This window comes from Symsagittifera roscoffensis, unplaced genomic scaffold, assembly GCF_963678635.1.
Source record: "Symsagittifera roscoffensis unplaced genomic scaffold, txSymRosc1.1 SCAFFOLD_154, whole genome shotgun sequence".
Lineage (NCBI taxonomy): Eukaryota > Metazoa > Xenacoelomorpha > Acoela > Convolutidae > Symsagittifera > Symsagittifera roscoffensis.
The window spans coordinates 1-119,280 of record NW_026971719.1 but is presented as its reverse complement, the minus strand read 5'-3'; the positions used below and the strand labels follow the sequence as shown (position 1 = coordinate 119,280).

The 119,280-nt window shown below is 33.9% G+C and overlaps 1 protein-coding gene across 1 annotated transcript; it reads right to left on the bottom strand.

The window, feature by feature from the left end:
* Window positions 1-28,376: 28,376 nt before the first annotated feature.
* On the bottom strand, window positions 28,377-114,658 carry LOC134856667 (uncharacterized). Its single transcript, XM_063872939.1, has 4 exons — window positions 114,045-114,658; window positions 103,257-104,051; window positions 41,321-41,486; window positions 28,377-28,472 (listed from the first exon to the last, which is right to left on the bottom strand). The coding sequence occupies exons 2-4, from the start codon at window positions 104,027-104,029 to the stop codon at window positions 28,377-28,379; spliced, it is 1,035 nt and encodes a 344-aa protein (XP_063729009.1). The 5' UTR covers window positions 104,030-104,051; window positions 114,045-114,658.
* Window positions 114,659-119,280: the final 4,622 nt, after the last annotated feature.

Here is a 119,280-nt window from a genome sequence, read left to right as displayed (position 1 = left end):
GAAGAACGTCAGGTGCCAGATCAGATGAGTTCGAAAATAGCTCAACCACGCATTATTTTTTGCACAATGGACTGAAACTTTGATAGTCAAACCAAAGTCAACTTAGCAGTACTTCGTTTCAGTTTACTGCCATCAGTTCCTGGAGCAGGAGTTGCAGGATTCAACAGGGTTCCGGCGTCCAAGGCTATCGGTTTCTGCGATTTCGCTTGCGCTTTCACCGAACTAATGCTTACAGAGTTGGGAATTAGATGCGACTGATGTCTCGCTAAAGTAAATTTAAGACTCAAGAGAAGTCTTATAGAAAAAAAAATCCGAAAAGTTTAATTGCGGTTTGTGCGATATGCACAAGATTCATGATACACTAGCCTGTCTAGGCAAATTGCATTTCTCGTGTTTCAACTAATTCTACACTAATCATTTACTTGGTACTATTAGTATGAAGTAGAAAAAATGTAGCAAAGAGAAACTTTCCAAAATAAAGAAACTATTTCTGTCTTCAACAAAAAAAATGTTTTAGTGTTTATAAAATTAATTGTCCTTCTGGTATCTCCCTTATTCATTAAAGTTCGGGTTGGGATTGTTTTTGTGACTTAAATTTATCTATGTTATCTAACTATTAGGTCACGCTAGATGAATCGAATGTTTTTATCGAAACTAAGAACCATTGAGAAATACCTGAGGTTGTATTTTTTCACTATTCTCTATTTCATTTTTCTTTCTCTACTTTTTCGACTGGCTTTCGTTTGAAATGTTTTGAACGGCCCAGACGTTTCCTTGCTTTTCTTCTGATTTTTTTCTACGGCTTGTAAGTTTTTCACAATTGTTTTTTCTCCACACTTCAAAAAATCAGCTGCTAATTTGATGGCTTTTTTTTCACAATATCAGGTGCCGCGGCTGTTTTTTTGCAAGCAGTGGCTTGCTCAAAAACTCCCTTATTCACAACATGTGCTTTGGCCTTCGAATATCTATAAGTATACACAGTTGATTTATTTTCAATTCAACAAGTGAACCAAAGAAATTTTTTGTTTCAAGCAACATAATAATAATAAAACCTTGATTTCAGAAACTTTCTAACTCATCGTATCTCGCAATTTTTTTGGAATGCATTGTTTAAACATAATGTGGCATTAAAATTCAAATAGATGCAAATTTGTATTTTTTGTATTTGGGGCTACTTTTGCTGCATCGATTTGGCAATCTATTAGCAAATGTTCGTGCGTTATTGGTCATTAGGGATTTTAAGCATCCGTGGATGAATGGTTAGTGCAAGAGTTTCAATTTGATAGGTCGCAGATTTTTGCTAATCTTCGAGTTTTTGCAATTCCGATTCTTAATTCTTCTTTTTTTATGTCACCTGATAAAGCTGCTTCTTGGTCGAGTTCTTGAAAGTGTTTGCAAAGCACAGCTTCGCCTCTGCGTTTGATTTTCTTTGGTTACTTTTAAATAAACTTTGAAATTGATCAGATACTTGCCAGTTTGATGTAGGGTATCAAATTTTGATCCAATTTTTCACATTTTGAAAAAAATTATTTCATTTTCAATTCTTAAAATTTCAATTAGTTTTAGTGTAGTTTAACTTAGTTTTCTAAGCTTTTTCGGAAGTGGGGTTTCTTAATTTTTAGCGTAGAATTAACTCAAATTTAAATTATTTAGACTTTTAGGAGTGAACTTTTGAAATTTAATCAGCTTTAAATAATGGCATATCATTTTGTTAAGTAAAAGAATTGCAAACTTCCTGATGTTCTTGTTTTTCTTTAAAAATTTGTGTTGAATGTTTTTAAGCTGAACAGACCGCGCTATATAAAATTATTTTTTCACATTGATTGAGTTGCAGTTTTGTGGTAGAGGAAAATTCACTGGAGTTTTTAAATTGCAGAGTTAGAAAAATTCAGTGGAGTTATTGCATTTCAGTTGGGTTGTACGTAAAATTACCTTGTTTTTTGACTTTTGATTTAGAACAAATTAAAGAACAATTGTGATGGAATTAAATGTCTTCGTTTTACAGAAAAAGTTCTGACAAATAGTGATAAAATGCCATGTTAGTACAAAATCAGATACACTTTGATACCTTCTGTTTGAGTAAGACACTTATATAAAAAATGATGATAGTTTATCATTTCATCAACCCTTGCTGAAGATTTACAAGAACTTCATAAGGAATATGACTTTTGTTAGCGTCAAATTTTCCCATTTTATAATGTTACTCTTCAACATTTACCCCATGATGTCTATCTAAATTTTAGAATTTTCTGCATATACATATATGCCAACCTATATGCATGGATACATACAAGCAAACATTTATCCTTACTTACTTGCATGCAACAAGGCATGCATATTTGCATGTTTACATGCATGCAGACATACATCCATATGAATATGTAAAGTTACATGCATACACACATGTAGACATACATGCATGTATAGATTCATGCGTACATTCCTACTACATACATGTTTAATAACGTGTTTAAACACCTGTATACATACATTGATACAATCATGTACACATTCATACATACACATATCCACACAAAAATGCTTACGATTATGCATACGTGCGTACATACATGCATACCTAAATGCTTACTTGCTTTTATATGCGCATACATATATGCAAACTTATATGCTTGCATATAAACCTGCACACATACATGCATACATACATACAAGCATTCAAACATGCTTACCTACATACCCACATAAATGCATATATACACGTTGACTTGTATACATGGATAGATATATGCGTACGCTCATGTATTTATACATGCATTCACAGATAATTCCATACATGGAAATACACATGTACACAAACCTGCATAAATACACATATCTATACACACATCCAACACGCATCCATATACTATGCATACACATATGCATATTTTTGTCGTTTCGGAGGTAACAATTGCTTCATTATTTGTTCGCCCATTTTTTGCTTGTTATTTTGAGGGGTATTTTGGTGCCTATGACAGTTTTTTTTTTGGCCTATAGCTTTTGTTAAAGTTGTCGCTCATCACGCTAGTCATAAGTAAGATTTCTCATGGTTTTGTTGCCTGTTACAAAGTTCAATTTGGCATGAAACTTATTGAAATTTTAGATGATCGTTCATGTTTTGTTTTGCGCAATTTTTGAGAGATTCTTTGGTGCCTAGACACAGTTCAGTTTAGCCCATAAGTTCTCAAAAATCGTTATCGCTCATTGCGCCTGACATCATTATGATTTCTCATGTTTTTTTTTGCCTGAGATACAGTTCATTTTGGCATGAAATCAATTACTTTTTTAAATTATTGTTTTTTGGTGCCTCTGACACAGTTTATTTAAAACCAAAACATCTTGTTAACATACTTCATCTCTATTACTAGTTGAATCGGCTAATACATTTTCGGATGCAATAATCGTTCTCGGAAACAACAATCTTGGAAGATTTTCCGATGATGAAAGTATCGGCAAAATATGAGGGTTTTGCTGATTCCTTGGACCAAAAAAATCAAATTGCGTTCGCCTCGCATAGATCATGGTCTTATGTGGAGTGGCGAATTTGGGAACTCGATGATTCCTGTTACCAGGACTCAAGTGAGCGTTTGCTTAGGTTCATTGAACTGTTGTGCCATAAATTATTCGCTCATTTTAATTGTTTATTGGTCTTTCCTCTTGCGTAATCTTATTCAAAATTTTATTTTTAGGCTTGCTTAGTTTCTTTTTTTTTGCGTTGCTTGCTCAGCCTAAGAGTTTTTTTGTTTGCTTGGTGCTAAGATCAAGGTTGCTCATTCGTTGTGTGCGTGAGCTATCGGTTAGCAGAATGGTAGACAAAATGGGCATTTGCTCGCGCAAAGCGTGTCCTGAGTTGTGTTATTTGTTTTGATTTGTTCTAATTTTAGTACTGCTTTTAAGGACCACTGTCGCGACATGAGTCCTCGCTAGTTTGCTGCTGGCTCTCTGTAAGGCGCGCATGGTGCTGCAGCTGTTCTCGTGGATTATCTCTTCCGCTTCAAGTGTGTTTCTTATCCCCTCATCTTTGGCTTGCTCAGTTTCCTTTTTTTTGCGTTGCTTGCTCAGCCTGAGGGTTTTTTGTTTGCGCGGTGCTAAGATTAAGATTGCTCATTCGTTGCGTGCATGAGATTTTGTTTAGCAAACTGGTAGATATATCGCGCACAGTGTGTCTTGTGTTGTGCTATTTATTTTGGTTTGTTCTAATTCTTGTACTGCTTTCAAGAACCACTGTCGCGGCTTGAGTCATCGCTGGTGTATTGCTGGTTATTTGTGTGGTGTGCGTGGTGCCGCAGCTGTTCTTGTGGATCTTCTTCTTAGCTTCAGGTGTTTATATTATCTCTCGTCTTATGCTTGCTTAAGTTTTTTTGGGTTGATTGCTCAGCCCAAGGGCATTTTTGCTTTGCTTTGTACTAAGATTAGGGTTGCTAGTCCGTTGCGCATGTGAGGATTTGTTTAGCATAGGGGTAGACATCTTGTGCATTACCTCGCGCACTGTGTGTCTTGAGTTGTATTGTTTATTTTGATGCGTTCTAGTTTTTGCATTTCTCTTAAGAATCACGGTTGCAGCATGCATTGTCGCTAGTTTGGTGCTGGCTCTTTGAAAGGCGCGCTTGGTGCAGCATCTGTTCTCGCGGATCTTCTCTTCCGCTCCAAGTGTGTTTGTTATCCCTCTCCTTAGGCTTGCTTAGTTTCTTTTGCGTTGATTGCTCAGGCCAAAGAGCTTGTTTTGCTTTGCTTTGTACTTTGATTGAGGTTGCTGGTCCATTGCGCACGTGAGGACTTGTTTAGCAGAGGTAGACATAATGTGAGTTTGCTCCCGCACAGCGTGCTTTGAGTTGTCGTGTTTCTTTTGATTAGTTCTAATTTTTGTACCGCTTTTAAGGATCACTGTCGCAGCATGAGTCGTCGCTGGTTTGCTGCTGGCTCTCTGCTTGGCGTGCTTGGTGACTCAGCTGTTCTCATGGATCATCTTTAGAGCTTTTATTTGTGTTTCTTATCAGCTCAATTTAGACTTGCATAGTTTCTTCTTTTTTGTATTGCTTGCTCAGACTTACGGATGTTTGTTTGCTCTGTGCTAAGATTAAGGTTTTGTTTAGCAGAGTGGTAGACATATTGTGCATTTGCTCGCGCACAGTGTATCTTGAGTTCTGTTTTTTGTTTTGGTTTGTTCGACTTTTGTACTGCTATTGAGGACCACTGTCGCGGCATGAGTCATCGCTGGTTGGTTGCTGGATCTTTTTTGTGGCGTGCTTGGTGCTCTCGTGGATCTTCTTTCCTTTTCATGCGTATTTAATAAACCCTCCCCTTAGGCTTGCTTGGTTTTTTTTGGGTTGATTGCTCAGCTCAAGGGGCTTTTTTGCTTTGTTTTGTACTAAGATTAAGGTTGCTAGTCCGTAGAGCTTGCGAGGATTTGTTTAGCATAGGGGTAGGCATAATGTGCATTTGCTACCGCACAGTGTGTCTTGAGTTGTTATGTTTATTTTGAATCGTTCTAATTTTTGCACTGCTTTTAAAAACCACTATCGCAGCATGAGTCGTCGCTATTTTGCTGCTGGCTCTCAGTGGCGGACTTGGTGCCGCAGCTCTTCGCGCGGATTTTCTCTTCCGCTTCAAGTGTGTTTGCTATCCCCTCTCCTTAGGCTTGCTTAGTTTTTTTTCGCGTTGATTGCTCAGCACAAAGGGCTGTATTGCTTTGCTTTGTACTATGATTGAGGTTGCTGGTCCATTGGGCCCGTGAGGATTTGCTTAGCATAGGGGTAGACATCTTGGGAACTTGCTTGCGCACAGTTTGTCTTGAGTTGTGTAGTTTCTTTTGATGTTTATTTTTTTTTGCTGCTTTTAAGGACAACTGTCGGAAAATGAATTGCTTGTGTGTTGTTGACTCTCTGAGAGGCGTGGTTGGCGCGACAGCTGGTCTGTAACTTCTCTTTAGAAGTTTGGAGAACTTAAAGAATCAAAATTTTTAATAGCAAAAAAATCCAAAATCTTTCAGTTTAAAAATGTTTTGCAATTTTTTGTCTCAATTGTTTGATATACAGTTCCCTAAATCTTTTATAAAAGTTTGCTTTTTGCTCAAATTTTGCTTTACTGTGATCGTTCACATAACTTTTATGCTTTTCTTGTGCCCAAAAATTTGCTTGTTCTGCTGATTTTCATCATTGAGTGTAAAGAACGCAAGGTGTACTCTTATACATGTCTTGGTTATTTTTGTTTTTTTTTTCAGAAAAAAAGTCTGAATGTTTGTGAACGCTCAATTTTGCGTTTTCGCGGCGCAAATTTTGAGTTTTTAAAATTCAGTTTATTTTTTTTTGTTAAAAAAGGCAAACTGATCAATCTAACTGCGAAAGTTGAAAGATAACAAAAAGGTGATCCAGATCTAGTTTCAAAAGTAGAATTTAGGCATCAATTTTACTAGCGGAATAAAAGATTAATCCATTGATCCAGTTTTCTTTATTTGGGTTATTTTATAATTAAGACCACATTTCACATACGTTTCTTGAAATTCGAAGGGCTTTAAGGGCATATATACTTTTCTTTAAATTTCGAAAGTTGAAATTTTTCGAGAGACAAGTTGGTTTTTCTGTTATCTTGCGTTCATTACTCTGTTTCTAAACTGATGATTTTCATGATTTTATTGAACATTATTGGGATCGAATTTTGTTTATATCGATGATTTTCTTGAAATGTGTTGTTTAGTATGATTTCATCTTTTGTTTTGAATTATCAAACAGCATGCTCCTAAGAGTAAGATATAAGATTATTTTTTGACAATATAATCCATGTTTTAGACAAAATTATTGATTTTTTGGGCCCTCAGAAAACGCATTACAATCAACTACAACCGATTTTTTACAGATTCTATACAGATTTTCTACAGCAAAAAAAAAACATTTTCTAGACTATAAAAACGAATTTTCTGAACTGCTTAAGAAGGATCCTAAGGGTTCCTTCTTAAGGGGTGTTGTCCTCACGTAAAACGAAATGCTAGGAAAGTTGTCCCTAATTTTTTGGAGAACCCCTACCCTAGGCTTTTGTAAAGGGAAGAAAACTTCCACCCAAAAAGCAGAAGACCCCCTAATCAGGATCTTGCTAAGCTTAGCTTAACAACAAGGTACACGATACATAATTCCTTCTAATTCCAACTTTTGGGGTCCTAATTATTGATTCTGGTTAGTTATATGAGCCATTATAACTGTTATAATTGTTTCGGGCGAATGATCTTCGACCTAGTTGCAATTTGTTAGTGAAAAAGGAATTGGCTTCTATGGTATATAATAAGAACTTGCCAGCAATTTGGCAGCGTAGCTTAACTGTTTGCAGCAGTAACTTTTTTCCCCAACTTGTGCTTTAGTTTTTGGTAAAAAAGCAGTAAATTGAAATCACTCTCTAAAAGCGGCGGCCGTTTCTGGGCAAATTATAGCAAACGATAATTTGGCAAATTTTGAAATGAGAAAAACTAAAGAAAAGGGAACTTGATGTACTGAAGGTATTGATAATCAACTTATATAAATTAGAGGGTTTTCAACCACAAAAATTTCAAAGTACAAAGCCGTGGAGGAACAGTATGCCGTGCTTCTTGAGAAATGAATGGACGTTTCAATAGGGAAAGGCCGAGTGGAAAAAGTAAACGGGGAAAAGAATATGAAAAAATGCACCGCGCTCTTTGCAAAAACTTGGTGCAATTTTACAAAACGAAAGAGTTTCCGGCAGTTCATTTGGTTATTTACTGCCAGAAACTAGACAAGTATATGCTTTTATTTCTACTGCCTGATAATTAGGAGGTTGGAGAGGCGTTGGAATAAAACAGTGAAAATGGAAAAACCGAGAACTAGTTCAAAAAAAGTATACTTCATTGAAACAAATTATAATGACAGTTCTAACAGGAGAATTTTTTTTAAATCTTTTGTTGTTAAATCTAATAAATTTAATTGCGAAAGTTCTTTTAAGGTAAGACCTTATGGCGGCTCAATTGAATGAACTACTGTTTCTTAGAAAAAAAACTTGAACGGCTCCAAATTTGTTTTGTTTGCACGTTTTTTTTGCAAGATGCAGCCGGATTAAAAAATGAACTTATCAGAAGTTTCCACGTACTATTATTTATTGTCCGGGAACTATAAGAACTAGCTGTACGGGCCATTTGAGTTGAATAGTTATCTGTCTTCGCAATAACTCGAAAAAAGTCAAAAGTCTATCAGTAATTATTTTAGCTGCACAATGTTATGCAGTTACCTTTTGATCACTGGCATTCTTAAGCTCTGTCATTTGCACACCACCATATGTCTACAAACCATCGATCTCGAATAAACCTATTTCTCCCCCTGCCAGAATAAAAATTGGAATTTTGAGGTCTATCAGCAACTTTTCAGCAATCTCTTTTAAGTTAGTTGCCTTGAGAACGGGATCACGGTTTGGAAAGCGTTCAATTGAGCCGCACAGTAATTCAACGAGTACGTGCTGATTTCCTTGTTTGCCTAGTTATCAAATACTAACTGATTACTCTACCTAACTTTCAACTTTCTTTTTTAAATTACTTTTGATTCAAATTCTTCTCACTTTTTTTCAACTTTTATGCTTTAACATGCTTTAATTTATTTTACGATTTTTTATTCTTGTTCATTTATTTTTCTTTACTTTATTTTACTTTACATTACATAACTCAAAGACACCTTTTTTCAGATTACTTAACAACTATTTTACTGACTGACCTACTTTTTACCTACATACTAACCTATAAAACATACTCTTATCATATATGCATGCATACATATACACATACTAGAATACATACAGACAGCCAAAACAACATGCATAAATTATTTTATTTTGCCTAATTTTACTTCTTTCGCTTAAATCAATTTTTTTTCTCCGTGACTCAATTTTACTCAACACCAACTAATCAACATTACTTTGATGTTTTACTGCATTTTGCATTGTTTTTCTATTTTAATTTAATTTGGCTTACTTCATCCTATTTTTGTTTCTTTTACCAACTCAAAACTCACCTACTCACTTTTTATTTACTTTTTCACTTATTTACTTACCTTTTTACTTACTTACTTACTGAACTACTTATTTTTTACTTACCTAATTTTCTACTTACTTACTTACTTACTTACTCACTTACTTACTTTTTTACTTATTTACTTATTTACTTTTATTTTCATTCACTCGTTTACATACTACCGACTTATTTAACAATTATCTACCTAATCATTCACTTACCTACTTATTTCTTGCTCACTTTTTTACTTACTGACTTACTTTTTGAAATACTTTTTCTTATTTACCTAATTATTTACTTACATATTTATTCAGTTACTTACTTGTTTCTTGCTCACTTACTTACTGACTTACTACTAAAAAACCTATTTTTTACTTAACAAAGTATTTACTTACTTACTTACTTACTCACTTACTTACTTTTCTACTTAATTACTTACTTACTTACTTTTTCACTCACTCACTTATATACTACTGACATACTTAATTACTATTTACATAATTATTCACTTACTTACTTTTTTCTTGCTCACTTACATTTTTACTTACTTATTTACTTACTCAATTACTTACTTTTTTACTTATTTACTTATTTACTTTAATTTTCACTCACTCACTTACATACTACCGACTTATTTAACAACTATTTACCTAATCATTCACTTACCTACTTATTTCTTGCTCACTTTTTTACTTACTGACTTAGTTTTTGAAATACTTCTTCTTATTTACCTAATTATTTACTTAATTACTTATTTATTCAGTTACTTACTTGTTTCTTGCTCACTTATTTACTTACTTACTTACTAAAAAACCTGTTTTTTACTTACCAAAGTATTTACTTACTCATTATTTACTCACTTACTTACTTTTCTACTTAATTACTTACTTACTTACTTACTTTTTAACTCACTCACCTATATACTACTGGCATACTTAATTACTATTTATTTGATTATTCACTTACTTACTTATTTCTTGCTCACTTGCATACTTACTTGCTTACTTACTCACCTACTTACTTTTTTACTTATTCACTATTTTTTTTTACTTTTTCACTCACTCACTTACATACTACTGACTCATTCAATTAAAATTTTACTTAACCATTCACTTACTTATTTACTTATTTACTCACTTACTTACCTACTTATTTCTTGCTCACTTACTCACCTACTTTCATACAGACTTACTTACTGATTTTTGTACTTTTTTTACTTAATTACTTACTTAATTGAATTTTTAGTTACGTGCTTCCTTTTTACTCATTTACTTACTTACTTGAATTTTCACTTACTCACTTACATACATATGACTTATTTAATTTTAATTTACTTAATCATTCACTTACCTACTTTCTTACCACCTTCCTACGTAATAACCTAGTTACTTTTTTACTAACTTACTCACTTATTTTACTTTCTACCTAGTTACTTTATTAGTTTCCTGGTTTACTTCATATACATGAATATAATTAAAATTAGCCAATTTCAATTAACTTTATTTTTCTAACTTTTTTAATCATTTTTACTGAACTTTTTTTACTTTTCTTCATTTAAGCTTACTTTTTTAAATTTTAATGTGATTCTTATCCTCAGCTAACTGTATTTTTATTTGTTTTCTATTTTTTCTTTGCTTTACTTTACTTTTTCACAGTTTGTTTTACCTAATTTTACTTTACTGTGTTCACCTAAATTCACAAAAAACTTACTTACGCTGCTTATCTGACTTTTATTTTGCTTTATCTTCTCTCTAGCTTACTTCACATTTTTTTTATTTTTTAGTAAAACAAAAAAGTAGTTAGTTTACTTAACTTACCTAACAATATTTCCTTCTAATTTGGTTGAGATATTTCAAAAATATTTTCAATTAATTCTTTACTTACTTCTGATTTCTTATCTTCTGTACATGACTGTACTTAGGCTTTGTTCCTTAACTTTTTACATTTATTTACTCTAGTTACTTATCTAAAACTTCGTTTTAGTTTATATAACTATACCTACTTAGTTATATGCTTAGTCATTCACTACCTCACCTAGATGCTCGTATAGATAATTCCCTACATACTTTCTTAGATACCTTTATAAAATCTACACACATACTTTTTCAATTTTCTATATACACAATCCCATTGATCGATTAGCTGGGTGAAGTATCAATTTTTATAGTAACAATTCACTTTCTTTCTAGTACGTGAATCCAAATTACGTTGGTTTAGATAAATAGTTTGAAAATTCAGGAATTAAGCCAATTTTTTTTAAATAGCCATATCTATGTGCAGTGACAACTTCATTTTGGTAGAATGAACGTTGAAACTTCGAATGGTGGGATGGTTGGAAATATGTACGGAGGGATAGCTAGATATACCAAGGGATTGAAGGCTGTATGAATGGACGGGTTGATGACTGGTTGGTTGGATCAAAACCTGATTGGATGAACAGTTGGAAGGACGGTTAGATGAAAAGATGGCTAGATAACCGGACAGCAAATTCCATCAGAGTGATGAATAGCTGATTAGTTAGATGGGCGATGGCTTCACATACGCATGGACAATTGATCAATGAAGAATGAGTCGATTGGTGTATGGTTTAATGCTGGATGGATAGCGCTATGATGGATGGATGGATGGCTTGATGAATGGATGGCTTGATGCATGGATTAATCTATAGATAGAGGATTGGCTGGATAAAGGAATGAATCGATGATTGGATGGATGGCTGCCTTGTTGGACTGATAGGAGACTGATAGAAAAAGGATTAAAAAGATGTTTGGACTGATCACTTGCTGGATGGAGAATGGTCGGCTAGATGTTGCATAGCTAGATGGATGAATGGCAGGATCGACGAATGCTCGGCTGAATAGCTTGATAAAAGACCGCATCGATAGTTGGCTTGAGGTATGGATGACATGATGGATGGTTGGCAGGGTTCAACGATACGTGTCTGAATGGCTAAAAAATTAGCTCGATGGATTGGCGACAGGATTGTTAGTTTTGTGTGTGGAAGGATAGCTTAGTGGACGAGAAGAAGACTGATTGCTGGACATCTGATTTGATAGCAACACCGATAGACTTTTTGATGAACGGTCAGATACTTTCCTACATACTTTCTTAGATACCTTTATAAAATCTACACACATACTTTTTCAAATTTCTAAATACACCATCCCATTGATCGATTAGCTGGGTGAAGTGTTAGTTTTTATAGTAACATTTCACTTCCTTTCTAGTACTTGAATCCAAACCATTCACTTACTTACCTACTTAATTATTTACTCACTTACTTACCTACTTACTTCTTGCTAACTTACTCACTTACTTACATGGAGACTTACTTACTGATTTATTTTGTTTTTACTTACTTAGTTACTTACTTACTTACCTTCTTAGTTACGTGCTTCCTTTTTTACTCATTTACTTACTTACTTGATTTTTCACTCACTCACTTACATACAACTGACTTATTAGTTACTTTATTAGTTTCCTGGTTTACTTTTTTTACGTGAATCTAATTAAAATTAGCCTATTTCACTTAATTTTATTTTTCTATTTGATTTAATCATTTTTACTGAACTTTTTTACTTTTCTTCACTTAAGCTTAGTTTTTTTAGTACTAGTTTTACTCTTATATCAGCTAACTGTATTTTTATTTGTTTTCTTTTTTTTGCTTAACTTTACTTTTTCTTAGTTTGTTTTACCTAATTTTATTTTACTGTGTTCATCTAAGCTCACAACAAACTTACTTACTTTGCTTATCTGACTTTTATTTTGCTTTATCTTCTCTCTAGCTTACTTCACATTTTTTTTTATTTTTTAGTAAAACAAAAAAGTAGTTAGTTTACTTAACTTACCTAACAATATTTCCTTCTAATTTGGTTGAGATATTTTAAAAATATTTTCAATTAATTCTTTACTTACTTCTGATTTCTTATCTTCTGTACATGACTGTACTTAGGCTTTGTTCCTTAACTTTTTACATTTATTTACTCTAGTTACTTATCTAAAACTTCGTTTTTGTTTATATAACTATACCTACTTAGTTATATGCTAAGTCATTCACTACCTCACCTAGATGCTCATATGGATACTTTCCTACATACTTTCTTAGATACCTTTATAAAATCTACACACATACTTTTTCAATTTTCTAAATACACAATCCCATTGATCGATTAGCTGGGTGAAGTATTAATTTTTATAGTAACAATTCACTTCATTTCTACTACTTGAATCCAAAGTACGTTGGTTTAGATAGATAGTTTGAAAATTCAGGAATTAAGCCAATTTTTTATAAATAGCCATATCTATGTGTATTGACAACCTCATTTCGATAGAATGATCGTTGAAAATTCAACTGGTGGGTTGGTTGGAAAGATGGACGGAGGTATATCTAGATATACCAAGGGATTGAAGGCTGTATGAATGGACGGGTTGATGACTGGTTGCTTGGATCAAAACCTGATTGGATGAACAGTTGAAAGGACGGTTAGATGAATAGATGGCTAGATAACCGGACAGCAAATTCCATCAGACTGATGAATAGCTGATTAGTTAGATGGGCGATGGCTTCACAAACGCATGGACAATTGATCATTGAAGGATGGCTTGATGGGTGTATGGTTTAATGCTGGATGGATAGCCTTATGATGCATGGATTAATCTATAGATGGAGGATTAGCTGGATAAAGAAATGAATCGATGATTGGATGGATGGCTGCATTGTTGGACTGATCGAAGACTGATAGATAAATGATCAAAAAGATGTTTGGACTGATCACTTGCTGGATGGAGAATGGTCGGCTAGATGTTGCAAAGCTAGATGGATGAATGGCAGGATCGCCGAATGCTCGATTCAATAGCTTGATAAAAGACCGTATCGATAGTTGGCTTGAGGTATGGATGACATGATTGATGGTTGGCAGGGCTCAACGATACGTGGCTGAATGGCTAAAAAATTAGCTTGATGGATCGGCGACTGGATTTTTAGGTATGTGTGTGGATGAATAGCTTAGTGGACGACAAAGTGACTGATTGCTGGACGTCTGATTTGATAGCAACGCCGATATTTTTTTGATGAACGGATAGCTGGGAGTAGCAGGTTTGATGAATGGATGGCTGATTGCATGGATGGATGGTTGATTAGATGGGAGGCTTTTCGGATGAATGAAAGGATAGGTGACTGTAGGCCATTCCCCCGGATTGGCACAGTCGAACCCTCAGGCGAGAAGTAAGCCAGGCATTAGGGACGTTAGCTTCGAAATCGAAACGGAGGGTGGGGAAATTCCAGGTTTTTAAATTTTAGACTGGAGTAATTCTGAGAAACGTGAAAACGGCCATTTTGGCCAGAAAAGGACAAAATGAACAGAACAAAAACACAGCCAAATTAACAAGATGGGAAACAGTTGGAGAAAAACACGAAGAAATGAAGCCTTTTATCATGATAACAAGACACGATAAGACGCTCACCAGAAGTATATAAGAAGAAAGGAGGCTTCAGTGGGACAGCCGAGTGGATCCGTACCTTCCTGTACCACGAGATTGGAGGGATAACGACGTTATCTCTGTGGGGAGACGGAGTTCGAGGCCCGGTATCCAGAAACTATTATTTACAGTGTCAGACTCTTGAACATACATTTTAGCTGCTGTGTTGCCCCGAATATTTGTTTTGGTTCCAATTTTAGGTAATATTTCAGAGCATGAGCAGCTAGAGAGAAGGAAATGTCAATCCATCCCCAATGGATTTAGTATACAGTTTTCACTATAAACATAGCAAATATAAGATTCTGAGCCGTATTTTTAATGGTAGTCCCGTAGTCTGGGGATTCGAGACCCAGCTATGTGAGTATCTTCGCATGTGACAAAAGCTGGTCAAAACTCGTTTGACTGATGGCCTAAAAATGGTGACTTTTTACTTAGCCCTAAACAGACCAGAAAACTAACCAGCTAGGCCTAGACGGTGAAAAACGAGTAGAGTTAAGGTAACTGACGCCTGCCAGTCGTCAATAGGTGCTTTTTCTGCGCTAGGTCACTGTTTAATGTTTGGGCGAATGTTACAGAGACGATTTTATGGCGCTCCTGTGTGGACCTGTTAAAAGCAAGACCATCATGATCAGCAAACGTTTCAGTGACGAACCCTCCACTGCGGACGTATGCCCAAGTTAGAGGCCTTAATGTAATGTATTGTATTAGGCGGAAGGTACCAACCCTCCGCCTGGTACAATTTAGCTTTTTAACTTAGTTAGGACCAAAAAATCCGGAGTCGGAGGGTTGGGTGGGAAATCTAGAGCCTGCTTATCCCGAAGCCCTTGGATCAAAAAAAAGTAACAGAAAGCGTAAAACCAAACAAAAATATCGTATAATCAAGAGAAAGCCAAAAAAAACTTAATTGAAAACTGAAAAGTACAAAAAACTTTAAAAAAACAAAAAATTGTAGGAAATATAAAATGACAGTTTATACGTTTTTCCGGACGAGATGCGATCTGACTTTCCTATGCTCATTGTTTCAGAATTATTTAAATCAATTCTGATTGAAAGATCGAGTGTTTTTGTTGTTGATTGGGTACCCTCGAGTGTTTGAGCATTTAAGCACGTTAAGGATAATTTTGCCGGTGACCGGAGGGTAGAGTGGCAAGCTGACAGACTTGTTCCAGACTCAATGATCCCCGATGACTGTTGAGTATCGTTGACACATTTTTAGAATCGTTCGGGTTTTTTTTTCATGAAAACTAAAGTGGTGGGGACACAATTAGTGCTGTCCGATTGTACCCTCCAACGATCGCGAATTTCCGAGTTAAGGGTCTTAATTCAGGTATTTTGGTATAATAATTTTAAAAAAAAAACTGTTAATATGTTATTACCCTTTTTGTTTATTACTTATCTCCCATTTAGACACGGAAAAACAACCTAAATTTATTTAAAAAAAAAAAAAATTTCGACCAAACTGTAAACCCCAAAAGTTTTGGATATCCAAGTTCTTTCGATCAACAAAAAGCTTCTGCGCAGTAAACTATTACGCAGTTCGGTTCACCTAACTAAAGAAACCGCGCGGAAAAAGACTCAGTAGAAGTTGACGAAAATGAAGTTTTTCGACCAAAATCTTTTGTAATTTTCCGAATTTCGTCAATTTGTTTTGAGGATCGAAATCTTGAGTCTTTAGAGTTAAAGCGATAATTTTTTTTTGTGTTAGGAGTCTGCCAGCACAAAGAGCTCTGTTGTTAGAAAAATTTTTGAGTAACCCTCCAAGTAGCTAAGTGGATAGAGCTAAATACTTAAAGATTGGAAGAAGAAGGAATCGGAGAGTCCAAAATTGACTGTTTTTGGTCAAATTTTTTATTTCTAAACCAATTTTAGTCATGTTTTTTGCAATGCTGCACTGGGCTACTGCGGTCGTTTCGAGTATTTTTAAGCACTTACAAAAAGAACTGCGAAAAAAGTCTATATAGGTAGTGAAAAAGGTCAATTTAGCAAACGAGTTTTTGTTGATTTCTCAAAGACAATAAACGGATTGGAGTAATTTTAGTACCATATGGGGAAGTTATTGATCAATTTTCTGAGCAGCAACCGCTTTTAGGTTGATAAGTTCAGGAAAGAAAATTTGTTTTAGAATATGTTGGCTTAAAAGGTCAGAAATTTTGGGAACTCTCAGAGCGACAGAAAATTTTACAAAAATTTTACAAAAAGCGACAAAATTTTTTATTTTAGTGAGTAGGTTGACCGGGTCGACCAACCTTGTTTTGATTAAGTGTTGACAGCGATCGGAGGGTTTATCTCGGTGAAAACACTTGTTTTCATGATTTTTGGGGAACTGTCCGATGTGACCCTCTGGAGTCAGTTAAGCCCCTTAACAACCCTCCCTAGTAGAAACCTTTCATTGAATCCTGCCGAATAGTTGAAAAAGAGCCTTAGAGTGAACTTGGCCTGTTTTGTTCTTTTTTTACAGTGGTTTGATACCCCTTTGAAGCGGAACTTGACAATTTGGAAATTTGAGTGCACCCTCCGAAGTAACCCTCCGTGGTGTATTAAGCCTCTTATTGACCCTCCTTTGTGAATTTAAGGTGACCCTCCGAAGCAAATTAGGTGTTTAAGGTACACACAGAATTAACCCTCCGGAGTAAGCCAAGTGTTCTAATTACCCTCCGAAGTAACCCTCCGAGGTGCGTTAGGTCCCTTAACAGCCCTCCATAGCGAAAATTTGGAGGGACCCTCCGGGATAATTTAAACATCTTGAATATCCCTTTAGGTTGAAATAAAAGGTCGACTAGAATGTCGATTTAAGAATAAAACAACCAAGTTGACCCGGAGATTCGCGATCAGCTTTGGATTCTAAATCGGGTTCATCAGAAGTACCCGAACAAATTTTTTCGATTCTTATTTTGATTGTGTGATTGCTTTGTGCTACTTAATAGGACAGCACGGGCAATCGCAGAACAATCGCAAAAGAAGATTTCGGTGAGTGGATTAAGCAAGACACGCTCACTTGAGAACATAGTATCCTGGGCTTCATTCGTTTGGAGTGTTCCAATTTTGGGAATTCTTTTCCTTTAAGATTAAGTTTTATTTATCTGTTTTTGAAATCATCACGGCTATTTTATGAAGAATTGTTTGATTTGAAATGACGCAGTGTTTTCAGACATTAGTGGCAATAAATTGATACTGAAGCGAGAGATCACTGTCACCTATAAAGTTTGTTGTTAATTTATTGCCAACTGTGTTTTGTGTGCTGGTTATAATATCTTGTAAATTTTTGTGATACTATAAAACTAAGTTGTTGAGTAGAGTCAGTAGTAACTCAGCACTGGGCAGACCTTGTGCTTAACTTTAGTTGAGTCACTAATAACATCTCTAACAGATTAAAAGAATACTTCAGATTTTGAACAAGTAGGCTTAAGCAAGTTTTCTGAATTTTTTTTTGTGGGACTTCTGCACTGTCGTCAGAATATACATTTTTTTGCGTATATAAGAATTCACTTATCACGAAACTTGCACCGGATAGACTCGTTAGGAGAAACGTTTAAGATTCTCAGGCTGAGGACGCGGAGCACGCAGAGGTTTAAGTCGCGGCCTAGCCAATCTTCGACTTCTTTGCTTTAGGAGCAACGAGTGAGGGCCATAGTGATCTTTCAGTGAGCGGCATAAAACTAAGAAGTGAGAAGAATCTAGATGGTGATGATGGGCAAAACGCTGAGGCCGGGGCGGAGAAGGTGACACCAACCGATCCTTCCGTCCCAACCGCCACCATCATGACGACCTGGAAGAGCCCGCGACGACTTCGACCTGGAAGGGATCGAGAAACCCCAGAGGACCTCGGAGCGTTCCTAGACCAATGTAGGAGAGGAACTGTTTCTCAAAATGACGTCAAATTGGACACCAAGAGCAATTGTCGGAAAAACGAACAATCCTCTCTAGTCAAGCAGGGCAAGAATCCGATGATGTGGAGCATAAGTCCCAGGGAAGAGCAACCAAGCTCAAGAAAAGAAAGAGTTTCAAGACATTGTACGATGAAGGCATGACAATGCTTCTGGCTTTGACCATCCGGACTGATGCACTCGGACACGGACTTCACACCTAGCCCGAGACATGAGAAGAGTAAGAAAGCGAGGTCCAATTCGCCATCAAGACCGATGTCAGATGGGATAACGATGGGAGCAGCCTCGAACTTCGATAGGCTGATGATGTCGATGGACACACGAAAAGTAGAGCAACATCGATAACCAGCTGCAATCTCAAATGACATCATCGTCTCTAGGTCTTATCCCAGTGTTGGGAACGGCCAGTGGTGTGGGTGGCATGTTTGCCAGCGTAATAACAAGCCTCGAAGAAATGCGACAGGATATGACGAAAAGGATAGACAGAATGGAAGAAAGAGCTCAACATGGCCATGAGAGGTTAAGAGACGAGCTGGCAGACGCAAAATTACAAGCCAGAATTGATCAAGCCCAGTTGGTTCAAAACAGCGATCAGTGGCTTGCGGAGAGCTTGGCTCTAGCAACCAAGTAGTCAGAAGAAAGAGACAGTAGGATGACAACAGAGATCGAGCGATCATTAAACAATCATGACAGCCCCTATGCTCATACGATGACTAGCTTCGAGAAGAGGTTAGATGCCAAGGCTGGCCTTATGATGCGCAAGTTTCACAAAATCTCGAGCGGCAGCAACCGAGAGAATCGTTCCGGTCCAATGGAGGTCTCGCGTCAGACGACTGACGGATGTGAAACCCACTTCCATGCGGAGGCTCGACCGACATCAAGAACGAGTTTAAAGCATAACCACAGGGAGATACTTAGGGCAGCCCCGTCGATGGCAGATTGGACGAATCTAATCACGCCAAAAGCGGATGCCACATCGGCGCTTTATTGATACCTGGATAGAGCTGATGAAGTTGCTTTTTGAGGAAGAGAACGTCTCCAAGAAACTTGAATGTAGCGCACTGACGAGTATCTTAGAGGTCTCGGCCCTGAGCTGTGTGATAGCGAAAAGGGCAAATGAACGAGACAGTGCTCGCAAAATCGTCGACATCTTACTGAGTAGTTTCGGCTCGTGTGTACATGGGCATCAAGCCATGGTGAAGTTTGAAAAGAGGCTTCATAGAGATGATGAGTTCATCAATAAGTTTTTGGATGACCTGAAGCTGCTCAGAAGGAGAGGTAATCCCGACGAGAGGATCTCCGAACGGAATTTGGCCACAGCCTCGAAGTTCATGGCTTGAGTAAAGAAAGTCAACTGGAAACAATGCTGGCCACACATTTACCTTGTCAGGGGACTCCGTGCCGACAACCGATGATTTGCGAATGAAATCACGTGAAAATCAGCTCATAAAACCAAGGGCTAAAAATCGCTACAACGACTACGGCAACTACAGCGAAAATAACACCGGCACAGGGACAAGAGGAGGTCATGCGCTAATTATGGTTCGCTGGACCATCTAGTGTCAGCTTGGTCCACTTATAAACAATAGATGAAAGTGCTTGGTTACTTTCATGACGATGTTGACGCAACTGACGACGACCACGAAGAATATGTGAGAGGGATCATGATGAAGTATGGACCGAGGTGCTTCTTTTGTAATCTGAAAGGACATTTCAAATCAGACTGCACTCAATTTTGGATGCAGTGGCAGACGCGAAGCATACTCGCCTGAACAGGCGCTATTAAAAGTCAAGGCTAGTCAAGTACGCCTAATGAACGAAGCTGAATCCCGAAAGAAAGAAGTCACAAAAGGCACATTCACGACTAAAAAAGTCGAGAACTTGCCTGATGACGCAATTGCCCCGAGCTTAGAGGCTGAGTCAGCTAGTGTGCTTAAAATAGATTATGGCTTAGCAGCTCGGACCGCACTACAGAATGTTCAGCAAGAAATAGTCACGAAAGAAGTTGAGCAGTGGCTAAGATCTGAACAAGAAACCACTGAGCTGCGAGAGAAACTTGACATCCTAGAGAAGGCAGCGAAAGGGGAGAACAACCAGGAACCCAGGAAACAGGATCTGATGTTGAATTTCATCTCAGGGAAGACCTTCGGCTTGACAAGAGGGGGACAAAAATATTATCAATAATATCTGTCGCAGGTCATCAGGTAGTGAAGAAATTGAGTGAAGCGTCTGAGATCACGCTGGTGCACCTGGATATCTACGCAGACTACTTGAGAGAAAAAGAACTCAAGTTGTTTTCAAGTGCCATGAGAGCGTTACTCAAAACAAGTGGGCCGATACTGTTGAGAGTGGATGGAAATTATATAGAAATATATGGCCCATACCCGATCCTGATGAATGTGGACGGCACAAATAATTACACGCAAGCTCACGTGACAAATGCAAGTGAGCTGTCTGAGCTTAGTAACAACAGACATGTGTGTCTGGTCCCCAACACAAACAGTAATGGCTAAGCTATTTTAGGAAGAAGCTTCTCACTCACTCAGAAGACCTTCAGGTACCAGAGCTTCTGGATGAGTTTTCTGCTTGTCGAGAACCTGGACGAATCCGACCAGTTTATCCTAGGACGAGACTTCGTGCGCAATTTCGACCTCACAATCGATCTTAAAGACGGTTTGATACGAATCAAGGCCCCAGAGAGGAAGTATGAAAATTAACCCGTTTATAAAATCATGATTAATCGAGCAAAGGTGCCAATTTTCCTAGATCGGAAGGTTAGGTTAGAACTAATCGAAGCTGTAATAGCGATGTTTAGGATGAGGTTATCGAATGAGTTTTTAAACAACCGACAGGTGGGCCTGGTCCCCAATCCAAACAGTAAGAGCTCAGCTATTTCGATGATCTTTCTCGGATTCGCTAATTACTACCGAGAGTTTATCAAAGGTATACCCTATGTAGCAAATGTTGCGAAAAAAAAGGTAAAAAATTCAGATGGAAAGAAGATAACAACAAGCGCAAACTTTGCGAGTCTCCGTTCCTCGATATGCCGACAGAAAAAGGGATGCTTGTGCTAGACAGAGATGCATCAGTAGTTGCGATATCGGGCATACTTCACCAGGAACAAGAGTGGAACGAAAGGACTCATCTCCGACCAATTGCCTATGAGAGTAAGCGACACTGAAAGGAAATTTGGTGCACCGAAAGCTAGAACATTCGCAACGATTACCTTTGTTGAAAAGTACAGAGGCTAATTAGGGAGTGACCAAATCAAATTGCGCGTAGACAATCGGGCTCTTGCATGGCTAAAGACTTATTCGATAAGTCAAAGCTTATCGGTCACTGGATCATGCGTCCGGAAGGCTGACACATGATTATAGAGCACCGAACCCGTGACAAACACAAGAATTCCGACAGCCTCAGCAAGAAGACTGAGTTCTATGATGGATTAGAAGAGAAGCGAGCTAACCTGGCAGTAATTAAGGGTAGATTTCCTTTTCTGGATAAAGACACCAATGACAAGCTGCCACTCACAAGTCTGACAAGTCTGAGCATCCCAAAACCAGGACACCTCGAACTTCCTGTGGAAACAGCTGCTGAAATAAAAGAGTTGGCAAAAAAGATCCGGTTTCATTGGATTTGCTAGTTCTATCAAACCTGGTGCAGCAAGAACTTAACAGGCTAGGCATCAACAGTAAAGCCCTGTTAAATAGACGGTGAACGTAGCACCGGATGCAATGCAAGAACTCCGTGACCTGCTTGACAGAAAAGTTGAAGGGCATGATCATGAATGGATGGAGACCATGCAGAAGTTGACCATCACTGAAAGACTGAAGAAGAGACCGGTAGCCACCCGGAGTCGGTACGTTGAACTGGATTGCCGATCGATAGTGTACCAGCTAGTGAAGTCGATACCGAAAGATGTCCTTTTGAGGACTTCGTATATGGAACGTCATCAAGCAACGGTACTCAAACCGCTCAAGAGGTCAGTGTTAAATTAAATTCCAGGGTGACAGGAAGGATTCATTCACTGATGCAAGGGAGGAGTACGAGCCGTCCTCGGATTGTTCATCTGAAGATGAAACAATGTTCTGGGAGTCAAGTCGTGTCTGGCCGGGCCAGGATGATTTGTCCGGGGAGTCCACGTTAAAATGACGAAGGGATAAAAATTTGTGCGGGAAATCGAGAAACGTCAAGAACAAATAAGTTGGTGCCGATACAGACTCCATCAGCTCGAGTGATGAGTCAGAGCCTCAGTATTCGGAAAATGTGTCGGAGAATATCTCCAATTCCGACGTCTCGAAGATTGCGATTCATTCCTTGCTAGTGGAATGGAAACATTGCCGGCTGGATGGAGAAATGCATCAAGACCCAGACAGGAACCGTTACACCTCCGATATGCCGCCGATGAGCTTGAGTTAATAGCAGTGTCCAAACGTTCAACTAGATTACTCTCGCATGCTACGGTTGTTGTACCAATCTGGAACCTTTAGAGCTAGAAGCGACACCTTTGGAAAAGATAATGTATGTTAAAATGATGGACGATGCCCATGCTCCGGAGATAATCATCGGACAGCTGAATATGATGAAGACTTTTCTTAAAGCGACTTTCGTATATTTTAAGGGCTCAGCAAAACGATAGGAGGACGAGCAATTTAAAACGGATAGACAATTTAATTTATGGATAGAAAACGGAGCACCTGACAAAAGCGATTTGGAAGAGGACAGCTATAAGATCTTTGAGAAATTTTATTCAATGAGAAAGAGTTTGTTATACTTGAACAAAGACGGGATTGTAGCCTGAAAGCGCAAAAAGGAAGACAAAATCCTTTACAAGTTCAATTCGATAGTGCTATCACAGCTGTATCAAACTGAATTACTGTTCCGTTCGGTCGGTAAAACACTTTATCCACGCCTTGATAGCCCATATAATAGCGTTAACGGAACAGTAATTCAGTTTGATACAGAAGCGACTTGAATGACCTGGCTTGAAAAACGTCTGTGAGAAAAAATTTCTGCATGCTTGTCATGTCAGCAAGCGAAGAATCCCAGGAAATTTAATTCAGCTTCAACCGATAGAGTCATCGGGATTCAGTGAATAGTACAAATTGATCACCAGGAACTATGCATGAGGGCACTGGCTATAACCAAGTGCTGCTAATGATTGATCATTTCACGAAATCTTGCATGACAGCATCAGCGAAGCAGACGTGTGATCATTTAATAATTGTTTAGATAGGAAGACACGTCTGTCCCATCACGTTCTAGTCAGACAAGGGTAAAGCATTTGTCGGAGATCTCACAAAGGAGCTAATTAAGAGGCTGCAAATGACACAGGCCCACTCGACCTCTTATGAACCACAAACCAATCGGCTGATCGAAAACGTGCACTCATTTCCATGTTCAGGGTCTGTTGCTCACGATACATGGACGACTGGGATAAGCACTTGCCGCAAGTAAAGGACGCTTACAACAGCACCGAACATTCCACCACATGAATAAGCCCGCACATGATGTTAACAGGCCACGAGAAAGCTCTCCCAATAGTGTTCTTCTATCCTGTGTACCAAGGAAGTAGAACAGCACCGCAAATGAAGTGTGTGATGTGATTAGGAGGCAACAGGAACAAAATCATCTGTGCAGGAGGAACACGCAGCAGACAGGAAAAGAGGTTTTACAAGAGCACAGAAGATGCAAAAGCAGACTCGGTTGGGAAAATTAACTGGGTGTTCCAGGAGGTGGTTCCTCCAAAGGGAACAAAAAAATTGTTGAAATAACGGCGTGGTCTATTTCAAATAACTGAATTGCACCAGTGTGGTCGCTTTTATCGGTTGAGCACCGGACGGGCAGCTCCTTACGAGAAATGCAAAACCGCACAATGCCCCATCGGAGGACTGGTGCATTCCGACTGGCATTCAGGATAAGGACTACTTGATAGTTGACCCCGCCTGCGAGGTGAATGAGATAGGCACACGCGACAAAAAGGAGGTGATAGATGACTGTGATCTGCCACTTGACCTGGACTTAACCGAGCGAGTGGAGGTTGATGATGAAACCCTACCATATGTCGAAGAGGACTAGTCTAGAACAGACCAACGTTGATAGAGGAGTAGAGCCTGACTTTCTCTTCACCATGGAGACACATCAGGGCAGGAGCGGTAGGAATAAAAAAAATACAACCCGTATGGTGAAGAATTTGTCGTAGACAGGATTGTTTGTGCGACGCGGTGGACTCGATAGTGGGTCTGGACGAAATAATAGTGTAACAGGAGATCGACCTGATCTACGATACAGACCAGGACGGGATCGACGATCGCTCAGAACCGGAAGTGGAATTCGAACCTGAGGTGGAACATATGCATGAGAAAGAGTTGACAAATTTGCGAGTGCTCGAATGGCCCCTTGATCTACCTACAGATTCCAAGGAGACAATCCTGACGAATCAGGATACCGATTAGACTAGTATCAAATACATCAGTTAAGACAACACCGAGTCAAACTGGGTCACACCAGATGGTCATTTACGTGTTCCCCAATCCAATCACGATCTGTTCGATTCTGGGCGATCGACTGGTAAATCGTTGGATATTTTTATCTGGGTAGTGGGTGTAGGACTAACCCACGCCAAAAGTTTTATGATCAAAAAATAAAGTCGGCAAGGGAAGCAGAAGAACTGGAGACGAAGGGCAAAAACGACAAAAACCTCTTTTTGGACAAGTTTTCGATCAATTTTGAGGTACCGAATCACTAGTCAAACAATATTTTTGTCACAGACAATGAATTCATACTCACGGAACGTACATGCGCTATAGCGATATCCGCGGATGTAAGTTTTAAAACAGTACTAGCGGCCGACTTTAAGAGAGACTTAAATAATATCGAGTTTTTGTGGAAGCAGACGACTGGTTTGGGAGGGATGATAGCGCTTACCACCTGTTACATCACAGATACCATGAAAATACTTGTGTTTCTTGGTATAAGGCCACGGACAGACAACACGTGAATCCCGAGAGTTAAGTGCTGGCAATAACTCTACTCAGGGATTTCCTAGTTAAGAGAGGGGTAACCTCGCTCTTCTTGCCGTTCTATGAACCCAATAGGGGAAAATTGCATCCGAGAGAGCTATATGCACTAGTAGATGTAACAATTTCAGATTTCGGACTTACATAAAATTATTATCTGAGCATATGTAAGAGCTTTATTTAGTGCTAATCTTTTTTATTAGGTTCAGCTTTTAAAAAATTAGGACTAGGTTTTAGGATATTTATCAGGTACCAGATTTTGTATAGTTAAGTTGATGTATTGTAATGCTATTTGTGTTATCGTGTGGTTATGAATGTTTTATGGTTATGTTATTGCCACCTGGACTACCCCAGGCGCGAAAGGTGGCAACATCTGATCATTTTACATCAAGAGAGATGGAGGTGGACAGTCCATCTTATTGCTGTCTTTTAAACTACAAAAAAGAAGAGTTATTTGACTGACTGCTTTTAAAAGAAATGAAAGTACTGATATTAAGATGAGATAGCTTGTATGATTAATCTAAGTCGTGACTGATCATACTTTTTTATTGAATCTACAATGAAAACTGAGTGACGAAACCTACACGAAAAAGCATGAGCGACACATATGACTTGATGGATTTTATCTCAGCGATCCTAGGAACGACTCTAGATGAGGTATATCAGCGGCTGATAGATTGCATTTTTGGGATTGGAAGACCCGGAGCTGGCCATTATTATCGTTGCACAGCTTATTGCGACGGGAAGAGAAGGCCAAGGGACCACCCCGCAGAAGTAGTCTCAATTCTGGCACTCGGCGATTCCAGTACCGCCGAGCGGAGCAGAAAACGACTCGTGCGATGGAGATGCAGCGAAACTTCTGGATATGACCTGGCTCGTGAGCCAGGATTGGGCGAAAAAAAAAAGAGTTTTAGGCTGGGAGATATGCCGATGCCAGTACGCCCCTGTTCCTTAGCACAGCCTCTCTTCGGATCGAAAAGATTACGCAATGGGCCGGCCCCGCCGCATTCTGTGGACTCACCAACTGCAGCTCCAACAACAAAGAAGGCGGGAATGATGATGTCGAGCTATTTCCCTACGATAGATGAGAAGGATGAAACGCATCAAATGATGATGGAAATCGAGCCCCTGTTGATAGAAATGAGTTATCTAACTTGGAGGAACATCCTGCTGATTCATGGGAAGCACCCGTGTCACTGCCTATTGCAGACGTTTTGGTACCCCAAGAGAGCAAACCTGGTTTTGTTTTGGGATGCTGGAAATTTTTTCTCCATGAGAGTGCCTGATCAAGCTCAGAACATGACGAGATTTGTGGTCAGCGCCATGCTGGCGGTGAGGTGACAGGAAGCCAATGCAGGAACGACTGAACAAGAGTTGGCCGTGGTAACTTCAGAGCAATTGAGCAGAGTGAGCGTCAGTAAGAAACTGGATTTGTGCAAGACTACCCGCAATTTTTTGAGAATTACTAAACTGATCAAAAGGATATGGACAAGACAGAGATTGATGCCTTGGTTCCGTGCGGTGATGACGTCATGGGTGTATGGACGTGCAAAGCGTCATACGTCCCGAAACACCGAAGTTTATCAATCTTTCCAGCTAGATATAGGACCGGAGCCTATCAAAAAGCATTGGTAACGCGTAGGAACGCCCTGAAGAAAGCCGTGAAACGAGCAGCTGGGATGTCCTGTACAACGGAGAGCGAGAAAAGACAGTTCTTACAAGCTGACTTAGAGCGAAATGTGAGCCTGTGTTTGCATAACAGCTTAATAGGAAAAGGGAGCAGAAGGTAAATGTAAATCTTCTGCACTGCTGCAAACAGAGGTTGTTGGAACAAGAAAGCTGGGGCCTGGCCCACAACTCTGTCGACATGCTGCAGAAAGTCGTGGAAGACACTGTGATGGTTGAACAGGAACATGAAGCGATGGAGTTAGTAGTGGAGACGAGACAAGGAACGGAAGTGAGGAGAGATGAAAAACTAAATTATTGCAGTCAAGACTGATTAATGAAACTTTCAGGTTTTTTGTTTATGTTGACTTCTGGCCAGACCAGACTTTGAAACTGTTGAGATATGTTAAAACTTTTGAATTAAAATTTTTAGTTTGTTCTTATTTGTTTATACAGGTCTTAGGTGAGTATATTAACTTATTTAAACATTAGTGAAGTTTTTAACATGTGTAGGACGTATCTTCACTTTGTGACGACCTGGTAGCATTTGGGTACGCTCGCTCGAGGAGTGTGGGTACCTCATTACTTTTCCTAGTCATAGAGTTTTTTATTTTAAGTTTTGAGGGCAACAGCACAAATGAATGATTATACTTTGTGATTGACACAAAGATAATTTTAACGGGTGCGTGGCAGGGCCACGTCCCAAACCTTTTTAAGTCAGCAAGAGCGAGAAAAAATTTTTAAGTGAAATGACGTAAGTAGTCAGAAAATAAATTTCATCTAGAACACTTCTCATAGTGCTAATTTTAAGAAAATGTTAGAAGTCAGTGAAATTTAGTAAGATGCCATTTTTGACTTGCAGTGATTTGAGGTGACGTAGATGAATTTCAATTTCTAATGCGACTTGTAAGTTGATTATAAAAAACTGGATCACTACTTGAAGATAATTCGGAGTTAGGCATTCAATGGGGACAATGAAGGGGACTGTCCGGGGAGTAAGCGCCATTCCCCCGGAACGGCACTGTCGAACCCTCCGACGAGAACGAAAGCACGTATTAGCGACGTTAGATATGAATTGATTGCAAAAAGGTGGGTAGGAATAATCCAGTTTTTAGAAACTTCCGATTTGAACTGGAGTATTTCTGAGAAGCACACGCCGAATTAACAAGACGGGAAACAGTTGGAGAAAAACACGAGAAAAATGCTTTTTATCGCGAGAACAAGACACGATAAGACGCTCAGCTGAAGCAGATAAGAATAAAAGAGGCTTCAGTGGGACAGCCAGAGCGGATCCGTACCCTCCCGTACCACGAGGTTGGAGGGATAACGACGTCATCTCTGAGGGGAAACGGAACTGGAGGCCCGGTGTCCAGAGACAATTATATAAGGCGTGAGACTCTTAAACGTTCTTTTAGCTGCTGTGATGCCCTGAATAGTTGAGTCAACTCCTATTTTACATAGTAATTCAGAGCATGAGTAGCTAGAGAGAAGGAAAAGTCAATCCATCACCAATGAATTTACTATATAACTGTCACTAAAAATCTAGCAAATAAAAGATTCTGAGCCGTGTTTTTAATGGTAGTCGAGTAGTCTGATAATTCGAGACCCAGCTATGTGGTTATCTTTGCATGTAACGAAAGCTGATCAAAAGTCGTTTGACTGATGGCCTAAAAGTATTAACTTTTCACTTATCCCTAAACAGACCAGAAAACTAACCGGCTAGGTCTAGACGGTAAAAAACAAGTAGGTTTAAAGTTATTGACGCCTGCCAGTCGTTAGAATGAGGTTTTTGTGCGCTCCGTCATTCGGTAATGTTCGCTCGAAGGTTACACTGGCCGGTTATTTTTAGGACGAGAAGATTGAAGCCACTTGGATGAATGACTGATTGAATAGATAGCTTTGTGGATGAATGGATGATAAGATGTTCGGGTGGCTGAAAGGATGAACGATGAGTACATTGATTGCTGCTGTATGGATGTTTGGATGCATCAATGAATGAAATAATGATTCGTCGGATGAATGGATGTATGGCTGACTTGGTAGAAAGATGGATGGATAGACTGATGCCGGTTGGATGGATTGCTGATTGGATAGATAGCTTGTGAGTGGATGAATGATAGGATATTTTGGTGACTGAAAGGCAGGAAGATGGTTACATAGATTGCTGCTGTATGGATGGTTGGATGCAACAATGGATGAAATAATGGCTCGTCGGATGAATGGATGTATGGCTGACTTGGTACTAAGATAGATGGATAGACTGATGCCGGTTGGATGGATAGCTGATTGGATAGATAGCTTTGTGGATGAATGGATGATAAGTTGTTCGGGTGGCTGAATGGATGAACGATGAGTACATAGATTGCTGCTGTATGGATGTTTGGATGCATCAATGGATAAAATAATGATTCGTCGGATGAATGGATGTATGGCTGACTTGGTAGAAGGATGGATGGATAGACTGATGCCACTTGGATGAATGACTGATTGAATAGATAGCTTTGTGGATGAATGGATGATAAGATGTTCGGGTGGCTGAAAGGATGAACGATGAGTACATTGATTGCTGCTGTATGGATGGTTGGATGCAACAATGGATGAAATAATGGCTCGTCGGATGAATGGATGTATGGCTGACTTGGTACTAAGATAGATGGATAGACTGATGCCGGTTGGATGGATAGCTGATTGGATAGATAGCTTTGTGGATGAATGGATGATAAGTTGTTCGGGTGGCTGAATGGATGAACGATGAGTACATAGATTGCTGCTGTATGGATGTTTGGATGCATCAATGGATAAAATAATGATTCGTCGGATGAATGGATGTATGGCTGACTTGGTAGAAGGATGGATGGATAGACTGATGCCGGTTGGATGGATTGCTGATTGGATAGATAGCTTTGTGGATGAATGAATGATGAGATGTTTGGGTCGCTGAAAGAATGAACGATGAGTACATAGATTGCTGCTGTATGGATGGTTAGATGGATCAAAAGATGAAATAATGGCTTGTTGGATGAAAGGATGTTTGGCTGACTGGGTAGTTAGATGGGTGGATTGACTGATGTCGGTTGGATGGGTGACTGATTGGTTAGATAGGTTTGTGGATGAATGGATGATAAGATGTTCGGGTGGCTGAAAGGATGAACGATGAGTACATTGATTGCTGCTGTATGGATGGTTAGATGGATCAAAAGATGAAATAATGGCTTGTTGGATGAAAGGATGTTTGGCTGACTGGGTAGTTAGATGGGTGGATTGACTGATGCCACTTGGATGAATGACTGATTGAATAGATAGCTTTGTGGATGAATGGATGATAAGATGTTCGGGTGGCTGAAAGGATGAACGATGAGTACATTGATTGCTGCTGTATGGATGTTTGGATGCATCAATGAATGAAATAATGATTCGTCGGATGAATGGATGTATGGCTGACTTGGTAGAAAGATGGATGGATAGACTGATGCCGGTTGGATGGATTGCTGATTGGATAGATAGCTTGTGAGTGGATGAATGATAGGATATTTTGGTGACTGAAAGGCAGGAAGATGGTTACATAGATTGCTGCTGTATGGATGGTTGGATGCAACAATGGATGAAATAATGGCTCGTCGGATGAATGGATGTATGGCTGACTTGGTACTAAGATAGATGGATAGACTGATGCCGGTTGGATGGATAGCTGATTGGATAGATAGCTTTGTGGATGAATGGATGATAAGTTGTTCGGGTGGCTGAATGGATGAACGATGAGTACATAGATTGCTGCTGTATGGATGTTTGGATGCATCAATGGATAAAATAATGATTCGTCGGATGAATGGATGTATGGCTGACTTGGTAGAAGGATGGATGGATAGACTGATGCCACTTGGATGAATGACTGATTGAATAGATAGCTTTGTGGATGAATGGATGATAAGATGTTCGGGTGGCTGAAAGGATGAACGATGAGTACATTGATTGCTGCTGTATGGATGGTTGGATGCAACAATGGATGAAATAATGGCTCGTCGGATGAATGGATGTATGGCTGACTTGGTACTAAGATAGATGGATAGACTGATGCCGGTTGGATGGATAGCTGATTGGATAGATAGCTTTGTGGATGAATGGATGATAAGTTGTTCGGGTGGCTGAATGGATGAACGATGAGTACATAGATTGCTGCTGTATGGATGTTTGGATGCATCAATGGATAAAATAATGATTCGTCGGATGAATGGATGTATGGCTGACTTGGTAGAAGGATGGATGGATAGACTGATGCCGGTTGGATGGATTGCTGATTGGATAGATAGCTTTGTGGATGAATGAATGATGAGATGTTTGGGTCGCTGAAAGAATGAACGATGAGTACATAGATTGCTGCTGTATGGATGGTTAGATGGATCAAAAGATGAAATAATGGCTTGTTGGATGAAAGGATGTTTGGCTGACTGTGTAGTTAGATGGGTGGATTGACTGATGTCGGTTGGATGGGTGACTGATTGGTTAGATAGGTTTGTGGATGGATGGATGGATGCTACGATTTTTGGGTGGCTGAAAGGATGGACGATGAGTACATAGAGTGCTGCTGGATAAATAGTTGGACGGATCAATGGTTGAATTAATGGCTCGTAGGATGAAGCAATAGTTGGTTGGCTGGCTGCAAAATTGCTTGATGGATAGATGATTGGTTGAATGGATGTTTGAAAGGTTAAATCGAGGAGTTTTTTTACCAATGGCTTGATAGAGTTATGGATATGTGGCCAGATATCTGGATGTTCGACTGGAAGTATACGCTTTGTACTTCAGCAACCTATGATTCCCTGCTCTCTTTAGGCATTACTGTATACGATATAGCTAAACTTGCAATAATATCCTATAGATAGCTGAAACATGGCAAATAAAAGACACAGGATTTTAAAGGAAGCACCAAAAACAGTCATTATCTAACGAGCATAAAATATTTAGCGTATAAAACTTTCAAACACTGTCATAAATCAAGTGGCAATCATATTGGTTTCGTTTTAAAGGCCCAAACAATAATGAAATGCATTCAGTAGAATAATAAGAAGAAATTTAAAACTTCAGTCTCAAAATTCGAAAAAAAATTGGTGAATTAAATTTTAAAAAGTAATATTTTCAAGTTTTGGTTCAACTACTCAGTTTACCACTATTATATCAAATGAATCTCCAGAGTCTAGAAGCAACTTAGCACATTTAATCATTAGGCTTTAAAAAGGTATTCAAAAAAATGAACCGAAATCTTGGATACTTATTGTTTTAACCACCTTTTTTTTCGCTAAAATCAGAGAAAAATTTACTCTTTTTACGGTGTTAATTGAACAATTTGAAAATAACATAATCCATTCATAACTTCAATTACGTACTAAACTCAATTGTTTGATTTCTGTTTGAAGCAAGATCAACTGTTTGAGAATAGCGTTTTAGTTCAAGTGCTTTGCAATTTTATTAGTTTCGAACGAAATTACAATTACGTGACTCAAGGCAACTGTTATCTTTTTGTAAGCAAGTAAAAAGGATTGATGAAAATTGTTTTTAGCTGTGAAACTGATCTAGAACCTGCTGTGCTTTGCTTCTTGTGTTATCTTGCGACAACCTATTTTTTGTTTGGTCTAATAGAATTGGTTGAACAAACTCAAGTTTTACCTGAAAATATTTGAAATTTTTTTGCTACTGGGTGTATTTTGGCCAAAGTGAATAGATTCGAGCGATTGACTGAACTTTAGTAAGTGTGATTTAGGTTTCATAAGGTTTCGTTACTTAAGTAAGGTTTCGTAATAAAAATAAACATTGAGAGTTGTGTTTGTTTGTTTTTATGAGGTAGCAGCATCAACAGAATTGTAGGTTGGTTTTATAAAAGTCAAAGATTCTAAAAATTTAAACTTTTTGCAATAAAAGAAAAAACGACTGATTGGAATGTTTTTAAATGGTCATGAGTTGTCCCATTTGCAAAAAAAAACTTTCAGCTTTGAATTATCTCTGGCAGAAATAAAAAATTTGAATTGAAACAAACCAGCCTAAAAAAGTTATTAGGGCTGCAGGTGTGTATTTTTAAGCTGTCATGATTTTCCAAATCAATTTCATACAAAGTTTCACAAAACACAAAGGCAGGGATTTCCGGTTATGCGGATTACAGATAGCGGGCAAAATTTCGGATAGCGGATAATAGCTATCCCGGCGTTTCTTGCCACTGCAATCTTCGGGATCACCTCCCGATATTAAAGTCGATATTGCTCATTTTTTAGTTAAACAAGCACAGTATTTATCAAATGAGTAGTCCTAAACCTGCTGTTAATGCACTAGCTGTGCTTGCCAAAACAATTCATTTAAAGTCTCACAAAACACACAGGCATGGTCGGTTGGTTTAGCGGTCAATAATCGTCCCGGCTAGTCTCGTCGCAGCGCTTCTCGGTAACTCCTTCCGCTTCTATAGTAAGTTTCGTTCAGCTTACACCTCAACAAGCATACTTCTGGTTCAAGTAGAGTGATTAAAAATGAAAACAAAAAGAAACAAATTTTTTTTTGCATTAGTTTTTAATTGGAATGGTTAGTTTCAATTAGTGATAACAAGCGTTCCACGAAATGTGACGTCTCCTTCTTTTCTTTCCTTGAAGCATAATTTTCCCCGATAAAAACTTTCTCAGGAAAACTTTGAACTGGAAAAAAAAGCTTGAAGGAAAAAAAGAAGGACATGAAACACTTCATTGAACGCATGTAATTACTGAATAAAAATAACCATCACACTCAAAAACCATTGGTTAGGTTTTTTGATTTTTTTGCTTTGATTTGATACCATCCTACCTGAACAAGAACCATGTTTGTTGAGGTGTAAGCTGAAACAATCTGACTTTAGCAGCGGGAGGCGTTCACAAGGAGCGTAGCGACGAGCAACGCCGGTACAACTTTAGCCCGCTAAACCAAACGACCATGGCTCTGTGTTTTTTGGGCTTTATATGAAATGTTTCGGCAAACACGGATAGCGCATTGACACACAACAGCAGGTCTAGGATAATCATTTGATAGCTAGCACGCTTCTGGAATTGAAAGTTCAACCATACAGCCTTCACCAGCGGGAGTCGTTTCCGGCGAGCGTTGCGACGAGCAACGCCGGGATAGCTAGTGCCCCTTAAATCAAACGGCCATGCCTCTGTGTTTTGCGGGACTTTTTATGAAATGTTTTGGCAAACACGGATGACACATAAACACACAACAGCAGGCTTAGGACTACTCATTTGATATATATATCGTGCTTGTTGAACTAAAAATTGATCCATAACGTCTTTTATTTTGGGAGACAATCCCGAAGAATGTTCTGGCAAGAAACACCGGAATAGCTATTGTCCGCTATTCGAACTTTTGTCCCCTATCCGTATGACCAAAAAGCGATGCCTTTGTGTTCTGTTAGACTTTGTTTGAAAAAATCTGGAAAGTCATGTTGGCTTATTAATATACATCTGCATCTTTAAAAAGTTTCTACTGTTAGGCTGGATTGTTTCGATTTAAGTTTGAAATTCTGCCAGAGATAATTCACAGCTGAATATTTTTTTTTGCAGATGGCAAAACTCATGACCATTTAAAGACGTTCCTATAATCCGTTTTGTTTTTTTCTTTTATCGCGAATCTATTATTTTTTGGAAGTTTCGACTTACATGAAATCAACCCACAATTCTATTTCTGCTGCTGAATCAAAAAAACAAACAAACACATCTCTATATGGTTATTTTCATTACGAATAAACACTGAAGTTACGAAACCTTATGAAACCTTACTGAAACTCACTAATGTTCAATTCATTAGAAGACTGCGCACCAAAACACTCAAATCAAATTACTCTGGCCAGATTACACCCATTAGCAAAAAAATTTCAATTACTTCCAGATAAAACTTGAGTTTGTTGACTCATTTCTCTTAGTGCAAGCAAAAAATAGGTTGTCGCAAGATAACACAAAAATCAAAGCACAGCAGTTCCTGGATCAATTTTACAATTTAAATTAATTTTCATCAATCTTTTTTACTTGAGTACAAAAAGATAAGAGTTGTTGCCTCGAGTCACGTAATTGTAATTTTGTAATTTTGTTCGAAACTAGTAAAACTAGAATTGCAAAGCACTTGAACTGAAAACGCTCTTATCATCTTGTTTCAAACAGAAATAAAACAGTTCAGGTTAGTTCATGGTTGAAGTTTTGATTTAATTACGATAGTTCCAAATTGTTCAATGAACCTTGCAAGATGATTAATTTTCGTTTCAGCGAAGAAAAAAATTGGATAAATCAAAAAATATCTAAGATATGGGTTCAATTATTTGCTTTAAATCTGAAATGTCATACTGCATACGGTATCGAGGCTCGCCTTCTGCGGAACAATTCATCAAGAAATTTACCCCTATTAACCTTGTTATTGCCCTTCATTACCTCTCAAATGTCAAACTATTGAGTTTGAAGGAATGAATATTTAAAAGCCTAAACATTAAATTTTCTAAGTTGTTTTCAGACTCTGGTGACTCATTTGATATAACAGTGGTAAAATGAATAGTTTATCTGAAAAATAAAAGGTTCTTTTTGAAAATTAAAATCACCTTTTTTTTAAAGTTGAGACTTAAGTTTTCAAAATTTGTCTGGTTATTTTACTGAATGCATATGACTAATGTTCTGCCTTTAAAACGAAACAATTTGTATCGTTTATGAACTCGTCGTGTTACTACAGTATTCTACCAACTATCATTTGACAAAAAAAACTGAACAACTAATTTCAATCAGAAGTTTGTCAATTTTTCAAAGCTTTTAAAAGTTTTTTTTTGGTTACCATGTAATGTATGTCAAGTGTTTGAAAAATTGTTGTGCTAATTAGTTTTTGCTTGTTTGATAACGAATGTTTTTGTTCCTTCATTCAAATGCCTGTGACAATTTTTTCCATGTTTAACCTTCTTTTTCAAAGTAAAACTGGACATAGGATCAAAATAATGCCTAAAGAGATCAGGGCAGTATGCAGTAGTGTTTTACAAAAGTTATACAACCAATCGGGCCACCTATCCTTACCTCTAACAAGCCATTCGTAAAAATCTTCCACCTATCTAACCTTTCTAGCATCCATTCAACCAGTCATCTATCCATCAAGCAACTATGCAACCAGCCAACTAACCATCGCGTCATCCTACGAGCCATTGAATCATCCATTCATCCGTTCAACGATTAATACATCAGCAATCTATGTACTCATTGTCCCTCCTTTGAGCCATCCAAAATCGTACCATCCAACCATCCATCCACAAAACTATCTATCCAATCAGTCACCCATCCAACCGGCATCAGTAGATCCACCCATCTAACTACCCAGTCACCCAAACATCCATTCATCCAACAAGCCATTATTGCTCCTTTTGATCCATCTTACCATCCATACCATACGTCCAACAATCAGTTGGTTTCTCGTCCACCAAGCTATCCATCCATTCAGACAGCTAAGAATCCAGTAGCTGATCCATCCAGCTAACTATTTAGCCATTCAACCACGTATGTTTCAACCCAGCAAACCATACATCCTGTCATCCATCTCCTTCATGCCAACTCTCCATTCAGTCATTTATCAAGATACTCAGCCGAGAGTTTGTCCATCCTGCCAATCAACCATCTAGCTGTGCATCATCTAGCCAACCATTGTCCATCCAGCAAGTGATCGTCCAATTATCTTTTTATTCATTAATCTATCAGTCTTCGATCAGTCCAACAATCCAATTATCCATCCAAACATCGATTCCTTCATTTATCTAACCAACACTCCATCCACAAAAATCAACTTATCAAGCTATCCATACATCATTAGGCCATCCATCTATCATAAAAATATACATCCATCAAGCCATCCTTCAACCCTCAATTATCCAAGCGTATTTGAAGCCATTACACATCTAACTAACCAGCTATTCATCAGTCTGATCGATCCTGCTATCCGGCTATTTAACCATCTGTTCATCTAACCGTCCATTCAACTGTTCATACCTTCAGCCATTCATTCATCCAATCATATTTTGACCCAACCAGCCACTCATCAAACCGTCCATTAATTCAGCCATCATTCCGTTGGTAGATCTAGCTATCCCTCCGTACATCTTTCTAACCAACACACCATTTAAAATTTCAACTTTCTTTTTATTGAAATAAAGGTGTCACTACACATAGATATGGTTATTTATAAACAAAATTGGCTTAATCCCTGACTTTTCAAATTATCTATCAATACTGCCGTTTTTGGATTTAGGTACTTTACAGGAATTGAAATATCTTTTTGTTACTAAAAACATTGATACTTTCAACATCTAATTGAATAATGGGATTGTGTATTTAGAAACTTAAAAAAGTGTGTGTCTAGGTTTTTATACAGATATATAAGAAAGTAGGTAGGAAAGGATCTCTTTGAGTATCTAGGTAAAGTAGTAATCTAGCAGGTAACTAAGTAGGTAGAGGTATATAGATTGAAGTGAACTTAGATTAAACTAAGTAAAAATAAAGAGAAGTAATTTAAAGTAAAATTAGGTAAGTAAATAGAGTAATTTTATGTGAAAAAGTTAAGAAACAAAGCTTAAGTACAGTCAAGTACAGAAGTTAAGAAAGCAAAACTAAGTAAAGAAATATTTGAAAAGGAATTGAAGTTATCTCAACTAAACTAGAATGAAGTATTGCTAAGTAAGTTAGGTAAACTAAACTAAAAAAAAGTAAAATAGTGTGAAGTGAGGCAAAGAGAAGATAAAGTAAAAAAAAAATAGGATAAAGTAAAATCAGTAAACTTTTTGTGAGTTTAGGTGAATACAGTAAAAAAAAATAAGAAAAGTAAAATTAGAAAAAGTAAAGTCAAGCAAAGTAAAGTGAACAAAAGAAAAAAAGTATTGCAAGGTACGTATAAGAGTGTATTGCTAAAGTGAAGTAAGTAAGCTTAAGTGAAGTAAAGAAGAGAAGTTCAGTAAAAAATGATTAAATAGGTAAATAAAAAATAAGTTAAGCAAAATAGGCTTAACTTAATTAGCTTTATGTAAAGTAAGTAAAACAGATAAGAAGTAATTAAGAAAGTAAGTATTTAAGCAAGATAAGTAAGTAAGTAAGTAAGTAAGTGAATGATTCAGTAAATTAATAATAAAGTAAGTCAGTAGTGTGTAGGTGAGTGAGTGAAAAAGCAAGTAGGCAAGTAAATATGTAAAAAAGTAAGTAAGTGTGTAAATAAGTAAATAGGTAAGTTGAAAGTAAGTAATTCAGAAAGTGAATCAGTGAGTAGGTGGGCAAGAAGTAGACAAGTAGGTGGACGATTAAGTAAATTAGTAATTTGGTAAGTCATTAGTATGTGAGTGAGTGAGTAAAAAGTAAGCAACTAAGTAAATAAATAGAAAAGTCCTTAGGTGAATAAGTAAGTGAGTAAGTAATTAATTAAGTAAAGAGTAGAGAATTCAGAAAATTTGTCAATAGGTAAGTAAATGAATAAGTGAGCAAGAAGTAAAAAGATAAGTAAGTATATAAGTAAGTAAGTAAGTAAGTGAGAAAGTAGGCAAGTAAGTAAGTAAGTAAATAAGTAAGTAAGGAAGTAAGCAAGTAAGTAAGTAAGTAAATAAGTAAGTAAGTAAGCAAATAAGTAAGTAAGTAAGTAAGCAAGCGAGTAAGTAAGTAAGTAAGTAAGTAAGTAGGTAATTAAGTGAGTAAGAAAGTAAGTAAGTAAGTAAGTAAGTAAGTAAGTAAGTAAGTAAGTAAGTAAGTAAGTAAGTGAGTAGATGATTCGGTAAAGTAAACGAAAAAAAGATGAAGTAAGCAAAAATAAAAAAAGTAAAAGATAACCCAAAATTCAGTAAAAACAACAAAATAAAGTTATTTAGGTGATGTTGAGTAAAATTTAGTCCTGTAGTGAAAGAAAAGTGAATTAATAAAAGAAGTAAGATTAGACAATATAAACTAATGTATCCAAGTATGTGTGTATGTTTGTATGCATGTATGTTAAATGTATCTATGTTAGCATGTAGGCAAAAAGTAAGTTAGTAAGTCAGCCAAGGAGTAAGTATTAAATTAAGTTTCTTTATTATAAGTAATGTGAGGTAAAGTAAAAAACTTAAATAAATTGAGTGGAATAAAATGAAACAGAGTAAATTAAAGCATGTAGAAGCATGAAAGTAATCAAGTACGTTCAAGGGAAAGCAAAATTGAAAAGAGGTTGATTCAAAAGTGAATGAAAAAACAAAGTTAAAAGTTAGGTAGAATAAGTAAATTAAGTTCGGAAATATCTGAAAAAAAGTAAATACAGGATAAGCAACACAGAAAATAATTAGGTAATCAAATCAGTTAGTAAATGATAAATAGGCAATTAGGAAAGTCAGCAAGTACTCCTTGAATTACTGCGCGGCTCAGTTGAATGCTATTCAAACCGTGAAACCAATCTCAAGGCCATTAACTAAAAAGAGACTGCTGAAAATTTGCTGATAGCCCTCAAAGTTCCAATTAATATTCTGGCAGCAGAGAATTAAATTTACTCGAGATCGATGTTTTGTGGTCATATTAGGGTATGTGATCATATTCGGGTATGGTCAATTAGGGTATGAAACTCCTGGGAAATCCATAACAATACGTTGGACACTCCTGAGCAAATTATATTTCAATCCTGCTGCATCTTGCAAAAAAAGCGTAAAATCATGAAAAACTTGTAGTCGTTCAAATGTTTTTCTAAGGAACAATTTTCGATACCAATTAAGTCGCCATAACGTCTCACTTAATTAAAACGTCGCAAATAATTTTATTGGAGCTTACAAAAGCTGAGAAAAGGCTAGAACAAGTTTCTTCGCCTAAATTTGTCATTATATGTTTGTATAAAAGAAGTATACCTTTCTTAATTTTTTTCTAAATCAAACGGAGCAACTCGATGTTTCCCACTTTCACTGTTTTTTCCACGCCTCTTCAACCTGCTAGAAGTCAGCCAGTGGAGATAAGAAGATACCTAGCATATAATTTAAGACTTGTCTAGCTTCCGGCGGTAAATAACCAAATGAACTGCCGGAAACACTTTTGTTTTGTAAAATTGCACCAAATTTTTGCAAAGAGCTCGGTGCATTTTTTCATATTAGTTTTCCCGTTTACTTTTTCCACTCGTCCTTTCCCTATTGATACTTCCATTCACTTCTCGAGAAACACGGCATATTGTTCCTCCCCGGCTTTGATTTTTGATTTTTTTTGTGGTTGAAAACCCTCTAAATTATGTAAGTTGATTATCAATACCTTCAGTACAGCAAGTTCCCTCTTCTTTCGTTTTTCTCATTTCAAAATTTGACAAATTTATTATTTGCTATAATTTGCCCAGAAACGGCCGCCGCCTTTAGAGAGTGATTTCAATTTAATGCTTTTTTAACACAAAAAAAAGCACAAGTTGGGGAAATAAATTACTGCTGCAACAGTTAAGCTACGCTGCCAAAATCGCTGGCAAAAGTTTTTATTATTTACCATAGAAGCCAATTCCTTTTTCACTAACAAATTTCAACTAGGTCGAAGATAATTCGCCCGAAACAATTATAACAGTTATAATGGTTCATATAACTAACCAGAATCAATAATTAGGACCCCAAAAGTTGGAATTAGAAGGAATTTTGTAAACAAATTTATAACAGGGCCCTCCTTAGGATCCGGTACACAATAAAATACAATTTAGTGTCTAATTGAGTTACACACGATCAATTTTTACCAGAATTAAATCTGTATAAAAGTCTGTTATAATCGATTGCAATCTTTTTTGGCCAATTTTGAACAATAATGGATACTTTATGACAATATTTAGACAACTTTTTTCCATCATAATTGATTTTTAACCAAAAAAATCTGTTGCGGGAGTATTGAAACTGATTCATTCTAGCTTTAAAAACTTTTCTGTAAATTTGATGCTGTTAAGTAATGTTCATCTCTATCTTATTTTATTCAGACTTTGTATATTTTGTATACAGATTAGGTACATATTGATTTTAAAAAATCATATACGGATTGGATTATATACAGCTTGTTATCCGATTAGAAAGATTATTTAGCGTATATATGCAGACTTTTGCATTTAATTCGACAATCAGCTTTCTTCTTAACTCTTTTTATGAAAAATACAACTAGCAACCGAAATTGATATGTAAAACTCATAGAATTTACCATTCAGTTATTTGGCATGGATCTTTACCATCGACAAAATTCACCTAAAATGACTTTCAAATCAGATTCAGTTGCGGTTTTAGTCAAAGTGGTCTGTTTCACAGAATCTGTTACCTTTCTCAACAACTTAAAAAGGAGACACGTGTTTTTACCTCGCTTTTCCTCTTCTTCTCTCAACTTCTTTAATATCGGATCCCACTTCTTGAGCTCTTCATCTTTTTTTTTCAAGTCCACCTCCAGCCGAGAGCATTTTCTTACCAACTCGTCCAGCTCTTTTTTACTAAAACGTTTTTTCATCGAATAAAGATAATGTTAGAAGCCAAAATTTGACGTTAACGAAGAAAAAACCGTATTTCATTTTTAAAGCATTAAACTAAACTTTTTTCTGTCTACCAGCGTTGACCAAAAGGGCTAGTCATACAATTTTCATATATGGAAAAATGCTAATCATACCTTTTTGATGCAATTCCATAAGTACAGAAAAATGCATGAAAGGTCTATGATCAGTGTTTTTTTATATATGAACACTGTACGGTTAGCATTTTTCCTTAAACCAAAAATTATTGGTTTTTTACCTTTTACTTTCTCAATATTTTTGTTGTGTTCGTAACCAAACATGAATGACATAAATCTTGGTTACTCAAACGTAGTAACCAAAGGTTTGGCCGTCACGCAGTAAAAATGCATTGGAAACTGCCTGAAATTTTATAATTCTGTCTCACACAAATAAAATAACGAAAGTAACGAACTTTTGAATTTTGGCGAAAATTTTCAAAAATTATTATTTCCAAAATTTATATTTTTAAATTACCAGACATTGATCAAGGCATACAGAAACGTGTCATACATAAAAAAGAGGAATTTTAAGCGTTTTTGAAAAAAAAATTCTGAAGAGATAAGGAAAAAAAATCCAATATTAGTATATCCAGGACTACGTTATACACGCAAAAAAAATAAATTTTGCAAGCAAATTTCCTTTCCAAAAATAATTGTTTGAGTACAAAAATCATTTTGCGGTTGAACAAAATGACAAAAAAAATTTGGGGGCAATTTATGGAAATTGTATGATTAGCATTTTTTTGACAAAAATTTTTGTTTTTTATTTAGTACGATACACAGAATTTTATGCTAAAACAAAAAAAAAGTTGTTCGAAATTTCAATGACACCATTTAGTCAGAATGTATGAAATTTGTATGACTAGTATTTTTGCAAAGACGTAGTTTATGAAATTGTATGATTAGCATTTTTGGTCTATGGAGGTCAACCCGGGCAGTTTTTGTCAGTATTTTTCAATCAATTGGGTAGTTTGTTCTGCAAAAGGCAAATGGTTTTTCTTAACTATCAGTTTTTGTCAAGTTTTTTGTATAATTTCTCCTAGGATTACCAGGGCTTCATTTGTCATCAGTTTTTTTTGCAAAATTCATGGAGAGAAGAGTATGGACTACCTGATAATGGGACTATTTTGACAACTACATTTCATAAAGGATAAATTTATCGTATTGTCTTATCAAAGCTTAAGCCGCAAAAAAACCAATCCAATTCAAATTAAATTCAAGCAAGAAAAACTTTTCAAGTAATTTTCAGAAAAAAATAAAAGTGAAAAATTTTCATAAAAAATGAAAAACAGAGAGCCAGGCTCTTTATAATTTCCACCCACACTTGCCAATTTTCTTTAACACGTTTTTCATTGTCCGATTGTTATGAAAAAGGCATGCGGCCAGGTTAGGCCAAGACAAGCATATTTGGTTTTGATACTAAGATACTTTGGTTTCCGCAAAAAAAATGACCATCATGCGATGTGGCGAAGAAAGAAAAAGAGCCGAAATTGAGAGCTTTAAACTGAGAGGAGTAGTTTTGTTATTTTGACTTTTGAAAAAGAGTCGCACGACCTTTTCGCTGGGTTTTTTTCTCCAGAAGAAAGTTTTGACGTTATGACAAGCATTTTTGACGGTTTTATTGATATCATGGAAAACGATTAAACTCAAGAGGTCGTTATTATTTCGCTGGCCCGCACTTTTGCGTTGTTAAAAGGGTTTGAAAAAAAAGCAATTTGGCCGATTTGGGATATTCAACGCAAAATAAATTTCTTGCAATCAAAATTGGAGGGGCAGATGGATAATAAATCAATGAGAATTGAAGCATATAGTTTCTTCGATTTGTAAGACATTTTCGTACAAGGTTCACCACGATCATTACGGGACCAAACTGTGCACTGGATAATTGCAGAATTTGTCAACTGGTGGTCGCTGAAATCCAGAGACAAAACTTTAAACAGAAGCCAATATGTAAGTGGATTCCATTCACAAATCTTCCGTGGATTTCACGTACAACTATCTCTAACGTAGTTTTTGTCGGCTTATTAGTTTTGCTGGGGATTCTCAACCAGCGAAGTTTACTAAGTTTTACGGAGTTTGCAAATGTATCAGTCCCGCAAAATGTAGACGTATTCCTCGAAATTTAAATGAATTCCGCAGTTTGTTTGTTACACTTAACTAAGCTCGTTTGTAAACAAATAATATATGAGGTTAAAATATTATCTAGCAAATGCGGAAATTAAAAGCAAGGAGTTAGCCGTTGTCAGTGAAATCCACGAACAACTATTGCATCATTGGCTATCTGAAATCGCTGATGTAGTTCCTAAAAGTTTTCAGCTATTAGTTTTTGAGATGGAAATTGGGAAACGCACCGAATCGGTAAAATAACTTTTTTGGATTAGCATTAAACATTTATTGCGCCAACGGGGTACTGCAGGTACAAAAATCTTTTGGAAATTTTGGTATCAAAGTGTAATTAGTCATTTCATTCTATAACCTGAAACTGTGTTTAGATTTTAATCACTTTGTCTGATTTATTAAAATTCAACATAGATACCCAGCTGCTGTACCACAGCTTTCAGCCGAAATCCTGAAACTCAAGTTGCAGTTCAACGTTTGGATCTGATCCTGCAATTTTTGATTTCTACTAGGAGAAATGTCGTGCGTGCTGGAAAAAGTACCCTTTATACTATTTTAGTCGGTACGATTACTGGTAAAAAAAAACGAATTTAATTTGAAAACGTCTTTTTTTATGTTAATTCTCTCGTCAATTAATTTTCAAATTCTGCTATCAGTTTTCGGATTCCGCTAGCCACTTGCGATTTCTGCTCAGAGTTGCAAGTTAAACGAGAGAACAATTTTACTTTTCATTTGTTCTGGTCTTTTGCGGATTCAACAACCTGTTGCAAATTCCGCAAAAAATATTACAGATTTTGCAAAACGAGCTAATTTTGAGACAATTTTGAGCAATACTGTGTGTTTTAGCTATTTGATCGTGAAAACCGAAACAACGGAGTTCAAAGAAAAAACTAGCGTTTTTACTAATTTCGCGTTAATTATGAGTTTAGTCTGTTTTGAAATCCGCTTGCAGTTTGACAAATACAGTTTGAAACTTTAACTTAAATTGTGAGAAGAAAAAAAGGGACGTTTCTTATTTCCTTGTTTTTATTCTTTTTAATGGACGTTAAAATGAGGGAAAAAAATCAACGCTTCGCCCTGACACGAAAAGTATTGTTCATTTGTAGTTTTTTCTAACACGCTGGACCTGGATATCAAAAAATCACTGTAAAAACTGTTTTTGAATTTTAACAATCTAATTCAGAAATAGTTTCACATCAACAATTTTTTGCCAAAACAGCGGCTTACTTCATGAAATGACGCTTGGAGAAACAGACAACAGGCGTGTCATCCATTTTACCGCCTGACTTAGGATATTTCCTTATTTTTTTCATGAATTCGTTAATTACGTTTCCTTCGAGGATCAGTCGCGCAAAAATGTACTAAGATCAACAACTACACAGTGTGAGTCCAATTTCATAAAAAATTCAGAGCAAAAACTTAGAAAGTTTGAGTTTTGTCTCTTTTGCTCTTTTGCCCCCATTTTGCTCTTTTGCCCCCATTTTGCAATTTAAATTTCCTTCTTCGAAAGCAACGTTAACTGTTTTTGCCTATTTTTTTGTCAAAAAAACATATCAATCTGAAAAACACACCTCCTTGTAAATTCGCTGTTTTTGTTTATTTACTATTTTCATTAATTAATTAATTAATTTTCATTAATGTGAGAGCTTGTGTCACGTCGTGTTCTTCAGTCATAAAATCGGAATCTGCAGATGATATATTATGCAAGAATGACTAATTGAAGACGAATTATTCCGTCTTTTTCTGCGCACATTTTCAATACAGAGGTAATGCGGAGTCTCGCATTATTTGCAATAAAACGCCAATAAAAAAGGTTTTACTACTTAAATAAAAGAGAGACGTGAAAATTTTTTTGAAACTGCTTTTTTATCAATCACATAAAAATGAAAGAACGACACTTGTGCAAACCAAAATCTCCCACCTGGATCTCTCATTTGAAGCCTTTATTTCGGATTTAAGGGTATTTTCTTTTGGTAAAAATATTCCTAAAAACGGTCAAATGTTCAAAAAACTAATTTGCATCTGAATCATACCTTGTTGTATCAAACTGTTTGGCCGCAAAAGCTTATGCATAAGGTATTCACATAAGCTATAATTTCTATGAATCTATCTACTAAAGGCAAAATCTCAAGATTTGACTGGAGTGTACTACAGAAAAGTCAATGAGTTTCAAACAAACGGTCAAAACTGAAAAAAATTAGACCTTTCCGTGAACTTTAAATTTTTGTGTTAAAAATATTGAGCAAAACCGCACATGCAGAAGAGTTTCCGACAAAGCGGTCTTTAGGTAGAATCCAAAACCTTAGATTTGGGCATGTTTTTTTTGAATAAAAAAAACAAGAGACGTAAATTTTACGGATGAAAAAGAGCGTAACCGCTTATGCAGTGGTGCTTCTTACGACCCTTTTTGTCCATTGAACCCGAAACGTCAGGTTGGATGAGCGATTTTTGAGAAAACGAAAAAAATCCGAAGATATGGTTCAAATATTCCGTCACAGATTTTTTTGAAGGCTGTAGACAGAAAAGTAATGAACAAAGATATTGGGGAAGAACCCAGGCAACCATCGGATTTGATGGTCATTGCATTGGTACGCCTCTTCTTTAAAATTGGCAGAGATGTTATCTACGGAAATAAAATTATTGACAAAAGTGAAGAAACTTTCTAAAGCATCTCAAAAAAGCAAGTATAAAAAACCTAAACCAATACACTTTCATAATACTTGGTTTTTTGAACAAGACTTTCTGGCAATCGAAACCTAAAAAAAAAAAATAAGTTAACTAAGCTGAAACCATACAAGTCTGAACATTTTATTCGGAAAAAAACTCGAGAAAAAAATTTCAAAATCAGACGCGGAAAAATGACAAATTGCAAATGTTTCAATTGAAATAGAAAAAAGTGAAAAAGAAAACAGAAAATGAACTGACGTAAGCTAGGCAGGAAACCACAAATACGAAAAAAAACATCTTTTTTTCAATAATTGTATTTGAAAAAAAATTACCTCACAAAACGTGCTCTACCTATATATTTATTCTGGATTGCGCTAGTTTCATTTGAATTTTCAAGAAAACGAGCATTTCATGAAATTACCTTTCCAAGGGAATTGAACATTCTGTGAACAAAGATATATAGGGAAAAAAGTCTAGAACCCGGTTGCAACAGCCTTGATTATCACAAGGGTACAAACTTATATCTAGACGTCAATTATACCTTAAAAAAACGTTTTCTTCTGAACATGTCTTGAAATGTATCACTCCACCTTCGAAGGACAAATTGTTTATATTTGCTCTAATAATTCCACATTGACTTCTGGTTATCTGTAGTAGGTAGGAATTGATAGACATTTCCTAAATATTGGAACCTGATCTAAACTACATTTTATGATTGGATAATTTAGATATTTTACCAATGTAAAGTATTTAATATTAACCAATCATGATCCATCTAACTAACAACCCACTTATTTGTAAGTGCTGAAGTTACTTGTAATTTCAGCACCAGAGAGATTTGAATTTAACTTAGAAATTAGTTGGACTCTCCCGAGCACTTCAGCAGCCGCAATAAACCAGTATACCCTAGATCTATTGAGCCTAGCAGAGACTAGTTAAACAACCTGAGACTAGATAGTATAAGAGTAAGATTAGGATCGGTATTAGACTAAGAAGTTGCACGAATCTATCCGGCCGAAAATAAGATAGCGTGACGAGCAGACGGTGTACCCTATCCGAAATTACTCTATGAGTTAACCAACTCGGTCCTAACTCATCTGGTGCGACCATAAGTCTCGAACAAGACCTTAATAGCTTAGAATTAACCAAAATAGATTAGAAATTAGACAAAAAACATTTAAAAAATGTTATACGACAATAATTTAATCGAAATGTCTCTACGACTCAATAGATCAGAGCCAATATTCCGAACCATAACAGAACTACCCGGAATTGGAAGAAGACCTCGAACCAGCGACGACATACGACAAAGTAGAAACTTGCCATATAGCTATATGATAGTTAGACAAAAACCAGAACAAACTTTTATATTTAGAATACTACTGGCAATGAATTTAGATTTTCATTTGCAAACATAAAACCTTGAAGTTAATCTTCAAAATCATTTCAGGCGCTAAACAAAATTACTAATATACAATAACGATTGATAAAAAGATCTAAGATCGTTTTCCTAAAACTCTGCAGTAATATACAAAACATGTTTGAAAATATTTTTTGAAAAATAAAAATAAAAATTAGTAGCATGACAATAAATGGTTAGTAATCATAAATCATCCTGTTGTTCCAGCTCCATCACCTAAAACATAACAGCAATCATAAACCCACTAATATCATCAAAACACTAAATCTTTCCTTTACACACATTTAAAATTTTATTAAAACTTAAATTCACTTAATTTTAAAACCAGATCATCAAGGCTTATCCTTGGATCTTAAATCATTTTCTACTTAATTAAATTTCAAAAATTGATCATCAAGGCTTATCCTTGGATCAAACAGAACAACTTTGTTCTCCCCCACCCACTTAATTAGTGTCTAACGACCTCAAACGTCGATTCACTACCCAACCCTTTCTAAAGACCTAAGACTAATAGAAATTTTTAAACAAAACTAATCATTCAAATTAGGATAAACAGTGAAGAACTTCGGTTATTCATCCTTCACTTGACCCCCCCTCTTAACAGACCCAGGATAAATCTTAGACTTAGTAAGTTTAAAATAGTATCTAACGAACTACTCGCGTTCTAATTATACCTGAACCTTGTGGATCGATTTACTATTCTCCAACCCTTGAACACAATCACTACCCCTAAGTAAGATTAAGTAAGTTAACACCTTAACTTATACTAGCCACGAGAAAGTAAAAAATCATTCTTCGGAATCGATATACTTTTCTCTCCAACCCTGAACAAATAGACCCAGGTTAAGCTAACCAAAAAATCGTAAGAACTAACAGTTTAAGAAAATAGAAACCATTTAACAACCTTTTGCATCCGTCATCCTAAACCTTATGTCATTTAAAAACCTAGGAAATAAACAAACAGTCGTTTTACACAATTGTGAAATAGATAACAAAAAATACGACCTCGTAATCACACCTCATACACAAACAGTTGGATACATTCGAACAAAACGACAAACACTAAAAAGAAAAATAATAACGAAACAAAGACAAATAACACGAAAAAGATTTTCAAAAAATCGAAACGCATTTTCAGAATCAGAAACCAACAGTTTAGACGAACTTTACAAACTAAAAGAATCAATAGATAAAAATTGCCCACTTCACGATCAATTATATTTTTCTGACTCAGAAACAACTTCAAATTCATCAAAAAGAGGAAAAAGAAGAATAAAAAAGCAGTATAAACACAAACCAGTACATTTATACAATTGGAATCAACCAATTCGACACATTAATAATTACATATTAACAGTCATCAAACGAAAAAATGAGCTCAACGCACACCCCAGGTGAAGAAAGTCCAGATGATGATGAAATCTTTCCTTTTATAGTAGATGCAACCACTGATAGAGGACAGCATATATTTTGCAAAAATTTACTATTAAATTTATTTGAACCCGGAATTAGTCCATGTAAAACAGAGTTCCCAGATGTAAAAATCAAAAGACAAATCATAGACCACTACTTAAAAGATATATGCAACATAACGCAACAGTATGGAATCTACTCCATAGAATTCACCTCACCAAACCATAATAATAGAAAATATACAATTCAAACAGACGATCTTGATTTAGAATTTTCAAAAGTTTTTTCAGAATATATAAAAAGCATCCAATATCAAAACTCACAAAGAGCAAACTCAATATTCACCAATGAAGTTTTCGCAATAATATATAGTTATATTTCGATATTAGAAAACGAAATCCCAATAACAAATGTCTCACCGACAGAAACATCTAAACATTTGAAAGTACGACATGAAATCACACTACTCTCTAGTTATTTAAACATCATTAAAGAAAATTTCACGAAAGACGACGTTTCACAACATACAAAACACGATCTACAAAAAATTTTGGCATGGTTCATAATAGATTATTTCACACACAATATTGATTTAATTGCACAAGCAAGAAAAAATTTTAGACCCCAAAACTCGAACGATGATACCGCTATCACAGAACAATCACATTATGTTTGGGACCCCGAATGGTCTCATCCCGCATTTATAAGCTTCCCACAATCAATCTCAAGTCAAGCAATAAGTACGATATCTTACATAAGAGACTATGTAAAAGTAATACCATTAACCATTGATGCAACACCATTAAACTATAATACATTTTTGCCCGATACACAAAATAATAGTTTAAATTCTACAGTTATACACAATGAAAACCTCAATGGAACTAGGAATCTTACTCAACAAGATATCCAGACACCATCACACTTCATAAATGAAGAAATTGTACACACAACAACTACACAACAAAGTATTTCACCAATACGCCCAAATTTAACAACACCAAGAAATACAAATCCTTCACAAACACAGGTAACCTTACAATCAACCGTTAAACCTTCGGTTGCCCCTAAATATTCACATATGGATTACCAAACATACAGACCCATGACAATACCATCAAAAACACGCAAAACATTCACTAGAAACAACTTTACAGACCATAATTATAATTATACACATCCATCAAAAACATATAATCAACCACAAAGAAATTTTAACCAATATACAAGATCTCGAAATTGGGATAACCCAATGACCCAACCTAATTCAATAAATTTGCAAACAAATCCTCCACAGGATCACAGTGAAAATTACCCATTTTTTCAACAAAATAAAAATAAAAAACAGACATCTTATCAAATGGATTATTTATCCTCAGATGATGATTTCTTACAACCAGATATATTTGCACCAAATACTCAAGAATATCGTAGACAAGGAATACAGAGAACACGTACAAATCATAGAAATTTTTCTCCACAACCAATAGATGCACAACATCAACAACCAATTCAACAACAAAATCTAATTAATACACAATCTTTTCAACCAATTCAACAACAAAACCCAATGACTGCACACTCGTATCAAGCATCACAAATGCAAAATGAAATACCACTCCCATATTATCTCCAACAACATGAAATAACAAGAAACCAACTTTCAAATTTTTCTCAAATGCCAAATGCAGCAGAATCATTACAAATGACAATGAATCCATACCTTATGGGTGGATCATCAATAACATCAAACAAACCCTTAATGGTTTTCACAGGAACAGACCCTGAATACTCTGTAGAAGATTATTTAAATGCAGTAACAGCAAACCTGATTTTAAATATTGGACCTGAACCAATTAATACGCCACTACATCAAAACTGGATACATCGACGCACAGCGTTAATACAAACAACCTTAGATGGCGCAGCCCAAAAATGGTTTTCAGTACTACCTCTAGAAATAAAATCAAACTGGAAAAGGTTTACACAGGAATTTTCAAAAATGTTTGACTCCGAAAGAAACAAACAACAACAAAGAGTTTTATGTAATGAAATTCGCAGATTACCAAACGAAACCATCAAGCAAATAGCAGTACGAATCGAAACACTAGTTCGAAAAGCATATTCATTAAATACACATGACTATAAAAACACAAAGATGACAGAAATCTTAATGATGACCTTAACACCACAATTAAGGAAAATAGCAATAAAAAAGAGAGCATCCCATCCTTCTTCAATTCGAGAACCCGATTTAGATTTTCGAAAACTAGTAGACAAATTAGAACAAGCAGAAATCACGATGAAACTAGAAGAAACGGAAAATCTGAAACTACAATACGTTAACAGAATTGAAACGACTCCCGCTAATATTAATAATATACAGGAATCAGAGACAGACCTCGTTGAAAAAATCACTGAAATACTCAATATTTACGAAAAGAACCCAAACTTTAAAGGCAAACCATCTTTCAAAAAATGGTGTAATTATTGCCGACGATACGGACATAGTATTTCCGAATGTAGACAAAAACAGCAAGACAATCAAAATAAACCTCAAAAATATAAAGAACCAAATAAATCATTCTATCAATACATGAAAAAAGATCAAAATCTACCGAACAAAACAGTCCACAGCAACAACAGTTCAGGAAAACCACTCCCGAACAATACAAATTATACAAGAAATCAATCACCATATAACTCAAGTTATAGAGGAAGATCACCAGAACGAAGAAACACGTATAATTCATCACAAAATCACTACAATAGACCAAATAGTCGAAATAACTACTCCAGATCAAATTCAAATACACAACGATTTGTTTCTAGATCTAATTCCCAATCAAGAAATAACTACTATCCAAACAATCAATCACGAAATTCATCATACAATAGGAATAGAAACTACTCCTATAATCGAAATAGAAGTTATTCAAACAACCGAAACCAGAATTACCCGAACAATCGATCAAGGAATAACTCATACAATAGATCGAACTATAACAGACCAAATAATAATTACCAAAACAGATCGCGAAATAATTCACAAAATCGACACTCAAGTTATAATAATCGTTATAGAAATTATTCCCAATCACCACACCGGAATAATAATAACTATAATAATTCTAATAATCGCCACAGAAGTAGTACACCTAAACATCAAAGACAAATCAATCAAGTACAGTCTAATCCAGAAACAACATCAGACCCTCCAGGTATTGATGACACAGTAACTGATACGTTACAACTCAATCAAATAAACTGTACATCATCAGATTCAGAAAGTGATACTGAAAACACTCTTTCTATCAATATGATAAAAGTCGAAAATGACTATGAATCTGTCATATATGAACAACCCTTTTCATCACACATATATGAAAATCAATCAGAATTTCTTCAAAATTATTACACTACACCCATAAATTCCACACCAACGACGCAAGAAACAAATGAGATTAACACTACAAATCAGACCAATAAAAATACCAAAACAAAATGCTTGAATACAAACCACATTTATCAAAATATACAAAAAGAACAACCCAAAGAAAAAATTTGGACAATACCATTTCTCTTAGAAAGCCCAAGAAATAAAGAATTTCAACCACCAGACCTTGAAATAGATTTTTTAATCGATTCAGGAGCAGAATCAAACATAATAAACATCCCCACATGGAATGAAATAAAAACTTTACACCCAAAGCTAACACCTCTTGAAACCTCCAGTAAGTTAGCAACAGCACAAGGATCAACATTGATAAACTACGGAAAAATCCAATTATTTCTCCTCCCCACCAGAACAATGGAACAAAGCAAAGTTTTAAATAAGCCATTTAAACAAATATTCCATATCACTGATATTAAATACAATATCATTGGAATACCATTTATTTCGAAGTATATACCAACAATTAACATACTAAATAGTAAAATATTAATCAAAGATAAATATACAAAAACAAAAGAAACATCCTTAACATTTTTTCAAAGATTAAATAAACAACCACCATTCTTTTCAAAATTCTACCCGATATTTAACCAACAAAGAAAACACCTAAAACCACTATCAGGAAATATCTATAATTTTTCAATCAAACAAGTTCACCAATATGATAAAGAACAAAACAAACAAAAATTTTATATGTCAGAATTTGAATTCAAACCTATTCACAAATTTTTCAAAATCACAATCTCATCCATAAAATATTTGAAAAATTCGAATTCCGATATCATTTCCTTACATGTCTATAACAACACACCTTACCAAGTAACATTACCTTTAGGACTTTTAGGATATTGTGAAACCAACGCTACAATATCACCAATACACGAAAAAGCCTATCGCGTAAATAATATACTCCAATTATTAGATATTTGTCAATCTACAATTCTTAATGAAGAATTATCTATAAATAATATAATAAGTAACGAAAACAGAAATACGGATTATTTCACAAAAACTCCATATTTCAAACCTACATTCAACATCAGTAACTACACAGAGGACCAACAGAAATTTTTAACAATGTTTAATTTCCAACATTCACAAATAACACAAGACGAATTCGAAAAGTTAGCCAAACAGCTAATTAAATATTCATCAGTCTATGCAACATCAAAATTCGATGTTGGAAAAATCAGTTCATCACTACATCTCCCGTTAAAACCAGACGCAGTTTTCAAAAAACAGAGAGCAAGTAAAGTACCAATTCACTTACATGATAAAGTGAACAGATTACTCGATATTTTAGAACAATACAACATTATATCACCAGTTAATAAAGAAGAACAACCAAAAGGGAACACATTTATCAACCCCGTTATCATTCTAGCTAAAGGAGAATCATTAAAAATCGTTCTCGATGCTAGATACCTCAATTCACTTATAGATGAATCAAAATGTAATTGGCCCATTGAACCAATACAAGTTATTTTAACAAAAATAAACGGCAAATACTTTACAACCGCCGATATGAATAGTGCATACAATCAAATGCCACTAGATGAACAATCACGACGTTTAACACAATTTGTTATCGGAAACCAACAATATGAATTCAACCGCTTATTCTATGGAATATCCATAGGACCAGCAGCATTTTCAGCTTTTATGAGCAAAATTTTTAGACCACTAATACTCAAGAAAAACGCAATCACCTATTTAGACGATGTTTTTATGCAATCACAAACAAAAGACGAAATGTTCAATGTTTTAGAAAAATATCACCAAATACTTCAGAACGAAAATCTGAAGGCCGCCCCCGATAAATCACACTTCTTTTTGACAAGAGTTAAATTCTTAGGACATAATATAGAAAGAAAAACAATCACTCCATTGAAATCACGCATTGACGCTATTCAAAAACTTCAACCACCAACAAATAAAAAAAAAATCCAAGAATTTCTTGGAATGCTAAACTTTTTAAGTAAATATGTTTATAAAATGCAATTATATCTACGACCATTTTATAACATCCTTAGACAACAAAATAATTTTGAATGGAACACAGAACATCAAACACGATTTGAAGAAATAAAGAAACTTTTAACTGAACAAATTTCAAACACAATTCCAGATTCAAATCAACCATTTTATGCAATGTGCGATGCTTCGAACTTTGGCATCGGTGCAGCACTATTACAATCACATAATGGTACAAATAAAATGAACCTCATATCAGCAAATTCTCGATTATTCACTCAAGCAGAGCTACGACTCTCAACTCTAATGAGAGAATGTACAGCCATAATATATACACTGACAGAATATGAATTTCTGATACTTGGATCAAAACATCCAACAGTTCTATTCACAGACCATAAACCAATTATCTTTCTCTTTACACAAAAATCTAACCCAAACCACCGAGTTTACAGATTTCAACTAATTCTAATGAAATTTCCAAACTTACATATAGTTTGGACTGCAGGAAAAAATCTTGCATTACCAGACACCTTAAGTCGAAATACACCACCTGAATTACTTACACGAAAAACAACAGTTGAAATACCCAAAAACATAAAATTCTACCTTGCAGAAAACGAAACATCACCCCGATTGGAATGCAAATATGCAGTAAAAGCTGATATTGAACAATCACAAATAAATAGTTTGCAACATTTCCCACTTTATTTAGATTGTCAAAATAATCATTATGAAGTTGATCTACTTGGAACATCAACTTTCAAACCAATCCCATATTCTCAATGGATAAAAAATAACACCCAACAAAAACGAACAAAACAACACCCGCCTAAAAAAGACCATTTTCCACTAATTGAAAAAGAAGATTTAACTGATAAAATAAATTTATCAGGACCACAAACAAATGATTCAAAGTACACAATAAATCAAGTTTTTGACCTTCACGACCCACTTGATACAATACCCTTATCTAAATTCGAAATTGAAAACATTTTTCTCCCTCCAACAGAAACAATTACAATTTCAACACTGAAACAATATCAAAATCTTGACCCGATAATTAGACAACTTAAATCATGGCACAAATATAAAACTAAACCTGTCAAGGCAGATTCAACCATTCTAGGAAACAAAACACTCCTCCGATACTTTCGCAAATTTAACAACACAACAATTAACGAAAATACAGAACTTTTAGAGTATAACCTGAATGAATCTACAGTTCCATGTCTCCCTATAAGTATGATTCTTATAGCTTTTAATATTTCACATACACAAAATATTAAAGGACACTCTGGATCAGAAAAAAACATATTCAAATTTTATACAAAATTTTTACTTCCCAAATGCACCAATTTGGATAAAAGTACTATGCAATGACTGTATAGTATGTCAACTAAATAAACCTTACCCAAATCAAAAACAAATAGCACAAAAACAAGATTTTAAAGGACAAAGCTTGTACTTTAACCATCGTATCTCATTTGATACCAAAGGACCAATTTCACCCTCATCCGAAGGAAACTCCTACATTATGGTAATTGTTGACGCATTTACACATTATGTAGCACTTAACCCAGTACCACATTGTAACGCTTATTACGCTTACACAACACTCTATGAACACTGGATAGCAAAATTCGGACTACCAGAAATTTTAGTTACAGACAACGGTACAGAATTCATAAATAATGAAATTATCACACTATGTCATTTATATAACATTAAACACAAACCACGTACATCTCATGCACCTTGGACAAACGGCTTAGTCGAAGGTATGAACCGTTCATTACAAGAATATCTTAGATGTATCATCAACGGAAATGATACAAAATATACCGAATGGTCAGCAGATGTAAAACTATTTCCCTTAGCATATAATTCACAAATTACGACAACTTTAGGAATGTCACCATACGAAATGGTTTTTAACCAAAAGCCACGCAAACCAATAATGTTTACAGCAAATTCTCATAAAAACGCACAAGGTTATTGTCAACCAAATAAAGACTCAATTTGTTATAACCTACCTTTACATACACACGATGAAGATCATTTTCATCACCCACAAATTCTAAAACTAGCCTCCGGTACACACACCGAATGGATTCTAAATAGAGATAAAAAACACAATGAAATTTATCAAAAAATAACAAAAAAGTTATTACAAAGACAAAACATTAATGAACAAATCAATTCACGTTTTACACCAGCCTCCGATTTAAAAATTGGAACATTTGTTTTAATACCTAATTTTAATACTCAAAAAGGAATTTCTAAAAAATTACAACCCCTTCGAAAAGGACCATACCAAATAATTGCAAAACCCACTGATGTCACATATAAAATTACCGACTCAAACAAAAAAGAAATCGTTCAACATCGAAACAACCTATTACCTTATTACCCAAAAGAATACGCACTCCGCGAATTAACTCAATTATATTCTTTCACAGGATTAAAAATCATTCAAAATGAACCACATCTGAAAAACACAGAACAAAATGATAACCCCACCGAAAATCAAAACATAAAACCAATCGCCACCAAAAACAATACACAAAACCATAAAGAATCTCCAAAACAAAGAAAAAATAGAAAAATGACCGAACAAATAATACCCCAAGAACAAATCGACAAATCAGAAAATCGAAAAACAACAAGACTCCGAAATCAACCACGTAAAAACTATAAAATATTCATCCCCCAATCTAAAATTTTAAAGAAAAAGGAATTTCAAAAGTAATTTTAACATTATACTTCACAATCTTGAAACCTCCGAAACATTTTTCATTTACATTTTTCAAAATAACATGCTGACAAGTACGCAATAATTCTAGTTCAAAATAGACCAATAGGATTCATCCAATCCGTCACTTTCTCTAACTCAAACTAAGACCAATTAGACGAATAATATAGAACTCCAGGCACATCTATAACTATAACTTTACGACCTCCAGGTCAAAAATAAGCAAACCACTCCAACTTGACAACTAAAATAAATATCACCATAATACCGTACCCCTCCCTTATCTAATAACCCAAAGATCAACAATATTTCCCCAACTCAGACCACGAATACCCCCAAAACAAATTTGTTAACTTAGCCTAAAGTAACAAAATGAACATTTTAATTAGCCTAAAGTATAAAAATCTCACCATACCCCGGATCATTTGACAAACAAAAATAAAGAAAAAGACGACCTCCCGATCACTATGAAAATTGCCCCCAACAATTTTTTACAAAACTCAACCCACTTGTCAAAAACCTAATAAATAATCCGACCACACTTGAAAATCGCCTCAAACAGCAAAAAATATTCGACCAAGAGATCATTTCTTAAATGCTCTTCTCTCAATCAGTTACTCAAATACTCATAAATCTTAAACATTTTTTTACAATACTTGAAACCTTTATAATATTTCTTTTTGATATACTTGAATCTTTTCTAATAATCCTAATCATTTTTTGTAACATTTTTTTAATTTTCTACACTCTACTCGAACTATTCCTCCAACTTTCCAAAACCCTTGATTATATCCACAGGTACGATTTATACAACTTGTCTAAATGATACGAACAATTTTCAGTAGAACTGATATTTTTTTATTGTTTGTAATTTTCATAACATTTTTATCATCCCTCATTTTGACAATATGCAAATGTATAAAGAAAGCAATCATCACATTTGCCCTAGCAACAATTTTTCTAATTATTTTTTTGGAAGAATATTATAATAAACACAAAATTTCTCACTAAAATAATAATTCAAAAAACTATCAAAAATTGCTACCCAACAGTCACAAAGTCAGTCTTCACCGACATCATCCCAAGATAACCAAACACCACCTTCAATTACTCAAAATCCTCAAACATCTACACGAATTTCTTTTCAAGACAATCCATACACTTTTGAAGAACGACATGCTCGTTTATCAGAACCACTAGAACCAGTTCAACGACAAGCACCTTTAAGCGAACCAACATATAACCTATACCCAACACTACCACAAGAACTAAGCAGATTAAGAAATCCTAGTCAAAACCAAAATACAGTCGAAATAAATAGACAAATTATACATCCTCGACGAAACAGAAATTTTCAAACTCCCCGAGTTCATTTTGATATACCTCAATCCCCATCACAAAACACTCCAGAAAACCCCATTGGTATATTACCAGAAACCCCTACGCTTCTTTCACAACGTAGCACCTCAAGCCTACCATCAGATTACTTAGGTTCAACACCAACATCTGAACAAATACGTGAAAATCCCTTTAACCCCCCAAACCAAGCATCACGACTACCATATTGGACAACACATTCATTTACACAAGGTGAATTAAATTTAGTCAATGACCCAATAGATATTTCTACGGATACCACAACATCCTCATCACTACCAGAAACATTATCACTACCATCAACACCATCAATAAGCCAGATTTCACCACCACCATTTAACTTAAATTTTCCAAATAATCTCGACGCCAGATATCGAGAACAATCATCAATAAATATTCCTTTAAGACTAGATTGGAATACATTTACAGCACCTCCACCATTATTTGGACAACATCAAGAAAGTAACCGCCTTCATAACTGGGCACTTAATAGATTACAATATCGCCAAGATATTCACAACGATATCCGTGATCACAATATTCAAATACTCCAACAAAACAGTTTACAATTAAAGTTTGAAATCACAGTTAAGTTAAATAATATTACCCAACATCCCTACCCATTAAATCCACCTAACATAACAGCTCAATCACTACCACCACCATTTATAACTACTGAAGTAATATACAAATACGACAGATATACCAAAAACACAATTGGCTACATTACATTTTATAATCCATACTCAGGATTATCATACACATGTATATTCTAAAATTATTAATTTTTCCCCAACTTCTTTTTCTAGTAATCTCAAATCAAAACATAAACCCTTCTCCTCGTACAGGACCACAAGATTTATTAGTAACACATTACGATTGTGAAGAAAACGAACAAAAAACACTACATAAATATGCAATAAATCAAGTATCACAATGTGAAACAGAACCACAAGCTATAGAAACTACAGATGTAATAGCAACACTCTATTCAAAAGCCCGAGCAACAACAGTTACAGGTTATAAATTCACAGCAACATTTTCCGAAAAGAAAGTACATTGTTCACAAGTCTCGAACGGAAACAAAAACCGACTTGACCATGAATCATTCTATCAGAGTAATATAGAACGTCTTTTACATCTCAATCCCGACGATTGTAAAAATGAATTACTTAGACTAAACATCACACAAAATAAAAACTCCCAAAGAAAGTTAGTTAACTTTCAAGTTTTTTCAGACTCTGTACATCAATCACAACTTGAAAGACACCAAGGACATATAAAACTAGACGAAAAATACCCGTATAACGGCGCACACGGACGATTAACCTGTGACCTACACGATAAACATTGGATACCACACATTGGTATAAATAACCCATCAAACTGCAAAGCAGACACAAAAAATAAAGGATACCAAGAAATAATGTTTTTCGATTGGAAAATACAACTCGAAAAAATACAACTAACACGAGATTTATCAGATAACACAATGATCTATCAAGGAATCCGATTACCTTGTAAAAATGATCAAGGTTATTGCGACCCTACAACGAGAACACAAGCAACAATTGTTTGGTTCCCCGAAGATACATGTACAACATTTCAAGTAGCAAAAATACACGCTCGTATGATAAAATTTCACGAAAAATATTTTATACAATCAATTCCATATGAACAAGTCCATCCATCACGAAAACTAAGTTCTAATTTTAGAAACATAGACAATATAGAAAATAAATTGACACGTTTTCAAATATATCAAGAAACAGAACTTGCATGTAAATACAGGAATCCACTTCACAGAACACAATACTCTGAAATATTAGTTGAATACGAAAAAGGATTCGACATGACCACTGGAAAAATAAAAATCGACCCATATGCCACAGGTCATCCTCTAAACGAAGGAACATCCTATATACCAGTTAATTTTGAAAAAAGCAACGGACAACCTGGTGGACATCTAAAACCCCATGACACCAGAAGCACACGCTTACAAGAATTATCACTAATGAATACTACATATTTCGGTAATATCCACTATGATATTCATTTAGATATGAAACTAGATTATACAATTAGCCGAATTTTTCAAGAAATGTCACTCTCCGAATTAGAAACACTACACTAACTATGCGAATTAGAACGAACACAAATATTACAATCACTTGCACTAGCAGTATTAAAAATACCCTATGCAGGATACTTATTATCTGGAAATAGATCAAATTTTTTAGACTATGAAGGAAACATCTTATGGTTTTATACTTGTACTAAAAAAGTATCACCACTATACGTTTTTGAAGATAAACGATGTTATAAAAGAATCCCTATCTTTTATAAGAATAAAGTACATTTCGTGGATACACTTTCACGAAGAACCTATTTCTGGGATACCGCAGTCCCATGTGGATCAGAAAACAGCCACAATGTAGTACAACTAAACCCTGATGAAAATAAATATTATCTTCTCACTCCATATCCCACATTAATGCAATCACTCAAAAAATTTTCACCAGAAAGCATTCGCGCTATTGCTCGAAACCCAAATATAGACTTACAATCAATAGGAATCTATTCAAAATCAGATATTCAACATCACATTAGAACACAACAATTCCAAGAATTATTAACACAAATGGACACTATACAAAGACAATCAATAGACCAAAATTTACGCAAACTTGCAGAAACCGCAGGATTTGCCGATATCTACACGCAAGACTATAGCGGATATTTTAAAGACATTAAAGATTATATATATCTAAACGGTGAAAAATACCGTCCCCAAGATATATCACCAATCAACATTTTTAGCTTTGTTACACTCAAAAATGAGATCCTCGATTTTCTAGGATGGCCCTACTACATCTTAGAAAAATTGACTATTTTATACGCAATGTTTAACTTTATTGGATTTCTCTTCTCACTTTTAAAAGGAATCTATAACACATGTGCTATACACACACAAGTCAATAGACAAGCAAGTGTAGCACGCATACTATTTGCAGGATTTTTTGGAATCTTTTCTACATCTATAAACAAAATTCTTTTAGACGCACAAATAAAAGAATATAACACAAAAATAGCAACACGACAAAATACATACGACGAAGAACATAACAATGTAGACATAACGCCAACGGCACCACAATTACCACCCCTACCAAATAACCATCCACTATCCCTAGTCTCACGAAATTTTCGAAATTTAGCCATCACACATAATCCAAATTTTCGACTCACCACATCACAAAGTCCCATCCAACATATAATGACACACCAGTCACAAGATGATAATACTTATGAACAAATTATTGAACAACCCCATACCACCGCTTTTCAGTCTCAAAATAATCATTTTTTTAGCCCACGATGAGCCGCCAACTTGGATCACTACACCGATCAAATTCCCACCCAACCAATCTTACCTCTCCAATCCCAATAATACCACTTTTTGCTTTTCCGCCACCCGATTTTCCATCTAGTAATGTAACATCAGGCATGAATTCCGACACTAATTCACACAACTCAGTTTTATATTCCATCTCACAACTCAATAACCCGAATATTGAAACCCCCGATGAATTTGCCAACTCAGAACCATCCCCATCCAATAATTTTCATAACTCTTCTAATTTTTCTCAACCCCCTTTTCAACCCATATTATCCAATAACCCTGACCCAATCACCCCCACACCCTCTTATGCTTCCCAAGTTACCCCAACCTACTCCTCATACCATTCTGACCAATCATCTCATTCTCCAGACACCCCCCGAATCTCCCCAGAGCTAGATAATTTTATTACCCTCCAACAACAACCCTACCACCTTAATACCCCAACCATAAACCAAATATCCTCCACAATAAACTCATCCAACCCCCCTACCCCTACACCCTCTTCAAATTATACTGAATCATTAGCACCATCATCCACATCCACTGAATCTTCACTCAACACTAATAGAGCTTACCGCACTTTTAAAAGAAAGTTCCCAAACCATCCTTTCCCAGCAAAACCAGGAACAGCCCGTGAATACATCAACCACCCCAAGCATACTAACACAAAAGAATTTTTAGCCATCACCTTACCCTCATTCCCACAATACACCTTAAACACCCCCCACGACACTAACGAAACACGCAACTTTGTAGATGAATACGTTTTAATGCCCACTCTTTCTTGGACCTCATATTATCATTTCACTAACCCTCTTTGCTTACCTTTATCTAACACTCACATCGATATAGAACGAAATACGGACATGCTATATCGACTCACTACACCACTAACCGCTAGACAATTTACTTACGTTGGATATAAAAAATCACTAAAAACACACACTGCACCTAGAGCTAACGAATATACACTCGAATACTATGATCACAACATCATCAGAGCTAACCAAGATCAATTCTTAGACGACGATCGCTTCGCTAATCCACAAATTACCGAGAAATTTTTCATCAAGACACCATATACATTTACACTAAACATCTTCGACCGAAAGTTTGATCACATTATTTCAGAAGCACTAACAGACACACAAGCATACGAAAGTTTTAAAGAACGCTTCCAAATATTTTCACTAACCTTTCATTTCCTTGCACCACACGAAAGAGATTTACACTGCTCACACGATATTATGTTGCGCACTAAACAAACCCACACATATAGTTATTATCGCTTCATCCAAAATCACTTTGACCTACACACACCCTCAAGACAACCACACCATCGTTTTCAATTCATTAATTCCAAATACACTTCACCATTTTTCCTAAATTTCACATATTGCATTAAAGATACTAACCTTCATGGTATTCTTCGCAATTATGATCCCATAACCCAGATGTATATTTTCTGTCCCATCACCAAGACCTTCAACGCCGAAGAATCCCGACCCTTCCTTATCCCGCACGAGTTTGTACAACCTATAGAAATCCCAATTTTAGAATTCATCCACAACACTAAATTCAATCACAAATTATATAATCTAATCCAAAACACACCTTATGAGTTTGCAGTTGGCACTGAAGAACTAACCACTATTAAGGCACTTCAATTGCTTTGGCCACTGCTTCAGACTAAAAATATCATCCGCATCTTAGCTAAACTACTAACAACTTCAGATCTAATTCACGACATCTTCCCCCACGGTTTTTTCCCCGACGACTAACAGGTAAGTATGAATTAAATGAATATTACTAACTAATTAAAATATTAAAAAACTCACCATACTTTATCCATGTTTTCTTTAGATTTTTAGCCTTCATCCGACGATCACCTACAAAAACCACAAAAGACAAATAAAAATCGCAAATTTCATCAAACAGATTTCAGAAATTCTATTAATCTCTTACACTTATAAATTTATAAATTTAATACCATTGCAGTAAATTCATTTCTAAAATTTTTCCCACAAGCAGTAAATCTAATTATGATGAAAATTTGTAACTTAAAATTCCCCCATAACTAGCAGTAAATTTCCAAATTCTATGCAGTAAATTAATAAAATGCAAATGCAGTACTAACCTTTTGATATTTTCATTCATTCGCACATAAATTCTATCCACACTCGCACAGCTCGCCCACGAAGAATTGTTTAAAATAATGAATTTCAGTTTCAAGTTTTCACACTCAACAACTCTAACATTCGATAACAAGTTTCAAACTTTCCTTTAACCCGGTTGGAAAGGAATCATATACTAAACAAAACTAACCAACGCAGCTTACTAAATACCACAAATCATAGAATAACAGCATGACTAAGAAAAGGAAACCAACGGTACCCAAACCGGATTAACCCAGTTTAAAACTGGATAATTTATTCTTTTGAAGACTATTATAAAGTCTAAGAAAGAAATAATAAAACACAAAAAAGTCGAAAGACAAACCCATACCACAAACAATTTGATTTTTGGAAAAAGGACATAACCAACAAGACATAAGAAAAACCACAACAAACCCAACATAAAACGTTGTCACATAACAGGACCCCTCACAAAAACCGCATGAAATCATACTCCCACTCCTGGCCTAACCCACCAGGAAGGACGTCCTGAGCATGCTCTATAGCCGGCCTAACCCACCGTGCTACATCCACGCTTTGTGACCACACCACTATTTTTAATAAGAGCTACTCAAGTGTGAGTAACTCTTCAAAATAACCGAACTAAAACAAAAAGCTTTTGTGAAAACAACTAACTAAAATCATAATTAAAAAATATTAAACTAATAAATGTTTTATAAAATGTAAATTACATTATGCAATACATAGATCAGAATACAACACCAAGGACGAACATCTAAAGACAGAACGACCCCACTACACTCGAGAGAGAATGACCAACCACAATCGATATGCCACTCACAATCACAACTCAAAGGATTTAGAGTACGACTTGACTTCGCAGAAAAGGACTTCATTGAACTAGACCAATGACCACCTCGATGTTCAAGTATACGTACAGATCCGAGTAACCAGGCATCCCCTCCACGCACAATCTCCACGCCATTCCCAAACTAGATCAGACACAAAAGAAGTTCTCCACGCAGAACAAAAACCTGACATAGCAAACCATTCTGAAATCAGATTTGAGTTTGTTGCAAAGACTTAGTCGTTGTCACTAGAAGACACAACGTCTTATGTCTCTAACTCCAGCTTCCTGGAACTCCTTTAACAAAAAGGAAACAGAAGAAATAAGATGTTCGCCAAACACCAACGTCCATCATCCATCCTTCGAATTGCAGAAGAACTATTCTAAAAAACTCTGTAAAACCCGGATGGGTGGAACCTGATCTAAACTACATTTTATGATTGGATAATTTAGATATTTTACCAATGTAAAGTATTTAATATTAACCAATCATGATCCATCTAACTAACAACCCACTTATTTGTAAGTGCTGAAGTTACTTGTAATTTCAGCACCAGAGAGATTTGAATTTAACTTAGAAATTAGTTGGACTCTCCCGAGCACTTCAGCAGCCGCAATAAACCAGTATACCCTAGATCTATTGAGCCTAGCAGAGACTAGTTAAACAACCTGAGACTAGATAGTATAAGAGTAAGATTAGGATCGGTATTAGACTAAGAAGTTGCACGAATCTATCCGGCCGAAAATAAGATAGCGTGACGAGCAGACGGTGTACCCTATCCGAAATTACTCTATGAGTTAACCAACTCGGTCCTAACTCAATATATCAAAACTCCAATTTGAGATCCCAGTCGGATTTGAGTTTTGTTGAGTTCGAGGTTCAAATTGTGCTGATCTTCAATGAAATTGTGTTGATCTTCAATGAAATTAGATTTACCTTTCCTGATTTGTTTTTTCTCTTGATTTATTTTTTCTCCTGATTTATTTTTTGATAAATAACCAATGCTCGTTAGTCTTGTGTTATCGTCGAACTAAAAATTCATTTAACAGTGAACTCTGAGGCGGATCATTCGTGTGGATTGAAATGTGGTCCTTATAAAGACTACTGTGGTACACTGCGTTAATGTGAGTCAGTCATGAAGATGAAGCGTCTGCTCATTTGACACATTGCAAAAAAGTTGCCAGATAACTTCTGAACCCCTTGAGCGCTAACTATAATTTCTCATGGCCAATTTTTCAATGATTATTTCGCAAGCCAAGGAAGAAACTTGATACTTCAAATTTTTTATTACATTAGACGTTTTTATTAGCTCGGCAGTTTCTTCTATAGCTTGATTTTTTTGAGGGGAAAATAAATTAAATGCAACAAAAAGGAAACTATCCAGAAGCAATTATTACCTCGTCTTAACCAAACTCTGCTACATGAAGTACCTCCTACAAAAAGATGAGCCAATTACCTGTTTACCCTCTATGGCTTTCCAGCTTTTTCTTTTGGATGGCAAGCATTAAGAGTTGAAGAATAAAGGACTAAACAATTTCTTTTTTCAATGATTCATTGATAAGAATAGCTAAAAAAAGAACTGTTGTCTTGTTTTGGCACATTTAAGATAAAATTAGGTTGATTCTCTGCGGACGTTGTTGTTTGCTAATCTCGAATAGTTAATCTCTATATGGTTTGAGTGTGAAACGAATGAGTGAGTAGTAGATATTGGAGCTGATCAGGGGGGAGCATGGCTGACCCCATGTATTAAGATACGTTATAGATTTCCGGTCAGCCATGCTAAGAATTAAGATTAGGAATAGAGTCTACAATGAATTAAGAGTCTACATTGTATAGAGACTACAATGTAAGTAGAAGTAGATGTTGGAGCTGATCAGGGGGGGGGGGGGGGGAGCCTGGCTGACCCCATGTACTAAGATACGTTATAGACTGCTGGTCAGCCATGCTATGTATTAGGGTTAGGTATAGAGTCTACAAGGTTTTAAGATAGGGTATACCAATGGTAAGGTTTCGTGGTTTGTGTGATGGTAAGATAATGGTAAGAAAATGATTTTTTCTTTGGATTTTTTGTGGAAATGTCTAGTTTTTTTGCAAACATTTCGGCGCCCCTAACCTAATTATTGAATATCAAAAAATTGTAGATCGTGGAATGGACTTTTCAAGTTAGTTTTTTGGTGCATGGTAAATCAATGGTAAGAGTTTTTGAGCAAAAATTGAGGTTTTTTATCAAAGAAACTGAAATTTTTTCTAAAAATATTCAAAACACGATAAAGTTTGTTATAAATAGACCTATTAACAAACTTATTAGATAATTTTACTTTCTATCTACTTGCAAGTATGATAAAACCTATTGAAACATCGGAAAAAAACAGACGCAAAAATTACTTATATAATTGGAAAAAAAATTGCAAAAATTTCAAGTTTTTTGGGAAAAATTTCAAAAATTTAAAGTATTTGGAAAAAAAGTCTGAAAATTCATTATTTTGGTTAATTTTTTGATAATACTGATCTGATTGAAAAAAAAACTTATGTACAGAGTTCAAAATTGAGCTCAAACCGTAATTTAAATGGCATCATGTTTAGAGAATGATCCAACTTTTTGAAAAGTTATGGATTTTTCCACAATTTCCACTCAAATCATTGATACACCATAAAAATTACCTTAATTTGAGATAAAAACCGGGTTCTATAGTGCTCTGATCACTAAAAGAAAGCTCATAAAAATAGAATCAAAATTGAAACTTCCGGAAAACAGTAAAATAATCGTAATTTTCCAGAAATTGAAGTAAAAATGAATCAAGTCTATCCAAAAATTTCTTTTTTTACCCTTTTATTCCGGTAATTAACTAGTTTTTGTACAGTTTAGCGAGAATTTAACTGAGAATCCCAAATCAATTGAATAGTGAACTCAGCAGTCATTGATTTTTTTATATCAAACCCCATGAATTACAAATCTTTGAGACTTTTTATGGTGGAGATTTTCTCAAGATATAGTTTTAAAGCTAAATTTCAGTAATATTATCTGATTTTCTAAAGAATTGAATTGTGTTTCTATCTATTTTAGTGTTTTCTCAGTTTTTGCTTCATCTACTATCTGCCAATTTTGTTCAATTTTAACAAGATTTTACTTGAAAATTCAATTATAGATAGAAAAATGTATCGTTTCAACGAACGTTCAATAATCCGAAGATAAATTAATACCATAAAAATTCTGCTAAAAGTCTTCAATGATTTTTTCAACCTGATAACTTTCTATTGCTGTTTCAAATCTGACATTGAATTAAATTTTTGGTTGAGAATGATACAATTTTTATCTAAAAAGTTTCAAATGTTGGCGCAAACATACATTTTTTCATCTTTTCCAGATAACTTTTCAATTTCTTTTCTGAAATCGTCAAAAAACAGTAGAAAACCATAACAAATCAACCCCCATCATCTGCTCATTAACTCACTACTCTATGAAAACTTCTAGAATCACTGAGCAGGGAAAATTTCAAAAAAGCTACTAGACAAAATCTTTCAATTAGTCGATATTTTGCAAAAATTAAAATTTGTAAACTTCTTAAACAAATACTTAACCTCTCATTAGGGCATGTTATGCACTTTTTCTACAAACTTATCGAAAAAAACTCTCCGAAAGCTTGCAATTAATGGAGTTTTTACTGATGACTAAAGATTTTTAGATTGATTCCCATCGATTTTGAAAGTCTCTATCGTCAATCAAGACCTTTGAATAAAAAAAGACATATCAAAATCTTTGATGAAAAAACTGTAGAATTTAATTAATACTCAAAATAAATTCTCCAAAGTTTTTAATTAAAAAAAAATTAGCTTACCTTCTCTTGAAATGTATACGGTGACCGCTGAGCACATAATTCAAAGTTATGTTGAAAAAAAGAATGCTTCTTCTTGAAATTATTGGTGAGTTCTTCGCTGCTATAAGTATAAATGTTACAGTTCGAACAATTCAATACACCACAGGTTCTACAATGTCTTGACGTATCTTTACGTGGGTAATCTCTGCCACATTCAGGACATGCAACTCTTTCATTTCTACTCAGCGACGGCATCTCAATCAGTAAAGAATGAATGGGAGATTTAGAATGTCCCAAATTTTTCTAATAAAAGGGATTGAATAGCTTTAATAAATAAAAAAAGTAAATAAAAACAGCAAACTTCTTCATCAATTGTTTTTAACGTGAAAGAACAGCAGAATGGATATCATCCTATTTGCCGACATGTAAAAAATTATCCAATCTAATTATGAAGTTTCCAAAAGTATGAACCAATCAGAATCGAGCTTTTCTTATGAGGAAAATTTTATCTTTTTTGATATCAAACAATCAAAATCGAGCATAACGTCAAAAAAATGTACTCTTTTTGATATCAAGCAATCAGAATTGATCACTCATTCAAAGTTATTATTTGTGGTCTTAACAAATCAGAATGAAGCATTCACATATTTTAAAATGTTTTATAGATCAGAATAAAGCTATTTTTATGAAACTTCACAATCAATCATTTTTATTGACAATTTTTCAACTATAACTAACATTTATATTTGACACCAAAATGAGAAAGATTTCTTGTCTGGTTTATACTATTTTTTCGATACTCAATTCAAACTTTGAAGTTTCTATCGAAATTTTTTTGATTTGTTCTATTTCTAACCAGTTAAAAAATGTAATTACCAAAATATACATTTTTATTGTTTTCTTTTTGTTTTATTGTAGTATAAAAAACCGGAAGTCTAATAAATTTGGATAATTGAATAAAAAGTTTTCTGATAAATCTAGGTTTTATATTTGTATCAGAAAAAAACAATACAAAAATTGATGTTCTTTATCTCCAATTTTTGTTTTATAGACTCTTCCATTGTTTTGTTTTTTAGTGATAGACCACTGAATCTGAGTTACATCTTCTAAATAAAAATTTGTTGATAAATCTGGCAGTACTCTTCTTTTCTGAAATCTCCTCTCCAGTTTTTACAAATTTTTTTTTGGATTTTTCTGTGTTTCTATACAAGTTAAAACTAATACAATCTCCATTAACGTCATCTGTCCACCATTTTTGTTATTTTTTGTAGTAGTTCAATTTTAAAATCTGATGTTTTTCGATTTCAGACATTGTAAACGCTTTTAATAGAATCAATTTGCTCACTGAAATATGCAAAGAAACTTAAAAAACTTTTTACTTATCTCGTAATAACAACCACCATAAACTTTTTCCCTTTAGAAAACTGATTTTGCCAATCAAAAACCCAAATTATGAAAAAAAAATGAAAACAACTATTGAAATACAATTCGAAAAATATTTATAAGGTTTTCAACTACATTCCTGTTTGTAATTTTTTTCAAATAAGACAAATTTAACTTAAACTTAGACAGAAACAGTCAACAAAAAATTTCTGTAATTTTTAAGCAAAAATTGGAAAATTAACTGATAATTGGTTAATATTTCATGTTAATTTGAAATAAATTGTATGTTTTGTCTGACTTTTCCTCAGATATCATAGCTCTAATCATACACTACAGTCAGAAAAAAATAGTTTTGAACCAATAATATGTCAATTACCAAACATACAAAACAATACAAAGCATTATTGAATCTTACAATTATCAACAATATTAAAGTCTTCTAAAACTTGGGACATTTCTTTGAATTTATTCAAAGTATAGTTGACATATGCAACTTGCTTCAAGTCTTCATTTTCCTTTGCAGTGAACAGTCGTGTTTGAGTGTAGGCCGACTTGTTCAACTTATACTTCTTGATTTTGACACACACCCTCCTCATGTTGTATGTTGCTGTTTCATGTACGCTATTACAGATATCGAGCTCCTGGTCCATAGTTGATTCTTTACCAAATTTTTTTTCGGAAAAAGTTCAGAAATTATTATCTAAGTTCTAATCCAATACTTGCATCTACGCAAACTCTGGGCTCAGCTTTTTAGATGGATTTTTTAAAAATTCAAAACTCGGAATGTGGATCTGATTTGTTCAAATTAATTGATTCTTATATTGTTGGTTATGTTTCTGTAAAAAAGGAGCGTGTCAATTTTTTTATTAGTTTTTGAAGAGTTCTGCATAAAATCTTGTCAAAGATAATTATATTTCAACTTAAATGCTTTTCAACGAAAAAATTTATGTTAATTTTTAACAAGATGCAAAAAAATTGTGGATTTTTCAACAAGTATGCTAATATTTTTTAGAAAAAAAATTTGCATGATGAAATTTTTTTCATGATTTCTCACAAAACGTATGCAAAAACGCAAAAACGCAATACTTATGTAATGTTTTTCTGATTTTTTTTTTTTTACCATACATGCAAAAAAAATAGATTTTTTATGATCAAAAATAAAGCAGAGAAATTCATTAAGTTTTTTTATTAACAGTACAAAAAATTGTATAATAATTTTTTGAAAAGCGAAACAATTTAATGAAAATTTGCAAGTATGCAAAAAATTTTCAGGAAAACACTTCAATTTGCAAAGACATGTGGTGAAGTTTTTGTCATGAAAGCAAAAATTGCAATGTTTTTGATCAAGACGGTAAAAAGTGATCTGAAAAATTTTAGAAGAAGACGAAATTGTTTTATTTTTTTTTATCATCTTGCAAAATTTTTGTATTTTGCAAGTTGCAAAATCCATATGATTTATGCAAAAATTTGTATTACAAATTTTCCCATAACCTTTATTTTATCTCATTGTTCCGATCTCTTTAAAATAAAAATACTAGTTGCAAAAAAAATTAAATTACAAAACACAAGACAATAACCAAATTATTTACAAATCAAAGAGCTGTCGAGCAGCTGAGTTATCAAAATTTTGAAAGTTCTCAAAAGAGCGCAAGACTAGTCTTGTGTACATCGTCGGTGGTTGTCTTGGTGGTTCGCTGACTGAAACTCTTGGCTCAGAGAACCCCTCGTCATCTTCGATAGTAATTGGGTTCTCCACAGATCCCTTTTCCTCCCAAAGACAGATGAAATCGGCGACTGGTTGTGCCACATATCTAGGCTCAACATTTTCGGTGTAGTTCGTTCCCTAATGCTCAGATTCTTCCTCTATCGAAATTTTTTTGATTTGTTCTATTTCTAACCAGTTAAAAAATGTAATTACCAAAATATACATTTTTATTGTTTTCTTTTTGTTTTATTGTAGTATAAAAAACCGGAAGTCTAATAAATTTGGATAATTGAATAAAAAGTTTTCTGATAAATCTAGGTTTTATATTTGTATCAGAAAAAAACAATACACAAATTGATGTTCTTTATCTCCAATTTTTGTTTTATAGACTCTTCCATTGTTTTGTTTTTTAGTGATAGACCACTGAATCTGAGTTAAATCTTCTAAATAAAAATTTGTTGATAAATCTGGCAGTACTCTTCTTTTCTGAAATCTCCTCTCCAGTTTTTACAATTTTTTTTAATGATTTTTCTGTGTTTCTATACAAGTTAAAACTAATACAATCTCCATTAACGTCATCTGTCCACCACTTTTGTTCTTTTTTGTAGTAGTTCAATTTTAAAATCTGATGTTTTTCGATTTCAGATATTGATTTGCTCACTGAAATATGCAAAGAAACTTAAAAAACTCGAATTGTTTCAAATTTTTACTTATCTCGTAATAACAACCACCATAAACTTTTTCCCTTTAGAAAACTGATTTTGCCAATCAAAAACCCAAATTATGAAAAAAAAATGAAAACAACTATTGAAATACAATTCGAAAAATATTTATAAGGTTTTCAACTACATTCCTGTTTGTAATTTTTTTCAAATAAGACAAATTTAACTTAAACTTAGACAGAAACAGTCAACAAAAAATTTCTGTAATTTTTAAGCAAAAATTGGAAAATTAACTGATAATTGGTTAATATTTCATGTTAATTTGAAATAAACTGTATGTTTTGTCTGACTTTTCCTCAGATATCATAGCTCTAATCATACACTACAGTCAGAAAAAAATAGTTTTGAACCAATAATATGTCAATTACCAAACATGCAAAACAATACAAAGCATTATTGAATCTTACAATTATCAACAATATTAAAGTCTTCTAAAACTTGGGACATTTCTTTGAATTTATTCAAAGTATAGTTGACATATGCAACTTGCTTCAAGTCTTCATTTTCCTTTGCAGTGAACAGTCGTGTTTGAGTGTAGGCCGGCTTGTTCAACTTATAATTCTTGATTTTGACACACATCCTCCTCATGTTGTATGTTGCTGTTTCATGTACGCTATTACAGATATCGAGCTCCTGGTCCATAGTTGATTCTTTACCAAATTTGGCTTCATATGTAGGTACGAGTCCAACGTTTTCAGCATTCGTGAACAACAGTATTCCCGATTGACGATTTTGCTTCTTCTTCTTTTCCACTAAGACAGACATTTTTCAAACCGACTTGTTGAGATTTTCCCAATGGTCACAAATCAATTATGTTTAACAGTTGAAAGAAGGTTCGAAGTATACTTTCTTCTTGTAGGATCTTTGGAACCAAACAGATCTCCCTATTCTTTTCTGATTTTTTGAAAATTTTATATAGTTGGGACAATCAACTTTTCTTGAGTACATTTTTGAAGAGCAAACTGATCAGATGAGGAGAAATGAGAGATACGTTTTTGATAATAATTGAAAATGGAAATTTCATTTAAATTTAATAGCAACATATCTGAGCCAGTTTCTACAGAGATTAGACAAATATCAATACATATATCAAGAAATTGATTGTCTTTACGATTTGTACAAACACAGATTTTATTCAAGTATTGTCACATCAAGTGGGGAAGTATTCAATCAGCTTATTGGCGATGAAAAGCATTTTTTACGATGGAATGGAGCTAAAAACACCAAGCGTATCAAAAAAACGGCTCGTTCGGAAAAAGTTCAGAAATTATTATCTAAGTTCTAATCCAATACTTGCATCTACGCAAACTCTGGGCTCAGCTTTTTAGATGGATTTTTTAAAAATTCAAAACTCGGAATGTGGATCTGATTTGTTCAAATTAATTGATTCTTATATTGTTGGTTATGTTTCTGTAAAAAAGGAGCGTGTCAATTTTTTTATTAGTTTTTGAAGAGTTCTGCATAAAATCTTGTCAAAGATAATTAGATTTCAACTTAAATGCTTTTCAACGAAAAAATTTATGTCAATTTTTAACAAGATGCAAAAAATTTGTGGATTTTTCAACAAGTATGCTAATAATTTTTAGAAAAAAAATTTGCATGATGAAATTTTTTTCATGATTTCTCACAAAACGTATGCAAAAACGCAAAAAACGCAATACTTCTGTAATGTTTTTCTGATTTTTTTTATTACCATACATGCAAAAAAAATAGATTTTTTATGATTAAAAATAAAGCAGAGAAATTCATTCAGTTTTTTTATTAACAGTACAAAAAATTGTATAATAATTTTTTGAAAAGCGAAACAATTTAATGAAAATTTGCAAGTATGCAAAAAACTTTCAGGAAAACACTTCAATTTGCAAAGACATGTGGTGAAGTTTTTATCATGAAAGCAAAAATTGCAATGTTTTTGATCAAGTCGGTAAAAAGTGATCTGAAAAATTTTAGAAGAAGACGAAATTGTTTTATTTTTTTTTATCATCTTGCAAAATTTTTGTATTTTGCAAGTTGCAAAATCCATATGATTTATGCAAAAATTTGTATTACAAATTTTCCCATAACCTTTACTTTATCTCATTGTTCCGATCTCTTTAAAATAAAAATACTAGTTGCAAAAAAAATTAAATTACAAAACACAAGACAATAACCAAATTATTTACAAATCAAAGAGCTGTCGAGCAGCTGAGTTATCAAAATTTTGAAAGTTCTCAAAAGAGCGCAAGACTGGTCTTGTGTACAACGTCGGTGGTTGTCTTGGTGGTTCGCTGACTGAAATTCTTGGCTCAAAGAACCCCTCGTCATCTTCGATAGTAATTGGGTTCTCCACAGATCCCTTTTCCTCCCAAAGACAGATGAAATCGGCGACTGGTTGTGCCACATATCTAGGCTCAACATTTTCGGTGTAGTTCGTTCCCTAATGCTCAGATTCTTCCTCCATCATTTGCATGGTTTCAAGTTGGTTCCCTGTGATGGGATCTTGCGTCATATGATGTTCGTTGAAATCTCTTCGCATCACCTCAATCAGGTGGCAGACTTGGATTGAGATACCATTCCTGCTAGAAAACTCCAGACACTGTTTCCTGCGATTTGATTTTTACTAGATTAGACGAAAGTTCTACCGAGAACATAAGGTTGCTGTTTTGAAATGTGAAGATCAATTTGAGCATTAAATTGAGTATAAGATTTGAACTTTGTTTCCAAGTGGACACGACTTTTGTGCAAGATTTCCATAAAAGGAAGCTGAAGTCTGATTGGATACGACTACAATTTAAATAAGGAAAATCAATTATGATTGGTTGTACCCACAATTTCGAATTGAAGGTACCTCTGCCTCTAAATTAAGAATAATTTTATTTTCAACCTAACTACCAATAAATACTTCCCTCTCAACTGTAAATCAATCGTTCTTTTCACTCTGTAGCTTTCACTCAACTTTTTGCTCCAAATGATTCTCTAAGTGCAAAACAGCAACCTTATGTTCTCGGTAGAGTTTTCGCCTGATCTAGTACAAATCCAGGTGCGGGAAACAGTGTCTGGAGTTTTTCTAGCACGAATGTACATCCTAATCTAAGTCTGGCGCATGGTGGAGGTGATGCAAAGAGATTTCAACCAACATCATATGACGCAAAATCCCATCACAGAGAATGAGTTTAGAACGATGCAAATGATGGAGAAAGTGTGTGAGCATGTGGGAATGAACTACCCCGAGAATCTTGACTCTAGATATGAAGCACAACCAGTCGAAGATTTCCTCTTTCCTTGGGGGGAAGAGGGATCTGTGGAGAATCCAATTACTATCGAAGAGGATACGGGGTGAGTCACAAATTCCACTCAGCGAACCATCAAGACAACCAAGGACGATCTAGGCAAGACCAGCCTTGCGCTCCTTTGAGAACATTCAAAATTTTGAGAACTCAGCTGCTCAACAGCTCTTTGATTTGTAAATAAGTTGGTTATTTTCTTGTGTTTTGTAATTTAATTCTTTTTGCATCTAGTATTTTTTTAAGAGGGCAGAACAAAGAGATTACGTAAGAGGTTATTTAAAAAATTGTAATAGACATTTTCGCTCAGGTCATATAATTTATGCACTTTGCAAAACACAAAGTTTTTGCAAGATGATTAAAAAAATTAGAACAATTTTGTCTTCTTCTAAAAATTTTAAGATCTTTTTTTACAGACTTCATAAAAAATCATCAAGTTTTTGCAGACATCATAAAAACATCATCACCTGTTTTTGCAACTTGTAGTGCTTTTTTGAGAAATTCAAAGAGATATTTGCAAATTAGGAAAATTTTCATTAAAGTTTTTTGTTTTTTAAAAAAATTATTTCACGACATTTTCTGGCACTGTTATTAATCAAAGTAAATCAATTTCTTTGTTTTATTTTTGATCATACAGAAATCTTTTTCTTGCATAAACAAAAAAATCAGAAAATACTTAGTTAGGATGGGGAATAGCACCCAAAAACAAAAAAGTTGAAGCTTTTTGGCAATGTTTTAACAAGTTTTTTATAAAAAAGTCTTGCGTTTTTTGCATTTGCATGAGAAAAATCAGCTTGGTTTTTGCATATGACTTGTAAGAAAACAAATTTTTTTCTCGAAACGCTCAGTATACTTGTTAACAAAATCTAAAAATCATTATAAATTTTGCATTACAAGTTGTAAAAAAGTAACATAAATTCATTCGTTGAAAAGCATACAAGATGAAATACAATCATCTTTGACAAGAAGTATTTGAAGAAATATTCAAAAACTAATAAGAAAAATGACACGCTCATTATTTACAGAACCATAACCATCAATGAAACAATCAATTTTTTTGAACAAATCAGATTCATATCTTAATCATAGAGTCTAAAAAAGCTGTTTCCAGAGTTTGCGTAGATGCAAATTTTGATTAGAACCTAGGTAAATTTTTTTTGAACTTTTTCCAAACGAGTCGTTTCTTTGATACGTTTGGTGCTTTTTAGCTTTTTTTCAATCGTAAATTCTGCTGAACACCGCAAATAAGCTGTTTGAATACTTCCCCTCTTGATGTGGCAATACTTGAACAGAATCTGTGTTTGTACGAAGTGTAAAGACAATCTTTTTCTTGATGTATCTATTGATATTTAGGGAAACATAATACAAAACCATCCTTATTTGGCACTACTTCCATATGAATCATACTGCTTATCTCCATTTTCATTTAAGCTCAATATCATTTCACACATTTCTCCTCATGTGATCAGTTTGCTCATCAAAAATTTACTCAAGAAAAGTTGATAGTCCCAACTTTATTGAAATTTCAGAATTTTCAGAGGAGAAACACGGAAAGTTCAACAGTTTTGCTAAAAAGATGGCGAGGAGATGTCAGAAAACATGAGTAAAACCGGATTTATCAACAATGTTTTATTTAGAAGAGTTAAACAGATTCAGTGGTCTATCACTAAACAACAAAACAATGGAAGAGCCTATAAAACAAAAATTTGAGATAAAGAACATCAATTCGAGTAGCGTTTTGAATTTGATATAGATACAAAATATAGGTTTGTCAGACTTTTTTTAATCAATTATTCAAATTTAATAGACTTCCGGTTGTTTAAACTAGAAAATACCAAAAAGAAAACGATAAAAATGTATATTTTTGTTATTTTTTCTTTTTTCACTTTTTTCACTGGTTAGAAATAGAACAAACCAATAAAAGTTTAAAATTTGAATTGATTATCAAAAAAAAACTAATGTAAACCAGACGAGAAATCTAATCCATCTCACTTTGGTGTTTATGTTAATTATGCTAGAAAATTTTTCAATAAAAATAAGGATTGGGAAATTTCCTAAACATAGCTTTGTTTTGATCTATAAAATACTTTAAAATCTTTGAGTACTTCAATCTGATTTGTTCAGACCACACATATAACCTGTGAAGGAATGCTCGAATCTGATTGCTTAATATCAAGAAAGATACAAAAAAGCTCCTTTTAAATAAAGCTCCAATTTGATTGGTTGATATCAAAAAGATAAAATTTTCCTTATAAGAAAGGCTCGATTCTGATTGATTGATTGTTTTTGAAATTTCCATGGTTAGATTGGATGATTTTTTTCAGCTAGTCTAAATAGCCGATTTATTCTGATTTTCTTTCACGTTAAAAATAAATGGTTAAAAAATTTGCTGTTTTCATTTACCTTTATTAATTTTTTGAGGGTGCTCGACTCTTTTTATTAGATCTTTCTTGAGATGCGGTCACCCATTAGAAACGAAAGAATTGCATGTCTTGAATGTGGCAGAGTTTACACACGTAAAAATGCCTCAAGACATCGTTGAACATGTGGTGTTTTGAACTGTTTGAACTGTAGCTTTCATACTTATAGCAGCGATGAACTTACTAATCTTTTCAAGAAGAAGCCCTCTATTTTCCAACATTATGTTAAATAAGGTGCTCAGCAGTCTCCATACACATTCCAAGACAGTTTAAATTTATTGTTTTTGGTACTAAAAACTTAGGAGAAATTGTTTATGATTAGTAATTTTTACTGAGTCTGACATACAATTGTGATAAATTTGAAAAATATTTGTGAAAACTATACAGTTTTTTATCACAATTCTTCATATGTCATTTTTTTGTTCAAGAGTTTTGATTGACAATACAGTCAGCAAAAATCGATGGGAATCAATCCAAAAATCTTTAGTCATCAGTATAAACTTCATTAGTTGCAAGCTTGCGGAGACTTTGTTGCGATAAATTTGTAGAAAATGTGCATAACATACGCTAATGAGTGGTTAGGTATTTGTTCCAAAACTGCAGAAAACTGGATATTTGTAAAACATCGACTAATTGAAAGGTTTTGTCTAGTTGCTTTCTTAAAATTTTCCCTGTTTACTGATTCTAAAAGTGTTCATAGAGTAGTGCGTTATAAGGCAGATAATGGAAGTTGATGAAAAGATGGAAAAATGTAAGTTTGTGCTTACCTTTGAAAGTTTCAAGATAATAATATATATTTTTCTCAACCAAAAAATTACGTCAAAATAAGATTTGAAACAGCAATATACAGTTATCAGGTTGAAAAAACCATTTAAATACTTTTTGCAAAATTTTTATGCAATTAATTCATCTTCGGATTAATGCAGGTTTGTTGAAACGATACATTTTTCTATCTAAAATTCAATTTTCAAGTGAAATTTTCTTCCATTCGAATTAAAATGTTTATAGTAGATGAAGCAGAAACTGAGAAAGTACTAAAATGAGATAGAAACAAACTTCTAATTCATAAGTAGTTGAGATAATTTTACTAAAATTTGGCTTTTAAAGTGTTTTTTGAGAAAAAATATAAAATGAAAAGTATCAAAGATTTGTAATTATGAGTAATTCATTCGAAAAGTTTGATATCATTTGATGTTTTAGGTAACTTTATTTAAGAAATCAAATGTTTTGAGGATAATTTTTCTAAGCTAAACCCAATCCTACATCTTTTGGAAGAAGATACATTAAGCTTGAATCGAAAACTTGCTTTCAAGATATGTATTTGATTATTTTTACTATTGAGTGTTTGCTTAATAGTTTTTCAAAAGTATACAATTGTTCCAGTTTGAACCTCGATTTATTTTGCTAAATCAATTTTTTGAGCTGCGCCCTTTTAGAAGTTTTTAGATATTGTAGATGTTTAAATACACACTAATTAAGTACACTAATTATGTACACTAAATAATGTACACTAATTAAGTACACTTTTATATTCTCAACTTTTAGATATGATTTTGAATGTTTTAATTAGCACCGATGCTTTCCCACTTGGACATTTTTGAGAAAATTTCCGTCATAAACTAAGAATAAAAAGCAATTTAATATTTACTTTCCCAGAAAAGTGACAGTTAATGATCCCAAAAAATATTTTTTGCTTCATTATTTTACTGTAATAAATGAACAAGGGACCTGAAGGAAATTAAGTACAAAATGCAAAGTAATAATTAGACGTTATCAGTTCTAATTTTATCTCTGCCAGAGAATTGTTTGTACCCTTCAGACTTTTTTCCTCATAAAATCCCCAGTTCTGTCTAATTATCTTCAAAAGTGAGCTCATTAGCGATAACATGTATAAAGCAGAAAGCAAGAATTACCTTAAAAAATAAAACATTCCTACAGAAAAATCATCAAAGTTATCAAAGTTATGTTGCAGAAGCAACAGTGAGATAATCATCAGTTTTGAAGAAATTGTTGAATTTCAACCAAAATCGAATAAGTTTGTAAAAAAATTTTTCCCAAGTTTTTTTCAATTTCGGCAATTAACTGTTCATTTTTCATCATTGAACTGAAATTGTTTGTTTTTAACGTGATATATTTCTCAGAAATTAAAATTTAAAAAAAAAATTGGGCTAATCATTGAGAAAAATTTGAGGAGTTGACTCACTGGGTTTGATATAGAAATTTCAATGGATACTGATCTCACTATTCAATTGATTTGAGATTCTTAGTTAAATTCTCGTTTAACTGTACAAAAACTAGTCAACTACCGGAATAAAAGGGTAAAAAATGAAAGTGTTGGATAGACCTGGTTCAAGTTTACTTCACTTTCTCGAAAATTACTAGAAACTTTACTGTTTTCTGGAAGTTTCAATTTTGATTCTGCTTTTATCAGTTTTGTTTTGGTTATCAGAGCACTATATAACCCGCTTTCTAGCTCAAACTAGGGTAAATTTTATGGTGTATCAATTATTTGAAAGAAAACTGTGGAAAAAATCATATTTTTGTTCAAAGTTTTGTAACATTCACTCAATATCTTGCTAATTAAAATACGTTTCTAGCTGGGTTTCAATGTCTTTATGTAAGTATAATTTTTCAATAAGATCAGAAGCAACAGAAAAATAACCAAAACTGAAATTATTTTCCAAAAACTTGAAACTTTTGCATTTTTTTCCAAATAAATTAAATTTTTCAGTTTTTCCCAAGCTTCAGTAGGTTTCAGCATAGTTGCAGCTAGATAGAAAGTGAGATTATCTAATATTTTAGTTAATAGGTCGACTTCTAAGAAGCTTTATCGTGTTTTGAAATTTTTTTCGAAAAAAAATAAGTTTTTTTTTGATAAAAATCCTCAACTTTTGCTCAAAAAACCTTACCATTTTACTTACCCTGCACCAGAAAATCAAATTAAAAAACTTCATTCCACAAGTTACAGATAAATAAGCTTTTACATTCAGCATTTAGGTAACGGGTGCCGAAATTTTTGCGAAAATATCAGACATTTCCGCACAAAATCCACAAAAAAAAATCTTTTTCCTTCCATTATCTTACCATCACACAAATCATGAAACCTTACCATTGTTATTCCCTTTCTTAAAACCTTGTAGACTCTATACCTAACCTTAATACATAGCCTGGCTGACCAGAAGTCTATAACGTATCTTAATACATGGGGTCAGCCAGGCTCTCTCCCCCTCCCACCCTGATCAGCTCCAACATCTACTACTACTTACATTGTAGACTCTATACAATGTAGATTCTTAACCTTGTAGACTCTATACCAAATCTTAACACATAGCATGGCTGACCGGAAATCTATAACGTATCTTAAGACATGGGGTCAGCAATACTCCCCCCTGATCTACTACTCACTCATTCGTTTCACACTCAAACCATATAGAGTTTAATCATGCGAGATTAACGAGGAACAGCGTGCTCAGAGAATAAATTAAGTTTTCTCTTGATTTTACCAAAAAAGACATCAGTTCTTTTTTTTAGCTTTTCTAGTTAATGAAACATTGAAAAAAGAAATTGTTTCATCATTTTTTCTTCAACTCCTAATGCTTGCCATCCAATAGAATAAAGCTGGAAAGCCATAGAGGGTAAGCATGTTATTTTCTCATCTTTTCGTAGGAGGTTCTACATGCAGTAGAGTTTGGTTAAGATGAGCGTATAATTGCTTCTGGATAGTTTCCTTTTTGTTGCAATTGTTTTATTTCCGCAGTAGTAAGTAGTAAGTTAATTTAGCAGTAGTAGATGTTGGAGCTGATCAGGGGAGAGAGCTGCGCGGCTGACCAAGTATTAAGATTCGCTATAAAGTTCGGGTCAGCCTCGCTAATTTTTAGGATTGGGTATAGAGTCTACAATGTATTAAGATAGGGAATACCGATGCTATGGTTTTATTGTTTGTGTGATGGTAAGATAATGGTAAGAAAAACTGATTTTTTTTTTTGGATTTTGTGTGCAAACTCAAACCAAAACTACTGGCGTGGTATAACCAACCAGTTTATTGTACACCTTAACCAAGATTTGCCAAAAAAAAAATTTTAAATTATTTTTCTTCCACAACTTTGTTTCTGAGGCAGTAGTAACTCATGCAGGTGACTCCACAATTCTGTTCACTCGTTTTTATTCAGGTCACAAACAGCTTTGCTTCTTTACAAGCTTACAACTGACATTAAAAATAAAATCGAAAAGGGTCGAATAACAAAAAAAAAATTCGGTCAGTCTCCAAAGCAAGGCAAATCAAAACTGTGTTGAAGTTCAACTTCAACACAGTTTTGATTTGCCTTGCTTTGGAGACTGACCGAATTTTTTTTTGTTATTCGACCCTTTTCGATTTTAATTTTAATGTCAGTTGTAAGCTTGTAAAGAAGCAAAGCTGTTTGTGACCTGAATAAAAACGAGTGAACAGAATTGTGGAGTCACCTGCATTCGAATTTTAATTGGTTTTGCTAGTAACTCTGATCAACTTTTTCTCCTACTTCATTCATAAATTTTCAATAAATTTCGAAAAAAAAGAACATCTTTTCTAATTTCCATTTTTTTAAATAGGCCAATGAGTTCACAAAAAAACGGAACCTTTCGATATCATTGAAAGCTCCTACTGGTTTTTCTGAGGGAAATTACAATTTTTCAAAAGTTGCTACGTTTTTTAGCTAGGATAGAGTATGCTAGCATATCCGCATCAAGTCTTTTTCAAATAATTTTTTTTTGTATGATCAACTGAGAACAACTTCGCTTTTTTCTTAGGTAGATAGGTTTCTACTGAGCAAAATCACAAAGTTTGAAATGATTGAAATGTTTTTTTTTTTGGAAACCTACTTTTCGCTTATTCATGGCCAAACAACAATTACAGTCATTGACATAAATGTTATTCAAAAATATGGCTTCTGAACGGATAGGCAGATGTAAACATGTTTTTTTTTCCAATACAGATCCAATAGGGTCGTACATTTAGTGAAATTAGATTCAAGTCTATTTAATATAACCCTTTTCTTTTGTAGATTTTTCCATATTCTTTACGAGCATAGAACTTTGACGACTCTTTTGTCCAGGCATTCCTTACCTTTAAGTCTTCGTTTACAACGAATATAAAAAAGTTTTAATCAGGAAGACCTTCGAGTTAGCGAGTTCTCTTCGTAACAAAGTTTTTGACTGAAGGTTTTTTATAATCATTGTATTGACTTTTCCTACTATTCCCTCTCAAAAATGGGTGAAAGCGGTGCGTGATCCATTTCCGTACTGAGAGATTTAGAAAGTCACGTATCATTTGATTTTATTTTTGCACTGCTTTAAAAAAGTTTCATTTCCGTGCTCAACTTTTTAGTGACCCGATTATTTGAAAATTTTATCGCCTAATGTAGTTCTCGAGATGTTTAGCTTCGGATAGGGTATTCAAAGTTATCGCAACTTTTGCGTCAGCAAGTGTAGTTTAGTTTCTTTCAAGATTGGAACCTGATCAAAACTACAATTTATGATTGGATAAATTAGATATTTTACCACTGTAAAGTATTTAATATTAACCAATCATGATCCATCTAACTAACAACCCACTTATTTGTAAGTGCTGAAATTACTTGTAATTTCAGCACCAGAGAGATTTGAATTTAACTTAGAAATTAGTTGCCTCTCCAAGAGAACTTCAGCAGCCGCAATAAACCAGTATACCCTAGATCTATTGAGCCTAGCAGAGACTAGTTAAACAACCTGAGACTAGATAGTATAAGAGTAAGATTAGGATCGGTATTAGACTAAGAAGTTGCACGAATCTATCCGGCCGAAAATAAGATAGCGTGACGAGCAGACGGTGTACCCTATCCGAAATTACTCTATGAGTTAACCACATCGGTTATAACTCATCTGGTGCGACCATAAGTCTCGAACAAGACCTTAATAGCTTAGGATTAACCAAAAATAGATTAGAAATTAGACAAAACATTTTCAAAATGTTATACGACGATAATTTAATCGAAATGTCTCTACGACTCAATAGATCAGAGCCAATATTCCTAACGATAATAGAACTACCCGGAATTGGAAGAAGACCTCGAATCAAAGACGACATACGACAAAGTAGAAACTTACCAAATAGTTATATGATAGTACGGCAAAAGCCAACACAAACTTTTATATTTAGAATCTTATTAGCAATGAATTTAGATTTTCATTTGCAAACATAAAATCTTGAAGTCAATCTTCTTGATCATTTCAGGCGCTAAACAAAATTATTAATATACAATAACGATTGATAAAAAGATCTCAGATCGTTTTCCTAAATTCTGCAGTATTATATAAAACATGTTTGGAAAATATTTATTGAAAAACAAAACAAAAATTAGTAGCATGACAATAAATTGTTAGTAATCATAAAAATCATCTGTAGTTCCAGCTTCATCACCTAAACATAACAGCAATCATAAGCTCACTAAACATCAAAAACTAAAATTTTGAACAATTTAAACCATTTTAAACTTAAAATCACTTAATTTTAAAATCAGATCATCAAGGCTTATCCTTGGATCTACAATAAATTTTTCTATTTCATTAAACTTAAGACTTGATCATCAAGGCCTATCCTTGGATCAAAAAGAACAATTTTGTTCTCCCCCACCCACTTAGCTAGTGTCTAACGACCTCAAACGTCGATTCACTATCCAACCCTTTCAAAAAACCCAAGACTAAGAGAAATTTTTGAACAAAATTAATCATTCAAATTAGGATAAACAGTGAAGAACTTCGGTTATTCATCCTTCACTTGAACCCCCCTCTTACCAGACCCAGGATAAATCTTAGACTTAGTAAGTTTAAAATAGTATCTAACGAACTACTCGCGTTCTAATTATACCTGAACCTTGTGGATCGATTTACTATTCTCCAACCCTTGAACACAATCACTACCCCTAAGTAAGATTAAGTAAGTTAACACCTTAGCTTATAATAGCCACGAGAAAGTAAAAAATCATTCTTCGGAATCGATATACTTTTCTCTCCAACCCTAAATAAAAAGACCCAGGTTAAGCTAACCAAAAAATCGTAAGAACTAACAGTTTAAGAAAATAGAAATCATCTAACAACTTTTTGCATCCGTCATCCTAAACCTTATGTCATTTAAAAATCTAGGAAACAAACAAACAATCGTTTTGCACAACTGTGAAATAGATAACAAAAAATACGACCTTCTAATCACACCTCACACACAAACAGTTGGATATATCAGAACAAAACGACAAACACTAAAAAGGAAAATAATAACCAAACAAAGACAAATAACACGAAAAAGATTTTCCAAAAATAAAAACGCATTCTCAGAATCAGAAGCCAGCAATTTAGACGAACTTTATAAATTAAAAGAATCCATTGATAAAAATTGCCCCATTCACGATCAATTATATTTTTCCGACTCAGAAACAACATCAAATTCATCAAAAAGAGGAAAAAGAAGAAAAAAAAGCAATATAAACACAAAACAGTACACTTATATAATTGGAATCAACCAATTAGACACATCAATAATTACCTATTAACAGTCATTAAACGAAAAAATGAGCCAAACACACACTCCAAGTGAAGATAGTCCAGATGATGACGATATCTACCCCTTCCTCGTAGATGCACCCGATAATAGAGGACAACATGATCTTTGCAAGAATTTTCTTCTAAATTTGTTTGAACCCGGAATCAGCCCATGTAAAGCAGAGTTCCCAGATGTAAAAATAAAAAGACAGGTTATTGATCAATATCTGAAAGATATATGTAACTTAACACAACAATACGGAATCTACACCATAGAATTCAGCTCACCAAACCAGAATCACCGCAAATATGTAATTCAAACAGACGATCTTGATTTAGAATTTTCAAAAGTATTCTTAGAATATATAAAAAGCATACAATATCATAACTCACAAAGAGCAAACTCCATATTTACTAATGAAGTTTTTGCAATAATATATAGTCATATTTCAATATTAGAAAACGAAAACCCAATCCCACATGTCTCACCGACAGAGACATCCAAAAATATAAAGGTACGACATGAAATCACACTATTTTCAACTTTCCTACATATAAATATAGAAAAATTCACTAAAGAAGAAGTTTCACAACATACAAAACATGACTTACAAAAAATTTTGGCATGGTTTATATTAGATTATTCCACACATAAAATAGATTTAATTTCACAAGCAAGAAAAAATTTCAGACCTCAAAATTCAAACGATGATACCGCCATCACAGAACAGTCAGACTACGTTTGGGACCCCGAATGGTCGCATTATGCATTCATAAATATCCCACAATCAATCTCAAGTCAAGCAATAAGTACAATATCTTATGTAAGAGATTATGTAAGAGTAATACCATTAACCATTGATGCAACACCATTAAACTACAATTCATTTTTACCTGATACGCGAAATAACAGTTTAATTTCGACCGTCATACACAATGAAAACCTTAATGGAACTAGGAACCTCACTCAACAAGATATTCAAACACCATCACACTTCATAAATGAAGAAATCGTCCAAACAACAACAACTACACAACAAAGTATTTCACCAATACGTCCAAATTTAACAACACCAAGAAATACAAACACTTCACTAGCACAAGTAACCTTACGATCAACTGTTAAACCTTCGGTTGCTCCAAAATATTCACAAATTGATTATCAAACATATAGACCCATGACAGTACCGTCAAAAACACGCAGAACGTTCACAAGAAACACCTTTGCGGAACACAATTATAATTACGCACATTCATCAAAAACAAACTATCCCCCACAAAAAAATAATAATAATCAGATAAGCTCTCGATATTGGGATAACCCAATGGCAACAACCAACTCAGTAAATTTTCAAACTAATTCACATCCTCCACAGGATCGTAGTGAAAATTACCCATTCTTTCAACAGAATAAAAATAAAAAGCAAGCGCCTCATCAAACGGATTATATCTCCTCTGACGATGATTATTTACAACCAGATATATTTGCACCAGATACTCAAGAATATCGTGGAAAAGGAGTGCAGAAACCACATACATATCATAGAATTTTTTCTCCACATCCAACAGATACACAAAATCAACAACCAATACAAATGCAAAACCCAATTAACACACAGTCTTTTCAACCAATTCAGCCACAAAACCCAATGATTACACACTCGTATCAACCAACACAAATGCAAAATGAAATACCACTCCCATATTACCTTCAACAACACGAAATAACAAAAAATCAACTCTCAAATTTTTCACAAATGCCAAATGCCGCAGAATCATTACAAATGACAATGAATCCATACCTTATGGGTGGATCATCAATAACATCAAATAAACCTTTAATGGTATTCACAGGAACAGACCCTGAATATTCTGTAGAAGATTATTTAAATGCAGTAACAGCAAATTTAATTTTAAATATAGGACCTGAACCAATTAATACGCCACTACATCAAAATTGGATACATCGACGCACAGCGTTGATACAAACAACCTTAGATGGCGCAGCCCAAAAATGGTTTTCAGTATTGCCTATAGAAATAAAATCAAATTGGAAAAGATTTACACAAGAATTTTCAAAAATGTTTGACTCCGAGAGAAATAAACAACAACAAAGAGTTTTATGTAATGAAATTCGCAGATTACCAAATGAAACCATCAAACAACTAGCAGTACGTATCGAAACACTAGTTCGAAAAGCATATTCATTAAATACGCACGACTATAAAAACACAAAAATGACAGAAATCTTAATGATGACCTTAACACCTCAATTAAGGAAAATAGCAATAAAAAAGAGAGCATCCCATCCCTCCTGAATTCGAGAGCCCGATCTAGGTTTTCGAAAACTAGTAGACAAACTAGAACAAGCAGAAATCACAATGAAACTTGAGGAAACAGAAAATCTGAAGTTACAATATGTTAATCGAATTGAAACAAATACCACAAATATCAACAATATACAGAAATCAGATACAGACCTCGTTGAAAAAATCACTGAAATACTCAATATTTATGAAAAACACCCAAACTTCAAAGGCAAACCATCATTCAAAAAATGGTGTTATTATTGCCGACGATACGGACATAGTATTTCTGAATGTAGACAAAAACAACAGGACAATCAAAACAAACCTCAAAAATATAAAGAACCAAATAAATCATTCTTTCAATACATGAAGAAAGATCAAAATCTACCAAACAAAAATGTATACAGCAACAACAGTTCAGGAAAACCACTTCCGAACAATACCAATTACACGTGAAATCAATCACCATATAACTCAAGTTATAGAGGAAGATCACCAGAACGAAGAAATACACAAAATTCTTCACAAAATCATTATAATCGACCAAATAGTCGAAATAACTGCTCCAGATCAAATTCAAATACAACACAATTTGTTTCTAGATCTAATTCCCAATCAAGGAATAAATACTATCCAAACAATCAATCACGAAACTCATCATATAATAGAAATAGAAGCTATTCAAATAATCGCAATAGAATTTATTCAAACAACCGTAATCAGAATTACCCGAACAATCGATCAAGGAATAACTCATATAACAGATCAAATTATCACAGATCAAACGATAATTATCAAAACCAATCACAAAACAATTCACAAAATCGACATTCAAGTTATAATAATCGTTATAGAAATTATTCCCAATCACCTCACAGAAATAATAACCATTATAATAATTCTAACAATCGCCACAGAAGTAGTACACCTAAACATCAAAGACATATTAATCAAGTACAATCAAATCCAGAAACAACATCAGACCCCCCAGGTATTGATGACACAGCAAATAACGAACTACAACTAAATCAAATAAACTGTGGATCATCAGATTCAGAAAGTGATACAGAAAACACTATCTCCATAAATATGATAGCAGTCGAAAATGACTACGAACCTATTATATATGAACAACCTTTTTCATCACATATATATGAAAGTCAATTAGAACTCCTTCACAATTATTATATTGAACCCATCCATACCACACAAACGGCACAAGAAACTAACGAAATCAACACTGTAAATAAATCCAATGAAAATGACAAAACAAAATGCTTGAATACAAATCACATCTATCAAAATATACAAAAAGAACAACCCAAAGAAAAAATTTGGACAATACCATTTCTTTTAGAAAGTCCAAGAAACAAAGAATTTCAACCACCAGATCTTGAAATTGATTTTTTAATTGATTCAGGAGCAGAATCAAACATAATAAACATTCCCACATGGAATGAGATAAAAACATTACACCAAAAACTAACACCCCTTGCAACCTCCAGTAAACTAGCAACAGCACAAGGATCAACATTGGTAAACTATGGAAAAGTTCAATTATTTCTTCTCCCCACAAGAACAATAGAGCAAAATAAAATTTTAAATAAACCATTTAAACAAATATTTCATATCACTGATATTAAACACAATATCATTGGAATACCATTTATCTCTAAATATATACCAACAATCAACATCTTGAATAGTAAAATACTAATCAAAGATAAGTACACAAAAACAAAAGACACATCCCTAACATTTTTTCTAAGATTAAATAAACAACCACTATTCTTTTCAAAATTTTATCCAATATATAACCAACAAAGAAAACACCTGAAACCACTATCAGGAAACATATATAATTTTTCAATAAAACAAGTTCACCAATATGATAAAAATCAAAATAAACAACAACTCTATATGTCAGACTTTGAATTCAAACCTATCCATAAGTTTTTCAAAATCACAATTTCATCCATAAAATATTTGAAAAATTCGAATTCAGATATTATTTCGTTACATGTATACAACAATACAACAATACACCGTATCAAGTAATATTACCTTTAGGACTTTTAGGATATTGCGAAACCAACGCTACGATATTACCAATGCATGAAAAAGCATACCGCGTAAATAATATACTCCAAATATTAGATATTTGTCAATCTACAATTCTTAATGAAGAATTCTCCATAAATAATATAATAAGTAATGAAAAAAGAAATACAGATTATTTCACAAAAACCCCATATTTCAAACCTACATTCAACATAAATAACTATACAGAGGATCATCAGAAATTTTTAACAATGTTTAACTTCCAACATTCACAAATAACACAAGACGAATTTGATAAGTTAGCCAAACAGCTAATAAAATATTCATCAGTTTATGCAACATCCAAATTTGATGTTGGCAAAATCAGTTCATCGCTACATCTCCCGTTAAAACCTGACGAAGTTTTCAAAAAACAAAGAGCAAGTAAAGTACCAATTCATTTACACGATAAAGTGAACAGATTACTCGATATTTTAGAACAATACAAAATTATCTCACCGGTAAACAAAGAAGAACAACCAAAAACTAACATATTTATCAACCCGGTTATCATCCTAGCAAAAGGAGAATCATTAAAAATAGTTCTAGACGCTAGATATCTTAATTCACTAATAGACGAATCAAAATGCAATTGGCCTATTGAACCAATACAAGTTATTTTAACAAAAATCAACGGAAAATACTTTACAACCGCAGATATGAATAGTGCATACAATCAAATGCCACTAGATGAACAATCGCGACGCTTAACACAATTTGTTATTGGAAATCAACAATATGAATTCAACCGCCTATTCTATGGAATATCCATAGGACCAGCAGCATTTTCAGCTTTTATGAGTAAAATTTTTAGACCACTAATACTCAAGAAAAACGCAATCAACTATTTAGACGAAGTTTTTATGCAATCACAGACAAAAGAAGAAATGTTTAAAGTTTTAGAACACTATCACAAAATACTTCAGAACGAAAATCTGAAGGCCGCTCCCGATAAATCACACTTCTTTTTAACACGAGGTAAATTCTTAGGACATAATATAGAAAGAAAAACAATCACTCCATTAAAATCACGCATTGATGCTATTCAGAAGCTTCAACCACCAACAAACAAAAAGAAAATCCAAGAATTCCTTGGAATATTAAATTTTTTAAGCAAATACGTCTATAAAATGCAATTATACTTAAGACCATTCTATAATATACTCAGACAACAAAATAATTTTGAATGGAATACAGAACATCAAACACGATTTGAAGAAAATAAAAAACTCCTAACTGAACAAATTTCGAATACAATTCCAGACCCAAATCAACCATTCTATGCAATGTGCGATGCTTCAAATTTTGGCATAGGCGCAGCGTTATTACAATCACACAATGGTACAAACAAAATGAACCTTATATCAGCAAATTCTCGATTATTCACTCAAGCAGAGCTAAGACTCTCAACCCTAATGACAGAATGTACAGCCATAATCTATACACTTACAGAATATGAATTTCTGATACTTGGATCAAAACATCCAACAGTTCTATTCACAGATCACAAACCAATCATTTTTCTTTTTACACAAAAATCCAATCCAAATCACCGAGTTTACAGATTTCAATTAGTTCTAATGAAATTTGCAAACTTACATATAGTTTGGACAGCAGGAAAGAATCTTGCATTACCAGACGCATTAAGTTGAAATACACCACCTGAATTACTTACACGTAAAACTACAGTTGAAATACCCAAAAATATAAAATTTTACCTTGCAGAAAACGAAACATCACCCCGACTAGAATGCAAATATGCAGTAAAAACTGACGTTGAACAATCACAGATAAATAATCTACAACACTTCCCACTTTATTTAGATTGCCAAAATAACCATAACGAAGTTGATCTACTTGGAACATCAACTTTCAAACCAATTCCATATTCACAATGGATAAAAAATAACACCCAACAAAAAAGAGTAAAACAACACTCGCATAAAAAAGACCTTTTTCTGTTATTGAAAAAGAAAATCTAACTGATGAAATAAATTTATCAGGACCACAAACAAACGATTCAAAATACACAATAAATCAAGTTTTTGACCTCCATGACCCACTTGACACAATTCCTTTATCTAAATTAGAAATTGAAAACATTTTTCTCCTTCCAACAGAAAAAATTACAATTAAAACCTTGAAACAATATCAAAATCTTGACCCAGTAATTAGACAACTAAAATCATGGCACAAATATAAAACTAAACCCGTAAAAGCAGATACCACAATTTTAGGAAATAAAACACTCCTCCGATATTTTCGAAAATTCAACAATACAATAATTAATGAAAACACAAACGTTCTAGAATACCAATTAAATGAATCGACAGTTTCCTGTCTCCCTTTAAGTATGATTCTCATAGCTTTTAACATTTCACATACACAAAACATTAAAGGACACTCTGGATCAGAGAAAACATATTCAAGGTTCATACAAAACTTTTATTTCCCAAATGCACCAATTTGGATAAAAGTACTATGCAATGATTGTATAGTATGTCAGCTAAATAAACTTATCCAAATCAAAAACAAATAGCACAAAAACAAGATTTTAAAGGACAAAGTTTGTACTGTAACCACCGTATTTCATTTGATACAAAAGGACCAAAAGGAAACTCCTACATTATGGTAATTGTTGACGCATTTACACATTATGTAGCACTTAACCCAGTACCACATTGTAACGCTTATTACGCTTACACAACACTTTATGAACACTGGATAGCCAAAATCGGACTACCAGAAATTTTAGTTACAGACAACGGCACAGAATTCATAAATAATGAAATCATCACATTATGTCATTTATATAACATCAAACACAAACCACAGACATCTCATGCACCTTGGACAAACGGCTTAGTCGAAGGTATGAACCGTTCACTACAAGAATATCTTAGATGTATCATCAATGGAAATGATACAAGATACACCGAATGGTCAGCAGATGTAAAACTATTTCCCTTGGCATATAATTCACAAATCACGACAACTCTAGGAATGTCACCATATGAAATGGTTTTCAATCAAAAGCCACGCAAACCAATTATGTTTACAGCAAACTCTCATAAAAATGCACAAAGCCATTGTCAACCGAATAAAGACTCAATTTGTTATAACCTACCTTTACACACACATGATGAAGATCAATTTCATCACCCACAAATTCTTAAATTAGCCTCCGGTACACACACCGAATGGATTTTAAACAGAGATAAAAAACACAATGAAATTTACCAAAAAGTAACAAAAAATTTGTTGCAAAGGCAAAACATTAATGAACAAATAAATTCACGCTTTACACCAGCCTCCGATTTTAAAATTGGAACATTTGTTTTAATACCCAATTTTAACACTCAAAAAGGAATTTCTAAAAAATTACAACCCCTTCGTAAAGGACCATACCAAATAATTGCCAAACCCACTGATGTCACATATAAAATCACCGACTCAGAACAAAAAGAAATTGTTCAACATCGAAACAATCTATTACTTATTACCCAAAAGAATACGCACTACGCGAACTAACTCAATTATATTCTTTCACAGGTTTAAAAGTTATTCAAAATAACCCACATACAGAAAATGAAACAAAAGACCAACATGACATTCATCCCGAAAACCAAAATAAAAAATCAACTACAATAAAACACAATACAAAAAAGCTAGAAAAAAATATCCCCCAAAAAGAAAGAAAAGATAGAAAAATGACAGAAAAAATTATACCCCAAGAACAAATCGACAAATCAGAACATAGAGAGTCATCCCGACTTAGAAATCAACCACGCAAAAACTATAAAACATTCATCCCACAACCTAAAATATTAAAGAAAGTTGAATTTCAAAAACAGTTTTAATTTTACATTTAATAATCTTTGCACCTCTGAAATATTTTGAACTTTCATTTTTCAAAATAACATGCTGACAGACACGAAAAAATTCTAGTTCAAAATTAGCCAATAGGATTCATCCAATCCGTCACCTTCTATAACTCTAACACAAACCAACTAGACGAAAGATATTAAACTCCCGGCATATCTATAACTATAACATTGCGACCTCCAGGTCAAAAATAAGCAAACCATTCCAACTTGACAACTAAAATAAATATCACCATAATATCATAACCCTCCCTTATCTAATAACCCAAAGATCAACAATATCAAAATCAAAATACAGTTGAAAAAAATAGACAAATTATACATCCTCGACGAAACAGAAATTTTCAAACCCCCCGAGTGCATTTTGATATACCCCAATCCCCATCACAAAGTACTCCAGAAAACCCCATTGGTATATTACCAGAAACCCCTACGCTTCTTTCACAAAGTAGCACCTCAAGCCTTACCCTCGGATTACTTAGGTTCAACACCAACATCTGAACAAATACGTGAAAATCCCTTTAACCCCCCAAACCAAACATCACGACTACCATATTGGAAAACACAATCATTCACACAAGGTGAACCAAATTTAATCAATGATCCAATAGATATTTCTACGGATACAACAACATCCTCATCACTACCAGAAACATTATCACTACCATCAACACCATCAATAAGCCAGATTTCACCAACGCCTTTTAACTTAAATTTCTCAAATAACCTCGACGCTAGATATCGAGAACAATCATCAACAAATATTCCTTTAACCCTAGACTGGAAAACATTCACAGCACCTCTACCATTATTTGAACAACACCCAGAAAGTAACCGACTCCACAACTGGGCACTCAATAGACTACAATATAGACAAGACATCCACGAAGACATTCGTAATCATAACATCCAAATACTCCAACAAAATAGTCTACAATTGAAATTTGAAATCACGGTTAAACTAAACATTGCTCAACATCCCTACCCATTAAACCCACCAAATATAACAGCTCAATCACTACCACCACCATTTATAACAACTGAAGTAATATACAAATACGACAGATATACCAAAAAGACAATTGGTTCCATCACATTTTATAACCCATACTCAAGATTATCATACACATGTATATTCTAAAAATATTAATTTTTCTCCAACTTCTTTTTCTAGTAATCTCCAACCAGAACATAAATCCTTCCCCCGCACAGGACCCCAAGATTTATTAGTAACACATTACGATCGTGAAGAAAATGAACAAAAAACACTACACAAATATGCAATAAATCAAGTATCACAATGCGAAACAGAACCACAAGCTATAGAAACTACAAATATAATAGCGACACTTTATTCAAAAGCCCGAGCAACAACAGTTATAGGATATAAATTCACAGCAACATTTTCTGAAAAGAAAGTACATTGTTCACAAGTCTCAAATGGAAATAAAAACCGACTTGACCACGAATCATTCTACCAGAGTAATATCGAACGACTTTTACATCTCAATCCCGAAGATTGCAAAAACGAGTTACTCAGACTAAAAATCACAAGAAATAAAAACACAGATAGAAAGTTAGTATATTTCCAAGTTTTTGCAGATTCTGTACATCAAGCAGAACTTGAAAGATATCAAGGACATATAAAACTAGATGAAAAATACCCATACAACGGCGCACACGGAAGATTAACTTATGACATACACGATAAACACTGGATACCACATATTGGTATAAATAACCCATCAAACTGCAAAGAAGACACAAAAAATAAAGGATATCAAGAAATAATGTTTTTCGATTGGAAAATACAACTCGAAAAAATACAACTCACACGCGATTTATCTGACAACACAATGATCTATCAAGGAATTAGATTACCTTGTTAAAACGATCAAGGCTATTGTGACCCTACAACACGAACACAAGCAACAATTGTTTGGTTCCCCGAAGACACATGTACAACATTTCAAGTAGCAAAAATACACGCTCGAATGATAAAATTTCACGAAAAATATTTTATACAATCAATTCCATATGAACAAGTAAATCCATCACGAAAACAAAGTTCTAATTTTAGAAACATACACAATATAGAAAATAAATTGACACGTTTTCAAATATATCAAGAAACAGAACTTGCATGTAAATACAGAAACCCACTTCACAAAACACAATACTCCGAAAAATTAGTTGAATACGAAAAAAGATTCGACATGACCACTGGAAAAATAAAAATCGACCCATACGCCACAAGTCATTCTATAAACGAAGGAACGTCATATATACCAGTTAATTTTCAAAAAAGTAAAGGTCAACCTGGTGGACATCTAAAGCCGCATGACACTAGAAGCACACGTTTACAAGAACTATCACTAATGAATAGTACATATTTCGGTAATATCCACTATGATATTCACTTAGATATGAAATTAGACTACACAATTAGCCGAATTTTTCAAGAAATGTCACTCTCTGAATTAGAAACACTTCACCAACTGTGCGAATTAGAAAGAACACAAATCTTACAATCACTAGCACTAGCAGTACTAAAATTACCCTACGCAGGATATTTACTATCAGGAAATAGATCAAATTTTTTAGACTACGAAGAAAACAATTTATGGTTTTATACCTGTACCAAAAAAATATCACCACTATATGTTTTTGAAGATAAACGATGCTATAAAAGAATCCCTATCTTTTATAAGAATAAAGTACATTTCGTTGACACACTTTCAAGACGAACCTATTTCTGGGATACCGCAGTTCCATGTGGATCAGAAAATAGCCACAATGTAGTACAACTGAACCCTGATGAAGATAAATATTACCTTCTTACCCCACACCCCACATTAATGCAATCACTCAAAAAATTTTCACCAGAAAGCATTAGAGCTATTGCTCGAAACCCAAATATCGACTTACAATCAATTGGAATATATTCAAAATCCGATATCCAACATCACATTAGAACACAACAATTCCAAGAATTATTAACACAAATGGACATTATAAAAAGACAATCAATTGACCAAAACTTACGCAAACTTGTCGAAACCGCAGGATTTGCAGATATTTATACACAAGATTATAGCGGATATTTTAAAGACATTAAAGACTATATATATCTAAACGGTGAAAAATACCGACCACAAGATATCTCACCTATAAATATTTTTAGCTTTGTTACACTAAAAAATAAAATTCTTGATTTTCTAGGATGGCCCTATTACATCTTAGAAAAGTTGACTATTCTATACGCAATGTTTAACTTTATAGGATTTCTTTTTTCACTTTTAAAAGGAATCTATAACACATCATGTGCTATACACACACAAGTCAATAGACAAGCAAGTGTAGCACGCATACTATTTGCAGGATTCTTTGGAAGTTTTTCATCATCAATAAACAAAATTCTTTTAGACGCACAAATAAAAGAATACAACACAAAAATAGCAACAAGACAGAACACATACGACGAAGAACATAACAATGTAGAAATAACGCCTACAGCACCACAGTTACCACCCCTACCACATAACCATCCATTATCCTTAGTCCCACGAAATTTTCGAAATTTAGCAATAACACATAATCCAAATTTCAGACCCACTATATCGCAAAGTCCCATTCAACATACAATGACACATCATTCACAAGATGAAAATACATATGAACAAAACAAATTATAGAACAACCCCATACCACCGCTTTTCAGTCTCAAAATAATAATTTTTTTAGCCCACGATGAGCCGACAACTTGGATCCCTACACCGCTCAAATTCCCACCCAACCAACCTCAACACTCCAATTACAATAATTCCACTTTTTGCTTTCCCGCCACCCGATTTCCCAACCAGTAATATAACATCAGGCATGAATTCAGACACTAATTCACATATTTCAGTTTTATACTCCATTTCACAACTCAATAACCCTAATATTGAAACCCCTGATGAATTTGCAGACTCTGAACCATCTCTATCCAATAATTTTCAAACCAACTCCTCAATTTTTTCAACACCCCCTTTTCAACCAATCCCACCAAATAACCCACTCCCATCCATTTCTACACCCTCTTACGCTTCCCAAGTCACCCCAACCTACTCTTCATTTCATTCAGACCGATCATCCAATTCTCCAGATACTCCCCAAATCTCCCAAGAACTAGATAATTTTATCACCCTACAACAACAACCCTTCCACCTTGACACCCCCACTTTAAATCAGATTTCATCCACAATAGAATCATCAAACCCACCTACCCCTACACTCTCTTCAGCTTATACCGCATCATTAGCACCATCATCCACGCCCACCGAATCATCAAATAGCACTAATAGAGTTTAACGCACTTTCAAAAGAAAATTCCCAAATCATCCATTTCCAACAAAACCAGGAACAGCCCGTGAATATATTAATCATCCAAATCACACTAACACGAAAGATTTTTTAACAATCACCCTACCTTCATTTCCACAGTATACTTTAAACACCCCTCATGACACTAACGACACACGTAGCTTTGTAGACGAACATGTTTTAATGCCTACACTCCATTGGACATCATATTATCATTTTACTAATCCCCTTTGCCTACCATTATCTAATACTCACATCGATATAGAAAGAAATCAAGATATGCTATACCGACTCACCACACCACTAACACATAGACAATTTACTTATATAGGATATAAAAAGTCACTAAAAACATACACTACACCCCGAGCTACCGAATATACGCTAGAATATTACGATCATAACATCATCCGAGCTAACCAAGACCAATTTTCAGATGATGATCGCTTCGCTAACCCACAAATCACAGAAAAATTCTTCATCAAAACACCATATGTATTTACACTCCATATATTTGATCGCAAATTCGACTACGTCATTTCTGAAGCACTAACCGACATGCAAACTTACGAAAGTCTTAAAGAAAGATTTCAATTATTTTCACTAACCTTTAATTTCCTTGCACCACATGAACGCGATTTGCACTGCTCACACGACATTATGTTACGCACTAAACAAACCCACACATATACATACTATCGCTTCATACAAAATCATTTTGACCTGCACACTCCATCAAGACAACCACACCACCGTTTTCAGTTGATTAACTCTAAATACACTTCACCATTTTTTCTTAACTTCACATATTGCATCAAAGATACTAACCTTCACGGTATTCTTCGCAATTATGATCCCATAACCCAAATGTATATTTTTTGTCCCATCACGAAGACCCTTAACGCAGAAGAATCCAGACCCTTCCTTATCCCACATGAATTTATTCAACCTATAGAAATCCCAATATTAGAATTCATCCACAACACAAAATACAATCACAAATTATATAATCTCATCCAAAACACACCTTATGAGTTTGCAGTTGGCACTGAAGAACTAACTACTATTAAAGCACTTCAATTGCTTTGGCCACTGCTTCAAACTAAAAACATCATTCGCATACTAGCAAAATTACTAACAAATTCCGACATAATACACGACATCTTCCCCCACGGTTTTTCCCCGACGACTAACAGGTAAGTATAATTTATACATATTCTTCACTAATTCAAATTAAAAACTAACCATTCTTTATCCATGTCTCATTTAGATTTTTAGTCTTCATCCCACGATCATCTGCAAAAAACACAAAAGAAAAATAAAAAATAGAAAACTTCTTCAAATTCTTCAAAACTCTATTAATATTTTGCACTAGATAAATTCAATAAAATTCATACCAATGTAGTAAATTAATTTAAAAATTGTTTCCCCACAAGCAGTAAATTTAGTAATGATGAAAATTTGTAACTTAATTTTTCCCCAAAACTAGCAGTAACATTGAAATTCTATGTAGTAAAATTGATAAGACGAAAATGCAGTACTAACCTTTTGATATTTTCATTCACTCGCACAAGAATTATATCCAAACTCGCACAGCTCGCCCACGAAGAATTGTTTAAATAATGAATTTCAGTTTCAAGTTTTCACACTCAACAACTCTAACACACGATAACAAGTTTCAAACTTTCCTTTAACCCTGTTGGAAAGGAATTATTTACTAAACAAAACTAACCAACGCAGCTTACTAAACACCACAACACATAGAATAACAGCATGACTAAGAAAAGGAAACCAACGGTACCCAAACCGGATTAACCCAGTTTACAACTGGATAATTTATTCTTTTGAAGACTATTATAAAGTCTAAGAAAGAAATAATAAAACACAAAAAAGTCGAAAGACAAACCCATACCAAAAACAATTTGATTTTTGAAAAAAGGACACAACCAACGAAACATAAGAAAAACCACCACAAACCCGACATAAAACGTTATCACATAACAGGACCTCTCACAGAAACCGCACGAAATCATACTCCCACTCCTGGCCTAACCAACCAGAGAGAACGTCCTGAGCATGCTCTATAGCCGGCCTAACCCACCGCGCTACATCCACGCTTTGTGACCACACTTTTATTTTTAATAAGAGGTACTCAAGGGTGAGTAACTCTTCAAAATAACCAAACTAAAACAAAAAGCTTTTGTGAAAACAAATAACCAAAATCATAATTAAAACACTGAACTAATAAAAATTTTATAAAATGTAAATTATACCTTGCAGTATATAGATCAGCATACAACACCAAAGACGAACATCCAAAGACAAAATGACCCCACTACACTCGAAAAAGAATGGCCAACCACAATCAATATGCCGTCCACAATCACAACTCAAAGGATTTAGAGTACGACTTGACTTCACAGAAAAGGACTTCATTGAACTAGACCAATGACCACCTCGATGTTCAAGTATACGTACAGATCCGAGTAACCAGGCATCCCCTCCACGCTCAATCTCCACGCCATTCCCAGACAAGGTCAAACACAAAAGAAGTTCTCTACTTGAAACAGAAAAACCTGTCATAGCCAACCATTCTGAAATCAGATTTGAGTTTGTTGAGAAAACCCAGTCGTTGTCATAAGAAGACACAACGATTGAACCTGGAACTTCTCTAACAAGAGAACCCAGAAGAAATATGATGTTCGCCAAATACCAACGTCCATCATCCATCCTTTGAATTGCAGAAAGACAATTCTAAAAAACTCTGTAAAACCCGGATGGGTGTAACCTGATCTAAACTACATTTTATGAACAACTCTGAATAAAAACGAGTGAACAGAATAGTGGAGTCACCTGCATTCGAATTTTAATTGGTTTTGCTAGTAACTCTGATCAACTTTTTCTCCTACTTCATTCATAAATTTTCAATAAATTTCGAAAAAAAAGAACATCTTTTCTAATTTCCATTTTTTTAAATAGGCCAATGAGTTCACAAAAAAACGGAACCTTTCGATATCATTGAAAGCTCCTACTGGTTTTTCTGAGGGAAATTACAATTTTTCAAAAGTTGCTACGTTTTTTAGCTAGGATAGAGTATGCTAGCATATCCGCATCAAGTCTTTTTCAAATAATTTTTTTTTGTATGATCAACTGAGAACAACTTCGCTTTTTTCTTAGGTAGATAGGTTTCTACTGAGCAAAATCACAAAGTTTGAAATGATTGAAATGTTTTTTTTTGGAAACCTACTTTTCGCTTATTCATGGCCAAACAACAATTACAGTCATTGACATAAATGTTATTCAAAAATATGGCTTCTGAACGGATAGGCAGATGTAAACATGTTTTTTTTTTCCAATACAGATCCAATAGGGTCGTACATTTAGTGAAATTAGATTCAAGTCTATTTCATATAACCCTTTTCTTTTGTAGATTTTTCCATATTCTTTACGAGCATAGAACTTTGACGACTCTTTTGTCCAGGCATTCCTTACCTTTAAGTCTTCGTTTACAAAGAATATAAAAAAGTTTTAATCAGGAAGACCTTCGAGTTAGCGAGTTCTCTTCGTAACAAAGTTTTTGACTGAAGGTTTCTTATAATCATTGTATAGACTTTTCCTACTTTTCCTATACTCTCAAAAATGGGCGAAAGCGGTGCGTGATCCATTTCCGTACTGAGAGATTTAGAAACTCACGTATCATTTGATTTTATTTTTGCTCTGCTTTAAAAAAGTTTCATTTCCGTGCTCAATTTTTTAGTGACCCGATTATTCGAATATTTTATCGCCTAATGTAGTTCTTGAGATGTTTAGCTTCGGATAGGGTATTCAACGTTATCGCAACTTTTGCGTCAGCAAGTGTAGTTTTAGTTTCTTTCAAGATATCACCTTTGGCATTTAAAAGTGCTTCCTGTTGCGTTGAAAAAAAACTGATTTCCTTTCTGTTGGTTTTCAGAATATTTGCGATAGTTTCTCACATTGATTTCTTGTCTTGCAATTCTTGCAAGAAATTGTTTTTTTTGTCCTTCTCGCAAAAAACTCAATACTACGCATGGTCGTTTTGTTTCGTTCTTTGCTACAAAAGTTGTAAGAGTCTAGTTGATCGATCTGAGCACGGGTGACTGCCTACACAATTGAGTATCAAAAGAAATGATGGCAACCATTATTGAAGTTAAAGGTTGATTTCTCAAACCTGGTTCCTTAATATATGAAATTTATAGCTTTAAATTATCCACGTATCTGAAACTATGCATTCAGATTTTCACAACAATTAGGCCTAGAGATATGCCAAGCTAATGAACAAAATTGACATGCCAAGCGTAACCGTGCGCAGCTAAATTTGAAAATTCTGTTAGATCAATGTACAACATCGTGGCGTCACATTAAAATAATTAATATCAAAAATGTGTGCATGTGCTTCCTCATTTTAAGTTTCAACTGACATCTAATTTACTTATTTCAGATGACTTTTTTCTGGACATAACAGAAACATTTGTTGTTCTGAAAACCAACGTCACATTGCCATAGTTGATAACTGAATGAATAACTCAGTTCCAAAAAAAAGTTCATCCTGTCTAGTTTCGGAAAAAAATTGAAATGTAAGCTTCTGTTAATCTAAAAGAAAGCAGCGCATTACCTTTGTTCTTTGTCCACTTTGTTCATCTGCTGCTCTTTGTTTATCTGCTGCTCCATTTCCGAGAGAAGCTTTTCAACATCTGTGTAAAGTGGAGGTGCATTTTCCACCTTTTTATGCAGTGCCCCCAACTCCTTCTGGAAAGCCTTTTCCTCCTCGTGATCACTAGTATCTCTACATGAGTCTAGAATGAGGTAGTCGAGTTTATCCTTATAATTAAACTTCTCCTGTAAGGAAGTTATGTATTTCTCAGCCAGCTCTGCATCGTTTTGTTTGCCAAGTTGTTCTCGTGACTTAATGCTCGCTGAATCCATGCGTAGCCGAGTAAAAACAATAACTGCTCTAGACCAAAACTCCGCACCAAACATGCCTTCAAAAATTTTGATCAATCCTATAAGGCTTCCATCCAAGCAAGGCTCTTGTCCACTAATAGCTATGACAAACAAATTGACATAGTCGTATTTGGTTCTAAGTTCGGTCACGAGATCCGAAATGCACGCGAGGTCTCTTTCTGGGTCCTTATAGCCCTCCGTGTCAATCAAAGTTATATGAGTGTTCTTGTCGTTTCCATTCAAGGACACACTTCTGAAAGTTGTACTTCCCGAGGTTTGCACGGACGCCGAGATGTGGAAGAGATCAGAATCATGAGCTTCGCCTGCAATCACGTTACACAGACTACTCTTGCCTGCTCCTGTCTTCCCCACAACCAGCACTTTCTTGAATGTGTTTCCGTCTAGGTCTTCAGCGAGACTTTCATTCTGAGGTCCACTTGACATTTTGCTGCTCCTTGTGCAATTTCTGACAAATTAAAAAAATTTTGAATATCAATTTGATTTTGAAGCTCTGTTTTGACCATGAACAAATCACAATTCAAGGCAGCGAAAAAACTGATAAAAGTTTCATTACTTCAGCAATTGTCAGTTTTTATCTTCTTTACTTAATTCAAATGAAATTTGACAAAACCTTATTTTTACAACTTTCCTGAGTGTATATTTCAACAGGCAAAAGTAATTTTCCTAACATACGTGAAAGTTTGAACTTTAAGATAATTTTTGATGTTTCAAATTATTGTCCTCAAGAAAATTATTTTTTTTCCGAAATTTTATTTCAACAGTTGTATTTAAACCCAACATGCCTCGTCGATAAAAGAATCAAAAAGTTTTTGGCAGATTAGATTTATTAACATCTCGCTCTAGATGTTACACAGAACTCCTTTGTTAACACCATTTAATTGAATTTGTTTGCAATTTTCGAGAGTTGTAACGTTTTTTGCTGAAACATAACCCTAAGTGAGTTGAATCTAAAAGTCAAGAAAAAACAAGACTTGAAGTTTTATGTGTTGAAACCTTTAAACAGAAAGTTTGAACTTGAAACCAGAAAATGTTTTTTTTTTTTTCAAATTTGATTACGATTTGATACGCATTTAATAAAAGTGAAAACAAAGCGATAATAATGGTTTTTAGTGGTCTAAACTGTTGTAAATATAATGAACTCCCATGTTACTTTCAGACAACAAAATTGGACTAAAACGGATTTGAATCCATTTTTTCTCGCCAAAAAAAATCCATTAAGTTTCATTTGGAGTCCATTATAATGCATTTTATAATATGTAGGAAATCACTTTAAAATTGATTTTTTTCTACTTTATTTTTGTTTCGCGCGTCGTGCAAAGTTTTGCAAGAATTTCTGCCTTTATCAAATGGGTTATGCGGAAACTTTGCAAAGCGAGTGTACGGCCTAATCTATTTCTAAACCTAAACTAAAATTGCCAAAAGATTCCGCTAAGCTCACCCCCGTAACCTTTGCCTATTAGCTCCCCTTCAATCCCCCTAACGTTTGCCATCTGAAAAACCCCGAAACAATGCGCCCCCCCCCCACCCAACTGAACCCAGCCAAACCCCCCCCCCCCCCCCCCCACCGGAAGCACCATCACCACCACCGCCCTCATTTGAACACCCCCCCCCCCTGCTCCCATACAAGCCACCAGCTCAACGCTTGTCACCAACCCCCGCCCTCTTAAACCCCCACTCCAACTCCCCCCACTCGAACCCCTCGAACCTCTCACACAAAGTTTCAAAAAATTTAACAAAATTGTTGAAAGGATCAAATTTCAGTTTTTGACTAAAAAAGTAAAAAAAAAACAAATAGACAGAAAAAAAAAATTGAACAGCAAGTTACCAACTTAAGCAACTTTAGTTTGAAACGTAGAAAAGACTTTAGGTGCAATGAAATTCGCATCTCAGTGAAGTGGGAAAAAATCGTTTCAAATTTAGTTTCATTGTCAGCGTCCACAAAAATGAAAAAAGATCTAATATAATGTATGAAAAAAGGACTTTGTTGCCTCGAAAAATAGTTATTTTATAATCTATTTTTAATTGATTATAATCGATTTGTTTTCACTTTTGTGGACTCTGACAAAAGAAACTCAATTATAATCTATTTTCATTCATGGAACTACAATGCGGGTTCGCTTCTCACTGTTATAAAACTTTGCACGAATAACAAATCCCGCTCCCTTGAAAAATTTGGTTGATTCTTTCTTTCTAACAAGAAATGTTTTAGCATCAATTTTAACTAATCATTTAGAAGAGACCTAAAAATTTGAAATAGTTATATAATTGGTTTTACTTGATACAAAATAGTAGTGAAAGCAATCGATTTTAATCAAATCTAGTTCAATTCAAATCTAATTTTGGCACGTTTTATTGTTTTATACTTTCTTTTAATTTATACTAAATTCCAGCAACAATGAAATTGCTTTAAGTCAGCATAAATCAATCTGATTCAATCTTTTAATCGTCTTTTTAAATAAAATAAAAGCAAAATACTTTCAAAATTTCACGATTATATGTTCGTATCAGAGCGAAGCCTTGAATGTCCGAACTGCCTTTTAAGATCTATGGAGCAGCAATATGATAAAAAAAAGCTAAATAAGAAGTTGAGATTTGTCTGCAGAAAAAAACACTAACTCGAGCAAAACTGTTTCGTTACTTCCGTTCCGAATGTCGCAGCATATATAAAATTGGGACTACATTTACAATGTTTGCTTTCCCCTTAAGTTTTTCTGTTGATATTTGTCTAAATAACTAATTTCTCTGCATCATAAAAATTTTTTGAACTGCATAATTATTTGCATGTACAAAAAAGTGCCGAGAACATTGATCATGGAATTAACATTTGAAGATTTTTTTGATAGTTTTTTCGTCACCACGAGAACTTATAAAAACAGAAAGTTTAGAAGGTTTTTTCTTAAATTCAAATGTTTGAGGTAAAAAATTTCTCTTCAAGATACTTCAGCTTTCTGTAGCCCTGATGGAGATTTTTCTTCAATAGAAAATTTGCTTAAGTTTCAAAACTCAAGCAGTTATCGAAAATAAACCAATTTGTTGAGATTTTATTAGATTTTACCATGTTGAGTAAAAAAAAACGATTATTCAAATGTTTTCTTTATCAATTCATCCAAAAAAAATCTCTATGTCCAACAATTTTTTTTTGGGAAACCTTGTTATACATGGATTTGCTCCTGATTACCAAAAAAGAGTAATTTTTCCCTTATGCCAAAATTGTTTTTTTTAACACAAAAAATCTTGTTCATCGGCTCTTCCTATTCGTTTTCAGTTTCCCTGGTTTATGCAACTAAAAGTATCAGAAATCACTGTTTGATTAACCTGTCTGAGTAGTTGGTTTTTAAGCATGCTTTGGAAATGCGATCTCATAAAATGTTCTTTTTCTCTTCTTTTTTGATTTTGTTGTATAGTTTTTTAGGTGTCTAATCTGATTGATGGATGTTTCGTCTTTTGCTTTTGTGTTTTCCTTCTACGTTTTTTATGTTTAGTTCTTAATTTGGTCGTTGTGGTCTCTCTTTTGATTTTTTGAATACTTTAACATTAATTTTAGTAAATTGAAGAAACATAATTTTTTTTCTAGTTCATAAATTGTTCCTTCTCAACTATGGATTGTTAAATTAGTTTTTTCTTAGATTTTTAACTTAACTCACTTGGTAGTTTCGAACAGAACAGGATAGATCGATACAACAAAACTTCTCTTTGGATTAAGTTCAGTTCTAGCTCAGCGATCTTATTTAATCTTAACGAAAATTGGATTTTTCGGTCTCGTAAGCTTGAAGAATACTTATCTTCATCGGTCGATAGATTAAATTAACGCATATTTCATTGCAAAACTTTAACTGAAGAAAACAAACACTAGAAAGATCCAAAAAAGCCTTGATGATAAGTTATTTTCCTTCTGAAATATTTTTCAGGTTGCTAGGTTATGGGTTAGATTTTTTGAGAGTTCTTGCAAATTATGCTTTTGAAAAGAATAAAACTTTTGCAAACAAATTGATTCTGTTAAGAAGAATAATTGAAATTTTAATACGGAAAATTAACAAAAAAATAAGAAAGTTTCGTTCAGTCAAAATTTCTGAAAAAGATATTTGGACTATGATTCAAGTGAAAACAGCACTTATAACAAGTTAACTCAAAATAAGCAAATATATAGTGTAATAGCTTAGATACTTTACGTTTGCAAAAACTTGGGTAGAGATGTCGATTTCGAAGGGGAAAATTTTTAAACTGTTTTCCGAAAAGGTAAAATTTATAAGGAAAAATGACAAGAACATCAGATTTTTTTGAAAAAATTGATTCGTAACGACAATAAACAAAATTTTGTTTTTTTTTCAGTATCATAACAACACCATTTTCAAATCTGATAATTCAGAGAAACAAACGTTTCTTTAAACTGTTTGAACGGATACAATGAGACCTAGATTTTCAATTCTAATAGTTAAATTGTTACTTCAAAGTAGTTCTGGTTCTGAACTTTTTTTCTTGAGACCTATTGGTCGCACTATATGAGATTGATCCTAATTACAATTTTGTAGAGTAAATTCCGATCAAGAACACCGTCTGTTCTTTACTTCAATAATGATCCTACTATTACTGACTCATATTTTTTAGTCTCGATAGATCCTATAAAAAACTGGTTGAACTAATAATAATTGGGGTCAAATTGATTTATTTTTTGTTCCGAAATTTTTCCGGCTGTGAACTGTCCAGTTTTTCTCATTTCTTTGGTCTGAATAGGTTTTTCAAAAGACTGGTTAATCGATGAGCGTTTGAGATCTAACTTCATATAAGTTTTCTGAAAGTGGTCTAGCTGCAAACAATCTGTTTTTACAAAACTTTTTATAAGATTTATCAAAGACCATACAGTCTAGTTCAAAGATAATCCTATCTTAGTTGAAGATAAAAAACGGGAAGCAATCATTAAAAAACCCAAACGTTCACAAAAGAAAGAAAATATTTCTGCATGAACTTCCAATTTAGGCGGCAATAATATGGTTCCAATATCAGAAAAAAGATTGAAAAGATTGAAAAGACATTGAAAAGGCAGAAATGTGAAAAAATTGACACACATGTTCTGAGATTGTACAATTTCTCAAAAAAAACAATTGGTTCTTCACAAACTAAGATATAACACGACAGAATGCGTGTGGAAATTGCGAATTAAAACTGTGGTAACAGAAAACAAATTTCTTCGGAAAAAACAACATTAAGACAAAACTATCTTTCAGGGGGTTGTGTAAAAAACTATTACTAAATTTTGAGAAGAATATTTTTTTTCTTGATGGAGAAAAACATACAAGCTATCATTGTTTTGAATGATTGTTTTAATTGAATGGATTTATTTGATGTTCCAAGTTTTGGGTCAGATCGACCAAAACTGAACGTGTGTATTTTATGGAGAGATTTAACAAAAAAATGCCATAGATAGGTTTAGAAAAGATGCAAAAATTGGGTAGAACAAACAAGAAGTCCTGACTGCTTTGACTGCACTTTAATTCTCTGAGTCATTTTTGTTCCAAACAAAAGAAATGCAAAGTCAGGTACCAGCCGAACATGCAATATATGTGTCTGGCAAATCAGTATCATGATCATAAAAAATTCAGTTCAGCTAAGTAGTTTCAGCCTAGCCATACGAGTTTAGAAAAAAATAAAATTTTCTTCCCTAAAACTATCTAAAATTGATCAAATTATCGAAAAAATATCAAAATTTTGCCGCGTAATCAATTGGAGATTAAAAAAAGAAATGAACTTGAAACGAAGCAATCATTTTGTTAAAGTTATTTTTTTTGTAAGTTGGTTTGAAAATCTTAGTTATTCTGCAGACAACAATCTCACCAAACAAATAATTCTTCTAACTTCGAAAGTTTTAGCAATTCGCTTTAATCTTCAATCCCGTAAGCATGATATGAAAAGTTTCGCTTAAAACTGAAACAAACTGCCCTGAATCTACTGCCTTTTAAGGTCTATGGACCAGTATACCTCAAAAAAACAAATGTAAAAAAAGTTTTGTATGTATATTCGAGATTTGTTGTTAAAATCATCACCCCACGCCAAATAAAGTACAAAGTAACATATATTGTTCCTAGTACCAAATCAATCATGGCAAACCAGCTTCCGTCAACAAATTTAGAACAATTTTTAGGACGTATTAATTTTCCAATTACGCGGTGAGTGAGCGAAGTAAATCACTCGTTAAATGTCCCAAAGTGGCCGAAACGGCAAACTTTAAACCCTCAAACATAATGAAAAACAATCACAGGTAAAACATTTTTTCAAACATAAGCTCAGAACATCAATACCTTTTGAATGATAATAAAATCCAGTCAGAAACGGCTAGTTGAAGATTCGAAGTTTATCTGAAGAAAAAAACCCAACCGACACAATTATTCCACTACGTTCATTACAAAAGTCACAGCACTATTATAAGATTACTGTATCATACAAATTATTCAAAAGAAAAATGGTTTGATGTTTTTTGCGGTATTATCAGAAAATGACACACATTTTCTCAGATTGAACAAATTGCAAAAAAAACACTTGGTTTTCACACATTTTGATATAACACGTGTCATTGCGCATGACTTCACACGTGTTATATCTCAGTTTTTTTGGAACAACACATTTTTAAGACAAAATTAATTTTCAGGTGGTGTAAGAAAACTAAAACTAATTTTTGAGCTTAACAATTTATTCTGGATAAAAAAAACAAACTATAAGTATTTCGATTGATTCTTTTACTGGAATTGATTTAAGTATTGTTCCAAAATTTGGACTCGAACGACCAGGAAAAAAAATTGTACTGATTGGAGAGATTTTACAAAAAAATTGTTCTCTAAGAAGCTTTAAAAAAGATGAAAAAAAATTGAGTCAAATAAACAAGAAGACCTGACTGTTTTGACTGCACTTCATTTCTCTGAGTCTATTTTGATCCAAATGAGAGAAGTTCAAAATCAGCTACCAGCTGAACTTACCTTATATCTAATGTGTCTGGCAAATCAGTATTGCGATCATAAAAGACTCATTTCAATTAATTACTTTCAGCTCGAGCCATAAGCGTTCAGAAAAAGGAAATTTTTCTTTTCGAAATTTGTCGAAAATTGATCAAACTATCGAAAAGATATCAAACTAATGCTGGGTATTCAATTGAATGTTAAAAAACTGAATTGAATTTGAAACTGAGCAAACATTATTCTAAAACTTATTTCGCAATTCATTATGAAAATTTATGTTTGTCTGCAGACATTAACCTTAACAAATTGAAATAAAAAGCAGCAAAAAACATTTTGTAGGTTTTCCCACGGCAAAGTCAAATTTTGTTTTGTAACAGAGTTATGGAAGCCTTCGACGTAGCGCGATTCCATTTGGAAAGATTAATAATGGTTGTATGCCTTGCTGTATGAAAATTTTCAGGCTTAAACAGCCTTAATTATCCCAAGAGAAACATATTTGCAGCTTGCAAACCAAAGTTAACATGAGAAAACATGATTGCCGGTAAAAATCAGTTATCAAAATTTGTCTCTGGAAACCGAAACAAAAAGGCATTGTTTATCTCAAACGTTCCCAGACGTGAATTGGAATTGAAAATAAAACTACTAAATCAAAGCACCGTGTTTTTTTGGATTGTAGAATATTTCACGTGGTATACTGACGTTGTTTGAAGAATATATGTAATAAGAGCAATCAGCAGCAGGAATTTAAGGATTTTTTTGAAATTCTTATAAATTTGAACGTAAGTACGAAAATCAGAAAGGTGATTTTGTAGGACAAAATGAGCAAAATATTTACACGAAAAAAATCTAAAGTAGATCAAATTATCAAAAAGATATCAATTTTTTGCCGGGTATTCACTTGGAGATTAAAAAATGAGTTGAACTTGAAACCAAGCGATCATTGTTTTAAAGTTCTTTTGTAATTTAGTTTTTCTGCAGACAACAATCTCGACAAAAAATTATTCTACTAACTTCGAAAGTTTTAACAATTCGCCTCAATCTTCAATCCCGTAAGCATGATATTAAAAGTTTCGCTTAAAAATAAAACAAACTGCTCGTTTTAAGGCAAGCCCTGAATCTACTGCCTTTTAAGATCTATGGACCAGTAAACATGGAAAAAATAAATGAAAAAAAAAATTGAGATTTTCTGTTAAAATCATGACCCCACACGCCAAATAAAGTACAAAGTAACAGATATTGTTCCTAGTAACAAATAAATTATGGCAAACCAGCTTCCGTCAACAAACCTAGATTAATTTTCAAGACGTATTAAATTTCCGCTTCCGCTTACGCGTTAATTGTCCCAAAGTGGCCAAAATGGCTATCTTTAAACCCCCAAACATAACACAAAACAACCACAGGTAAAATATTTTTCAAACTTAAGCTCATGACATCAATAACTTTTGAATGATAATAAAAACCAGTCAGAAACGGCTAGTTGAAGATTCGAAGTTTGTCTGAAGAAAAAAAACGCACCCGAGCACAATTATTCCATTACTTTCATTACAAAAGTCACAACACTATTATACAATTCCTGTATCATACAAATTATTCAAAAGAAAAAAGGTTTGATGTTTTTTGCGGAATTGTCAGAAATTGACACACATTTTCTCAGGTTGAACAAATTGCAAAAAAACACTTGGTTTTCACACATTTTGATATAACACGTGTGAATGCGCATGAATTCACACGAGTTATATCTCAGATTTTTTGGAACAACACATTTTTAAGACAAAATTAATTTTCAGGTGGTGTAAAAAAACTCAAACTAATTTTTGAGCTGAACAATTTATTCTGGATGGAAAAAACAAAAACTATAAATATTTCGATTGATTCATTCATTGGGATTGATTTAATTGTTGTTCCAATTTTAGAACTCGAACGACCAGGAAAAAACATTGTACTAATTGGAGAGATTTTACAAAAAAAAATGTTCTACAGTTAGCTTTAAAAAAGATGAAAAAAAGCTGATTCGAACAAACAAGAAGACTTGATTGTTTTGACTGCACTTCAATTCTCTGAGTCTATTTTGATTCAAATGAAAGAAGTCCAAATTCAGGTAGGAGCTGAACTTACCATATAACTAATGTGTCTGGCAAATCAGTTTTGCGATCATGAAAACCTCATTTCAATTAAGTACTTTCAGCTCGAGCCATAAGCGTTCAAAAAAAGGAAATTTTTCTTGTCGAAATCTGTCAAAAATTGATCAAACTATCGAAAAGATTTCAAACTAATACTGGGTATTCAATTGAATATTAAAAAACTGAATTGAATTTGAAACTGAGCAAACATTATTCTTAAACCTATTTCGCAATTTAGTATGAAAACCTATGTTTGTCTGCAGACACTAACCTTAACAAACTGAAATAAAAAACAGCAAAAAAACATTTTGTAGGTTTTCCCACGGCAAAGTCAAAATTTGTTTTGTAACAGAATTATCGAGGTCTTTAATGTAGCGCGATTCCATTTGGAAAGATTAATAATGGTTGTACGCATTGCTGTATGAAAACTGTCAAGCTTAAACAGCCTTAATTATCCGATGAGAAACATATTTGCATCTTGCAAACCAAAGTTAGCATGAGAAAACATGATCGCCGGTAAAATCAGTGATCAAAACTTGTCTCTGAAAAACGAAACAAAAAGGCATTGCTTATCTCAAACGTTCCCATACGTGAATTGGAATTTAAAAAAAAACTACCAAATCAAAGCACCGTGGTTTTTTTTTTGGATTGTAGAATATTTCACGTGGTAGATTTACGCATTTTGAAGAATATATTTATTAAGAGCAATCAGCAGCAGGAAATGAGTTGAACTTGAAACCAAGCGATCACCAAACAATCTCACCAAACAATCTCACCAAAATATAATTCTACCAACTTCGAAAGTTTTAACAATTCGCCTCAATCTTCAATCCCTAAGCATGATATGAAAAGCTTAGCTTAAAAATAAAACAAACTGCTCGTTTTAAGGCAAGCCCTGAATCTACTGCCTTTTAAGATCTAAGGACCAGTGAACATTGGAAAAAAATGTTAAAAAAATTTGTATCTAAATTCGAGATTTTCTGTTAAAATCATCACCCCTTACGCCAAATAAAGCACAAAATGATAGATATTGCTCCTAGTAACAAATCAATTATGGCAAACCAGCTTCCGTCAACAAATTTAGAACAATTTCTAAGACGTATTAAATTTCTGCTTACGCGGTAGGTGAGCGAAATATATCACGCATTAATTGTCCCAAAATGGCCATATTTGCAGCTTGCAAAGCAAAGTTAACATTAGAAAACATGATCTCCGGTAAAATCAGTTATCAAAATTTGTCTCTGAAAAACGAAACAAAAAGGCATTGCATATCTCAAACGTTCCCAGACATGATTTAGAATTGGAAAAAAAACTACTAAATCAACGCACCGTGATTTTATTTGGATTGTAGAATATTTCACTTGTTAGACTTACGTATTTTGAAGAATTTATGTAATAAGAGCAATCAGAAGCAGGAATATAAGGATTTTTTGGAATTTCTTGTAAATTTGAACGTAAGTACGAAAATCAGAAAGATGATTTTTCAGGATAAAATGGCAAAATATTTTCAAGAAAAACTTGAATTGATCTTTTAACTGTATAGATTTTTTCAATGATGAGTGAACATAAAATTAACGCACACAAAGTAGTCCAAGTTTCGGACCAGATGACTAATGTAATAATTAGTCATAATATCAAATCAACGCAAGCAAAGTAGTCCAAGTTTCGGGCCAGATGAACAATGTAATAATTAGTCATAAAATCAAATCAACGAAAGCAAAGTAATGCAAGTTTCAGGCCAGATGAGAAATGTAAAAATTTATTATAAAGTCAACGCACGCAAAGTAGTCCAAGTTTCTGGCCAGATGAACAATGTAATAATTAGTCATAAAATCAAATCAACGAAAGCAAAGTAATGCAAGTTTCAGGCCAGATGAGAAATGTAAAAATTTATTATAAAGTCAACGCACGCAAAGTAGTCCAAGTTTCTGGCCAGATGCAGAAAGTATTAAGTGATGGTATTGAATTGAAAAAAAAGTCATCTTACCAAGTTTAGTTTTTGTTTCTAGCTCGGCAAGTGCTTAAGTACTTTCGTATCTGAACAAGTTTGGCATAAATAGTTTATCAGCTGCGAAGTTGAAGTTTTTCATATGTTGTGACACCAATGCTGTGAGGTTGAAGCTTTTCTAACCAACTGACAGAAAATATAAAAACATAGGGAACAGATTTTTTTTGCGTTAACAAAGACAGTTAATTAAATTTGATCTTGATAAAATTGTAATTGATAACATCGATTCATTTTGAGAAATTTTGATAAACTTCGATCTTTACAAAATATTTAACAGTCCCAAAATTTACAGTCGTCATGAATTTCTATGATGGCTCTGCTGCTCAATTAGAAAGTTTGAGCTTTTTCCAAATATTTTATCAAGTAATTTGGTAGATTTTTGAAAATCTTATAAGTTATTCAAAAAATAAGCCACACTTTTTTATCCGATACATATGAAAATGTATCTGGCAACTCGCCCAAAAGATGATAAGAATCCGATCACTTCAGGATGTAATTTGACACTTTTCACCTGGATCGCCATTACATAGCACGAGTGATGATTTTCAACGGAAGCAAAAAAAAGATCAAGCAAGAAAAATGATTCATTTATATGAAAACATTATATTTTTTTATTTGAAAAAAGGTCAATCAATAAGATAAAAAAATTTTAAAAAAAAATCAAAAAACTTTTGCTTGGTTTTTTGTTTGCTAACATTTAAAGTCATCACATTTATTATGCAAAAAAAACCTAAAGGGAAAGTTTCAAACAACATCCTCAAGTGCTCTGAATGATAAGATTCTCTGGGCTCTGGTTCGCTTGTTTGTCAGACACATTTTCATGTGTTTCGGATGAAGAAGAATATAACATAACTATTGAATAACTTTTAAGAGTTTTGAGAAACTACAAAAAGCTTTAAAAGTTTGAAGATATTTTCAAGATTTAGAGAAAAGCTCAAACATGCTTGGTGAGCTTCCGACCTATCATGGAACTTCTTGACGACGAAATCAAGTTTTGGAACTACTGTTAAAAACTTGTTAAAGAACGATATTACATAATACATACATACATACAGGCATACATACATACATAAATACAAAAAGACATACTTAAACATACCTACAAACATTACAAACAGACTTACAAAAACACATACAAGAATACACATATAACTACATAGATTTATACATACAAACATACATACATACATACATTTATACATACATACATACAAACATACATACATACATACATACATACATACATACATACATACATACATATATACATAAATATATATATACATACATACATATATACATACATACATACATACATACATACATACATACATACATACATACATACATACATACATACATACATACATACATACATACATACATACATGCATACATACATACATACATACAAGCAAGAAATACAACTAAACAATGATCTTTACACACATACTTACCTTCATACCTACATACATACATACAAGCATACAAACATAGATATATTTATACAAACATACATACATATGCACATACAAACTTACATACACACATGTATTTTACATACATATATACATACATACATACATTAAATCATAGATACATACACAAATACATTCATACATATACACATACATACTTACAAGCATTCACACATACATACTTACATACATACATACTTATTTGCATACATACACACATGGATACTTACATACTTTTATACACACTAATACAAATATACAAGCATAACTACATACATACATACACACATACGATCTTATAAAACAAATTTACAAAAACACATACATACATACGCATAATTACATATATTTATACATACAAACATGCATACACACATACCTACAAACATACATATGTACATACATACAAACATACATACATGCAAACATACATACATACATACATAAATACAAACATCCATACATACATACATACATACATACATACATACATACATACATACATACATACATACAAACATACATACATACATACATACATACATACATACATACATACATACATACATACATACATACATACATACATACATACATACATACATACATACATACATACATACATACATACATACATACAAAACATACCTACATACATGGATATTTATATATATACATAATTCGATACATAAATACATCCATACATACATACATACATACATACATACATACATACATACATACATACATACATACAAACATACATACATACATACATACATACATACATACATACATACATACATACATACATACATACATACATACATCCATACATACAAACGTACATGCATACATACAAGTAGTATAGATATACGACACTGGGATCGGCGGTGGGTTGAGCTAATGGGATAGCTAATGATCCCTACGTAAAAATTTTACACCTAATGATCCCTATGTATATTTTTTTATACCTAATGATCCCTATAAAAAATACTTTTACCTAATGATCCCTAAGTATAATTTTTATACCTATTGATCCCTATGTAAATATTTATACCTAATGATCCCAATGTATAATGTTTGTAGCTAATGATCCCAATGTAAAATATTTATACCTAATGATCCCTATGTATAATTTTTATAGCTAATAATCCCAATGTAAAATATTTTTACCTAATGATCCATAAGTATAATTTTTATAGCTTATTATCCCAATGTATAAATTTTATACTTAATGATCCCTATGTATAATTTTTATAGCTAATGATCCCTATTTAAAATAATTATACCTGTTGATCCCTATGTAAATACTTATGACTAATGATACCTAAGTATAATTTTTATACCTATTGATCCCTATGTAAATATTTATACCTAATGATCCCTATGTATAATTTTTGTAGCTAAGGATCCCAATGTAAAATATTTATACCTAATGATCCCTATGTATAATTTTTATAGCTAATGATCCCAATGTAAAATATTTATACCTAATGATCCCTATGTATAATTTTTATAGCTAATGATCCCAATGTATAAATTTTATACTTAATGATCCCTATGTATAATTTATAATTTTTATAGCTAATGATCCCAATGTATAAATTTTATACTTAATGATCACTATGTATAATTTTTATAGCTAATGATCCCAATGTAAAATATTTATACCTAATGATCCCTATGTATAATTTTTGTAGCTAATGATACCTACGTAAAAATTTTACACCTAATGATCCCTATGTATATTTTTTATAGCTAATGATCCCTATGTAGATATTTATACCTAATGAACCCTATGTAAAACTTTTATACCTAATGATCCCTATGTAAAATATTTATACCTAATGATCCATATGTAAATACTTATACCTGCTGATCCCTATGTAAAAATGTATACCTAATGATCCCTATGTAAAAAATTTATACCTAATGATCCCTATGAAAAAGTTAAACCTAATGATCCCTATGTAAAATTTTTATACCTAATGATCCCTATGTGAAAAGTTTTTACCTAATGATCCCATTGTAAAATATTTATACCTAATGATCCTTATGTAAAATCTTATGCCTAATGATCCCTATGTAAAAAATTTACACCTAATGATCCTCATGTATAATTTTTAGAGCTAATGATCCCGATGTAAATATTTATACCTAATGATCCCTATGTAAAATTTTTATACCTAATGATCCCTATATAAATACTTATACCTAATGATCCCTATGTAAAAAATTTACACCTAATGATCCCTGTGTAAAAAAATTACACCTAATGATCCCTATGTAAAATTTTTATAGCCAATGATCCCTACGTAAATATTTCTACCTAATGATCCCTATGTAAAATTTTCATACCTGATGATCCCTATTTAAAAAATTTAAACCTAATGATTCCTATGTATAATTTTTATAGCTCTTGATCCCTATCTAAAAATTTATACCTAATGATCCCTATGTAAACTTGTTATACCGAATGATGCCTGTGTAAAAAAAATATTCACCTAATGATCCCTATGTATAATTTTTATAGCTAATGATACCTATGTAAATATTTATACCTAATGATACCTATGTAAAATATTTATACCTAAAGATCCCTGTGTAAAAAAATTACACCTAATGATCCCTACGTAGAATTTTTATAGCTAATGATACCTATGTAAATGTTTATACCTAATGATACCTATGTGAAAATATTTATACCTAAAATCCCTATGTAAAATTTTCATACCTGATGATCCCTATGGAAAAAATTTATACCTAATGATCCCTATATAAAAACTTATACTTAATGATCCCTATGTAAAAAACTTACACCTAATGATCCCTGTGTAAAAAATTGACACCTAATGATTCCTATGTATAATTTTTATAGCTCATGATCCCTAACTAAAAATTTATACCTAATGATCCCTATGTATAATTTTTGTAGCTAATGATACCTACGTAAAAATTTTACACCTAATGATCCCTATGTATATTTTTTATAGCTAATGATCCCTATGTAGATATTTATACCTAATGATCCCTATGTAAAATTTTTATACCTAATGATCCCTATGTAAAATATTTATACCTAATGATCCATATGTAAATACTTATACCTAATGATCCCTAT

Excerpts from the sequence above, each read along its gene's own strand:
- LOC134856667 (XM_063872939.1), bottom strand. The coding sequence starts at position 104,029 with ATGTCAAGTGGACCTCAGAATGAAAGTCTCGCTGAAGACCTAGACGGA. Across the intron at positions 41,487-103,256 it reads AAAGTGGACAAAGAACAAAG|TAAAAAAGAGCTGGACGAGT; the intron begins GTAATGCGCTGC and ends AAAACGTTTTAG. Across the intron at positions 28,473-41,320 it reads TTTTTAAGTTGTTGAGAAAG|GGCATCACAGCAGCTAAAAG; the intron begins GTAACAGATTCT and ends TCAACTATTCAG.